At 40.8% G+C, this 144179-nt stretch overlaps 1 protein-coding gene and 1 pseudogene across 1 annotated transcript; one reads left to right on the top strand and one right to left on the bottom strand.

The window, feature by feature from the left end:
• Positions 1 to 30064: 30064 nt before the first annotated feature.
• On the bottom strand, positions 30065 to 30182 carry LOC126426902 (5S ribosomal RNA; annotated as a pseudogene).
• Positions 30183 to 46599: 16417 nt separating this feature from the next.
• Positions 46600 to 118154, top strand: LOC126459788 (uncharacterized). The gene is made up of 5 exons (XM_050095883.1): positions 46600 to 46750; positions 49614 to 49738; positions 80267 to 80414; positions 94714 to 95315; positions 117976 to 118154. The coding sequence occupies exons 1-5, from the start codon at positions 46732 to 46734 to the stop codon at positions 117979 to 117981; spliced, it is 900 nt and encodes a 299-aa protein (XP_049951840.1). The 5' UTR covers positions 46600 to 46731; the 3' UTR covers positions 117982 to 118154.
• Positions 118155 to 144179: the final 26025 nt, after the last annotated feature.

The raw sequence follows: 144179 nt of genomic DNA, 5'->3' as shown, positions 1-144179 counted from the left end.
CGGTCGCAGGTTCGAATCCTGCCTCGGGCATGGATGTGTGTGATATCCTTAGGTTAGATACGTTTAAGTAGTTCTAAGTTCTAGGGGACTGATGACCTCAGAAGTTATGTCCCATAGTGCTCAGAGCCATTTTTTGAAAATGCGCTCCGAACGTGGCTCGATGAGTTCTCATCTCAAAACCATACGCTCTCTACAGTCCTGGAATTGAAAAGTTACCCCACCGTTGACACACCGTTGTAAATAGAGAAGAAGAATATATTATTGACAACTAAAGTCTCTGTTATGTCTATGTGTTGTGTTTATTAAGCTTATGGAAAAACGCTACGAACTTAAGCACCAATTACAAAACGTGTTTCACACATAAACATTCCACCTATACAAACCAAAGAAGCTTAGAAAAACATCAGTTATCAGACTCACAAAATCGAAGACAAAACACCCGACACATCTACACTGCTATCATCTGACATCACAACAATGTGCACCGATACGCCATCGGAATAAACTGTCAAAATAATTCAAAAACACAAGAAATCTCAAACATTTTAAGAGTAATCACAGGTTCAAATATTTCAAGTTAAAGGAAGAATTTTACGGTCGACGGGATAGACTCGCTATGTGATAACACGTAATTGGCTTACCGGTAAATATCTTCCTTGACAGTCTTGGAAACAAATTACTTGAAGAAATATTAAAGCCTAATCAGTACCAAGTTATATACTGATGCCATTATGTTAATGACATAGTCACCGTGGTAGATGAAACACATGACAATGCCTACGCAGCTGAAATGACGAAGTACACAAAATAAAAATAAAATGGAAATGAATAATAGCTCATCAGCGAAACATTTCTTTCTCGATTCTTAATTAATTGCCTTAAAGAGGCTATGTTGTACATCAAATTGGTTGCATTACTAATGTTTGTAAATATATTTGTAAATTACTGATCAAGTACAAAAGTAGGGAATGTACTACCTGCAGTCAGCTGTAGCTAGGCAGTAGTGTAGAGCTGTCGACGTCTGGACGTGCCGTGAATTCAGGGTAAGCAACTGAAGCACTGAAACTTCCTGGCAGATTAAAACTGTGTGCCGGACCGAGACTCGAACACGGTACTTTTGCCATTCGCAGGCTAGTGCTCTACCTACCCAAGCATGACTCACGCCCCGTCCTCGCAGATTTACTTCTGCCAGTATCTCGTCTCCTACCTTCCAAAGCTGTGAGGACTGGGCGTGAGTCGTGCTTGGGTAGCCTAGATGGTAGAGCACTTGCCGCGAAAGGCAAAGGTCCCGAGTTCGAGTCTCGGTCCGGCACACAGTTTTAATCTGCCAGGAAGTTTCATATCAGCGCACACTCCGCTGCAGAGTGAAAACCTCATTCTGGAAACTGAAGCACTGCTTCGGTAACAATAACTGTAACAATATATTGTCACACGGTTATTCAACAATAACTAGACAAAACCACTGTATTTCTTCGAAACATGCAGAACTAATAAGTTCATTACGTTACATTATTGATAAAGCACTGTGAGCCGAGCCGAAGCGATACTGGTGTAGGTGAGCTGAACACCGAGAGACTTGCGCACGTTCCCCATTGCTCATGGGCAGTGTGCACTTTTTCCTTCCTGAAACGTTGCTAGCTAGGACTGGCATATAATACACACACAGACCGCATTAATAATGGTACGGTACTCTCTTGCTCAGTTTACGGATTTGCCTAATCTGTATGAAGGAGAGTGAAGATTTCAAGTAGTATGTAGCAACACATTGAAGCGTCAAAGAAACTGGTATAGGCATGCTCATTGAAATACAGAGATACGTAAAAAGGCAAAATACGGCGCTGTGGTCGGCAACGCCTACATAAGACAAAATGTGTCTGGCGCTATTGTTAGATCGGTTACTGCTGCTACAATGGCAGGTTATCAAGATTTCAGTGAGTTTGAAGGTGGTGTTGTAGGCGGCCACGAGCGGTGGGACACAGCATCTACGAGGTAGCGATTAAGTGTGGATTTTCCCGTACAAGTGTCTCGTAAATATCAATAATCGTGTAAAACACCAAATCTCCTACATTGCTGCAGCCGGACAAAGATCCTGCAAGAACAGGACCAACGACGACTGAAATGAATCGTTCAACGTGACAGAAATGCAATCCTTCCGCAAATTGCTGCAGGTTTCAGTGCTGGGCCATCAACAAGTGTCAACGTGAGAACCGGTCAACGAAACATCATCGATGTGGGCTTTCGGAGCCGAAGGCCTACTCGTGTACCCTCGATGACTGCACGGCACAAAGCGTTTCGCTTCGCCAGGGCCCGTCAACACCGACATGGGACTGATGATGACTGGAAACATGTTGCCTGGTCGGACGAGTCTCGTTTCAAATTGTATCGAGCTGATGGACTTGTACGAGTATGGAGACAGCCTCATGAATCCATGGATCCTGCATGTCAGCAGGGGACTGTTCCAGCTGGTGGAGGCTCATTAATGGTGTGCGGCATGTGCAGTAGGAGTGATATTGGACCCCTGATACGTCTAGATACGCTCTGACAGGTGACACGCACGTAAGCATCCTGTCTGATCAGTTGTATCCATTCATGTCCATTGTGCATTCCGACAGACTTGGGCAATTCCAGCAGGACAATGCGACACCCCACACGTACAGGATTGGCACATAGTGGCTCCAGGAACACTCTTCTGAATTTAAACACTCCCGCTGACCTCCAAACTCCCCAGACATGAACATTATTGAACATATCTGAGATGCCTTGCAACGTGTTGTTCAGAAGGGGTCTCCACTCCATCGTACTCTTACGGATTTATGGACAGTCCTGCAGGATTCATGGTGTCAGTTTCCTCCAGCACTACTTCAGACATTAGTTGAGTCGATGCCACGTCGTGTTACGGCACTTCTGAGTGCTCGCGGAGCCTCTGCACGATATCAGGTATGTGTACCAGTTTCTTTGGCACTTCAGTTTATAACGTAGAACTACATCTTCTATACTGCTATATAAACACAAGTAGTTGTTTAACGTTGCTACCACCATCATATATGTAATGCTACATTTATTTTGTATATCAAAATATGTAAAATATATAAAAGGAAAATGTAATTAGCAAAATTTTCTAAAAGTTCTTAACCGGTTTACTTCAATTTTTTCCTCGGTATTCTAATAAACGCTTTTTGCTTTCTTTTTAACGACGGTGTACAGCTTTTCTGTTAAAAGTGAGTGTGAGAAGGAACTTGCTGTGCTGTGAAAATGTGCGGTTTTGTTTTCATTCACTCAGACAGCTTTAACAACGAGAGCAGTGCATTTAAGCCATTAGACAAACTGTTTCTCCCATACACATTATTTGCCATCAATTTTATTTTTAAACAAAAATCTTATACACAGCAATGTGCTGTTTTGTTTTCTGCCTCGCAGTCAGTTTTCACAGAAAACAGGGAAGTTGTATTTATGGCTCGTCGGCTTATAATAAGAATGCTACAAAGGAAACTGAATTTGCAATAACAACAAACAAGGCTGAAGATCGGAGAGAGGGGAAAGGGGCGACGGATAGAGACGAGGGAGGGGGTGTGGGGGGAGGTAATGACCATAGAGAAAGAGGAGATGAACAGAGAGAGGGGGAGCACGAGGATATGGAGGAAGAGAAGAGTAGGAGATAGACAAAGGGAGTAGGAGAAGTGGTTGGACAGAAAGAAGGGGTGAGAAGGAGACAGACAAGAAGAAAGGGGAGAGAAAGGGAAGGAGGGTATATATCCAATTCCAGTAGACATTTAGCAACTGTGAAGCATTGCCGGGTTCAATATTGTGTAATAAAAGAGCTTTTGCCCAAGCTGTTACTGCGCAGTTTTCCCAGAAAAAAGGACATAAGATTGCGCAGCCAACACCAACACTGTCGAACTTGGTTCAAAAGACGCGTAGTTCACTATACATTCTGAGTGTAGTATGTATACCAACTGTGGCTGGTTAGCCGGTAGCGTCGACCAAAATGTGGGGTTTTGCTGGTATTGTCTATTATTTGGAAGGGATGGAAATACTAGTTGGATCAGAAGTGGATAGCGGCATTTGAGAAATTTATTAAAGTCGATAACGGAGCACGGACTGTCTGTTAATCATCTACGATCGCCTCTAGCTGTAGCTGCCTCTGGCGAAAATAGAATAGAAACTGCACATACTGACCAGTTTAAAAGTGAAATATCTCCACACAGTCAAAAAGTAAGATGGAAAAGGGGCGTCCTTAAAAGGTTTATCAGTGCATTGTATCTTCTGGTAGAACAAGAATTGGTCTTTCTAAGACACGATAAAACAACAGATTCAGGGAAATTGTGTGGGATTGTTGAAGTACACTACAGAAGGTGCCACTGTTTTAGAGGAGCACGTATAAACGTCTACCGTTTTTAAATCTAATTCAAAATTATCTAATACAGGCCGTAGGTTTCTATCGTTTTAACAGTTATAGAGCGTCAAGGTTGGAGAAACTTCAGAGGCGGCAAATAAAGCACAGTTTTCTGTTGCCATGCATAATGTATATGAGGGGGAGCTGAAGGAAAGATTCTTGGATTTCTGTGATATAAGTAGTGAAAAACAAGCCCCGGCTTCTGCAGAACTTATCTGGCACTTCTTATCAGAATTCGGATCTAATGAAAAGTTGATTGCACAAACTGACTGTGCAGCTACTATGGCGGGAAATCCGAATGGGGTTCTAGCATTAATCGGAGTCGTACTGATATTTTTCACCCTTATGCCTATGTACTAAATCTCGTTTTTCACATACCAAAATGTAAAATAAACTAATTTCCGTCCGAACAAGACACAAAGGCCCAATGATACCGACCGGTCGCCGTGTCATTCTCAGCCCGCAGGCGTCACTGGTTGCGGATGTGGAGGGACATGTGGTCAGCACACCGCTCTCCCGGCTGTATGTCAGTTTGCGAGACCGGAGCCGCTACTTCTCAGTCAAGTAGCTCCTCAGTTTGCCTCACAAGGGCTGAGTGCACCCCACTTGCCAACAGCGCTCGGTAGACCGGATGGTCACCCACTCAGGTGCTAGGCCAGCTCGACAGTGTTTAACTTCGGTGATCTGCCGGGACCCGGTGTTACCACTGCGGCATGGCCCTTAGCAATGTAAAATAAACTGCCGGAAAAAGATGCTGCACCCTCAAGAACAAAGTCATTTTATTGACAAGTGAGCTGACAGGTAGCTCAACGTTGTAGGAATATATGGTAAACAATGAAATACATATGTCACACTAAGAAGAGCACGAACAGTTCCATCAATACAAAGCGGAACGCAGGCGTATATTCTCGCATGCAAATGATCATAAAAGTACCGAATGGCACCCTGCGATAGATTGTCCCAAGCATCTTGCGCCTTTTGGTGCAATTCGACAATGGTTCTTGCCAGGCCTTGAAGAACGTGTAAGTTACCACTTTATCACGTCCCGTAAGTGTTCATTTGGCGAGAGACCTGATGATCTTGCAGTTGTTTTACACTACAATGAGCAGGTTTGGGTTCCAGCAGCCGTAAGTGGACGTGCATCGTCCAGCTGAAAAAGCACATCATCTTTCTATCGAAGAAATGGCAGTAGTACGAAGATAACAGCCTGGGCAATGCAGCGGACACTGGTTACTTTACCCTGCGAAAACACCAAATGTTACAGCGAGTTGTAACTGATTGTCATCGCCTCTATGAAGCCTGGGACCTGCGTGTCTTGGAATACAGTCCGGGATAGGCACTTCACCAGGTCTACATCATACACGTGTATGTCCATCACTCGCATACAGTTTGAACCTCTTCCCACTACTAACGATAACCTAGGAAAATTCCACTCTCCAAGCGACTCTTTTTTGGCGGTGTCGTAGAGTCAGTGGTAGCATGTTCAGCGGCACACGTGATCTTAGCTGCAAGCAAACGGTTCCCAGTTGTCCCTGGTGACACAGCAGGTGTTCCATGTGCCCGGATTGCGTCACTTGAAGAAGTTCGATCGGCCATCGCTACTCGCATAATACGTCGATCTTGACTTGGGCATGTACTACACAGACGTCGAGAACTTTGTCTACAGGTTTGGGAACGTTCCACAGACCATTGCTGGAACCACTGACACACCACCAATACACTGCGCCCATCATGTGCAGCAATCAGTCGATAAGTCCATCCAGCTTCCAGGAGGCCCACGGTGTTGCCCCGTTCAAATGGGTGCAGCTATTCAACGTGATTTCGTGTTCGTCGATGTGGCACGATTTTACCCTAGAATGAATGTCGCAACCACTGTTCACTCTAAACTCTGCGCATTTACTGTCTGCAGAGTCAAAACATACTGCACACAGAGATGCTTTCTTAGCGCCATCTGCTCTTAATGACTGTAACAAGTCAATCACTAACACTACAAATCTCACTATGTGCTTATTATGCCCAGGTGATACTGAACACGGTCCTTGAGGGCGTCCGACTCATCAAGATTGGCAAACACTGTGCAGATGTGGAATTGTGCACATGTGTTTAGTGCTATACTAGAACATCCTCAAGAAACAGATTTTGATGGTTTAGCATCTATTGATGACTTTTTTGGCACTTTTAGAAGATTTCAAATTTGTTTTTATCTTGAACGCATTCGACAAAATATTTGCCTTCACCGATGTGTTATACAACATCCTTCAGAACCAAGCAAGTGACGCTTTGTACTACGAATAGAAAATTCAAGAAATTCGCCGCACCATCGCAGCTCTACGTGACGACTGTGAACAAGTTTTCCAAGCAACCGTGTTTCAAGCAAGAGAACTTTCTAAGAGAAAAGATATCAACTGTAAACGCATCTATTGCGAAATGTTTGATAACATTAACAGCCAGTTGGATTTAAGATTTCAAGGTTATTCTTAAGGAAATTTTTAAATTTACTTTCACATGGAACTATGGACATTTTTCTAACCAGTTCATCAAAAGCTACTTCCCGAGTCTCTTAGATGCATGTGGAAAGTTCTTCGAAGCCATTCGCCTGAAAAAATGAGCTGACTATAGTGTACAGTGGTGAAGAGTTTAGAAATATAACCATGAGTGAACTTGCAAAACTATTGAGCACTAATTAAATGCCAAACAAAAGTTAACGGCAGTTTAATATGTTAGCATCATTACCGTGTACAGTTCCTGTGAGTACGCCTTCAGTAGAAACGTGGTTTTCAGTGCTGAAGAGAGTCAAAAGCTACTCTCGGAATTCTGCTGGATAAGAGAGAGACTGTCTCACCCTGGAACTATTTCAGTTGATACTCACTTTCTAGGGGATATCAGGAAGAAGGAAAATTTCTTTGAAGAAGTCGTTACCAAATTTACTTCCCAAGAGAGAAGAATGGAATTTCAGTTTCGTTGATCTTCAAGGTGATCTATCAAAGTGTCAAGGATGAGTTTAAAGCCAGAAATTAATTTTTTCTATTAGAGTTTGTTTATATTAATGAAAACCGATGTTAGGTCTAATCAATTTAGTATCTATTCGTTTAATTTAAACTAATATCAGTTGTGATTTCGGTTTTTAAAATTTATTCTTTTAATTCAAAGTATTGCTCAGTTGTAGGTATTATCGAGATAAGCCTCTCTCTTGGTTTACTATTGTTTGCTTAATATAACATAATGTTATTAATTAATAAACAGAGTAATCATATTTAATGTGTAATGTACACTGACATAATATTCAGTGTTTCGGCTATCCGAACGGCCACTGCAGGCTACTGACGTCTGGTGTGCACAACAAGAGTTATTTGTGAGTATGAACGTCTTATACGTTGATGTAGATCTAGTAAATGTACACTAATAAGTCGCCTCAAATATTTAATAGCCTCGGATGTAAGAATTTTTTAGACTAAATAATAAGAAGTTCACCTGACCTTTTGGTTAAGGGACGCACTATGGCGAGCAGCGGGTACGCTTTGGTTATGAGATAAGAATTAATTTTTTAGGACAAAGGAAAAGAGTTGTTCTGAATGGAGAGGAAATATTCCCTCCGGCTGTAGCTGTGATATAAAGTATTACAAGCCTCAGAGATGTCGCTAGAAAATAGTCGAAACGTCGGTTATTTTGGTGTGTTACTAAATAGTGTATGTTACGAAGGAAGTTAATGAAACTGAAATTGTTCATGGAAGCCTTTACGTTCATGCCACATTTAAGTTCTTTTTGGTTACTGAAACCATGTAATGGGATAATCAGTTTAGTTTATCTACATCTACATGTACATATACATGGATCCTCTACAAATCGCATTCAAGTGCGTGGCAGGGAATTCATCGAGCCACCTTCCCAATAATTCTCATTATTCCACTTATAACACTAACGTATATCATTCTCGCTGTTCCCTAATAACTTAACTTTCAGTCGTGTCACGGGAAAGGCACATATAATACTCTAACGTACCGTGAAACACGCAAATGTTACCATCTGACAGGATTTTAAAGTTCGACCGCTTGTGTGTCTAATGGACAAGGGTATCGGACTATAATTTTGAATTTGGTGAAATAACAGAAAAACCAAACGGGCTTTAATCTTGGGAGTTAACGAAAGCGGTAAAATCATATTGAAAGAGAAAAATGAACGCTCGCCAGTCCAATTAGGCACATTAATTTGGAAACATATATTTGAGAAAATTGAATATTGGTTATTGAATTTGCTTTGGTTGAGACTCATTTTTGAATAGCGAACAGGATACAAACTGACACAGTGCACTCTGTACTGGGTGTAGCAGCAGTTACCAATAACACACACACACCAGTAAATTATGGGGAGCAAATTTGCACCGAAATCATACTAATGACAACCACACTCAAGAACATTACTTAATCAGATACTAAACTGTCATTGCGTGAAGTGCAGAACTAAATTTGGGCAGGAGGCGCTTCTATCTTCACTGATAAGACAAACACAAATAAAGATGAAAACATCATAAATACACTGTTTATGCTCCTCTACATGTATCAGTTTTCCTTAACAACAGTAATAGTTCAATTTTTTCCTAATAGATGGAGAATATGATGGGGACCCATAAACTAGTATAGTTTCACTAGTCAACGCTCTTGGATTATTACAATATTTAAGCCTAACTCTAAAAGCTAATCATTCATTCACTTGGAGAAGTTCCTAAATTACTTTGCAAGACAATAAAATACAACATGGGTTTAATTAACTTCAAAAAAGGAACCTTTCATGATGTGTTCCAAACATACACCTTCTTGAAAACTGCTCATTATTTTTCTTCTAACAATACTATCGTAAATCTGTTCATTAAAGATTTATTTGTACTTGAACTTTAATTACCTGTGAAGCAGGTATTCTTTGCAATAATACTTACACAATCTTGCACTGTAATGGTACAAAACTATATTTTATAATAAACTGAGGCTACTTCAGCAAAAGCCTATCCAACTTCACTTTCGTGGTTTTAGCTTTAATTTTTACTACTCCTTTTACTTTTGACAAAAAATCACTTTTAAACACATAAATGCAAGAATTGTTCTTTTAAATCAGGATACTCGGTTTTAGTAGCACATATGTGAGGACCCTGCGTAGGCTCGTGATCAGGACTGAAAATATGGTTCCGGCCACACATTTATGTTTTAAGTGATTCTTATTGAAACAACTCACAAATTATCTGGTCCATGCCCATATACATTACTTAACTCAATGTATGAAGTTTGTGAAGCAGTGGCGAGGATTGGTGGCAGGCGACATGGCAGCTAACTGTGCTCACGGCTCTTGATGTACGAATGCTCTATCTTGACGTCGGAATTTCACGATATTAGAGCCATTCCATTATGCCGTGAATACCAAATAATAGCCAGATCCAAATCCGACGCAAAGCCCTTATTATGCAGCTTCCAATTGCCTCCCTTAGCACCGTCGAAGCCAAATACTGCGTGCCGTTCACACAAAGGAGCTGCTCAGTTCGACCGTCAAACCGACCTTTTACATTTGGGCCACCCGTTGCGGAGAGACTTCTCTACAGCGTTTATATGTTACAAATACAAGTGTCCTAAGCCTGACTTTTCTTTTTATAATTCATACTATAATAATTTACCATTTCAACATATTCTTTTGTTTTTTTAATATATACATTACAAAACTCTAACTTTCTTGCCATAGGTCAAGGAATTTAAACAATGCAAAAAACACACATCATAAATTGCGTATGAACAGTTACATAATGTAAACCTACTTCTAACCGATATAAGTGTTACACACTCTCGAACAACGCGCGGAAAAAACGAACTCCTATATCTTTTCGTGCGAGCTATGATTTCCGTTATATTACTATGATGACCGTTTCTCGCTATGTAGGTCGGAGTCAACAAAGTATTTTAGCAATAGGATGAGAAAGTTGGTGATCGACATCTCGTGAGAAGATTGCGCCGCAACGAAACATGCCTTTGTTTTCAGGGTGTCCATCCCAAATCCTTTACCATGTCCGTGACACTCTCTACCCTATTCGTGATAATACAAAACATGCTGCTCTTCTTTGAGCTTTCTCTATGTACTCCGTTAATCCTATGTGGAAAGGATACCATACCGCGGAGCAGTACTCCAAAAGAGGACGGACAAGCGTAATGTAGGCAGTCTCTTTCGTAGATCTGTTGCATCTTCTAAGTGTTCTGCCAATAAAACGTAGTCTTTGGTCTGCTCTTCCCCAAAACATTTTCTATATGTTCTTCCCAATTTAAATTGCTCGTAACTGTAATTCCTAGGTATTTAGTTGAATTTACGGCCTTTAAATTAGACTGATTTATCGTGTAACCGAAGTTTAACGGACTCCTTTTAGCACTGATGTATATGACCTCACACTTTTCATTATTTATGGTCAACTGCCAATTTTCGCACCATTGAGATATCTTTTCTAAATCGTTTTACAATTTTTTTGATCTTCTGACGACTTTACTAGACGATGAACGACAGAATCATCTGCAAACAACTAATGACAGCTACTCACATTGTCTCCTAAATCGTTTTTATTTATTTATTGTTCCGTGGGACCAAATTAAGGAGAAGTCTCAATGGTCATGGAACGAGTCAATACATGAAATTATAACACGATATTAGAAACAGATAAAATGAAATATAAAAAAACATATTCAGGTGACAAGTCGTAAGTTTAAATGAAGAAAATCAACAATGTAACACTGGAATTTGCTTAATTTTTTAGCTCTTCCAGGAGTTCATCGACAGAATAGATGGAGTGAGCCATGAGGAAACTCTCCAGTTTAGACTTAAAAGAGTTTGGGCTACTGCTAAGATTTTTGAGTTCTTGTGGTAGCTTATTGAAAATGGATGCAGCAGAACACTGCACTCTTTTCTGCACAAGAGTCAAGGAAGTGCAGTCTACACGCAGATTTGATTTCTGCCTAGTATTAACTGAGTGAAAGCTGCTAACTCTTGGGAATAGGCTAATATTGCTAACAACAAACGACATTAAAGAAAATATATATTGTGAGGGCAATGTCAGAATTCCCAGATTTTTGAATAGGGGTGGACAAGAGGTTCTCGAACTTACACCACTTATAGCTCGAACAGCCCGTTTTTGAGCCAAAAATACCCTTTCTGAATCAGAAGAATTACCCCAAAAAATAATACCATACGACATAAGCGTATGAAAATATGCGAAGTAGACTACTTTTCGTGTTGAAGTGTCACTTATTTCAGATACTGTTCTAATGGTAAATAAAGCAGCATATAGCTTCTGAACAAGATCCTGGACATGGTCTTTCCACAACAGCTATCTATCGGAACGCCTAGGAACTTGAACTGTTCCGTCTCGCTTATAATATGCCTATTCTGTCTGATCAAAATATCGGTTCTTGTTGAATTGAGGGTTAGAAACTGTAAAAAACTGAGTCTTACTGTGATTTAGCATCAAATTATTTTCCACAAGCCACGAACTTATTTCATGAACTACATTATTTGTTACTGTTTCAATATTACACACAAGATCCTTCACTAACAAGCTGGTGTCATCAGCAAACAGAAATATTTTTGAATCACCTGTAATACTAGAAGGCATATCATTTATATAAATAAGAAACAGCAGTGGCCCCAGCACCGACCCTTGGGGAACGCCCCAGTTAACAGTGCCCCATTAGGACTGAACATCACTACCACTCTCAATATTGCGGAGAATTACCCTCTGCTTTCTGTTCTTAAAGTAAGAGGCGAACCAATTGTAAGCTACTCCCCTTACTCCATAATGGTCCAACTTCTGCAGTAATATTTTGTGGTCAACACAGTCAAATGCCTTCGTTAAATCAAAGAAAACACCTAGCGTTCGCAACCTTTTATTTAATCCGTCCAAAACCTCACAGAGAAAAGAGAATATAGCATTTTCAGTTGTTAAACCATTTCTAAAACCAAACTGAACATTTGACAGCAAATTATGTGAATTTAAATGCTCCAGTAACCTTGTATATACAACCTTCTCGATAACTTTAGCAAACACCGATGGCATAGAAATAGGTCTAAAATTGTCAACATTATCAATGTCTCCCTTTTTATAAAGTGGCTTCACTACCGAGTACTTTAATCGGTCAGGAAACCGACCACTCCTAAAGGAAAAGTTACAGATATGGCTGAGAACTGGGCTAACATACGTAGAACAATACTTCAGTATTCTGCTAGATACCCCGTCATATCCATGAGAGTTCTTGGTCTTCAGTGATTTAATTATTAACTCAATCTCCCTCTTGTCAGTATCATGGAGGAGCATTTCAGGTAACAGTCTCGGAACACTTTTTTCTAAGAGCGCTATATGATTCCCTGTTGGGGCTAGGTTTCTATTTCGTTCACCTGCTATATTCAGAAAGTGATTATTAAATACTGTACATATATGCGACTTATCAATAACACGAACATTCCCACTACGCACTGATTCTATATCCTCGACCTGTCTCTGCAGACCAGTAACTTCCTTTACGACTGACCATATGGTTTTAATTTTATCCTGAGACTTAGCTATTCTATCTGCATACCACATACTTTTTGCCTTCCTAATAACATTTTTAAGCACCTTACAATACTGTTTGTAATGGGCTGCTGCATTTAGATTTTGACTGTTTCTAACGTTTTGATATAATTGCCACTTTGTTCTACAAGATATTCTTATCCCTCTAGTCAGCCACCCAGGCTGCCTGTTTGTGCTAGTACCCTGCTTTAAACGTTCTAACGGAAAGCAACTATCAAAGAGCATGAGAAAAGTCTTGAGAAAAGCATTATATTTATCGTCTACTGTATCAGCGCTATAAACATCTTGCCACTCTTGTTCCTTTATAAGGTTTACAAAGGTCTCTACAGCAACTGGATCAGCTTTCCTGAACAGCTGATGACTATATTTAACACGTGTTGCAGCACAAAAATCTTTTAAAGTTAAAATTTGTGCATCATGATCTGAAAGGCCATTCACCTTTTTGCTAACAGAATGCCCTTCTAGTAATGAGAAATGAACAAATATGTTTTCTATGGTTGTTCTACTGTTCCCTTGCACTCTCGTTGGAAAGAATACGGTTTGCATAAGATTATATGAATTAAAGAGATCTACCAGCATCCTCTTCCTTGCACAATCACTTATACAATTAATATTGAAGTCACCACGTATAACTAACTTTTTGTATTTCCTATAAAGTGAGCGAAGAACCTCCTCTAGCTTTAAAAAAAATGTTGTGAAATCGGAGTCTGGGGATCTATAAATAACAACAGTTAGAAGTTTAGCTCCGTTAAATTTAACCACACCTGCACAACATTCAAACACCTTTTAAGTGCAGTACTTTGAAATATCAATTGATTCAAATGGGATGCCGTTTTTTCACATACATGGCTACTCCCCCACACCGCAAAGAGCTCCTCGAAAAGCTGCCAGCCAACCTGTATCCTGGTAAAGGAAGCCTCTGAATTATCTCCTTATTTAAGAAGTGTCCAGATATACCAATAATTTCAGAGTCAACATCTATAAGCAGTTCACTAACTTTATCTCTAATACCTTGTATATTTTGGTGAAATATACTAATTCCCTCATTACTCAGATACCTAAGCTTTGTCAAAAGTGATTCACTTGTTAGAGAGACTTCCCTTAAGCAGGAATACCTATCAGCTGACTTCAGTCTAAAAAAGGTGCAGCTCTAACACCCACTACTGCAGGAATTTTCCCATGAGTGATCCCACCAACCCCACCTATGCTGTCACCTATAAGCTTTGCCAACCTCCCCTTCCCGTACCTGTTGAGGTGCAGGCCATGTCTAGTGAAACCCGTCCTGCTGATAGACTCCACCGACATTACTGAAATGTGACCCACGCTTTCTGTCATCAGCGCACCCCCAAGTCACATGTTATTACGCCTGACGGCTGTATTAAGATGAGGCAGATCGTGACGCTGAAACAGTTCCACGAAATGCACATTCGTGTTGCCAGTCTGAGTGGCTATCTTTTCCAGGTCACCATCTAAGTTATACTCCCCATCCCTACCAATACTATTACCAGCCCCATCCACAATCACTACCTGATCCTCTTTAGTAAAATCCCTACATAACCCCCCTATGTTAACAGTCACCTGAGCCAACCCTGCACTAGGCTTCACAATGCTGGTGACCTGGTACTCACTCCCCAGCACTTCCTGCAACTGCTGGCCTACAAACCTGCCATGAGAACTACCTAACAGCAGAACCTTCTTCCTCTTCGATTTTGCAACTGTTCTAGGCACAGTAACTACTGAGGTCTGCTGCATACTTCCTACATCTACAGCTACTAGAGATTCCTCTCCACTAGACTCTGACAGTTGGTCATATCTATTGTAAACACCAATAGTAAAACTATCTGAAAATCATCTTCTCCTAGCAGATCTCTTGCCAACAGCCAGCTCCCATTCCCCAACCCCCTTCTCCCTCCTCATCCTATCTAGCTCCTCCTGTGCGTTTTTCAACTGCACCTGAAGGGCACAGATCTTACGCTCCTGCTCCTCTATCAACTTACTCTTGTTACATAACCTGCAGTTCCAGGAGAGGATCTCACCAGAATGCCCACTGGCCTCCCCACTGCATTCCCCCCAGTGAAAATACTTTGAACCAGTCTCACGCCGCAATCCACTACTCACGAACCTACGGCAAAGCCCACACTTCTCACTCATGGTAAAATTTTACTTTTTCTAAGTTCCACTACTACAATAAGAAGATGTTAAAAACCTGACTACAATAATCACAAACTTACTCTACAAGGGAAGCAACTACTATTATTAACAGTATTAATAAACAACAAAAGACTAATACAGAAAGAGAATCAAACGTCTAATGACAGTAACGAAGCTGAAAACAGTTCCCAAAAGGTTCTTCTGAAATTGTTTCACCAGAAAACACCAAGAACATCGGTTGAAGACTACTAAAGTTCCTAAATAAACCACTATACACAAACAATTAATTAGGACTTAGCTTTCGATGCGCCGCTACAGTTGCAACTGGTCAGAGCGGAATGTAAACACAGGCAAGAGGTTAAGTTGCTCGATACGAAACACTCACAAATATCAGGTCACAACACAAGAAAGGCAGAGGTGAATGAAGAAACCACTAATACGTCACTTATATAGTAACTATTATCACAAAAACCATTAAAATATGTATCTGAAACCTAAAAATATATGAAAACTTAGAGAGCGATCTCACACGCAGTCACTCGCTTATGACGTCACACCAAAGAGTCTTTTATGTAGATAAGGCACAGTAAAGCGCCTACAACTGTCTTGGGGAACGCCAGAAATCACTTCTGTTTTACTCGATGACTTTCCGTCGGTTACTACGAACTGTGACCTCTCTGACAGGAAATCATGAATCCAGTCACGTAACTGAGACGATATTTCATAAGCACACAATTTCACTACAAGCCGCTTGTGTGTTGCAGTGTCAAAAACCTTTTTTGGAAACCCAGAAATACGGAAACAATTTGAAATCACTTGGCAATAACACTCAACACTTCGCGTGAGTAAAGAGTTAGTAGTGTTTCACAAGAACGATGCTTTCTCAATCCGTGTCGACTGTGTGACGATAGACCGTTCTCTTCGAGGTATTCATAATGTTTGAACACAATGTATGTTCCAAAATCCCGCTGCATATCGACGTTAATGATATGGGCCTGTAATTTAGTGGATTACTCCCACAATCTTTCTTGAATATTGATGTGACCTGTGCAACGTTCCGTTTTTTTGATGTCATATAGTGCTCTAGAATTTAGTGGTCGTAGCATTTTTTCAGCTTTTATTTATAGAAGTAAAGTATAAAATTCCAGTCACAGTTTGCAACGACGTCTTTTCACTCTGGGACGTGGGTGATACATAGATGAGACGAGAAGAGAACAGAAGCTTTTGACTTATTGTGTCACGTAAGAATACTAGGGATTAGATGGGTAGATTGAATAACTAGTGAGGAGGTGCTAAATCTAATTGTAAAGAAAAGAAATTTATTGCACAACCCGATTAAATGAAGAGATAAGTTGATATGACACATCCTGAGACGTCAGTGAATCGTTATTTTTGTAACGTTTAGTGGTAGGAAGGGGGAAACGGACAGGGCAGCCCGTGGGAGGGGGGGGGGGGGGGGGAGAGATCAGATCAAGTGTTGAACACAGCACGCATCAATTCAATGAGATACAGGCATGCAGAGATATAGGTATGCAGAATTGAAGAAACTATCATAGGATAGAGTAGCGTTGATAGCTTCACCAAACCAGACATCGAACTGAAGAACGATGTGAAATGAACGATATAACACATACAAAATCATCTGTAAAACGGTCGTTTTCTTTACTTTTTTCATTTGGAGTTCCTAGGCATATTTCGAGGTAAGCACTCATCACCGGTTGATTCGTTTCTCAGTAGCTTTCATTCCTGGCTCAGTCCGTTTTCAATCCACGTGCTGCTCTGTTCTGACAAGTATCGATATATAAGCCGGGTTACGAACTTCGTATTTCACAACACCCGAAAATTATGTTAAAGAACTAGGAATGTTGATTTCTCTGTTATTTCCCATGTTGTAGCGTCCGCAACCATGTCTTTTCTCATCATATGCCTGGAACTTATTCTGTGACGGAAGGTGACGGGACCATCATGTAAACTCAATGAAGGGTTCACACGATGTCGAGTGAATTATTATTCTAATATTTTTATTGCAGTCTGTTGTTGCACTTGCCTTCGTAATGACAGTCGAATTCGTCCAAACGTCGAGCATTTCCCATCCATTGTAGTTGCAGAGCGACGTGTAAGTTTTCACTGCTATGTGCATCCTCCGTCCCGATTTAGGCAAGATCAGAGTAATTACAGCAGGCACAGACGTATTTAGTAAAATATTCTTCTAGCGCTCTGCGTGCGAATGCAACAGAACGAAGCCCTAATGAGTGCTGCAGTTGGAAGAACCCTCTGCCGTGTACTTCACAGTAGTTTGCTGAGTATAGATGCAGGTAAAAGTCAGCGTTAATGGCTTGTTGACAGATAAAAGAAACATACTATAGTTGGTTACTAAACCTACGCACAAAAAATCGCAACACTGAACTAATTATCGTAGGGTAATAAAAATTCGGGAATACATTTGTTTAGACAACATATGTAAGTGTTTAGCATTGCAAGATGACAACTTAATGTAAGCACTATACAACCCATCGCAAATGTGAAACGCTGATACATTAATAACCGGTGTAGCCGCCAGAATATTGACTATAAGCATGCAAACGTGCATGCTTTGCTTTGTGCAGGGGCCGATGAAACTTTTTGGGATGGAATTCCATGTCTGTTGCGCATGGTCGGTCAGTACAGGAACGGTCAATGCTGGATGTGGATGATGCTGGAGCTGACGTCCGATGATACCCAATATGCGCTCGACTGGAGACATATGTCGTGAAAGAGCAGGTCAAGACAACATTTAGTTAAGTACAAAACATTTTAAAAAATTTTAACACTATCGCCTGCAGCATGAAAGTGTTGCAGTCGTGAAGCCACTGCTTGAAATCACACTAGTAGCCACTTGTTTTTACTTTTATTTAAATTTGATATTTATTATCAAAAGGAAACGTTAATTGACAAATATTGAACCTCACTTTTTAAATAAAAATAGTATCTTTTCCTTTTTAACTACTAACTGCATACGGATTGATTAAAATTTGATGCAGACACGCGAAATATCTGATTGTTGAATGAGAAAATTACACACTTCTGTAACACAGTTCCATCTCTGGAAATATAGAAGTACCGTTTTATTTCCTGCTTGATGTTGCGCATTTTCCTAACAAATTTTAACTTATTTTAAATACCCATGCTTTCGTGCAGTCATTAATTAAAACGCGAATATTATACTTTCATTTTAAAATATTATGATTCCATTTCTTTAATTAACTTTCTCATTGGATAATAAATGTAGAACTCTAATAAAAGTAAAAAGAACTGGCTGCTAGTGAGACTTGAACCATCGGCTTTACGGAATGATATTTTCACTCTGCAGCGGAGTGTGCGCTGATATGAAACTTCCTGGCAGATTAAAACTGTGTGCCCGACCGAGACTCGAACTCGGGACCTTTGCCTTTCGCGGGCAAGTGCTCTACCAACTGAGCTACCGAAGCACGATTCACGCCCGGTACTCACAGCTTTACTTCTGCCAGTACCTCGTCTCCTACCTTCCAAACTTTACAGAAGCTCTCCTGCGAACCTTGCAGAACTAGCACTCCTGAAAGAAAGGATATTGCGGAGACATGGCTTAGCCACAGCCTGGGGGATGTTTCCAGAATGATATTTTCACTCTGCAGCGGAGTGTGCGCTGATATGAAACTTCCTGGCAGATTAAAACTGTGTGCCCGACCGAGACTCGAACTCGGGACCTTTGCCTTTCGCGGGCAAGTGCTCTCCGCAGTATCCTTTCTTTCAGGAGTGCTAGTTCTGCAAGGTTCGCAGGAGAGCTTCTGTAAAGTTTGGAAGGTAGGAGACGAGGTACTGGCAGAAGTAAAGCTGTGAGTACCGGGCGTGAATCGTGCTTCGGTAGCTCAGTTGGTAGAGCACTTGCCCGCGATAGGCAAAGGTCCCGAGTTCGAGTCTCGGTCGGGCACACAGTTTTAATCTGCCAGGAAGTTTCATATCAGCGCACACTCCGCTGCAGAGTGAAAATATCATTCTGGAAACATCCCCCAGGCTGTGGCTAAGCCATGTCTCCGCAATATCCTTTCTTTCAGGAGTGCTAGTTCTGCAAGGTTCGCAGGAGAGCTTCTGTAAAGTTTGGAAGGTAGGAGACTAGGTACTGGCAGAAGTAAAGCTGTGAGTACCGGGCGTGAATCGTGCTTCGGTAGCTCAGTTGGTAGAGCACTTGCCCGCGAAAGGCAAAGGTCCCGAGTTCGAGTCTCGGTCGGGCACACAGTTTTAATCTGCCAGGAAGTTTCATATCAGCGCACACTCCGCTGCAGAGTGAAAATATCATTCTGGAAACATCCCCCAGGCTGTGGCTAAGCCATGTCTCCGCAATATCCTTTCTTTCAGGAGTGCTAGTTCTGCAAGGTTCGCAGAAGAGCTTCTGTAAAGTTTGGAAGGTAGGAGACGAGGTACTGGCAGAAGTAAAGCTGTGAGTACCGGGCGTGAATCGTGCTTCGGTAGCTCAGTTGGTAGAGCACTTGCCCGCGAAAGGCAAAGGTCCCGAGTTCGAGTCTCGGTCGGGCACACAGTTTTAAACTGCCAGGAAGTTTCATCGGCTTTACGTTTGCAGGAGTTTCAGGCAACGCACTCAGGTACTACAATTATGTTATTACCATTCGTTTGTCTTGTACTTAAGGGGAGCCGGAGGTGGTCAAATCCAAAAAAATTACGATTTTTTTTGCTACCGAAAATTAATTGGAACATTCCTCTTTAATGTAAACTTTGAATTATTGTTCTACTCGCCCTAGAAGTGGAGTTATTACCATTTTCCCCCACGCCTGCAGAGGAAATGGGCGGCCGCTGAATGCATCTAACACCCTCTCGTGACGTCCTGGCGAACTGCTTGGGATTTTCTCGGCCTGTTACGCATACAGCGCCTATGTTACGCATACAGCGAGTGTGCAAGGGTTGGCTACATTGTTTTCTGTGACAAAGATTACCCGTATTTCCTTACGGCTTACTCCTATTTTCCTCAGAATTTCGAACATCTTGCTCCATTTAATATTGTCGTACACTTTTGTTCTGGTTACGATGCCACGTTTTAGTAACCGTGTATATAAGAAGAGGAAGAACGTAGGGAAAAGAAAATTAACACTAATACCAAGTTGCGATACTACAATGAATAAGAGCGCGGAACATCGTCTCTTTGCTGTTTACCATTTCGAATTAGTTCAGTGTTGCGCCTGTTGTTGGTAGTATTATACTTCTTGTGACAAGCGGGTAATATGCAGTATGTACAAGAATCAGGAGGGAACAATAAAACCAATTTTTCATGACTTGGCACAGCCAGAATTGTTACACAAATGTCTACACGGAAAGACGCAGAATCCTAATGAGAGCGTAAACAATTTGATTTGGAAAGTGGTTCCTTAAAGGGTGTTTGTAAGCATAAAAACACTGCACTTTGGCATTTATGATGCAATAGCAACCTACAACCGAGGGAACAGTGTGAAGCGTGAAGTTCTGAAGGCATTAGGATTTACAGCTGGGGTGAACACTGTACGAGCACTAAGAAATATTGACAGAGAAAGGATAAGAGGAGCAGAAAGAAGAGAAAGGCATATGAAGTATGATGGAACAACAGGCCAGAAAAGAAGACAGAAGAGGAAGCTTTTGGAGGATGAAGAAGAAGACCCTGATAATCCATCCTATAGTGCAGGAATGTATTGAGAAACTTTGATAGCCATTTCCCATAATTTAGAATTTTTCGAATATAAGGAACATTTTCTCAAAATCCACTCAAGCTAGAGAGATGAAATTTCTATACAGCACTCCTAGTGGTCAAACTTACATTGTAACACAGCCATTTGCCAATATGTTCAGTAGTTTCATTTCAGTTTAATTATAAAGCAATTATTTGTAAAAAAAATTTGGGTGATTAATAAAAAAAATAATTGGAAGGAAACTAGAAAAGATACTCCAAAATCCCTCTGTCATAACTGCAATACTATACCACTCTATATGTAAAAAAATTCAAATTTTTCTATCTGGTAGTTTATTCATAAATGTTCCTCAAACTTAGTGATTTTAACATGGGCAGCATAGGCACCCCCGGCTTCCCTTAACTGCGCTCGTAAATCTTCTAATTTTGAAAGTCGATTGTTTTCAAATTTTTTTTCCTTTTTTGAGACTTTCACCGTACTGCTTTAGGAAATTTGATTTTCGGCCATTAACCTTCGTATTCTATAAGTACGAGGGTAAGTCAATTATAATTCGCAATTCAGTTATATTTTTGTTTATTTTGGTAGTACTGTCGTTTTACGTTGATGACGCATGCTTTGTTTATTTGTTGTTATATCTTTGCAATTTTCAAACTGGTAGGTTAGTTTCGTTATCGCTGCCGTGCTGTTAATTCTGGTTGCTCCGCTGTCTATTTACACCAAAGAAGAGCAACGTTTAGTGATCCGTTTTTTGTGGTCGGAAGGCGTATCAGGGGCTGAAATTCATCGGAAACTTTCGGTACAGTACTGGGAACAGCGTTTCGCCACAACGGAGTGTCTACGGATGGACTGAAAAATTACGAAGTGGTCGCACAAGTGTTACGCACGATGAAGGAGCTGGACGATCGTTTACCGCTACGAATGAAGAAACCATTGAGCGTTCACGTGAAATGATTCTCTTCGACAAACGATTAACTATTGACGAAGTGGCACATCGTCTGCAAATTAGTCACGGTTTTACCTACGAAGTCATCCACAACAGATTTGAGTATCATAAAATTTGCGCATGATGGGTCCCAAAACAACTCACACAGATGCATAAACAATCATGCTTGGACATCTGCAAAAAAACATTCGGATCGCTATGGTAACGAAGGGGACAACTTCTTAGACAGGGTCACTACTGGTGACGAAACATGGATCCATCACTACGAGCCTGAGAGTAAACGGCAGAGTATGGAATTGAAACATCCAAATTCGCCGTGCAAGATAAAGTTCAAGCCCCAACCGTCCGCAGGAAACCTGATGCTTACGGCCTTTTGAGACGCACAGTGTCCAGTACTGGAACACTATGGGGAAGGGGGCACAACAATAAACAGTGTACGTTACAGTGAGATGTTTACTGCCAGGCTAAAGACTGCAATACGAAGCAAACGCCGAGGGTTGCTGTCAAAAGGTGTTGTGTTGCACGACAATGCCCGTCCACATACTGGTGCCCACACGGCTGAAACGCTCCAGAAACTCAAATTTGAAGTACTGTATCATCCTCCATATAGTCCCGATCTTGCCCCTCTGACTATCACATGTTTCGTCTGCTCAAACAGGCATTAAAGGGCCGTTGATTTGCCACGGACGAAGCAGTGAAAGAAGCAGTGCATTCCTGGCTCGCAGCTCAATCGAGAACCTTCTGCTATGACGGCGTCAGGAAGCTTGTACAACGATGGACCAAGTGCGTTGAAACGCAAGGAGACTATGTCGAAAAATTACGTTCTTGTAAGTTTCCTATTTGATTACAATAAAATTTTATAACTACTTTGCGGATAACAATTGACTTACCCTCGTGCAAAGAAAATCGAAGAGCATTAATATCTCATCAGTGCTACTATAGATTTTGTCAAAATAAATCAGTAATGTTGCTGAGAGAATCATACTTCTATCATATCCTGATTAGTAATGCAATATTTTCAAAATGTTCCGATTTTGCCTGAAAGTAACACTGAAATTGAAAGCGTATCGGAAACGCACAACTCGGGCGTTGCACCGGCTGCTTCCCTGACGGCTCGCTGCGCAACGGCGATGTTCCACTGTTGCCCTCGGGCCTTGCACAGAGGCATTATTTGCTACACTCCCACAGACGTAAACACTGCAGCCTGCTTTGTTGCCACTTCCGCCGGAAGGAGCCTCCCGCGCCGCTTACCTCTCGCTATTCCGCGCTCTGCGCTGCATGACCACTAATCGCCCCACCAGCCAACACAGGAAGGCGCACACATGAGCTACGAGTGTCAGCTTAGCCCGGCCTCTGGTTCACACGCACCATTGCTACGGCGACAAGGATTTATGCTGTAGATCTGCTGTGTACGTTTTGCATCTGAGAAACAAATTTATCAGGCTGTATTAAGAATAGTGCTGTCACTGTTCCTGGATAAAATGTAACTGTATTGGTATTCTTTTCACTTTATTTTATCGAACTTCATTAGCATGGCTCTCTAACTAACTGTCTTTACTTCAAAGGCAAAACTGCATTCACAAAACACATATTAAATTTTACATTCACAACACATATATTAAATTTCATATATATACACAACACCTGTAAACTTTGCAAAGTATGATAGAACCTGGTTGCTAAAATCGCAATACTGCTTGCCCTTAATGAGTTTATTTACTGTTTCATATCATCAGCTACAGTGTACTGTGCAGGTTAAAAAGTTACAAATCTTGATAATTACTTTTTAACCTTTTTTTCCAACCCACCTCTGAAGAAATGGTGGGATGTAGGACAGCATAGCCCTTTTCAGCCAATAGTAGTAGTCTGTGCTGTTGGGACACCGATTATTTGGGACTGTTGTCCACTTATTAAATTTTGCAAGATTTTTAATTCCATATAGATGGATAGCCGACGGGAAGACGTTGGTCACTAAGTTTCCTTCATTCCAGATCCCGGCATTTGCCTTACGACCGAGGGAGAAACCTCTCAGTCGAAAAAAACCCAGCTGGGAGCGGTTGCCTGTTGTTCGGCTTATATATCTTCATATTACCTCAGTTGTCTTGATAATGTTATATTACCATCCTGGAATTTTGTTGATGTAGAAAATTTCCATCTATTTCCGTAGGAGATGTGAAACTTGCAAATGTAGTTGATGTAGAGAATGTTGTCGTACTTTATAGGAGATATTGAGGTAATTTTTCTCATTAAATTGTTCTTTCTATATTGGGCTGTTACATCGTCCCAAATCCTTGTAGGTGTTTTTAATCTTTTGAGAGTTTCATTGGTTTCACCGTCTTCTAGAATTTTCTGCTCAAGTGAATTCGATACTACTTCGAGAACAAGTAGAGAGGAACTGTACAATTGAATTTTGGAAGCTAAACGTTGTAGGAGCGTGTTACAAGAGTGATTTTGTTAGTCCATTGTTACGTAGTCTGGTGAACCCGACTCTGTACAATTGAATTTTGGAAGCTAAACGTTGTAGGAGCGTGTTACAAGAGTGATGTTGTTAGTCCATTGTTACGTAGTCTGGTGAACCCGAATCTGGTTATTTGTTGTTTAGTTCTTTCTAGCATGTTCTTAGTTTTAAGTGTTTCGGAGCCGCTCGGGATTAGCCGAGCGGTCTGGGACGCTGCAGTCATGGACTGTGCGGCTGGTTCTGGCGGAGGTTCGAGTCCTCCCTCGGGCATGGGTGTGTGCGTGTGTGTGTGTGTGTGTGTGTGTGTGTGTGTGTGTGTGTTTGTCCTTAGGATGATTTAGGTTAAGTAGTGTGTAAGCTTAGGGACTGATGACCTTAGCAATTACGTCCCATAAGATTTCACACACATTTGAACGTTTGTGAAGTGTTTCGGAAATAGAGTTTGTTGAGAAGTAATAGCGTAGATCTTAGCTATTCGCAGTATCCTCCGGTCGTCAGATTTTTTTTCACTTGGTTAGATGACATAGCCCACGCTTGAGATCCATATTCGAGAATGGGTCGGACAAAAATACTTTGTATGTAAGAAGGGCAACTGGTTTCTCCGCTCCACGTGTTTGGTATTTCATGAGACGTACTAAATTATGTCGTCTTTCAGCTTGTTTAATCTTTTCAGGGCCAATTTAAGAGTTCATCAAGATACAGTCCAACATATTTGACATTTGGTTGTGGATTCATTTCTTGTCACCAAAATCGAATGCGAAGTTTGTAGGAGTCCCATTGCTGGCGATTAGTAAGATTTCGGTGGATCAGTTCGGATTCTCCATTTACTGATTCAGGTTACAAGTTTTCTGATGTAGCTATTCACTTGTCCATTGGTTGCATTGCAGGTGGGTGCGTAACACCAATTAAGTTGTGTCATCTGCGTACAGGGCTATGTCTTCATTCCACCACCTGGGTATTGGAACTTCAGCTGTTATATCACATATACCGCACACGTATATACGTGTGCGGTATATGTGAAGTATGTATACAAGACTGAAGCTGCAGATTAAAAGCTAGTATACATATAAATAATTATTAATCTCATCAAAACATTCAAAAGCCATTGAGAAACTGCAAACACACAAGACTAAAAAGCAGAAAATAATTATGAGATCTCAGGCTTTCCCGGCGAATGTGCTGTATCCAAGGTTCTCGGGTGTCCAGCCGGATCCGGACACCCGAGAACCTGGGATACAGAAAATAATTAGTTAAATGAACATAAAGTTTTAGTATAACACGTTTTTAAAGTGGACTAAATGTGTTAAATAATTTCTCCTAGTTCCATATAGATTAATAATGTCATACAAATAGTCCTCAGATTTTGTACTTCTGAAATTTTAATAGCTATGATAATACTTGTACGACTTATAATGAGAAACGTGGGGCACGTGCAGTAGTTATCAGTTTATATGGGTGAACTATTCAAGCATCAATTATGAGTTGCATGTGATCCATGATTTTCGTTAAAAATCTTACAAGTACTGTCGTAGTAAGAAACGCTGGAACCACATTAGAGGCTGTAACGCCTGGAAATAAACACGCACTGCTCTCCTCTCTGTTTTCACTGGGCTCAAGGTATCATTTCTTACTACAGGAGTAGTCCGAGGTTTGCAACATACATGATCGTAGTGGAATATATCCGAAGTGATGGTTCATTAACTGGGGAAACTTGAAGCAATAGATCTTATGGGTACTGTCAGAAAATGGTTTGATCCTACCTCCAAAATAGGTCACAAGCTGCTGAGCTGAGGTCATCTCACAATTTTCATACTTTTTAACTCTTATCAGAAACAAAAAATAATGAAATAGGTGTTCCACAGAGCAACATCCGGGGTCCATTTTTGCTTCTAATTTATATCAGTGATATACAGGTTCCAGACAGCGCAGTCATAATTCTGTTATTTTCAGATGACACAAGTTTCATAATCATTGTGTACTACAACAGAAAAAGATCTCTTATACTCACAGTCATGGTTTTATTAAAGTAAGATAACTTCATATACAAAAAATTAAGCTCATACAGTATGAAAGTAAGAGTCAAGAGGAAAATATGTACATGCTGCTGGAAAACTAATAAATAGAAAAGGTTTGTACTACAAAGTTTCTGGAAATGCAGGTTGATCATCATTTGAACTAGAACGAACGAGTTGTGTATCTTACTCAGAAACACAGTTTAGCATGTTTTGCCTGAAGGATAATACCCAAGAAATGTGGCCCAGAATGTACTAGAGCTGTGTTGTTTTGGTTATTACCAGCCAGTTGCAAGCTATGGCATAAGTTTTTGGAGCAAAACCAAGTCAAGATTAAGAACAATTTTTGTTATACAAAAAAGAGCTATTCATATCATGACTCACAACACATCACAAAAATACTGTAGACTCTTGTTTAAACAGTTAAAGATACTAACAATATTATCTATATAAATTTTAAAATACCTCGAACTGATCAGTAAAAATCACTGTAATCTTCAAACCAACTCTAGCTATCATAATCACAATACAAGGCATTGTAAAGACTTCCACATTCCCTATGTAGCAAAAACCAGAAGTCAGAATCATATGAATCTTAGGAATTAAGCTTTTAAATGCACTTCCATTCCAAGTTAAAGATCTGGAAGACAAAAGTAAACTGAAGCATGAAGTAAAAAAAATCCTGATGGATAAATGCTTCTACAATGTCACTAAATATCTGTCTCAGCCAACAAATTGAAACCTTTACTTCCATTCAATAATTTAAAGGAATTTAAATTTATTTTCAAATCATGAAATAGTTCTATAAAATTCTGATAAATGCCCCAGAACATTTTTCATATAAGGCGCAGTTAATGCCCTACGTATGTTTGTCATGAGCATGTGTTTTTTGTGCACTAAGCATTTGTTCTCTATTTATGTAATATGGGTATGAAATTTGCTTTGCTTTGCATTTTCAACTTCTCGCGGCGTAATGAATAATCCATTAAATTTCAGGCATGCAGCCACGCAAATAAAATTTCTTCCACTGAGAGTCTTGTGACTCGCTCTGAAGATGGCTGGTCGATACGCGGCAGAAATATCAGTAGAAGAAATTTTATTTGCGCGGGTGCATGCCCGAAATTTAATGGATTATTTGCTTTGCTTGTTTATTATGTTATGTGTTATTATCATGTGTTACATGTGAACATTGTGATGACAAATCCTATATCGCATGTGTGATCTTTTGGAAGATGAATAAAATAAAAAATAATAATAAACAATAATTAAGGATAGAAGTAGGCAGAATAGTTCTAATGAAATGTCAGTCGACTAAAGACTATTTTAAACTTGTATGTTCTGAACATAATTAGGAACAAAACAGCATCAGTTATGGAAGTCATAAAAGATTTTTTTTAAAAAAGAAGGTCTTTGAAATCGATGGAAAAAGTGCCTCTGTGCAAGATGGAGGTTGCCTGGTGGTACGAGTCTCATTTGAAATTGTATTGAGTGGCTGGACGTGTACAGGTATGGAGGCAACCTCATGAATCCATGTACCCTGCATGTCATCAGGGGACTCTTCAAGCTGGTGGAGGATCTGTTATGGTGGGGGGCGTGTGCAGCTGAAGTGATATGGGACGCCTGACACGACTAGATACGACCCTGACAGGTGCCACGTAGGAATCCTATCTGATCACCTGCATCCACTCATGTCCATTGTGCGCCCCGATGGACTTGGGTAATTTCAGCAGGACAATGCGACACCCCATACGTTCAAAATTGCTACAGAGTGGCTCCAGGAACACTCTTCTGAGTTTAAACACTTCCGCTGGGCACCGAACTCACCAGACATGAACATTACTGAGCGCATCTAGGATGCTTTGCAATGTGCTGTTCAGAAGAGAGCTGCACCCCCTCGTACTTTTACGGATTTATGGACAGCCCTGCAGGATTTAGTGTGTCAGTTCCATCCAGTACCACTTCAGACATTAGTCGAGTCAAGGCCATGTCGTGTTGCGACACTTCAGCGTGCTCGTGGGGGCCTACACGATATTAGGCAGGTATACCAGTTTCTTTGGCTCTGCAGTGTAGAACGACTTCCTGCTGCCTCTAACGGTGAGTTAACCAGCCCTACATGGCACCTAAGCATTAGGACGATTTGGTTTAGACTGAATGTACTAATCATGGAAACATTTTTATAATGCAAAGGAACTCGGGTCCGAACGAGGACGAGCTCTCAGCGACAGCGGGAAAGTTTCTGCTTTTCATAACCAACCTAACATTGCTCATTTATAGAGTTTTCTTTGGGAACGCTATGTAATTAGGTTAGCTGGCACTGCCTTTCTATAACGGTTAGGATCGCTGCACTAGTGCCCTTGATGTAATCCATAGGAGAAAAATCGTTCAAACTAGGCTCAAAGAGATCCCTTGCAACGGAAAGAGCCTTCTTGGTGAAAATTACCACTCTTGAATTTATAACAATCATGAGCCACAAAACGTATGTACCATAATCCTATATTCTGGCACTGACTGTTTGTTCTGTCGGTTCTTGGTAGAATATTTTATACATTACGAATGAAACGTGCACAACTCTAGTGTAATATTCTACAACATTTATTATTTGTTACACGAACAAGTTTTTTCGGCTCTTATGCCTTTATCAGGTACAAAAATAAGTTGTTCAAATGACTCTGAGCACTATGGGACTTAACATCTGTGGTCATTAGTCCCCTAGAACTTAGAACTACTTAAACCTAACTAACCTAAGGACATCACACACATCCATGCCCGAGGCAGGATTCGAACCTGCGACCGTAGCAGTCGCGCGGTTCCGGACTGAGCGCCTAGAACCGCTAGACCACCGCGGCCGGCAAAAAAAAAAAAAAAAAAAAAAAGAAAAAAAAAAGTATCCTTTCCTCTGATTTCACACAGATGTCATTTCTGGGCATAGCACTTGCACAACAGAAAATATATAAGTAGGGTGCAGCAGGATTATTCTACTCATTTCGACTGTGAGCCCTGTACAGTATAATATTTCATGAAACGTTTTAAAAAATCTGTCAATGTGACACTATTGTGGCATGTAAATTGTGAAAACATTCCAGGATATGAAAGATCGAAATTCCTTTACATGAGCAAAGTATTAACGAAACAACTGAAGAAGGCAGAAATCACGGTACATAAAAAGGGTGGGGCTGTACCACCCAGTCAAGAGGCTATTCCGCCCAGTGTATTTCAGTGTCAAAATCACAAGAATTTACCACTAGTAAATAGTTTTCGTCCTTTCACATCCACACACTCTTCGTGAAACCATGTAGCACATTCCTGGCGCTTTGCCCAGACGAGTTGCCTATAACACTCGTTACTACTGATTCTTTCATACCTTCCTCGGACCATGAACCAATTGGCCTTTTCCTTTTGTATATATGAACCATCCGAAAAGAAACCAGAAAACGCTTTCTACAGAATTTCACAGTAAAACATAAGTAAATCTAATAATTTGGCTCAATGGGACTAGTCCCGCCTCTACAAGGTGAAATAGCCCCATATGGAGACATTTCGAAAATCGCAGCAAATCAGACCTTTGTGGAAATTTGTTGACACACACACACACTGTATAACCTGTGTTCTTACACAAGTAACAAATAAAAAAAAAAAGCACTCCGTCTTCAGGCCAGGAGTGGCCTACTGGGACCACCCGACCGCCGTGTCATCCTCGGTGGAGGATGCGGATAGGAGGGGCGTGGGGTCAGCACACTGCTCTCCCGGTTGTAAGATCGTATTCTTGACCGAAGCAGCTACTATTCGGTCGAGTAGCTCCTCAATTGGCATCACGAGGCTGAGTGCACCCAGAAAAATGGCAACAGCGCATGGCGGCCTGGATGGTCACCCATCCAAGTGCCGCCCACGCCCGACAGCGCTTAACTTCGGTGATCTCACGGGAACCGGTGTATCCACTGCGGCAGGGCCGTTGCCATCCAAGTAACAAATAAGAGTTTAAAATTTCACTTTACCGTTCATGGTAAACCTTAATAGTTTGGGTTATATTCTTTAGCTATAATAATAATCCGACACGATTCGCTTATCTCTAGAGCTTGTTGTTCTGCCCTGTCAATAATGTAACTGGAAACACCACATGAGGCTACACAGAGATATTGTATCACACTGAAGGCAAAACGACCTTTACTTTGTGAGAAACTAGAGCCTGTCGCCAAATTTCTGATTTCTGGTGGATTTGAGAGAGAGAAAAATACACAAATAAAAAAAGCGTTTCTCAGAATCTTTTTATGATTTCTGAATTTTCAGTAAGTGAGAAGGTGTTTCAAAAAGAATCATCCGGTTCCACAAGAATCAATCTGCTATAAATAGAAAAATATAATCTTCGGCTCGCAACTAAAAATGTTTTGCTAGACTCGAGAAGTAAGTTTCCGGTTCACGCTGTTACTGGTATGTGTCTTCCTGGTGCTGGTAACTCGCTCCAGCGAGGCAGAGTCCATACTTCTAGATTTCCGGAAAGCATTTGACACGGTACTCCACTGCAGGCTGTCAACAAAGGTAGAGGATATAGAATAAGTTCACAGGTATGTGAGTGGCTTAAACACTTCTTAAGTAGGAGAATCCGGTGTGTCGTCCTCAACGGCGAGTGTTCATCTGAGACAAGCGTATCGTCAAGAGTGCCCCAGGGAAGTATGATAGGACCGCTGTTGTTCTCTATATACATAAATGATTTGCGGAGAGGAGTTGTTTGCTGATGATGCTCTGGTGTACAGTAAGGCGTCGGAGTTAAGTAACTGTAGGAAGATTCAAGACGACTCAAATAAAATTTCTAGTTGGTGTGGTGAATGGTAGCTAGCTCCAAATGTGGAAAAATGTAAGTTATTGCGGATGAGTAGAAAGAACAAACCTGTAATGTTCGGATACGATATTATTAGTGTCCTGCTTGACACACTCAAGTTATTTAAACATCTGGGCGTAGCGTTAAGAAGCGATTTGAAATGGAACGACCATGTGAGAAATATGGTAGGGAGGGCGAATGGGAGAAGTTTGGGAAAAAGAAGTTCACCTGCCAAGGAGACAGCATATAGGACGCTGGTGCTACCTATTTTCGAGTACTGCGCACCAGGTCGGATTGAAGGAAGACGTGGAAGCAACTCAGAGGCGGGCTGCTAGATTTGTTATCGGTAGATCCAAACGACACGTAAGTGTTACTGAGGTGCTTCGCGAACTCAAATGGAAATCCCTGGACGGAAGGCGACGTTCTTTTTTGAGAAACACTATTGAGAAAATTTAGAGAACCGGCGTCTTAAGATGACTGCCACACGGTTCTACTGCCGCCAACATACATTGCGGGTAAGGTCCGCGAAAATAAGGTACGAGAAATTAGGGCTCATACGGAAGCACACAGACAGTCGTTTTTCCCTCGCTCTATTTGCGAGTGAAACAAGAAAAGAAATTACTAGTAGTGGTACAGGGTACCCTCCGCCATGCTCAGTACGGTGACTTGCGGAGTATCTGTGAAGATGTAGATAGGCGTTTTTCGTTGCGACAGAATCTTCTCATGGAATTTCAATCACCAATTTTTCCTCAGAGTGTGAAGATATTTTGTTGTCGTCCACCTACATAGGGAGAAATGATCATCATAATAAAATAAGAGAAATCAGACCTCGCATGGGAAGATGTAAGTGTTCGTTTTTCCCGCGCATTCTTCGAGAGTGGAACGGTAGAGAAGTAGCTTAAAGGTGATTCGCTGGACCCTCAGCCAAGCACGTAATTGTTAATTGCAGAGTAGTCATGTAGCTGTAGATGTATATTACAGTTTCCTCTGTCTACATCTGTAACTACATGATTAGTAGAAGATGCTAAATTTTGGTTATTCGTGCTGCTCAATTAATTAGTTATGACAAGCCAAGACAACACAGAACTTTCAGAAGTACGTTACTGGTATCATCTGGTTACTATTCAGCATTGATGCCTATTCTAAGCTCTTCTTATGTTTTGTAAACAATATCTCCAAACCACCTCTGAGAGAAAAGTATGTGCTTAATTAAATATCCTTTTTGGGCATATCTACAACTGTTACCCATATTGCTGACACTTCAAGATGATAGTGTACTCTTAACCATATTCTATCATTTCTGAATTTATTTGTAGAATAATAACATGCCTGCACACTCATGTGTATATTTATTTCACAGCTTTATTTTCTTTGCACCAGATAACTGAATTGATGTAAATTTGGTTTAATGTGGAATTCGTACGTTATGTATTACTCATATGAATAACATTAATGGTAACCAAATTAAAACTTCTTTTACTTTCATTCTATCCCTAGTCAGAGCAACTATTCTGGAGAAATGACCAAAACTGGAAAACTGAGGAACTACGAGTTGGTGAGCGTTCAACCACCTGTCAATAACTTCTGATAATGAATCGTGAAGTGTACCAATAATATTGGACGAGATCGCTAATCTGACGAACAAATTTTTGAGAATGCATGTTTCGAGTACTGCACTATATGGTAGGGAATTATGGACAGTGGGAAAACTGGAACAGAAGAAAATCGAACGTGTGCGATGTGGTGCTAGAGAGGAATATTAAAAATTAAGCTGACTGTTAAAATAAGGAATGAAAAGGTTCTGTACAAAATCAGTGAAGAAAGGAATATACGGCAAACACTGACAACAGGGAGGACATGTGTTAGGCTATCAGGAAACTAACTTTGTGGCACTAGAGGGAGCTGTACAGGGTAATAACGTAAGGGAAGACAGGTACTGGATTAATACATCAAATAATTGAGGACTGAGGGTGCAAGTGCTACTCTGAGATGAAGAATGTTGCACATTAGAGGAATTCATGAAGGGCCGCGTGAGACTAGTGAGAAGATTGCTAAAAAATAAAAAAAAAAAATCCCCTTCCTAATATCCAGTTTGACGGATACGTCGATTTGTTTCCTGTTTCAAACAAAATTAACTTCAAATCGAAATTTTACGTACCCTTTCGATATAGCGCTACCAGAGTAGTCTAGCGCGATATTCGTTGTACCGGTATGTATTAACGGGGATATTAAAACACTGGGAATAATCAGTACTCCCGCAGCGATAGCATTGCCCTGTCCCGTGCTGACTGATACTGCCTTGCACAAGGGTGCTGCACAGTCACTACTGCATTATTGTTTATTCTTCGTGTTTTACTCTCATACATCGATAAAACGAATATCGCAGTAGACTCATCCGTGGCACTATATCGAATAGAGACCTAAATTTCCGATTGAAATACCATTTTGTTTAAAACGGGAAACAAGCCGACGCATTCCGTCGACGCTAGGACTTGCCTAAAACATGTGATGAGCAGTATTTTCCTGCGCTGACACCAGCTAAGCGTTGCAAAAACGTAATTATAAATACTTGCCGGAACATAAAGATAATGCACCTGACGACTCTTATGAGATAAACCTGGTATAATAGCGTCTATATGTATATAATGACACACCGATGAAATTGGAATGGTTTGACACTCATTTTTACTTGTTCACTAATGGTAGATAAAAAGTCTGAAACATGTTCTGCATTTCAAAGTAAAATAAATGAATTGTTTTGGAGGCAAAGGACAGAGTTATTCAATAAGTATTTGGTTACTCCAAGGTATGGATAATAGAAGGTATCGGGTGTACTTTCAAATATATTCTTTTCAATACTTGTAAATACATACAAAACAAAACTAGTATTCCATAGCAAGAAAAGCAGCTACTAAAAGTAAGATGAATCTTAATGTATTCAATGGAAAAAAAATGTAAACGATGATGAAGTGTTACAGAATAATGCGATTTTATTTCTGCTGCACCTAGCTCTCATCTTTCTGATTGATTACTGAGAACAAATGTGAGTGTGGAAAGATTCGAATCTTTTTTTTTATGCTGACATTTCATAACACGGAAACATGGTAGGTATTACTGTGATTAAAAAAAAACCATAAAATTAAATTTTCTATCCAGAATTTCTATGTTCATCTCTGTGGCTGAGCCGTCAGTGTCTTAGACTGCCATACTGATGATCTGGATTCGATTTGTGGTACTGTTAGTTAGTTTTCTTTTGGGGTGAGGGGGGGATGAGAAGACTAAAACGAGGAGCACTCAGTCTCGTGAGGTGAAGTGAGAAGCTGTTTGAAGATAAAATACCTGCTCCAAAATTTGAAAAGTCGACAATAGCTGAGAGAGTGGTATGCTAATCACGTGCTCCTTAATACCACTTCCAAATGTGCCACTACCAGAGGATGATATGGCAGATGGTCAGCTTCATATAGTCATCTAGGTTTGATCAGAAATTTTTTAAGTTTGTATCAACAACAAATATACTAGCACGAATTCCTAATGGAAGGCTGTAATGACTGACCAAAGCCCACTTAGGGAAGATGTGTCTGTGATTTGGAGAACTGGAGGAATACTTGAAGCAATGCTGACCCTTTGGCTTATATCATATGTTGAACAGATGCAAACCCACATTCATAGCTTGTAGGTTCAGAAAAAACCTTTTGACTATGTTGACTAGTTTGCAGCCTTTCGAATTCCGAAGTTATCAGGAATGAAATATAGGAAGCAAAAGGTTAACTACAACTGGCTTCTCTACCATTTTGAGTACATCAAAGAAAGGAAGTAACTCAAAAGAGAACACTACAATATTGCAGCCTTGCTCCATGTAAATCAATCTGTACGATAGCCAGGCAGTAAAGGAGACCAAGAATTAATTTCGAAGGAAATTAATGACCAGGAAGAGATAAATCATATTTGGGGTTTGCCGACGATATTCACTTTCATCAAAAAGAGAAAAATACTGTGAAGATCAGTGGAATAAAATGGATAGTTGAACATCAACAATAGTGAAACAAGGCCATTGAGGTGTAGTCGAATTAATCAACTGAGGCTGAGCTTATTAATTTAGGAAATAAGAAACCAAATGTAGCAGCTAAGTTCTGTTAATTGATAAGGTGCTAATTTGAAACATTTCCATAATAATAGCGTTTTATTCACTCTGACAATGGTGACACATCGTCACTTGACAGACATCATAAGACAACAGAAATTTTAGCGAGGCATGCCTATCCATGATCACTCATTGCTCACAAACACGGATTTTGTGTGAAGGTAACGGAGAATTGATGGTTTTAAAAATAGCATTTCAGATATGCTGAGTACTGTATTATTGGGGTCAGGTTACCTTTGGTGGCAGGCATGCTCTCTCAGATCACTGATGTGAACCATTAGGACCCAGTATTATAGGATTAGAGCATTGTTGATCCAGAATATCCTGAACATTTGTTCTAGTATCACATGATTTACCACCAAATCCCTGCGTTAACTAATCAAGAAGGTTTCCTACAAATGGTTCTCATACTGAAATGTATACCACAAACCTAAACTATACTCTTCATCCTCTTCTCATCATTCATGAGCGTCATATACTTTTAGGTTACCGTTTCGAGATTTGTCTGTAGGTCTTTAAGGACCATATGCTGTAATTTGTTTGCTCTACTCACTTTCTGTGACATTAACTGAAAATCTGATTTGTATCCAGAATTTACTAGTCACTGTCTTGATACAGATATTTTCATTCTCTTGTGGCCTCTGCAGGTCTAAATAGTTACCAAAAATTTGTGTAGTGCATTATTTGTTACGCAGAAGCGACTTTAAGTGTTCTTTTAAAGGTTTTGAATTTTAGGCAGGCCTACATTTAGTTTGTTTTTATGTTAGCAAATATGGAAACGCTTCCCAAGATGTAAAATCGTATATCTATAATGTGATATACTTCCCCATTATATTTCCTATTATATAAAATAGAAAATACGTGTAAAAACGACATGCAATGTAGATGTAAAGTTATGTTACCATAAATTGTATTTAAATACCGGTTCTGCATGGCCCAGACACATTAACCTCTGCCTATCTTTGACGTCAACGTGCGGTAAAAACTCACAGACGGAAAGTGGAAGCACTAGCATTGGAGGGTGCTGAAAGTCTGTTTGGGGGAGGGGGGACATGGAAAAACAGTACGGTCGTTGTCGTATTGCGGAAACGGAGCGATTTATCTGACGTCCAAAAAGGCATGATCATTGACTTTTGGGCCAAGAATGGAAGCATTTCTGAAAACATTAAGTTTATAAACTGTTCGTGTGCAGCCATGATTAAAGTGTACTGTGAATTACAAAAAACCGCTATCCAAAATCCGTACCAACACAATTATGATGGATCACAGGTCATATATGACAGGGGTGATCGACGGCTACAGAGATGTCTATGGGCCGACAGATGTGCAACAGTTGAGCAACTGGCTACCCAGATGAACCACACACCTACAAAAAGAGTCTCCTCATCGACCATTCAGCGAACATTGCTACATATGGGCATGGGCAAAAGGTGCTCTGTTCATGGACGCCTACTGACAGCTGTTCATTGGTGATGAAGGCTAGAATTTACACTCCAATACCGCAACTGAACGTCCACTGAGTGGTGATACTTGATCAGACACATGGCCATCAGTGTGTAAGGAGTGAAACATCTGACAATAAACATCCTGCAACCAGGAGCGTATATCTATCCTTAGGGAACATGCCACCCCTACATGGAGTTTGTTTTTCCTCCGCACGATGGCATCTACCAGCAGCACAATGCAGCTTGTCAGTTTTATTTATTTATTTATTTAGTATCCATATCACCATACAAACGACACTGGACTTGAAACTTCATGGCAGATTAAAACTGTGTGCCCGACCGAGACTCGAACTTGGGACCTTTGCCTTTCGCAGGCAAGTGCTCTACCAAGGCTGTGGCTAAGCCATGTCTCCGCAATATCCTTTCTTTCAGGAGTGCTAGTTCTGCAAGGTTCGCAGGAGAGCTTCTATAAAGTTTGGAAGGTAGGAGGCGAGATACTGGCAGAAGTAAAGCTGTGAGGACTGGGCATGAGTCGTGCTTCGGTAGCTCAGATGGTAGAGCACTTGCCCGCGAAAGGCAAAGGTCCCAAGTTCGAGTCTCGGTCAGGCACACAGTTTTAATCTGCCAGGAAGTTTCATATCAGCGCACACTCCGCTGCAGAGTGAAAATCTCATTCTGGAGACACTGGACTTGTCACACACAGAAATTAAAAACATTTAATGTACAAAATGAAACATATACTAATAAATTAACAATTTCTTTACATAAGAATGGTGTATAATAATTTGTTTCCCAGTAATAACTAAGTATAGAATAAATAATATTATAAAGTAGTAAGGTATAAACTGAAATATACGGAGATAGGAACTTCTCATAAGAGTTATCACACAACAGCATTACATGTATTGGAGATTAGTTTACATCCTTTCCTAGCTCATCAAGATTTTCATTTACTGAGCAGCTACATTTAACAATTATAAATTTTCAAAGTTCTAATTTAACATTTATATCATCATTTAAGTTTTTAATGATTTAAGGCAATGCATTGTGGAGCTTAATATTCATATAGCTTACATGGTTCTGAGTTTATGCTCTTTTTAATTGTGCTAAGAGGAGATCATACCTGTTCCTTATGTTATATTTGTGATACTTGCCATTTGTGTGGAGACTGCTTCGAGTTGCTTTGGTTAAGAGTGCACATTTAACTATATAGAGTGTTGGCAAAGTAATTATTCCTAATTTCCTGAAAAGAGATCTGCAGTGAGCTTGTGTGGGACTGTGAGTAATTATTCGAACTGCCCATTTTTGTAGGGCAGAAATTTCATTTAAATTAGATTTTTTGCTGGCCCAGAATTCTATTACATATGAGGCTATGTGTAAGGAATCTTACAAGATGTTTCCAATTCATTACTTCATATACGCACATTCCTAACAGTTTTGCAAACTGCACTCTTTCTACTAGTCTGTCATCCAGTTCTAGTGTGTCTTCATCCTGAATCATTTTACCAAACTGTTTGTTTTCTTTGCATTCAGTATAAATTTATTTCCATTGAAACAATTCTCAATATTTCTCACTATTTTATCGTTAGTGGAACGTAAGGAGTTTTTAAAGTCACTCACACATGTATCATCTGCTTGTAATACAGTTTTGGCTGTATCACATTGTAAGTGTAAATCGTTCACATATATGAGAAAGAGCAGTGACCCTAAAACGCTGCTCTGGGGTGCTCATAAAAGAACTTCCTTTGCTTGAAACTAACTTTTTTATTTGAATTATAAGTGGTGAGCTCTACAATCTGAGATCTGTTTTTGGGATATGACTGAAGCTACATTTCAGCTCTTTCCCTAATAATTATTGCTTCCAACTTTCCAAGGAGGTTTTCATGGCAGACAGTATTGAAGGCATTAGACAAATATAAATTGATTCCTACTACTCTCTTGTTTTTCTCCAGATTTTTAATTATTTCCTGGGTGTAGTGTATGACTGCAGCTTCTGCACTGCATTTTACACGAAAACCATGTTGATTATAATTCGAAAGCGAATTGCTGTTTAGGTAACTAGTGACTACTCTCAATTTTTCAGTTCCTCTAATATTTTGGAAGAAGCAGAGAGAAGTGATATGGTACAGTAGTTTTCTGTTTTATGTCTGTCTCCATTTTTAAACTGTGCTCTTACTTTTGAAACCTTTGTTAACTGAGGAAACTCACCTTCGCAACTGTATAAACTTGTAACATGTGGTAAAGGTTTTGCAATCTGCACTGCAGAATTTTTTATAATTGGAAGTGGTACATCATCTATGCCTGTTGCCTGTTTTGGTTTCAAGCTCTTAGACGGGTTCATGGTCTGCACATTTGTTGAAAGTACTATCCTGCAAGTTTTCCTCTGCTGGGGTCGCCATGGCTCCACATCACTGTTGGTACATTCCAGAACGTCAGTGAAACTCTTCCTATACGTCTTGCACTGCAAAAGGTAATTTTTCAGGCATCTGACAAATGGTCACATCAATGCGAGCATAGACATCGTGATAATATTATATTTATGAAACATAGTGATAATATTATATTTATTAACATTAAAGAAAAACAGACAATTATGGAGTAGTATACTACTGAGAAGTAATTTTTATTCTCTATAACAGATGCAGCATCACGTTAAATAATATTGCTTAATTCTGCAACCACCAAGCACAGGGAAAAATTACAAGTACCCTTTTCTTTTATTGAAAAATCATAACAAATATTGTGGGTGGTGGGTAAAATTTATATAACTTTATTTTTGTTGTTAGTTTACATAGTACACCGTCTTTCTCATGTGAGCCTGGTAACTACTTTTGTGGTCAGCTGGAAAGCAATTGAGAACATACTGACCATAGTTTCCAGTCTGCACGTCCACATTCTGCTCCAGCCCACGAAACAAATGTTTCTGTTCTCTTTCTACTTAGTGGGATCAGGTCTATGATTATAAATGAAGGTATAAAGTTCTAGTTCATACATATATTTAATAAAGTATCTCATGCACAATGATTTGAAAGTCACTATGTTCAATTGACAGTAAATCTTTCTATCCTAAACAGCACTACTATCAGTTCAGAGGCGATCTACACAGTATGTTCCTAACGAATTGTCTTTCTCCCTGACTACTAATACTCAAATAAATGTTCGCCACAAAAGTGGAAATAATAGTCACTACTTGCCATGTGGATTTGTAATTACCACGAACGGCACACTAACAGATACATAAGCAAAATCTAAGGATGGTGTACAGTCCTCGCAAGTTCACTATCGGTTATAACAGAAAATCACCATTTTGTCACAGTCTGTCTCTGACATCATCCAAGACAGAGTGCAAACTGGTGTTTGACAGACGTGGATCTTAAGTAGCTGAATGCGAAATGAATCCTTTTCCAGCCTCTCGGGCTGTATTTATATATGCGCCGCAGTGGACGGCCAAGGGAACACCAACTGTCATCTGCCTTATGCACACAGCAGCAGTCCCTGAATGACCGCTTTCTCGGACACATAATCTTTAATAACAAAGTTATGAATTAATTTGAAATGTTCTTAATTTTTAGCTGCATTCAGGTAAGTTACTTGAAATCACAGAAAAATTTTCAGCATTCTTGAATAAAAAATTTGCGTTCTAGAATTTGTAGAGTGGAACTGATGGTAGAAGGTTACCTTTGAACTATAACTTTAAAAGACCTTATATTGGTTGTTATTAATATTTCGGTCCTAAAATTTGTTATAGCTCTATTACTTAATAAGTTTTCTCATGTGCTGTAATCAAAATTTTATACCATTAAAATTACACATACTTAATCTCCTACAAATGGGTATGTTTTAGTTACAAATTTGACTTTCATTAAATTACTCTAAAACTATTGGAGGTAGCTTAATGTGGTATCTTAGTTATTATTTTTAAGTTGAACTGAAGCATCATACAAACTTTTACATTTCTAAGTCTGACATTTAGCAACTTCAATTTTTCTTAAAAACATGGATCCTGACTATAAATTTTATTCTATTCTGTTGACATGCACTGGTATGTTACGACCAAATTCTGGCTTTCTATCTTTATTATTTAGTGACACTTATTTTTTCTTAAAATGGTATTTTTATGAGAACTAGTCATTTAATTACTTTAAAAAATGGTTCAAATGGCTCTGAGCACTATGCGACTTAACTTCTGAGTTCATCAGTCGCCTAGAACTTAGAACTAATTAAACCTAACTAACCTAAGGACATCACACACATCCATGCCCGAGGCAGGATTCGAACCTGCGACAGTAGCGGTCATGTGGTTCCAGACTGAATTACTTTAAGACTTGACATTTGAAATGTTATTAAATTAAGTTACATGTTGAAAAAGTTTGAGTTAGAAATTTTGACTTTTAATTTTATACTTAATTATGGTGCAATACTTGTGCACTATGTGCAGATGCGTTAAGGTGACACGGCGCTACTAACAGTAAAGTGGGGTACATCCAAGCACACTCGCTCGCCTCTGTATCTCACACACTATTCAGCCCTGTTTTGCTTCACCTTTTGTGTTTACAGGCCTTTTATATTTGTCTTTCTCCTCATAAAGTACTATACTGAAAATTTCAATGGTTAAGATTTTGAAAATTGCAAATAAAAAATATAAATTTTATGCCCAAGTGCGTATTTTGCCCTGGGTTGGTTCTACTTCCAACCATAATTTTATTGTCTGCCCATAACCACGAAATATGGAGAAAAATTGCCCATACATTTTTCTTTTATTCAATGTCATTTAGTAACCTTCAATGTGAGTATTGCAGTACCTTGTTAGAGTCTAATTGTTGGTGTTTCATTTGCATTGTTGATTACCAACCATTGTTATTAGCAGCTTCTCACACTAGAGCAAACGCTTCTTGTAAAGTACTTTTTTCTAAAATGAGTTATACAGGCTTGACCAATGCAGAAATTCTATTTGAATTTTTAGTAGACAACGAATTATCAGATTCCAATGATTTTCAGTTGGATCACTCAGCAGTAGGAGAGAATTCAAATGAAGAAGCAGAGGAAAATTAAGAAACAAACCATGCAGGCAACACTCAAAACAAATATGTTACAAGTTCTGATGGAGCGTATCTCGCAGAAGATCTGTGGCATGGTAAAAGGGATTTTGCCTAAACAGTTCGTGAACATCAGGATATGAGTAATACAGAGAAAGTAACAAGTGTATGTGAACACCAACAAATTTTTCACTCCTGAAATAATACATAAAATTGTTGACCATACAAATGAAGAAGCTAAGAGAAAACTGTGCTTCCTGCTAGTGTTTCTGAAATATATGCTTTGATGGGAATTTTAATTCTAATGTAAATATACCAGAACACAATATTTCATTATCTGATTTACGGTCAAATTTATTGAGAAGAGTTGTATGTAGAGGGACTATGAGTAAGACATGACCATATTAGCTACTGAAAATTCTTCACTTTGATGATAAAGGCACCTGGGCAGAAAGATGTGTAAGTGACAATTTGCGCCACTGTGGGGAAGTATTTGAAGAACTGAATGGAATCTTCCCAAGATACTTCAGAAGTGGAACTCACAAAACAACTGATGAAATGCCATGTCTTTTCAGAGGTTGTTGTCTTTTCAAAGGTTTCCTCATAGCAGACATGGAAAATGTGTAATACTTGTTACAATTCTTACTGGTGCAACTGAATAATAAGCAATAAAAATGGAAGTGTATGCTGGAAAAGACAGTAGACCTGCCTGTGAACGAAGTCCTTTTGAGATTGTGAAGAGACTGGTGGAGCCAATAAAGAATACAGGCTACTATATCACAACTGGCCGTTTTGTGGAATTGGTGGACATTCTGTATGATGATTTCAAACTTACATTAGTTGGGACACTTAAATCCAACAGAAAATACACAACGCAAGAACTAAAGATAATAGGAGATGGAGAACTGTACCATATTCCTCCAAATTTTCATTCACAGATTCATCTACTATGAAGCCTCCAGTAACAACTGTCTGTTACATCACACAGGAAAATAAATAAATAAAAATCTGTTGATGCTGTCAACACAACATCGTGATGCAGGAGTAGAAGTTGATACACCAAAAAAGAAAACCCATATAAACTTACACTATAATTCCGCCAAGTGAGGAGTGGGTAGCGTAGATCAAATGGCTGGGGCATATTCTACGAAAAGGGGTATGAGACAATGGCCACTGTCAATGTTGTACTGTCTACTTGATACAGCTACAGTAACTCATGCATGCTATTCAGGAATACAAAAGGAAATCAAACATGAGAAAACTATATCTCCATAAATTAGGCCTTGGACTTTATGAAATCATATATAGAAGAACGATCCAAGAACTTGAAAGGACACCAGTTGATCACAGAGATCCTTGGAAGGATACTAGAGGTAACTAAAATTGCTGCAAATGAGGAACCAATTAGCAAAACAAAATGCTACCATAAAACGGGGTGAATATCAACAAGTTTGAACTTTGGTTGAAAAATTTACTTGTTGTTTGTCACGTTTAAACAAAAAGTACTACATAAAACTCGGGTCTGTATTGCTCTTATCAGCTTAATCGCCCTACAGATTGGGGTGAATAGAAACAGTGTTATAAAACTATCACTGTTTCTTTTAAAAGCAAAGAGAGGTTGATAAAAGATATGAAACATATTTTTTCTATTATTAAATAAGCAGATAAACATTTATTTCAAAAGATAATGTTTTATTAATTTTAAAAGTAAGTAAAATATAGAAAAATGTTTGTGTCAGATGGTTAATTTATTCAGATTTAAGGTGATCAAACAGAACACAGCTGTTTACCTTGAGCCTAGTACTGTGTTATTAATAAATTGTAAAATCAGACAGATCATCCTCAAAACATATCATGTCTTTAAAAGAGCATTTGAACTGAGCACCGGCGATAATAATTTTAGGATGACATCATTTCTTGAGACAAAACATCCTTCTTCAATCATTGTGAACTTTTTGGTTTGAGGAACTCTTTTTAAAAATGTTCCAACAAAACCATCGTCAATAAGGTAGTTAGCTTTGCAAACATAACTTCAAAAATATATTTTACCATATACTTTGAACACCATATAGTCGCCTTGGTTTATGGAGATAACAGTACTTTCTTCTTGATCTGAAGAATCTGAAGAAGACAAAATCATGTCTTCATCACTGTTGTGTACTGAGTATGCATCTTCATCCTCTGATGATGAATCAAGACGTTTTCTGTTTTCATTGGTATTTTTTTCGTTGTCTTGGCTTGTTTGGATGTACATGGGCTTGGACCAAAGTGAAAAATTTGGGGTTACATATTCCCTATCCACATCCAGAAAGTCATTAACACTAACATTTCTACCACATTGGACATTAACTTTTTCTCCTTTGTTCAGGAGTCTGGTCTTGTCTAAGGCTCTGGAAGAGTCCTTTAAAACTGTTGTCAGAAGCGTTAGAGGATTCTTCAAGATTGTTCTTATCCTGGCTTTCATTTACTGGTATACCAGTACCAGTACCTAGGAGCATAGACAACACTTTATTGCGGTCTAGAGGCGCAATCCCACATTTCCTGCAATAACATTTTGTTCTTTCAAGGAGTCGCACAACTTTTTCAAAGCAGAGGAAATTTATCCGTGGGAACTGTTTCCTCATTTCTTCCTGGACCTTTCTTCCATTCTTCTAATATTTGGCTCCAAGTAGTTTAAAAAAAATGCCACATCCCGTGGTTGTATCAGGTGTGTTGAATTTTCTGGTACGAATATAAATCATGTTATTGTCCTGCCACAGCTTACTGTCCAACTTCTTCAAGACAGCAACTGTAAGGACCCAATCGTCGAAGCAGAACGAATCGAACCAATCAGATTTTGTCCGATTGTATCTTGCACATTTTGGCCCACTTACGGTCCCACTTTGGTATAAATGGAAAGCCTTATACATGACATAAGGGGATAGTATAGTGCCATCTGCAGCAGCTGCAAACATTATGGAGAGTGATGCCTTTGAGGAGCTCATGACCCTTTCAGGATATTTAGTTCCTGTCTGTGTGACTACCTTTCATTTTCCTGGATTATCTGTAAGGTTCATCTCATCATAATTTATTATATTAGACGGTGGTACATTCTCCAATTCCTTTGACAGTTCATCAAAGTAACTGTTGATAGTTGGTGGTGTATCACCAGCTCTGGAGCATTTTATGTTTTGGCACATTCGCACTGCTAATTGATCTTTGTGTTGCCTCATAAATGATTCCACAAATTCACGACCAGGGAGATTATTCGTAAACCTTCTCACTTCCTTCTCCCTTCTGTCCAGAGAATCCTTTAATACATGTCTTAAGGTTGTAAAGTCAATAAGATAGCCCCATTCACTGCATATTTTCAATGTCTACAAACAGCTTCTCTTCTTCAAAAGACAAGGCAATTTGTCTGCCTGAAGTTTAATGTTGGCACCTCTTTTTAGGTATCTGTATAGTACACTAAAATGAATCCCATGTTTTTCAGCTGCTTTCCGCAAGCTAATCCCCGATTTGATGTCAGAGAGGGCATTGTTTATATGATTAGGTGTGTGTTTTTTGTAACCACCTCCTGTGATGGGTTTGTAATTCTGTGTCATATTTGAACAGCAACTCTGAAACAAGAAAGATATGTTACTTCTGCATGTAACATAACTATAGAATTATATAGTATTAATATGGCATACTAATAGATTTTTGAGATATTTTTATTTACGGCTGAATAGAAAACCAGAATTTGTGTGTTTCGATTCACCCCGCAAAGTTTATAAGCATAACCTAAAAAAATTGAAAATTCACAGACCTGATTTCATTGAAAGTCAAACAAAAACCAACCCTTATTGTTTTATAGATGTTATACCTAGTACTTAGAATGCCATTAATTGTCATATGTAGAATACGTATTTACTTACCAGAGAATTTCGAAATAGATAGGAAAACAACTTAAAAACTATCGACACAGACACAAGGATAAACATCAACCTACAATGCTGTCAACCCCACGAAACATAATTTCCTTGTTAGTCTGAAGTGTTGCCAACCCAAGACCAATAATAGTTAAAATTAATGCCTTATACAACCTTATAGTATTCAAAGTAATTGCGTATATGAAGTTTTGTTTCTGTTCACCCTGCTGTTTCTTTTCACCCCGTTTTACGGTACATATACTTGAAGGATGCAAGTAACCAGAGAGCCAGAGAGAACATCACGTAAACTTCCGTTGTGGTTTTCATCTGTGTAAGCGTCATTCAGAATCAACCATTTTGTGTGCAGGAGTAAATGTCATCTGTAAATGACAGTATTCTCTCCAAGCAGTGGGCGTTTTTTTGAAAATCTTGAGTGTACCATAACCTATATTTATGCATGTGTTTTTATTTCTGTTTTTGAAACTTTCTATCAAGGATAAAACTGTATTATTTAGTTATTAGATCAAAGAGTGCATAGAGATTCTGGACAGCCTGTGTATTCAAGTACAGACTTTATGTTTATACTTTATATCAACTTTCATTGTCCAAGATTTGACCACTGTTGCTTGTTATATTCAAAATATATGATCAAAAAATTAAGATTTTAGTTAGGTTGTCACTATTTGCTGTTAAACTGATTTCACAATGGAAACTCAGTTACTTAAATTACATGCATAATACAGGATTTACAGATTGTTGTTACACGGGAAAAATTTGCCCTTGGTTGGTGCTCCGAATAACCTAAAATACCTTGGTTTCCTAGTGTTAAACTGAACACACTTTATATCCTGGAGATCTAATTTCAGTGCCCAGTAACTTTTAATATTTTGTTATTGGAGGCAAGCTACCTTTATTGAAGTACTTTGCTTCTATCAAATAATAATTCCGTAGCTTACCAATATCTATGCAATTAGATGCGTAAGATCTTTGAGTAGCAAGGTACAACATGTGTGAGTGGGAAATACGAAATGGTGTTTGTAAACTTGCAGTGTCAACATATTCTTTCTCAAGCATTTGAGTTTCATTCAGGGAAACTAAATACCCAATGGCTCTGTAATACAAGGAAAGAAATAAACTGTATTTGTAAAGTCTGTATGTGAAGGTTGCCAGCATATAATATGTTTCACAACCCATCCGGTAAGTTTAGCTTTTAAGAGCTACAAGTTTTGTTAACACAGTGCGGGACGAATATTTTTATTAAGTTTCTCGGTGTATGAAATTATTCTTCACAGTGATATGCTACTTGAAAGTCACAGCGCGTATAGTTCACATGCATATTGGAATTTTTTAAAACCATTTACTGTTTTGGACCCATACTAATTTATGAATTCCGAGACTTGGGAAATTATAGAAAAATTTAATGTCCTGTGGTACTGGCACATTTTCGTTTAAAAAAACTGAGATGATAACTTTATAAGTATTGTACAGCAGGCGCTGTTTCTAGTGTTTGTATACCCTTCTGTAGTCAAATACTATTGCTTTTGTTATCTTCTTCGATACTCATAAATGAGTTTATGAATGTAAAGTTTTTTGTATTTGCATCCAGATATTAGTGAATATTCCCCCGTATAAAATGAACAGTAGATGCTGTAGCATTATTTTGTGGTTCTCACTTGAGATTATATCTGCCTATTGGAGATTATTTGCCCAGAACAAGGTGCTACGTCATGCCTGTCACGAAATTTTCAATCTGTACACAAATGTAACCGCATTCCTCACAGTAGTAGGCCTATTGTAGTTGCAATGAGTCACAAACTTGGCGGCATTAAAGACCTAACATTTCTCATGAATGAATTCATTATGTAAGTTTTATGACAATGTAGAATTCAGCTGTCGCGTGATCCATGTTTGCATAATTTCTGTATGCCTTTATGAACAAAGACATTATGTTTGAACCTAAAATACAGTGTACACTTTCATGACAAAACACTGTTATTGGTAAAAGAAAGTCGTTTCGTATAGCGAAATTTTTCATCTGTATCGCCATATTATATGTATTTAAGTGTCTCCTTTAGCTAATAGGAGAATGGCTTGCTGTTGATTTTGATATATAGTATGGAGTTTCCATGATGATTGTATAAACATCCAGAGATGATGGAGAACGGTATGTGTGCCAATTTGAGGTCAGGGACCCATGTCTGGAAAAGACAGAGTTGAAAGTTGCAGGTGAAAATTGTTCTGGTACCTCTGACAGTGGGCCTATTGGGATAACGGAAGCATCTGATTCCACCCCTCTGCTTTCACCAATAACGTCACCAATATGGCGGTAACGACCATTCATAACAACTCTCATAGCCTCCTGTAACGTCATCACATAAACATGACACCAAACACGAACATAGATCGAAAAACCACCAAACAGATATTCCTCCAAAAATATAATGAGACTAACGGGACAAATGGGGGAAATTGGGGGTTTTTGGGTGGGCACAAACTAAATATAAATACACGCCACTACACCAAACGACTAAAAACACTAAAATAACAAGACTCTACAGCCTTCTCAAATTCCACTATACACAAAGTCCACTGGAATCGGTCACTTCCCTTGACCTATATAGGTCAACATAAACTACCGATACCACACTATAAACCTCTAAACTTTCAACACCATCACACTTAATCCTACCACAAAAAAAGGGCACTTAGAAAATCAAAATTGGAATCGAACACTTCCCTTGACCTATATAGGTAAACAGCAACTACCAATACCACACTATAAATCACAAAACTTTCACCACCACAACCACACTTAATCCTACTACAAAAAAAAAAACCTTGAAAATCAAAATTGGACTCGAACAATTGAACACTCCCTTGACCTGTTATCCTTACGACATATCCACATATAGCCATCCCTGGTCTGAGACGCCGGAACTTTAGTAAGCCTCATTTCTTCACGACACACTGAATAGTTCTCGACTTTAGCCAACAGGCCGAATAGCTGAAGAAATTTTATTAGGCTAGTGACAACGCACTGTCCCCCATCATCGCCGACAACCGAAAACTGTTGTCCTTGTCAGTCATATCATTACCTACCAAAGACATAAACAAAGCAATTTATCAAAATTCACAGACGACGAACAGAAAAAAAAACTGCGATTACGTCGACATAACAAAACCAAAATCGTTAACTCACTGAAAAATATTCGCCGAAAGCACAGTCACCACCAATGCCACACACGTGCAATGCTACCATGCAAATGAACCCCATATGCCACATAACACTCTACCCATAAACACACCACCAGAGAGAACCACCGACCACAACAATACACCTCCTATAAACATGTCACATGCAAACTAAACCAAAAACATCACCTAACACACAACACATAAACACACCACCAGAAAGCATCATCAATCACATCAAAACACCTACAAACACTCTCACAAACTAAACTCCGCACCGTTGTGATGTCATCAACCACAACAGCCTTACATCATGGGTCAAAGTCGACGGGTGGAATGGGACGCTTCCATTGACCCGGTCTCTTCTACTGTAAGCTCTTTGCTTTCCTTATTTTGGTAGGAGGTAGTGTGGACCAAAAGGAGAAAAAAATGTCTAGTAAACATGAGCTCCAAAGTGCATACCTCAAGAGACTATAATTTTTGACTTGGTCTTTTCCAGACAAGAGACCCTTACCTTCAAGTGAAACATGTACACTTCTCCATCATTCCTGAAAGTTTGTAACATCACCACGAAGTATGCTGTATATTCCTTGCAGTTCTGGGAGTGTAGGGAAATAAACTGTCTTCTGTGCCTCTGCCAAAATTAATAGGTGGTCAGATTCATGGATCATTTAATGACAGGATATTTCAGAAGCATTGATAGGTATTTTCTGGAGATTATAGATTAAATCTTACTGTTTTCCTTGTCCTGCAGAAGTTGGGATGTAAAAGTGACTTAATAATGTGCACACTATTTACTTGTAAATGTTAGTCACTTGCATTGTTTAGTTTACTATTATTATGCATTCCTTTTTTTGTCTGCTAACAGAAGAACTGAAAGAGAGGGTTAAACTTGCCCTTGCCATAGCCATAGTCAGATCAAAACCAACAAATATCACAGCAAAACAAGTAGCAGTATCACTTAAAAAGAAGCTTGAAACTGAGCAATCTACTGTAAGTATGTCAATTATAAATTTTTTTAGTAATTATAAAGTTTTAACACAAAACACTGTTTGTCTCTTGAAATGAAAAAATTCATCAATTCGTTTATTATTACTTTGTTTCTAGGTCTGTGTCATTTACCAGTCGTGACTGGAGAGGGTTACAAATGTAAGATTTGGTTACAGTTTTATACAACATACAGCAAAGTATTCACAATAAGGGCAGATATAACATATTAAGTCAATATTGAGAAATTCTCCAGTGGAATATAATGAATGTTCTTTCAAGTCATGTGCAGTTGTCCTTTTGAACAGTCCTATCGGCAGTGACTGCACTTCTCGGTCCAGTGTACTGAACATTTTTAGGGCTACTACTGGAAAATTGTGTTGTGTTCCAATCAGTCGACAACTTGGTACTTCAATGTTCCTCTTGATGCCGGTTTACTGATTATGAATGTCTTTCCTTGTGCTGAAATCACCTTGGTTTTCTTTTACGCTGCAGAGGCATAGAAACACATATTGGGCGAATACTGTCATTATCCCTAATCTGGTAAATATAGGTTTGCAGTGCTCCTGTTTGTTTCTTGCTGTAATGATTATGACAGCTTTGTTTGAGCATTAACACCTCCTTACAACCTGCAGAGTGTTCCCATAACTGCAAACCATAATTAATATGGCTATGAAAGAGTGCATAATAAACTGTTATTAGGTATTGGTCAGTTAATACACCTTTTAGTTTTCTTACCAGGTATATAACATGAAAGAGCTTGGAACACACATACTCTGTGTGCTTGTTCACTGTCAGTTTGCTATCTATCATGAAGCGTAGTAGTTTGACAGCCTCCATGTTATCCTGGCAGCCTACATTGCTGAGACTGCATGTCATGTGTTGAGTTTTTCCTTGATTCATTTTTATTTTATTTTTGATAAACCACTCTCTAATTCTTTCAAAGAGTAAATCTGCTGCCAACAGAGCTCATTCAGCCATTTTTCCCTTTGCAAAGAATGTGGTATCAGCAGCAAACTGTAGAATATATTATTGACATAAATAAGGAACAGGAGAAGTCCTATGTCGGATCCCTGGGGTACACCATTTTCTGACTTTTGCTCTTGGGAGTTTGCTCTATGGACTGATACTATTTGTCTTCGGTTTTCAAGATAGGATTGAAGAGTAGCTAGGACCGCACCTTCAATACCATGACACTTCAGCTTATTAATCAGTATCTTGTGTGAAATGCAATCAAATGCTTTGCTCGGGTCACTGAGTGTGAATGCCACACTCTCTCTATCTTCAAACCCCTCCCTTGTCTTGGTGATTAAGTCCAGTACCACTGTAACTGTTGACTTTCCCTTGCAAAAACCATGCTGTGTGCCTGGAAGCGTTTATTGTTTTCAAAGTAATTTTGTATCTGATGTTTCATTACGGACTCCGTGACTTTAGCAAGAATGGGTGTTATTTAAATAGGTCTGGAGCTGGACACTTTGCATGGGTCACCTTTTTTGTAGACTGGTACTGTCCATGCCACCTTCAGGAAATCTGGGAAGACACCAGAAAATAAACACTTGTTAATTACTGTGGCTTGTGGCTGAGCAAGCTCTGGTATTATTTTCTTCAGTACTGTGCAGGGCATACCATAGATGTCTGGAGTTTCTGAATGCTTATAGGACTTCACTATTTTTACAAGGTCCTCAGGGTCAATTTCCTCCCAGTTTTTAAATGTGGAGCTTACATTTTTTATATTGACCATGGGATCTAAGCCTTAAACTGGAGTTTCCACTCTACTAACAAAGCACTGGTTGAAGGCATCAGGACTACTGGAATTTAAGATGGAATTAGGGTTCTTCCTGTACTCATTTACCAGATTCCATGCTGCTTTACATAGATTATGAGCTCTCTTTAATGAATAATTGTGTCTCTTTTTTGAAGCCTCCACTGCCTTTCTGTAGATTTTTTTTCCCCCTCTCTCTCTTAAACGGTTACAGTGAAGCAGGTCTTTAGTTGGAAGATCTACGGCTCTTTTTGTATGGTCTCTGAATATTTTGGTGATGCATTGTAGTTTATTTATCTCAGGTGTATACCATATCTTCCCTTTAATGGGTTTTTCCCTTCCTTGTGACTTATTGCAAGGTTCATCTTGGGGATTTCTGGGAAAATGTCATCAAATTTTGTTCTTAAGGTTTGGAACAGACGTTCAAATGAGTCACTGTACCCATTTCTGTAAGTTTCTGTTGCCAGTTTACACTAGACAGTGCTGCTTTAAGGCCATTAAATCTTTCTTCTTAGATAGCCCTTTTACTGAGTTTGTAACTTGAGTGCCATGAGATTGGTTGCAATTTACTTTTACTCTCCATACTAAGCTCCATTACTAATGCACTGTGGCCTGCAATCATTGGTTCAACTACACTGATATTATATTCCCAAGTGACAACTGTGTGGTGACAACTGTGTCTACACAGGCAACACCTCTTGTTCGGAGCTGGTTTGCTACAAACATCCCATAGCTGTTCATTAAGTTCATGAAAACCCTGTCTTTAGTACTTCCACTTACTATGTGTATGTTGAAGTCACCACACAATGCGAGTTTAGACTTAAGGTGCATAAGGTAAGATAAACAGTTATCCATCAGTGCAATAAAGTTTTCAAAGTTATCATCCGGTGAATGATGTACACAGATAAAAGTGAGATCAATGTTTGGTAACGAACGCTCAGCTGCATGGCATGAGTCAAGATATCCATTGGAGAAGTGAATCAGCTGTTCAAAACTATCAATACTTGACTATGGTTCAATTACTTTAAACTATTTCTGCTTACTGAAGCTAAATTTAACACACAAAAACTAATGGAAAAGTTCCTACTGTGAAAAAGCCATTGCTTTTACAGTGAAATAAAATTCTTGTTGGTGATCTAGAGCCAGTTAAATATTTATGTGATAACACCAATATTTATCATAGTTCTTTATGCTGTTGGAAACTGTTAAGGCTTTTTCTTCCTTAATTAATTCGAGTATTGTATTAAGTGAAGTTTTCCATACTGTTTGGCCTACTTACAACCAAACTGTCACCTTTCGACCTAAGCTAAATGTTGGGCTATGTTACAGATCAGCCTGCCACCGCAACCTAAGTTCAAAATATTAATACAGACTCAAAATAAATATTGTAGTGTTTTCTTCTCTTAATGTGTATGCACATATGAGATCACATGATCATTAAGTTGTAGAACGAAGCCAACATTCATTATAGTTATGTTCAGTTGCTCCTGGTATAGCCTGTTGTTATGTTGTTGTCTTTTTCTCCTCAAAAGTTTGGTCAACCTAAGTGCTTTCTCGTAGTTTCATCCAAAAAGTTACTGGAAGACATGAAGTACAGATTACTGAATTAAAGATTTTTCTTGTAATGATGTAAACTGCTATACCTGTTCATAATTCTACCACTTGAACATTCTCCATTATCAACAGTGACTGCTTTTTTTCTGGCACTCCCTCAGTAAAAGTTTAAATATTTAAAATCACAAGTGCTTATTACTAATTCTGTAAATTCCATCTTGAAGGAGAGCCTTTAGGAATGTGGAATGAGCTCTAGGAACTATAATGCCATCAGCAGTGTCACAAATACTTTTCTAGAGCAACCCGAGATCTACGCACTGTTGAAGATTCACGAGACATGTTATTTTTTCCAATAATTAATGACTGCAACTGTGTGACACGTTATAATCACAAAGCCTGTCAAAATGGCTCATTTATTAAGAATTGTTTGTCTTAAGTCCGAAGACTGGTTTGATGCAGCTCTTCAAGCTGCTCTATCCTGTGCAAGCCTCTTCATCTCTGAATAACTACTGCAATTTACACCCCTCTGTATTGTTTCTATATTTGTCTCTTGGTCAGTTAATCTACAAATGTATTTTTTTCACATTTGGCACAAATAGATACTGTGAGAACATCATAGAGGAAACTCAGGATAAACACAAGATGACAAAGAGAAAAATCAGTGACAGATTGTGTGTTCAGCACATGTACAAATATTTGTGACACAGTGGGAACATTTATCCATGGTTTCACTACATCCATGGTTAAATGTTGTTCTGATATACATGATAGAGCATGAGATGAAGGAAACTTTAATGACTGAGTTTCTGGAAAAAGTTAAAGGCCGCAGTTGCTTGTGAGACAAGATCTGTGATGAGTACACCAGTAGAGATGCATGAAATGAAGCACTTATTTCATTTTTTGATGAATCCATGATGGTTTCATGTTGTACATAGAGTGAGTAAAAGATTTCTATCATATGAATAAAAGTCACTCGACCTTCTGTATTTCAGTTTTCAGGTTTTCTTAATAACACTGATTAGAAGTGAAATCTAAACACTGGAATACAGACAAACTAGATCTTAGATTTGATTTTCAGTATGTTTTGGAAATAAAACCTAAAAACCAAAATGTAGATAGTCAGTTGTTATTTATTCATAAATGCTCTATATTTGCTTCATTGTTACAAGTGTTTAAAAAAATCAAGTCTATATCCAAGCCTTCATCTATGAAGAGCAAAGGGTAGAATTTTTTGTACAGTTCTAACAGTTGCTAAGTGCTTCATTCCCTGTATATCTGTTGTTATATTTGAGTTGCAGACAAGCATGATGAAAAACACTTTTACAGATGCGCTTTTGGCCAAAGTCTTCATCAGAAAGGAAGACCCATTCACACAACCAAACAAATCTCATGCACACACGACTGCTATCTCTGGCCTGTTTAGCCAGAAGGCAACTATGTCGCAATCAAGAGTGGGGCACGAAGGGAGGAGGGATAGTAGGGTATGGATGGGGGGAGAGAAGTCATTGATGCCTGGTGGAGCATGCAGGGACTAGACGGTTGGTAGGAGGGGAGGGGGGCAGAATTGTAGAATAGCAGTGAAGGGGAGAAGACTGGTGGGTGCATTCGTAGAAAGTGGTGCACAGTGAGGGTAGAAGGACGTGAGCATGGAAAATATGATAGGACAGAAGGGGGGAGGGGGGGGGGGGGAATGGAAGTATTTGGGTGGAGGCTGTGAGGCAGTAGGTTAACATAGGTTGAGGCCAGGATGATTTCAGGAATGGAGAATGTATTGTAAGGATAACTCCCATCTGTGCAGTTCAGAAAATTGGTCATAGGGGGCAGTTCCAGATGGTGCAGGCTGTGAAGCAGCCATTGAACTCAAGTATGTTATGTTCTTTACAGTAGAATTGGAAAACTGGTAAAAGCTGACCTTGGGGAAGGTCATTTTGGAGTCTGTAAAACTGTAGGAACATACGAGGTAATACTGACCCTGTGACTTCTCATAGAAGATAGGGCAAGGAAAGGCAAACGTACTTTTGTAGCCTTTGTAGACCTAGAGGAAGCTTTTGATCATGTTGATTGGAATACTCTCTTTCAAATTCTAAGGGTGTCGACAGGGAGTGAAAAGCTGTTTACAAGTTGTACAGAGTTATGAGTCGAGGGGCATAAAAGGGAAGCAGTGGCTAAGGGAGTGAGACAGGGTTGTAGCCAGTCCCCGATGTTATTCAATCTGCATATTGAACAAGCAGTAAAGGAAACCAAAGAAAAATTTGGAATAGGAATTAAAGTCCAGGGAGGAGAAACAAAAACTTTGAGATTTGCCAGTGACATTGTAATTCTGTCAGAGACAGCAAAGGACTTGGAATAGCAGCTGAACAGAATGGACAGTGTCTTGAAAGGGTGATATAAGATGAATATCAACGAAGTCAGAATGAAAATAATGGAGAGTAGTTGAATTAATTCAGGTGAGGCCTGGGGAATTAAATTAGGAAACGAGACATTCAAAGTACTAAAAGAATCACCTAATTTTTTTAAAAAATTGTAACTATTATGTTATTTGAGATATGTGTGTGAGCAACATACTGTTAGAAAGAGCAAACTCTCAAGCTTTACATGGTTCCCACTAGGTATCAACAGTGTGCGCCACTTCAGTTCTAGTAAAAATGGTGTTGGAACAACAGAAAGTGTTTTGTGTTCTACGTTTTGCACAGTGTGGGTCAGTAATAACAGTTCATTGTAACTTTCATACAGCATGGGTCTTCCTACAGCACAGAGCATTAGATGATGGCATGAACAATTCCAAGACACATGTTTGTGTAAAGGCAAATTGCCATGCTGTTCCTGATGTCTGACAGAGACGTTGAACGATCCGCCATAGTTCCGCAGAAATCTATTTGCTGTGCAGCTCCACAGCTCAGCAAGCCACCAGTGTCCATTTGGCATGTGTTGTGTTGATGTTCCCACGTGAAACCATAAAAAATTCAGCTACTACAAGCTCTTCGTGAAGGTGACAAACAACAGTGTGTGGAGTTCTTTTATTTCGTCCTTGGCAAGATGGGGAATGATTGGTTTTTTTCCATCTTTAGTGACGGGGCAATATTCCATTTAAATGGAGAGGTGAACCATCATAATGTGAGGATATGAGGTTTGGAACAACCACCATGAAGTTGTACAGCACGAGAGGGACTCTCCAAAAGTTAATGTGTTTTGTGCAGTTTCATGGGAAGAGGTGTATGGTCCATTTTTCTTTGCCATGAACACTGTTACAGGAAGCAAATATCTTGATATGCTGGAGAACTTTCTTTTCCCACAATTGGAGACTGTTTCTATCGACTTCATTCACCAACAGGATGGGGCACCGCCACATTGGCATCTGGAAGTGCAATAATTTTTAAATCAAAGTGCTACTGAACAATGGACTGGTCGCACTGAACCAAATCATTAAGCCTTACATTACTGGCCTCCAGGGTCACTGGACCTGGCTGTAAGTGATTATTTCATGTGGGAGGTTTATAAAAGACTGTTTTTGTATGCCTGTGTTACCAACATCAGTGAATGAATTGAGACACGGCATAACAGCAGCTGTGGAAGCTGTAACTCAAGGGGGGCATATTGAACACCTATGAAAAGTTATGAGAAAAATTTTTTTTTAGTTTCCCGTTCATCAAAAAACAGAATTCACTCTATATGTTTATTAGTTTCAGAAATATAGACATGTCAGATCAGATGATTCTTTTTGATACACCCTGTAAATTAAAGTCTCAGGAATTCTTTTCTGAAAGTATTTGTATGGAGCACAGCCATGTGTGGACATCAATGCTAAACAGTTTAGACAAGAAGATAATAGAAGCTTTTTAAATGTGGTGCTACAGAAGAATGCTGAAGGTTAGATGAGTAGATCATGTAACTAATGAAGAGGCACTGAATAGAATTGAGGAGAAGAGGATTTTTTGCACAACTTGACTAGAAGAAGGGATCGGTTGGTAGGACATGTTCTGAGGCATCAAGAGATCATCATTTTAGTATTGGAGGGCAGCATAGAGGGTAAAAGTTGTAGAGGGGGATGAAGAGATAAATACAGTAAGCAGATTCAGAGGGTTGTAGGTTGCAGTAGTTACTCAGAGATGAAGACGCTTGCACAGGATAGAGTAGCATGTTCAACTTCATCAAACCAGTCTTCGGACTTAAGATCGCAACAACAACAAAACAACAGTACCATTGTAAATTGATAAAGTGTACAGGGAAAATATCATGCACACATGATAAAATAGTGTGCTGGAGTAGCACATATAATATTAAATTAAACAATGGAAAATCCAGAATGGAATGTGACAATTTTATGTAGAGGAGATGCTGAGTCACAGATAGGCACAACAAAAAGTCTGTCAGAAAGTAAGCTTTCAGCCAAGAAGGCCTTCATCAGAAATAGACAAAAAACACAAACACAACTCTCACACACATGGGCACAGCCTCTTTCCCAATCATGTCAACACCATCTTGGTCAGTGTCAGGAAGTCCTTAACATTGTCTGGATAAAATGTTACAGTTCACTGTTTCACAGTATGATGAATTATCTCGGGTCTCTCACTCTGACTGCAAGATGGGCTGGGCATCTTTTTCCATTTGAAAGGAAGTCCTTGCTTACTTCATGGTTTGAGCAGATTATTCTGTCTCCCTTACTTTCAAAGGCAGATCGAAGGCCTCTGATTTAGTCAGGTTAGGTCAATCTGTTTTCCTTATGTTGCTTGCCTGATCCATATTTGCTCCCAGTAATATCTTAACCCATGAAGAAGCTACACAACTGTTTTTATTGCTTTGTCTGGATTTCTGTTTGTCATATGTAACACATCTGGCCAGCTTGGAGTTGACTTGTATTTTCTTATAGTCAGTAGCAAAGCTTCCTACTTTTTGTGTTTAGGTGGAGAGATATGACTTAGAACTGAGATAAAGCAAATTGATGCAGTTTTTAGCAGCCAGTGATCATACACTTTATTGTATTGAGTTGGATGTCAAACTCGATGGTATGATTGCTATTTATCAGACAGTAGCACAGTATTGTGTCATGCTATACACTAATTGCAGTACAGAGTAGGTCAGCTATTGATTCCCAAGTGATAGGCCACAGCTTTTGGAATATATTGTCCTTAGTGCGAACTTTTACTGTGGTATTAATCAAGTGTGACTGCTAGGTCAAGGGTCATTGCTCACACCCATAAGATTACATTCCAATTCCCATACATAGCCCCTGGATGGTGCTAAATGATCAAGAGTAACTGAAGGTCGAACAGTCAGCATTTGTCAAACTCTTTTCCTTTGAAGGAGATATCAAGGTGGTAAGGTAATGACCACAGTTCTCTCTTCTAATCATCAATACTTTTATTACACGACAAACGTACAGGTTGAAGACTAGGTAGGAACTGAGGTCCTCGAAGTATGCAAAAACAAAGATCAACTCGAAGACATAATACACATATGATGTTTTGGCCTATGGATGCCACATAGCCCCCCCACCCCCTGCAGTATGGAGTACGTATCCGAAGGCGGGAAGGGGGGAGGGGGTTGGCGAGAGTTTAAGTGGGTTACAGTGAGTTCCTCTGCATCTAACGGCATGGGCCATGTGGGAGGAGAGTTTGGAGCTAATCCTAGAATGCAGATGCTGAAGTCTTGAAGCGACATCAGCGGTCGTAGTCGTCGGCCAGTGTGGGAGCGCTGGTGTGGAAGATTGCCGTCAGCAGGGAGCCTAATGATCACCTTTCCACTAGGCCTAACATAAGCACGTAGGTTGCCACACGTAGCACTTCAAGAGATTTTGAAACGCATCACTACACGTTGTGACATACCACCTAACGAGTCACACGAATCGTCACATGCAAGCAGCACTAATGCAGTATCACCACTAACTACGGCAGATAAACCACAAATGTCATTAGGATGGAGGCGGGTAGAGAGCTCATAAGTGGCAACTGCTAACAGAGAGGTATGCTCAGCCGGTTGGGTGGGGAAACCGTAGCACGGTAAGGGCGGTGTGCTGCGAGTAGAGGGGTGAGTGTCAGACGGTGAGGTCTGAGTGGGCATGGCAGGAACCTGCGGGCTGCGCCGGTTAGAAGAGTGGCACGGTGTGCTGTCGCACAAAGATGGAACTGTTATATTAGAGCCCTGGGAGCTGGGGCTTCTGCTATGGGAGACGGGAAGCAGAAAACTCCGGAATGAGTGTGGGCTCGTTGACGGGGCCGGTGTAGGCATGAGTTTACTCGAATCATGAGCAGAGGAAGAAGGCCGAGGCTGACCAGAGAGCCTGGTCTCTTCAACGGTGGGTGAGGTAGGGGAAAACTCGATGCGAGCAGGTTTAACCCTGTTGAAGGAAACAGTAGTTACTGAGCCCTTAATTACGATGTCCATTGTATTACTGGTTCGTTTGACAACTCTGTACGGGCCTGTATAAGGGGGCTGTAACGGGGCATTTACAGTGTCGTCGTGAAGGAACACAAATTCTCAAGCGTCGAGCACCTTGGGAACATATGAGTACAGCGGAGTGTGGCTGGAAGGGGGCGGGGGTTGAAGCTTGTTACAGTGTAACCTCAACCATTCTACCAAGGGCGGCAGTTCGGACGGTTTGGCGACTGGAATAGGAGCAACAAGTTCGCCTGGCAGTGTAAAGGACTGGCCATAGACAACTTGGCCACTGAATTTTTAAGGTCTTCCTTGAAAGTGGTCCACAAACCGAGTAAGATGAATGGCATGGCTTCTGTCCAAAGGAGGCCATGGCAATGAAGGGCTGTCTTAAGCATCCTATGCCAACGTTCCATGAGGCCGTTGCTTTAGGGGTGGTATACTGTTGAATGAATTTTCATGATGCCACACAGCCTACATAGTTTACAGCAAGTAGCACAGTTTTGTGTAGTCGAATCTTTTCAGTAGCAAGACGAGATGGAAGTAGGGAAACATCTGCGCCCGTGTCGATGAGAAAGTTTGTGCCAGAGTTAAAGTTGCAGACGTAGACTCCTCCATTCGAAGCATTAGTGTTGGACACCGAATGGAGCGTGGGACGGTGCCTGTTGTTTACGTCGCAGGAGGTGGCGCCGCTGCCTACCTGCAGTTGAAGTTTGGGTAGGAGCACACCGGTTTACAATTGCGTGCTTGTTCTTCAAATTTTGTGTGGAAGATACAGTATTTATGGGCGGATGTCTGTTCGTGCGAGTGGGCAGACGGCGGCAGCCCAGAATCTTCTGTGGAGTCAGATGTGCTGTTGTTGTGCAGAGATGAAGGTGGCAGTAGTTCGGCGAGCTTGACAGACTTAGGGTTAGTGGGGCATCCATGTTGGGGCCCTGGTTGTGGTTGGAAACTGGTGTAGCTGCCGGACTGCTGGGCACGGCGTTCACGTAGTAGAGTGGAGTAAGCTCGGTTGGCGGCGCGCAAGCATTCGCTATTTGGTCTATCTTCGTAGGTGGAGATGGCCGTTTGGACAGACAGAGGCAGCTTTTCCGTCCAAATCTTAGTGAGCGTACGTCTGGCATGTTGCACTCACCGACGAGAAATTGAAGGCATCGCCACAGCTGGGACGGAGATCTGTCGCCGAGGCGTTCTTCATAGACGAGCTGTCGAACGTTTTATCTTCTTGTCTTGGAGACACGTTCCAGTATTGCTTGTTTAACTGTAGCGTACTTCTCATTTGGAGGAGGTGACTTAACCAGGTCATAAATTAAGTTGACATGGTCGTGGAGGTGGTTCATGAGGCATGTGAAACGGGCGTTGTCATCAAGTGTACATACACTGAAAGTGTGCTCGACCAGGTTGAGCCAGAATTCCAGGTGGGCAGGTTTGAATGCCGGACGTTTCAGTAGATTCGACGAACTGGTGGTCAAAGAATGCGGTCAGCCACTCGCCAACGCAAGAGTAGGCAAGTCAAAGCTAACTCTGCATCATGAGGACGGTAGAGAGGAAGCAGACGTGCCAGCTGTGTTCATAGTAGCTGGAGGGGAAGCGAAATCTGTTAGCAGAAAGCCCGGCATGGAGCGAAGTGGGACCGGTTGTTGCGGCAGAAGGTCAAATTGTCACGGCGGTTGCTCGACAGGTTATTATGCGATTGGTCCTCCACATCTGCAGCGAAATTGTCCATCACAGACTCACTGATGAGCTTGGTGGAACCTGACATGCTCAAATTACTGCACTGATGAACACTCGGAGTAACAGGCTGGCGAATATCGTTCACATAGTGTGCAACTGGCGCGGAGTGATACACATGTGGATCTTGCACATTCAAAAAGGCGTCCTGTTGTGGCACATTATGAAAACTATGCTCCCCCCTATTTACAGTTCTTGCATTAAAGTTTGGTATCAGTGTGTAGTGGTTTATTGTACTGCTGTGCGGTGAAAACTGAAGCACTTCAGGGCCAACAAAGCTGGAGTCGGAGATCGCTGGCATCATGTTCAAAACTACTGCACCTGACGAGGTCCCTGGGTTACTTGTACTGCTGTACGGTGAAAACTGAAGCACTTCAGGGCTAACAAAGCCGGAGTCGGAGATCGCTGGCATCATGTTCAAAACTACTGCACCTGACGAGGTCCCTGGGTTATAGAGGCTATAGGACTGAAATTCACATCTGGCACCGACTACAGCTGGCATGCTTAAATTTAGTTGCTGTTGCTGGTGAAAACCGGGCAGCGACGGCGTGTTGTAGAAGGCCATTGTGTAGCAGACAAAGGTCCATGCGGAACGTGGAAGCCAGCGCGGTGGTCACTTTGTACTCGATTCGACGGATTATTTGATCTTCGGGGTCACCACTGAAGGCGATATCAAGGTGGTAAGGTAATGACCATGGTTCTCTCTTCTAGTCATCAATACTTTTACTACACGACAAACGTACAGGTCGAAGACTGGGCGGGAACTGAGGTCCGGGAAGTATGCAAAAACAAAGATCAACTCGAAGACATAATACTCATATGATGTTTTGGTCTATCGATCCGTGGATCGACGCCACACCTTAATGTACATGGAAGTTTTAATTAAAAAAATATCATGTGACTGACAGAAATGATTACTGCTGCAGAACCAGAGTTGCTTTACAAATGAATTGTATTGGTTTTTCTGATAAAATAGATATATAGCTAATACTCTTAATGGCTGAAGCCACACAAAAATGGTAGTTGTAGAAATATACTAATTTGTTCTTAAACTAAATCTTGGATTTTGTTAGACTCGATTGTTGTGACACATCATCTGAGTAGATGTATGTCATACATCCCATGAGCACAAGTGTACTAGTGTTGTTGTAACATATGAGAGACATCTGTTTATTATGAGTGTTGAGATTGCTAATGCCAAAATGCAAGCAGAACACATCTAAAAGCCACAGTTCTGGTATGAGTAGGTTGTGATTCTAGTCAACAACTATCAAAGATAGTCTGTGGTAAAATCTAGAGTGGAAACAAGTACGCACTGTAATGCTTGGTGGAGAATTCGTGGTGAAGTCTATGGTGCAAGCAGGTCAAATAACAATATTGTGGAATACTACTTTCCATCTGGGAAGGCAATAATCAGATGGCTGCTTTTCTGTGCCACCCTTATGTACTGTCATCAGTAAAGAGTTGATTTAGGAGCCTCCCTTTTGATGGTAGCCATCTCTAATTCAGCACGGTTATTGTAGTATTGCTGGATGCTAAATCTGTGCCATCACATAGGACTGCAAGCTTCCCACCCATTGGTGACTTCAGCAAAGTGACAAGGATTCGGTGCATAGATTTTCAGATTCGGAACACCATCCTCCTCCTCTCCCCCCCCCCCCCCCCCCCCCATGAACCATAGACCTTGCCGTTGGTGGGGAGGCTTGCGTGCCTCAGCAATACTAATAGCTGTACTGTAGGTGCAACCACAACGGAGGGGTATCAGTTGAGAGGCCAGACAAATGTGTGGTTCCTGAAGAGGGGCAGCAGCCTTTTCAGTAGTTGCAGGGGCAACAGTCTGGATGATTGGCTGATCTGGCCTTGTAACATTAACCAAAACGGCCTTGCTGTGCTGGTACTGCGAACGGCTGAAAGCAAGGAGAAACTACGGCCGTAATTTTTCCTGAGGGCATGCAGCTTTACTGTATAAATAAATGATGATGTCGTCCTCTTGGGTAAAATATTCTGGAGGTAAAATAGTCCCCCATTCGGATCTCCGGGCGGGGACTACTCAGGAGGACGTCATTATCAAGAGAAAGAAAACTGGCATTCTACAGATTGGAGCGTGGAATGTCAGATCCCTTAATCGGGCAGGTAGGTTAGAAAATTTAAAAAGGGAGATGGATAGGTTAAAGTTAGATATAGTGGGAATTAGTGAAGTTCGGTGGCAGGAGGAACAAGACTTTTGGTCAGGCGAATACAGGGTTATAAATACAAAATCAAATAGGGGTAATGCAGGGGTAGGTTTAATAATGAATAAAACAATAGGAATGCGAGTAAGCTACTACAAACAGCACAGCGAATGCATTATTGTGGCCAAGATAGACACAAAGCCCACGCCTACGACAGTAGTACAAGTCTATATGCCAACTAGCTCTGCAGATGGCAAAGAAATTGAAGAAATGTATGATGAAATAAAAGAAATAACTCAGATAGTGAAGGGAGATGAAAATTTAATAGTCATGGGTGACAGGAATTCGGTAGTAGGAAAAGGGAGAGAAGGAAACATAGTAGGTGAATATGGATTGGGGGTAAGAAATGAAAGAGGAAGCCGCCTGGTAGAATTTTGCGCAGAGCCTAACTTAATCATAGCTAACACTTGGTTCAAGAATCATCAAAGAAGGTTGTATACATGGAAGAACCCTGGAGATACTAAAGGTATCAGATAGATTATATAATGGTAAGACAGAGATTTAGGAACCAGGTTTTAAATTGTAAGACATTTCCAGGGGCAGATGTGGACTCTGACCACAATCTGTTGGTTATGAACTGTAGATTAAAACTGAAGAAACTGCAAAAAGGTGGGAATTTGAGGAGATGGGACCTGGATAAACTGACTAAACCAGAGGTTGTACAGAGTTTCAGGGAGAACATAAGGAAACAATTGACAGGAATGGGGCAAAGAAATACAGCAGAAGAAGAAGAATGGGTAGCTTTGAGGGATGAAGTAGTGAAGGCAGCAGAGGATGAAGTAGGTAAAAAGACGAATGCTAATAGAAATCCTTGCGTGACAGAAGAAATATTGAATTTAATTGACGAATGGAGAAAATATAAAAATGCAGTAAATGAAGCAGGCAAAAAGAAATACAGAAGTCTCAAAAATGAGATCGACAGGAAGTGCAAAATGGCTAAGCAGGCATGGCTAGAGGACAAATGTATGGATGTAGAGCCTTATCTCACTAGGAGTAAGGTAGATACTGCCTACAGGAAAATTAAAGAGACCTTTGGAGAAAAGAGAACGACTTGTATGAATATCAAGAGCTCAGATGGAAACCCAGTTCTAAGCAAAGAAGGGAAAGCAGAAAGGTGGAAAGAGTATATAGAGGGTCTATACAAGGGCGATGTACTTGAGGACAATATTATGGAAATGGAAGAGGATGTACATGATGATGAAATGGGAAATATGATACTGGGTGCAGAGTTTGACAGATCACTGAAAGACCTGAGTCAAAACAAGGCCCCCGGAGTAGACAACATTCCATTAGAACTACTGACGGCCTTGGGAGAGCCAGTCTTGACAAAACTCTACCATCTGGTGAGCAAAATGTATGAGACAGGCGAAATACCCTCAGACTTCAAGAAGAATATAATAATTCCAATCCCAAAGAAAGCATTTGTTGACAGTTGTGAAAATTACCGAACTATCAATTTAACAAGTCACGGCTGCAAAATACTAACGCGAATTCTTTACAGACGAATGGAAAAACAGGTAGAAGCCGACCTTGGGGAAGATCAGTTTGGATTCTGTAGAAATATGAGGACACGTGAGGCAATACTGACCCTACGACTTATTTTAGAAGCTAGATTAAGAAAAGGCAAACCTACGTTTCTAGCATTTTTAGACTTAGAGAAAGCTTTTGACAATGTTGACTGGAATACTCTCTTTCAAATTCTGAAGGTGGCAGGGGTAAAATACAGGGAGTGAAAGGCTATTTACAATCTGTACAGAAACCAGATGGCAGTTATGAGAGTCGAGGGACATGAAAGGGAAGCAGTGGTTGGGAAGGGAGTGAGACAGGGTTGTGGCCTCTCCCCGATGTTATTCAGTCTGTATATTGAGCAAGCAGTAAAGGAAACAAAAGAAAAATTCAGAGTAGGTATTAAAATCCATGGAGAAGAAACAAAAACGTTGAGGTTCGCCAATGACGTTGTAATTCTGTCAGAGACAGCAAAGGACTTGGAAGAGCAGTTGAACGGAATGGACAGTGTCTTGAAAGGAGGATATAAGATGTACATCAGCAAAAGCAAAACGAGAGTAATGGAATGTAGTCGAATTAATTCATGTGATGCTGAGGGAATTAGATTAGGAAATGAGATACTTAAAGCAGTAAAGGAGTTTTGCTATTTGGGGAGCAAAATAACTGATGTTGGTCGAAGTAGAGAGGATATAAAATGTAGACTGGCAATGGCAAGGAAAGCGTTTCTGAAGAAGAGAAATTTGTTAACATTGGGTATAGATGTAAGTGTCAGGAAGTCGTTTCTGAAAGTATATGTATGGAATGTAGCCATGTATGGAAGTGAAACATGGACGATAAATAGTTTGGACAAGAAGAGAATAGAAGCTTTCGAAATGTAGTGCTACAGAAGAATGCTGAAGATTAGATGGGTAGATCACATAACGAATGAGGAGGTACTGAATAGGATTGGGGAGAAGAGGATTTTGTGGCACAACTTGACTAGAAGAAGGGATTGGTTGGTAGGACATGTTCTGAGGCATCAAGGGATCACAAATTTAGTATTGGAGGGCAGCGTGGAGGGTAAAAATCGTAGAGCGAGACCAAGAGATGAATACACTAAGCAGATTCAGAAGGATGTAGGTTGCAGTAGGTACTGGGAGATGAAGAAGCTTGCACAGGATAGAGTAGCGTGGAGAGCTGCATCAAACCAGTCTCATGACTGAAGACCACAACAACAACAACAACAACAACAACATCCTGAACCTCGGAATCAATGTGTATGGAGATTTTTTCAGCATAGTCAAACCACTGGCTGGCAGATACTACACAGAGGCAATACTGTGTTTTCTGACCAAAATATCAGTTTGCAGGAGCTTGTTTTGGTTTAAAGGGCCATGTGTGTGGTACTGTGTTCCTGTGGGTGATGATGTCTTGTGCCTGGGAGTGCTGTCTATGGAATTTTCTTTGGTGATTATTGTTATAACCTATTGCCCACAGCAGACATGAGTCATGTCACTATGGCAGGCGTATTGCATACCAACATTCAAACAGTATGCTCACAGCTACCCGAAGTGGCTGCCAGGGGCAGACCAATCAGCAATCGCAGTCCTGTCCCGCCATGTGTGAGCAACACGACTTCAGTTACACCAGAGAGAGCCAGTGTCTTTATGATGCCATGTCTGGGCATGTTGGCTCTCATTAGTCAAATATGCTTATTATTTGTAACTACATCCAGTGTATTCTTGTTGTTGTCACTCCATGACCTAACAAACCATAACTGTTTTATGATTATGTTTTTCCTTATGATCTTATTTAGAATATAAGTGGTGACAAGTGAGGGTAGGATTTTTGTGTGTTTCAGACCCTGTGATTTTTCTTCCATTTGGCCCTTTCATGGAGGCTTTACTCCAGTCACTACTGCAACAACAGTAGATGAACATGGCTGACAAACTTTAAAAGTCAGTTGTCCATTCTGTTACATAGCTGGTGATTAGTGATGCGAGTACCGAAAATTTGTCTGCTACTTTCATCACAAATTGAGTTCCTTGTATTCTGAATTTTGGACCAGTTCTGTAAAGTGTTAGGTTGTGCAAACAAATTTGCTGAACACATCACCTATAAACCCTCTACCGGCCCTCGCTTTTTACAGGCACGACCAGTACCAGTAGCTTCCCGCAACCAAGTCAAGGTGGAACTAGATCACTTAATTGGGGGAGCTTAGACAGATTTCCTCAAGTTACTTGGTTGCACTATTAGTGCTCGTGAAGAAGCCGTCCTGTCATCTTTGTCCCCTGGTGACTTCAAGGTCACCATTAATTCGCAGGCAGTCATAGACACGTACCCCCTTGGGGGGGGGGGGGGGGGGGTAATTCTGTTTGAAAATCGACTTGGCCAAAGCCTATCTTTAAACTCAATTGTACAAGGCATCAAAATAGTTGCTTGTTATGAATATGCCTTTCAGCCTCTGTAAGTATCAATGGCCAATGTTTTGGGTTGCTAGTGTGTGTGCCATCTTTCAAAAATTTTTAGAAGACATTAAATCGGTTGTCTGTCAGTGCATTAAGTATCTTGATGATATCATTGTGACAGATGCTACCATGGAGGATCACCTCCATAATCTCTGTTCTTTGTTTACTGTTCTGCAGACTGCAGGCCTCGCATTAACCTTGCTAAATCTCACTTTTCCATCCTTCCATTGTTTAATTGGGTAATGAAATTTCCTGGCAGGGCTCATGCTCCTTGGTACATGTCGCCGCAATTATGGCTTTACCCCATCCATCTAATCTGTGAGAACTTCAGACCTTCCTCGGCATAGTGGCATACTACCACTAGTTTGTTCCCAGGGAGGCAAGTATAACCCACCCTTTGAATCTGTTGCTACAGAAACGTGTTTTTTTGTTTGGTCATGTGAGTGTGCTTTGATGCAGAATAAGGATATCCTTGCTTCACATTGTGTCTTGCAACTTTTCACCCTGGCAAGCATCTAGTCCTGGCCACGGATGTGTCTGAATACAGGGTGGGGTCGATCCTGGCCCACCGTCATTCAGATGGCTGTGAACACCCTATTGCCTTTGCATTGAAAATACTCAACTTGGGTCAGTAACATTATTCTTAAGTGGAAAAAGAAGCTTTTGGTGCTCTCTGTGCCTTAAAGAAATTTCACGTGTCCTTGCGTGGTACAAAGTTTCATTTAATTAAGGACCATAAATCCTGGTTTTCCTGTTTAGCCTGTTGATGTCCTTACTCTATAAAGCTGCTCATTGACTTCAACATTGGGGTGTATTTTGTCCTGGTACAATTACGAGATTCATTTTTGCCCCATGTCACAACATGAATACACGAGTGCTCTGTCCCAGCTTCCCATTGGCCCTGACCCCTTGGTAGATCAGAGGAACTGCTTTGTTTTCAATTGAATACAGAGGTCAGGCACAGGTTGAACGGCTTCCCCATCACCAGCTCTCATATTACTCCTGCTGTGGTGCAGGCCTGGTGCTCTGGCAGGTCATTTTTATGATAAAACAAGGGTGTCCTGACCATCCTCTGGGCCGGGCTTCAGACCAGCTTCAGAATTTTTACGATCTGCGCCATTGCCTCTCCCTCTTGGATGGTGCTTTTCTCCTTTCTACAGAAAAGTTTGACTCCGTGTGTCGTTCCTCCAGCAGCTAAGGTGGGCGTAGGTCTTACCCTTATTACAGCTGGTTCAGTGGGTAATCTCTCTCACAAAACTAGTGGCACACCACCATGTGTTTTGGCCAGGCATCACTCAAGAGGTGAAACACCTTGTCATGGCCTGTCACCAGTGTTCAGTCAGCAGGTGATGCCGCACACTGTTTCTTTGCTGTGGCTGGCACCTACACAGATGGGAAAAAGTCCATGGTGATTTCAGTGGTCCTTTCTTTAGACGCTTCCATGTTACTAGCTATTGATGCTTTTTCTGCTTTCCTAGTGTCATTTGCTGTTAGTCTGCAACAGCAGATGCAACTGTCAAGACCCTGTCGAAGATATTCTCAGTACAGGGCTTGCCTTGCTCCCTGGTTTTGGACAATGGTCCTCAATTTGTGGTGCAGTCTTTCAAGGACATGGCAGATGAACAAATAGGTAAGATGATTTCCTGGCCAAGGAGGCTCTCACATTTTTTTAGATCTCTTATAGAACAATGTCAATTTGTGCCAAGAGTCCCGCCAGACTTCTCACCCTCGAGCTGCTGTGCAGACATCCCTTGGCAGTGCTGGTTTTGTCGACATTTGTGCCTGGTGTGCCAGTCTTAGCCAAGGGATTTGGATGGTACTCTCAATGGTTTCCAACTGTCATCCACAGCCAGCGTGGTTACTGTGTCTTCATTATTCGCACCAAGGGCAGGCTCAGCCACACCCAACTAACCCAATGGTCGGGGTTCTGTCAGCAGTGACGATAGGTTTGCTTTCTGTGACCAATGTCAGCATGTCACAGTGTATTTAGCTGATGCTGCCATCAGCAAGCATGGAAACACGTCTTCGTTTCCACAGGCTCTCCTCTCCAGTCTGCCATCGTCGTTATCCGTACCAATGGCCTTCATTGTGGACTAATGTCCAGATGCCTCCTGCCCCCCTGTTCCATCCTGTCCACCATCGTCCCAGGATCAGGTGGTAGTGGGGGCTGCCCTCGTCCCAGTCACTTTTGTTCACACGCGGCAATCCAAGTGGTTCTGGAACTTTTTGCGCCTTTGGTTCCCTCCTGATGCTGCCACAGACACTGTGGACGTCTCTGCAGATGGTAACACCTGGTGATGTTGCCTCTCCAGCTGTTTGATCTGACCCATCCTCCAATAGCTTCTGCACAGTTGTGATTGGATTCCTGGTACTGTTTGTCTGGAATGACCAGCTAATGCTTCAGTATTCACTTTTTAAGTAAATCTTCTGGGGAAAAATTATTAATTGATCTATTTGATTGCCGCCAAGTGGTACCAGCAGTATAATTTCTAAGTTTGGGGGGAGTAGCACAGTCATACTTATCTTCATGTATTTCCTGCCATATTAAAATAGTATTATGTGCCAGGGCTCAGAACCCGCAACCTTGCCTTTCACAAGCAGTGCTCTTACTGACTGATATATCCAGGCATAACACACAGTCTGCCTTAAAAGCCTCAATTCCGTCTATCCCTCTCGCTCATGTTCCAAATTTCATATAAGCTCTCCTACATATCTTGTTGTACTACCTTTCCTGGAAGAAAATATCTCACAGAGAAATCTTCTCTTGAAGTGTGGAAAGTAGGAGAGAGGCATTGCTAGAATTGAAGTTGGGATGGTAGATCGTAAATTGTCTGGATAGCTTAGTTGTTAGGAATATTGTCTGCAAAGAGCAAGGTCTCAAGTTCGAGTCCTGGTCCAGCACACAGTTTTAAATTATGAGAAATATTCAAAACAGTGTACATCCAATTGCAGAATGGAGGATTCATTCTGAAAACAACTGCTAAGCTTTGGCCAAACCAGTCTCTGTGATATTCCGTCAAACTAGGTGGCACAGTGTTAAGTCACTGGACTCTTACTCATTTCCTTCCCCAATCTGAGCTTGAGATCCATCTGTAATGAGCTCATCATCAATGGAATGTTAAAACCCAATCGTCCTTTCTTCCAGGAATGCTAGTCCAGCAGGATAAACAGGGCAGTTTGAATATCTAATGGCATTAAAATGTTGTATAGGGGAGCTGTCTCATATGCTAAGGACAACACAAGCCCAGTTACTGAATTTCATCACAGCAAACTGCAACATGGGGAAGAATGTCATTAGGCATACTAAACAATGCTTATTTTAGATTGATAAAATCAACATATTACTTGTAGGTAAAAATTGTATTTGCTGATGCATTTCAGATATCTGCCAAATAAAACATAATTGCCATGAAAGTACAAGGTCAGTATATATATGACAGTAAGAGTAATTTGCCATTAAGTTTACATACCTTATTCCAATACATAGATGTAGTGGCATTAAAAGTAGAGTGATAAATTATAATGAAAACCGTATTAGTAAAAAGTAAAGATAACAGGAACAAACACATAGGGAAAATTAAAAACAATAGTCAAAACTGTATAAGCAAAAGTATGTCATTGCATAACATGATTCATTTGGAGGCTGATGGGAAGGGAAGGAAGGGCGGGAGGAAGGAGGGGGGGGGGGGGGGTCTACTGGAATGGTCACAATCCAGTCGTAATTCATATAGATGCCAGTATCATTCAGCGAAATCAGATCTAATATTATAGAAGAAAGAATCACTCTGAGCTCTTTAGGAAACACACACAATCCACTATGGGGAGAGGGAGGAGGGGAGACATCAGACAGAGGAGAAGTATCTTTCTTGACTTACGGTGCTACTGTATTAATAAAATTTTCAAAATTTTGAGATATCTTAAATTGTCAAGTAGTTCATGCATTTAAAAATATTTTTTTAAAAGTGTTGACAATATTAATCCCATAATGACAACCATAGGGAGTCACTGTGGTTTGGTTTGATAAACCACCACATTCATATTGGAGAAAAGTGAAATTATTATGATATCAGGATAGGAGGGGGAGCAGACAAAGCTGCCTCAAAAACTGGGATCTAGGGGAGGGGAGGGGAGGGATGGATGGAATGAAACATCTTTATTCATTTGAATGTCATTGCACCATTGCACCAACAAGGTTAATACACAATACTTACGTTTAAAATATTTATAAAAATGTTCACTAAAAACAAAGCAGTAATGAGAAAGGCATAATGTTTAACAATCCTTATACTATTGAACAAATAAGTACAAGGGAAATTATGTACATTTGTGAAACTCTACAAAACATGCTAATGTTAGAAGCAATCTAAGGTTTGGCAAGCCCACCAAGCCACATAACATTTCATCAATAATCCAAGAGGCTAAAAACCAGAGCGTGCTTCAATTTGATTGAATACATCCTAAACTAGTTTCATGTTCCACGGATCATTTTGCGCAATTAATCGTAAAAATCTGGAATGAGTCATTTTACATTCACATTGCAAACTAATTTGTACGTATGGTTACATACTGAACAATTCTAAGCATTTTTTTCACCCTCTCTTGTTCAAATTGATGTGGATACATAAGAATTCTGAAGTTTCATCATTATTTATTATTTCATCACCATGTGTTACGGTTATCATTGGTATAGTACCGTTAGATGTGCAGCATGAATGTGTTGTGTCTATATAAAATTGAGGGTTATACTATTCCAGAAAACCAGTCAACGATACTTTTAAGAAATTTGATTATAATATCTTATGTTTCTGTATGCATGCTTGGATTGATTAATATACCAGTGTCATCTGCAAAAAGAACTATTTGTACTAGTTGTATATTTCACTGAAGATCGTTTACATATATGAGGAACAGTAATGGACCCAAGATTGAGCTTTGGGGAATCTCATATCTGATTTCTCCCCAGTCAAAATAATATCCCCGGACTATATTGGTTGAGTTACTAAGTACAAATGTTGTGTTCCTTTGATTAGATATGGCTTTATCCATTGATTGGCCATGCAACCAATTCCATAAAACTCCAAATTACCTAGGACAATACCGTGAACATTGAAATGGCATTCTCAGTAGAGTAATTCTTCTGAAAAGCAAACTGTGATTTCCTGAGGATATTACTGTTGTGAAACCATGTATGATCAAAGGGATCTGTGAGGGTATGTTAAAAGCAGGTTGAGCTGACCAGTATATGATCATGCATATAGGAATGTAATAGACGTTCTAAGCATGATTAAATAAATTCTGACAGAAAAGGAGGACACAAGAATGCACCAAGGAATCAGTCAGGTAATGTTAAAAGTCCCCTATATGGTGAAACTTAGCCAAAATAGTGATGCAAAATGCATTGGAACATTTTGTACAGCTATAGGGTTGACCAATTATAGATACTAGTGCCAAATGTGAGCCTGTCACTCCATTGCTTGGATGGGTTAGGCACCAGAACATGGTGTACAGTAGTTACAATGGACATTAGGACTAAATCAATTAAGCAATCATATATCATTAGTGAGGAAACTAAGGGAGAGAGACCACATTTTGTCAGAAACTCATCAAACATATTAAACAAGTAATGTTGACTGGAGCCTGCTAGTTCATTGCTAACTGCATTAGGATTGGTTGGCCTTCCCTTAGGCTCAAAAGGCAAGATTGTCACATCCTCATCCACAAGACACATCACATATCCTTTGCCCCTTAAGTGGCACCCAAGAGCAGTGTTACTTTTGTTTGTATGTTATCTCTATCTGGTCGCAAAATCTCTACCCATCAGGCCAATACAGACACTGTTTTAAGAGCCACAGTGAATTCTGTAGACTCCCAAATTTTTAAATTTGTCTATTTTATCATCAAAACTTTGGCACAGAATCAATCCAAGTTTTGTGGGTGCAAAAATCTACTCATACCCTAGCATTCTTAAAGGTGTATGCAACATGGGCTGTGGTAAAACATGGATACGTATTTAAACTTGTCAGTACTATTGAGGCCTGACACTCCTTTCTATTAAGGATCTGCAATCCTGTTTCCCCACTACATTTTTTTCATCCATTGACCACCCTTCCACCTGTATGATGATGTCAATTTCTGTATTGTTATCTTCCATATTAAGCCCCAACTTAGTTAACTGATTAACCATGTAAGCAAAATAGGCACACTTATTGGTGTCAGAATGTCATGAATCTACACCAGTAGTCATATCAGTGGCGGTAGGCTTACAAAAATTGTGTTGGTGACAAGTTTTGACACCTTCCTCATAATCTTTAAATTGGAGATGTTCCTTCCCAATTTCCACTTTAAAATGTGTGTTTTCATGCATTCCATTAAGGGCATACATTGAAAGGGGCTGCTTGGCACTACAGGTGTAGGTGGCACTGTAGGTGGTTGTATTGTTTCAGAGTGGGGGGAGGACTTTCTGTTGTGGAATGGTGCATGTTGTCAAAGTGGAAATACCCCGTCAGTCCAAATAGTTTCAAGACTTCATTAATAATAAACAGAGGTAAGTCAAGATGAGGTTTTAATGCTTCAGGTGTTCTACATAGTCTCCCTCTACTTGACTACGGAGCACAAAATGTTCATAAAGTTGTGTGAAACTATCAGAAAGGTTTATCATTGGGATTTTGTTCAACTCACCCATCACATTGGTTGAATGTCATTTGTGTTGTCAAAGTGTTGACACATCACGTGTTTCTGCACTTCATCATTTTCCGGTAGGTTTGTATTGATAACACCAAGCCTTGTCACCCAATGTACTTTATACTAAAAAAGAATTGCCTCCATTTTACATTTCAATCAAATTGTGGCTGGTGTCCACACATTGCTTTTGTTTGGGAGTGAAGCTTTACATACACTTTTTTCTTTTCTTCAAAACATTCTGGAAAATATCTTGATGTTTGATTTACACTTCACACTGCATGCTTACAACTGACTGGATAATCAGATCTGTTTTTTACAGTTATTAGTTTGAGTTGCCACCATAGCTAATGTGTGGAAGTTGCGTAAACTCCAGGAATAAAATCATTTTTGGAACTTTTCCAAGGGACAGTGTGCTGTTGATGATAGATATGTTTAATGTGAATTGAACCTCCTGTGGAACCACCCATGAAGTGGAGGTAGTCATCCAGAAATTTTTCTTACTGAGACAAGGAAAATCAGGATAAACAAATGAGAGAGACATTTTGAGATTCTAGAAGAATCAGATCATAAAGGCACCATCAACAAATCTGAAACTGTAGATGGACTAACAATTATGGGTAGAAGTCATAGATTCTTCTAGATACCATGTGAACAGTGTTTCCACAATTATTTTAATAAAGAAATGATAACAGCATTATTTATAGCCAAATAATTAAATTAGTCCTCCTCCTTGATTTTCTTGGAAGCTAATGTGACATGTTTCTTTCCACCGACAAATTTTTAACTTGTTTGAATAACAGTTGGAAGATTTTGACACTGTGGCGTATTTTGAATGTAACATAAATATTGCAGTCAGTCACTAGCTGACTGTGTTTAAAATGACTTGTTTATGTTTGATTTCTCCATCTGTCTGAAAAATGTTGAATGGTTGACTTCATGTTCTATAAACATCAGGTGCAGTCCTAGAGTACACGAACATCACAAAACACTGATACAACAAATGTTTGAGTTGTAGGCACAATTAAAATAGTCACATGTTTTAATTTTTATTCCAGTTTTTTCTATCATTGTTCTCTTGATCTGGAGCTTTTGACAGATTTTCGCATTTTATTTTATAAAAAAATCTAATTGATGTTTCATTTGCTCCTTTCCTCTTTTCACCAAAACTTTGGGTCTTAGCTATCGTGATTTATGCTTGTGGGGCTCCTTTTCTGTTGATGTGTTGCCTTTTTATCACCTGTTGTTTATTTGGCAATATTGTGAAAAGGAAAGTTGCTACTCACCGTATAGCAGAGTTGCTGAGTCGCAGATAGGCACAACAAAAAGACTGTCACAAGTAAAACACACACACACACACACACACACACACACACACACACGACTGCAGTCTCACGCAACTGAAACCACACTGGGAGCAGCGGCACCAGTGCATGGTGGGAGTGGCGACTGGGTGGAGGTAAAGAGTAGGCTGGGGCAGGGAGGGGGAGGGATAGTATGGTGGGGGGTGGAGGACAGCGAATTGCTGCAGGTTAGACAGAGGGCAGGGGAGAGATGGAGAGGGCGAGGGAGGGGAAGGGGGAGGTAGTGGAAAAGGAGAGAAGTAAAAAGACTGAGTGGGATGGTGGAATGATGGCTGTGTATGTTGGAATGGGAACAGGGAAGTGAGTGAGGACAGTGATTAACAAAGGCTGAGGCCAGGAGGATTATGGGAACATAGGATGTATTGCAGGGAGAGTTCCCACGTGCGAAGTTCAGAAAAGCTGGTGTTGGTGGGAAGGATCCATATGGCACAGGCTGTGAAGCAGTCATTGAAATGAAGGATGTCATGTTTGGCAGGGTATTCAGCAACAGGGTGGTCCACTTGTCTCTTGGCCACAGTTTTTCGGTAGCCATTTACACTGACAGACAGCTTGTTGGTTTTCATGCTCACACAGAATGCAGCACAGTGGTTGCAGCTTAGCTTGTAAATCACATGACTGGTTTCACAGGTAGCCCAGCCTTTGATGGGATATGTGATGTTTGTGACCAGACTGGATTAGATGGTGGTGGGAGGATGTGATCTACAAGCTAAGCTGCAATCATTGTGCTACTTTCTATGTGGGCATGACAACCAGCAAGCTGTCCATGTAAATGGCCACCAACAAACTGTGGCCAACAAACAAGTGGACCACCCTGTTGCCGAATACCCTGCCAAACATGACAACCTACATTTCAATGACTGCTTCACAGCCTGTGCTATATGGATCCTTCCCACCAACACCAGCTTTTCTGAATTGCTCAGGTGGGAAATCTCCCTGCAATACATCCTATGTTCCCATAATTCTCTGGGCTCAACCTTCGTTAAGGACTGTCCTCACCCACTTTCCTGTTCGCATTCCAGCATACACAGCCATCATTCCACCATCCCATTCAGTCTTTTTATTTCTCTCCTGTTCTGCTACTTACCCCCACCCTCGCCCTCTCCATCTCTCCCCTGCCCTCCGTCTAACCTGCAGCACTTCACTATCTGCCACCCCCACCATACTATCCCTCCCCATCTCTGCCCCAGCCTCCTCCTTATCCCCACTCACCCACTCAGTTGCCACTCCCATCATGCACCGGTGCTGCTGCTTGCACTGTGGTTTCAGTTGCTTAAGACTCCAGTCATGTGTGTGTGTGTGTGTGTGTGTGTGTGTGTGTGTGTGTGTTGTTGATGATGAAGGCTTTGATGGCCAAAAGCTTTGTTTATATGTGACAGTCTTTTTGTTGTGCTTAACTTCAACTCAGCATCTCCGCTATGTAGTAAGTAGCATAATTTTTGTAATATTATTACATTCCATCCTGAATTTTCCATTGTTTGATTGTTGTTTATTTAAATTATGTCTCCATGATTTTGTTACTACTGGTTACCAAACAATGAACTTGTTTGTCTAACTGAAGACATTTTTATAATATATACAGGACTGAGAGTGATTAAAGGTAGTTATGTACAATCAGAGCAAAATGCCTCGGAGTCCCACCTCTAACTGACAAACCAGGGACTCCTAAGATACGACTTGGCAAACAAATGGTAATGAGATGGGGAGCTATTAATATCAGTGGGGGCTACTCTTGGAAGAAGGTAGAGCTGGCAGAGGCTGCAAATAAGATGGGGCTGGACGTTTTAGCTGTTAGTGACATTCGGGTAAGGGGTGAGAAAGAAGAAGAAGTGGGAGAATACAAGGTCTACTTGTCAGGAGTCAAAGCAGGAATAGCACAATGGGGTGTAGGGCTTTACATCAGGAAAGAAATGGAACCCAGCGTAGTTGCAATAAGGTATGTAAACGAACGACTGATGTGGATAGATTTGACAGTGTCTAGCAAGAAAATTAGGATTGTGTCAGTATATTCGCATTGTGAAGGGACTGATCAAGATAAGATGGATAGTTTTTATGAGGCACTCAGTGATGTAGTTGTTAGAGTAAAGGACAAGGACAGTGTTCTGCTCATGGGTGATTTTAACGCCAGGATTGGAAATCGAACAGAAGGGTATGAAAAGGTTATGGGTAAATTTGGAGAGGATATGGAGGCCAACAGGAATGGGCAGCAACTCTTGGATTTCTGTGCCAGTATGGGCTTAGTAATCACAAACTCCTTTTTTAAACATAAGAACATTCACCGGTATACTTGGGAAAGCAGGGGAACCAGATCTGTCATTGACTATATAATAACAGATCAGGAATTCAGGAAGGCTGTGAGGGACACACGTGTATTCAGGGGATTCTTTGATGACACTGATCATTATTTAATCTGCAGTGAAATTGGGATTGCGAGGCCGAAAGTGCAGGAGGTCAGGTCCATATGTAGGAGGATAAGAGTGGAGAAACTTCAGGATAAGGAAATCAGGCACAAGTACATAACAGCGATCTCAGAAAGGTACCAGTTAGTTGAATGTTGTCAATTACAGTCATTGGAAAAGGAATGGACAAGGTACAGGGACACAGTACTAGAAGTGGCTAAAGAATGTCTTGGAACAGTAGTGTGTAAAAGTAGGAGGAAGCAAACAGCTTGGTGGAATGACACAGTCAAGGCAGCCTGTAAAAGGAAAAAGAAGGCGTATAAAAAATGGCTACATACTAGAACTCAGGTAGACAGAGAAAGTTATGTTGAAGAAAGAAACAAAGCCAAACAGATAATTGCAGCATCCAAGAAGAAATCTTGGGAAGACTTTGGAAACAGGTTGGAGACATTGGGTCAAGCTGCTGGAAAACCATTCTGGAGTGTAATTAGCAGTCTTCGAAAGGGTGGTAAGAAGGAAATGACAAGTATTTTGGACAGGTCAGGAAAACTGCTGGTGAATCCTGTGGATGCCTTGGGCAGATGGAGGAAATATTTTGAAGGGTTGCTCAATGTAGGTGAAAATACGATCAGTAATGTTTCAGATTTCGAGGTAGAATGGGATAGGAATGATGATGGAAATAGGATCATGTTTGAGGAAGTGGAGAAAATGGTCATTAGATTGCAGTGCAATAAAGCAGCTGGGGTGGATGAAATTAAGTCGGCACTCATCAAGTACAGTGGAATGTCAGGTCTTAAATGGCTACACAGGATAACTGAAATGGCCTGGGAGTCGGGACAGGTTCCATCAGACTGGACAAAAGCAGTAATCACACCAATCTTTAAACATGGAAACAGAAAAGATTGTAACAACTACAGAGGTATCTCTTTAATCAGCGTTGTGGGTAAAATCTTCTCAGGTATTGTTGAAAGGAAAGTGCGAGTATTAGTTGAGGAGCAATTGGATGAAAATCAGTGTGGGTTTAGGCCTCTTAGAGGTTGTCAGGACCAGATCTTTAGCTTACGACAAATAATGGAGAAGTGTTATGAGTGGAACAGGGAATTGTATCTATGTTTTATAGATCTAGAAAAGGCATATGACCGGGTTCCTAGGAGGAAGTTATTGTCTGTTCTATGAGATTATGGAATAGGAGGCAAACTTTTGCAAGCAATTAAAGGTCTTTACATGGATAGTCAGGCAGCAGTTAGAGTTGACGGTAAACTGAGTTCATGGTTCAGAGTAGTTTCAGGGGTAAGACAAGGCTTCAACCTGTCTCCACTGTTGTTCATATTATTTATGGATCATATGTTGAAAACAATAGACTGGCTGCGTGAGATTAAGATATGTGAACAAAAAATAAGCAGTCTTGCATATGCGGATGACTTAGTTGTGATGGCAGATTCGATTGAAAGTTTGCAGAGTAATATTTCAGAGCTAGATCAGAAATGTAAGGACTATGGTATGAAGATTAGCATCTCCAAAACGAAAGTAATGTCAGTGGGAAAGAAATATAAACGGATTGAGTGCCAAATAGGAGGAACAAAGTTAGAACAGGTGGACGGTTTCAAGTACTTAGGATGCATATTCTCACAGGATGGCAACATAGTGAAAGAACTGGAAGCTAGGTGTAGCAAGGCTAATGCAGTGAGCGCTCAGCTACGATCTACTATCTTCTTCAAGAAGGAAGTCAGTACCAAGACTAAGTTATCTGTGCACCGTTCAATCTTTCGACCAACTTTGTTGTATGGGAGCGAAAGCTGGGTGGATTCAGGTTACCTTATCAATAAGGTTGAGGTTATGGATATGAAAGTAGCTAGGATGATTGCAGGTACTAGTAGATGGGAACAATGGCAGGAGGGTGTCCACAATGAGGAAATCAAAGAAAAACTGGGAATGAACTCTATAGATGTAGCAGTCAGGGCGAACAGGCTTAGATGGTGGGGTCATGTTACACGCATGGGAGAAGCAAGGTTACCCAAGAGACTCATGGGTTCAGCAGTAGAGGGTAGGAGGAGTCGGGGCAGAGCAAGGAGAAGGTACCTGGATTCGGTTAAGAATGATTTTGAAGTAATAGGTTTAACATCAGAAGAGGCACCAATGTTAGCACTGAATAGGGGATCATGGAGGAATTTTATAAGGGGGGCTATGCTCCAGACTGAACGCTGAAAGGCATAATCAGTCTTAAATGATGATGATGATGTAATGACGTAATTTTATATCAGGATCATGTCTAAAAAGTCATAAAATAATTGTAAATAGACTGCTAAGGGTCACTACAACCATTTTATTTGGAGGATTAAAGAAAGTCTGAAGACTGCTGCACAATTATACATTTTCAGTAAAGCAGTCATAGTAGATCAGAAAGTCTTTTTTGTATTCTATAGGTTAAGCAGTGCTATATATTTTGAAAAAAAAATGTTACTTTAAAATATTATTTTCTGCCTCATTTGTTAGGTTTGGAGGAAGGAGACAGATTTAAATCTAAGACAGAGAATACACAAGCTGAAACATGAGCTACTTCAAAGTGCTCTTCCATCAGAATCAACAAATGTATCAGATTTCTCTTTGGGTGGAGACATTCCTGGTAAAGATATTCCAGATGGTAAGTATGTGAAGTGTGTTTCCTTTTACCTCAAATCCATGCAGTGGTTTAATGGCCACATGCTGCTATATTCACCAGTCTGAATGTGGATTTTAGACAGTTACTCATGCTCATTTAGGCAAAGAATATGATACACAAAAAATGAAAATGCGATAACACACAGAGCAAAGTTTACACAGTTCGCAGACAGATGGTGCATATTGCTTCCCTCCCTTAGGTTAACTTGACAATTGTGGCCTCAGGAAGGGCATCCAGCCACAGTGTGAAATACAGCAGAACTACAATTATCCAAACTACCACTATCTGAATCATCAATTATCCAGATAGCTTTGAGGAAAAAGAAATTTGTACTGTATGACTAAAATTTATAGTTATTATGGTATACAGTACACTTTACATTTGTTTATCATTCTAAAATCAGTTAGCAGCAAATGTATTAAAAGACCAAAATCTTCCAGCAAACAACGAATACATTATTTGCATTGTTGTACATGCATTATTGTACACATAATACATACACTGTTGCATTTATGGTTTCTGTCATTCAGTGCAGCCTACATCAGTCTGTGTCATGATTTTAACAGATACATTGATTTGTCACTATAGTTCTTCCTTCCATGTCATTTTTGGTTTTGTGTGTGTGTTTTAATTTAATGTGTGGAATATGTCTTCTAAAAGGAAATGTGTTGTCTGGCAGACAGAATAAAAGTCCTTGACTACTTAGACAAAGTTGTGAGTGGTAAAACAGTTAGATGAGATTTTCAAATAACTAATGGGAATTCAGCCAGCTAACACTTTCAGCGACCGCCGATATTTTGGCAGTAGAACACCCCGCCATTTTCAAGGCAAACTGCAACGGACAGGCGGCGTACATGCAAATTTAAAACCTCTGTTCTCGGACTGAAGCAGGAAAGATAACACACACACTGAACACTAGTGCCACCAAAGATGACCAAAGTCAGAGCTATCGATAGTGAGACTATGAATTCGCAGGTGAGTTAGCATTGACTCTGTCCCTCTGTTTTTTGACAAGGGAGAGACCCGGATTCCAAACAGAGTTTAAACAGAAACCTCCATCCTCCATCCCTGTTAATGAGGTTGCTCGCTAATTTAATCTCAACTGCCTCTCTAATAACACAGTCCCAATAGCTGGACGTGCATGCCAAAATCTCGGTGTTATTATATAACATGGGATGACCAGTATCCAAGCAATGTTCGGCAATAGCAGATCTGTTTGGCTGCTGTAATCGTGTGTGCCGTTTATGCTCAATTCATCGGTCCTCCACGGTCCTGATAGTTTGACCAATATATGCCATGCCACAGCTGCAAGGAATACGATATACACCCGCCTTACGCAGTCCAAGATCATCCTTAACGGAACTCAAAAGTGCTCTCATTTTAGATGGAGGTCGGAAAACACATTTCACATCGTACTTCTGTAAAATACGACCGATCTTGTTGGACGTGTTTCCTACGTAAGGCAAAAAGGCAGTAGACTTAGGTGTTGACTCAGAATTATCATCAATCACCCGATGTACAGTTGGTCGATAGCATTACGCACGCTCAATCTGTCTATCACTATAACCATTTTGACGAAATGTAACTTCAAGATGGGACAGCTCAGCTGGCAAAGTCTCAGCTCCAGAAACGACATGTGCCCTGTGTACCAAGGTACGAAGTACCCCATCACGCTGATCCGGATGGTGACAACTATTAGCCTGTAAGTCGGTGTGAGTATGTTTCCTGTAGACTGCATGTCCCAATGATCCATCATCCTTCCTCCTAACCAACATGTCAAGAAAGGGAAGGCAACCATCCTCTTCCACCTCCATCGTAAAACGAATGTTCAGGTGGATCGAGTTCAGATGTTCTAGAAAGACATTCAAATTCTCCCTACCATGAGGCCAAACAACAAAAGTATCGTCAACGTATCTAAAGAAAATGGTGGGGTGTTCTCCCGCCGAAATATCGGCAGTCGCTGAAAGTGTTACCTGGCTGAATTCCCAGAAGTTATTTGAAAGTTGTATACGCCAGGAGAAACTCGGGTCTCAGTTAGATGAGATGTTTAGCATGGGAATATCAACAATAGCAGACATAAAAAACAAGTCCTTAATTTTAAACATTGTGTTTGTTCTTGAGAATGCAGTGGGAGTTCAGTGAGAAGGGTGGTGAAAGTGGCAGAGAAGAATGGGCTTGAAGAGGCCGGGTGGTTTCTGCAGCAGCAGGCTTTGGAAGGACCTCTTCTAGGGCTGATTGTTTGTGAAAAAGCATAACTTTTAGCCAAGAAAATCAACAGGTTGTCTTCATTTAAAGTGAGCAATAGCTGGCAATGGAATTTCAAGGCACGTCACGATATTTGTGAGTTGGGTTTAAGTGGTGAAAACCTATCAGCAGACCCCAAGTAGAAAATTTTATTCAAAATTTAGGATCTTATGACCCTGAATTTTTAAGCAATACAGATGAGACAGGACTTATGTAAAAAGCATTGGTGAAAACATCTGTAGTTTCTAAAAGGGAAACTAGTGCTCTCGACCTTTTGGTTACTAAAGACTGGGTTACTATGCTGAACTAGGCAATGGCCTTGCTGCAGTGGTAACACCAGTTCCCATCAGATCACCAAAATTAAGCACTGTCGGACTTAGCTAGCATGTGAATGGGTCACTGTCCAGGTCTGCCGAGTGGCAGACTGGGGTGCACTCAGCCCTTGTGTGGTCAATTGAGGAGCTACTTGATTGAGAAGTAGTGAGACCAATCGCGGAAACTGACAATGGCTGGGAGAGCAGTGTACTGACCACATCCTCCTCCATATCCACATCTGGTGATGCCTAAGGGCTGAGGATGATATGGCAGCCAGTCAGTATCATTTGGCCTTCAAGACCTGTTCAGATCATGTTTGTTTGTTTTATTACGCTGAACTGTGCTAACTCTATGGAAAATTGCAAAATACTCCTTCTCTCAATAATAAAAACGAGAAACCCCCAGGCTTTGAAAAATGTTAAAAACTTTGCATATTTTACAATAATCAACCAAAGGCCTGAATGACTGCACTTTGTTTTGGTACTGGCACAGTTCAGTTTTTGTACCTGATGTAAAAAGAATAAAATACCATAAGGCCATAGGGAAAGAAGGTAATAAGATGTTAATTCTGGACAGTTCACTCACCCACCCCACAGAAAGCCTTCTTGATAGAGAAGATGGCTGCAGCCAATGGACCAATCAGTTACTGAAACTGTGAAGCAACATTACAGAAGACAGCTGTTGAGGAAGCTTTTGATAGAAGATGAAAGTGCAGAAAGCATTGTCTCTTGTCACCAAAAATTGAATTTAAAAAAATGCTTTCTCATGGTTGCGGAAGCAAGGAATTTGGTCAAGACAGCCCAGTTTAAAAAGACTGTGGACTAAATTAAAAGGCATTTCAACCAAAAATGAGATTCAGAAAGATGAAGATGAAAAGAAGTAGTGTGGAAACAAAGAGGAAGAAAGAGAAGCGACAGAGGATGAAATATCACTTGAAAACATAAGAAAGATATGAAGTTTCTTGGCAGATTAAAACTTTGTGCCAGACCGAGACTCCAACTCGGGACCTTTGCCTTCCGCAGGCAAGTGCTCTACCATTGAGCTACCCGAGCACGACTCGTGCCCCGTCCTCACAGCTTTACTTCTGCCAGTACCTCTGTCTCCTACCTTTCAAACTTTACAGAAGCTCTCCTGCGAATGTTGCAGAACCAGCACTCCTGAAAGAAAGGATATTGCGGAGACATGGCTCAGCCACAGCGTGGGGGATGTTTTCATAATGAGATTTTCACTCTGCAGCAGAGTTTGCGCTGATTTAAAACTTCCTCGAAGATTAAAACTGTACCTAGGCAGAGGTCCCGAGTTCGAGTCTCGGTCTGGCACAGTTTTAATCTACCAGGAAGTTTCATATCAGCGCACAGTCCACTGTAGAGTGAAAATCTCATTCTATAAGAAAGATACTTTTTAAATTCCAGGACATTCCAGTAGCAGTGCAGGGCTTTGCTTGTGATTTTTTGGACTTGGATACCAAATTCTCATTGATGAAATCGTTGAAAGATTAGATTGGTACTCACCATGTAGTGGAGATGTTGAGTCAGACAAGCACAACAAAAAGACTACTAAACAAATAAATCCAAAAGGCTTCCTTCTGAATTATACAACATAAACGCACACATTCATGCAAACGCAGCGCACCACTGTCTCTGGCTGCCAGGTAAAATGTTAAATGCAAACATCCAAATATGGACACATTGAGTTGTGCAGGTGCTGGATATCAGCCTGTTGCACTTGGTCAGTCAATACAGGGATGGTTAATACTGTTTGTGGATGATGCTGGAGCTGTCCAATGATGCCACGTAAGTGCCTGAATTGGAGACAGATCTGTCATCGAGCAGGCCAAGGCACCATGTCAAAAATCTGTAGAGAATGTTGGGATACGACAGCAGCATGAGGGTGAGTGTTATGCTGTTGGAAAACACCTCTTGGAACACTATTCTTGATTGGTAACACAACCGATCAAATCACGTAGGTGCGTAGGATAACCATGAGAGTGCTCCTGCTATCATATGAACTTGAATCTCTGATCGTAACTGCAAGAGTAGGTCCAGTGTGTCTAGCACACAGGCAGGTTGGTTGTGGGCCCTCAACTGACCTCCACCTAGCCAACACAGCAGCCATTACGGGCACCAAGGCAGACCCAGCTTTCGTCAGAAAACTCAACAGACCTCCACTCTGTGGATATGATGTTGGCATTTTTGAGATCATTATATATTATTATTATTATTACCACCACCAGCAGCAGCACCTACATCATCATCCAGATTCCAATTAAGAACAACTGTGGTATTTCCCTTGTTAGGCAGAAGTACCACAATATCTTCATTTTCCACAATGCACACAGCCTCTCTCTCTCTCTCTCTCTCTCTCTCTCTCTCTCTCTCTCTCTCTCTCTGCTGATGTTAGATGTGAGATATGCCGTACCACCTGTTCACACTCCACTAATGAACTCCACAATAGGTACGTGTAGGAGCGAAATTCAGTCCATTAAGGGCTAAGATGGCTCTTTGTTCCAGGTCCTTGTTTAACAGGTTGATGACAATGTGTGCCATTCCATGAGAAGTTACTGATATTTACATGGTTGCAAGTTGCTCAAATTACTTTGTTTCTTTTATATTGCTATGGTGAGCTCTTTGATCAGCTGCCATCGACATTTTGACCCGCTCCCAGTTGACAGATGAGAAATTGGCAGGTTAACAGACATAGCAATTCTATAAACTGCATGCATTACTACCAAGTTTGTACCTTGTATGTTGTATCCTTTCTTTGACGATGGCCAGGCAGTCTTGCCACCTTTAAAATTTGAAAGAGAGTATTCCAGTCAACATTGTCAAAAGCTTTCTCTAAGTCTACAAATGCTAGAAACGTAGGTTTCCTTTTCCTTAATCTTTCTTCTAAGATAAGTCGTAGGGTCAGTATTGCCTCACGTGTCCTCATATTTCTACAGAATCCAAACTGATCTTCCCCAAGGTCGGCTTCTACCTGTTTTTCCATTCGTCTGTAAAGAATTCGCGTTAGCATTTTGCAGCCGTGACTTGTTAAATTGATAGTTCGGTAATTTTCACAACTGTCAACACCTGCTTTCTTTGGGATTGGAATTATTATATTCTTCTTGAAGTCTGACGGTATTTTGCCTGTCTCATACATCTTGCTAACCAGATGGTAGAGTTTTGTCAGGACTGGCTCTCCCAAAGCCGTCAATAGTTCTAATGGAATGTTGTCTTCTCCCGGGGCCTTGTTCCGACTCAGGTCTTGCAGTGCTCTGTCAAACTCTTCACGCAGTATCGTATCTCCCATTTCATCTTCATCTACATCCTCTTCCATTTCCATAATATTGTCCTCAAGTGCATCGCTCTTGTATAGACCCTCTATATACTCCTTCCACCTTTCTGCTTTCCCTTCTTTGCTTAGAACTGGGTTTCCATCTGAGCTCTTGATACTCATACAAGTGGCTCTCTTTTCTCCAAAGGTCTCTCTAATTTTCCTGTAGGCAGTATCTATCTTACCTCTAGTGAGATAAGCCTCTACATCCTTACATTTGTCCTCCAGCCATGCCTGCTTAACCATTTTGCACTTCCTGTTGATCTCATTTTTGGGGATTTTGTATTCCTTTTTGCCTGCTTCATTTACTGCATTTTTGTATTTTCTCCTTTCATCAATTAAATTCAATATTTCTTCTGTTACCCAACGATTTCTACTAGCCCTCGTCTTTTTACCTACTTGATCCTCTGCTGCCTTCACTACTTCATCCCTCAGAGCTACCCATTCTTCTTCTTCTGCTGTATTTCTTTGCCCCATTCCTGTCAATTGTTCCCTTATGCTCTCCCTGAAACTCTTTGCAACCTCTGGTTTAGTCAGTTTATCTAGGTCCCATCTCCTTAAATTCCCACCTTTTTGCAGTTTCTCCAGTTTTAATCTACAGTTCATAACCAATAGATTGTGGTCAGAGTCCACATCTGCCCCTGGAAATGTCTTACAATTTAGAACCTGGTTCCTAAATCTCTGCCTTACCATTATATAATCTATCTGATACCTTTTAGTATCTCCAGGATTCTTCCACGTATACAACCTTCTTTTATGATTCTTGAACCAAGTGTTAGCAATGTGTAAGTTATGCTCTGTGCAAAATTCTACCAGACGGCTTCCTCTTTCATTTCTTACCCCCAATCCATATTCCTGTACTACGTTTCCTTCTCTCCCTTTTCCTACTTTCGAATTCCAGCCACCCATGACTATTAAATTTTCGTCTCCCTTCACTACCTGAATAATTTCTTTCATCTCATTATACATTTCTTCAGTTTCTTCGTCATCTGCAGAGCTAGTCGGCATATAAAGTTGTACTACTGTAGTAGGCATGGGCTCCGTGTCTGTCTTGGCCACAATAATACTTTCACTATGCTGTTTGTAGTAGCTTACCCGCACTCCTATTTTTTTATTCATTATTAAACCTACTCCTGCATTACCCCTATTTGATTTTGTATTTATAACCCTGTATTCATCTGACTAGAAGTCTTGTTCCTCCTGCCACCGAACTTCACTAATTCCCACTATATCTAACTTTAACCTATCCATTTCCCTTTTTAAATTTTCTAACCTACCTGCCCGATTAAGGGATCTGACATTCCACGCTCCGATCCGTAGAATGCCAGTTTTCTTTCTCCTGATAACTATATCCTCTTGAGTTGTCCCCACCCGGAGATCCAAATGGGGGACTATTTTACCTCCGGAATATATTACCCAAGAGGACGCCATCATCATATAACCATACAGTAAAGCTGCATGCCCTCGGGAAAAATTACGACTGTAGTTTCCCCTTGCTTTCAGCCGTTTGTAGTACCAGCACAGCAAGGCTGTTTTGGTTAGTGTTACAAGGCCAGATCAGTCAATCATCCAGACTGTGGCCCCTGTAACTACTGAAAAGGCTGCTGCCCCTCTTCAGGAACCATACGTTTGTCTGGCCTCTCAACAGATACCCCTCCGTTGTGGTTGCACCTACTGTACGGCTATCTGTATCGTTTGAAGCACGCAAGCCTCCCTACCAACGGCAAGGTGCATGGTTTAAGGGGGGGGGGGGGCTATAATTGTCACGGAGCATCATGAATTCACACTGTGACAGCACTTTGTGCACAGTTGTTATTTGTATTGTGTGTGCCATTGGGGATGAAATTTGAGAGGTACAGATGTGTTTTTTTATGTATTGTACCAGAGCTGGGAGTTTAGTCGACATAGGTGTTGGTGCTGGTTGTACGAAGTCTGCAAGAAGGGTGGAGGTTTCCCCATACACTACTTCTGCCAGAAAGGCCAATAGATCTTACTTAAAGGTATGAATACCGAGCAAGACCCAGGGCAGTGCTTCTATCCAGCTATCTGTGTAGCATATGAGTGCAGTCTTTAGCGTTTGGTGCCAGCGTTCCACCAACCCATTACTTTGTGGATGGTACACTGTTGTTCAATTTCATTTTGTGCCACAGAGGGCTTCAAAGAAACCCAACTCAAATTGACATCCTAGTCAGAAGTGATTGTCTCAGGGCAACTCAAGTGGGATATCCATACTTCAATGGATGCACAGGTCGTGGATTCACCCATGATATCTTTTGAAAGGGATCCCAGCATGAGAAATGGTTGATGACTGATAATATGTATATAAACCCTTCTGATTTGGAAAGTATGTGATGATCAGATCCATATGAATACGCTGGAATAGGGTGTGTGGTACCTTGAAGCGACCGAGTGCTGGTGGTGCGTGGTGCCCAATCTTTCTGCATTGGGATGGCAGACAGGTCTGACCCTATCTGTGGCAGTCCCATCTGGCATTAGGTCACACGAATCGTTTGGTCATCAGCCGTATTGTCGCTAAGACGCATGGGTGAGCCAGGTCATTAATTTGGTCGAAAAGTGCGTGGTGCATGGAATCTGGCATGGAAAATCTGATTCTATTTTGTGACACATCGCTCAGTAAGCAGACATTGGTGCCTGACATGGTACTCTGATCAATGCATGAGCTTGATATATTGTTGATAAAGTCTGTGATCAGTGGGTCAAGTTTTCGGTCATATATGAGACTGATGTAGTCTTATGTGGAAGATGGGTCCGGTAATGTATGCTTTCTGAGGTAAGTCTAATAAACATGGATCCAGAAATGCATACTTTCTACAATAAATACATGTTTACAGGAGGTGTTCTATGTGGCATCCATTCATGACTATGTACGCCTCTGCCGCCCTGCATAAGGAATGATGCAGCATTTGAAGTATACCTGGTTGTTGTTGTACCTGCTGGCATTAGTTGAAAATGTGGCCCTGTAGCTTCACACATCGTTGATTGGCGTGGCGTTGACCAATTCTGTTCCCATAACAAAAGGTCCTCCCCCCCCCCCCCCCCCCTCCCAAATGAACCATGGACCTTGCCATTGGTGGAGAGGCTTGCGTGCCTCAGCGATACAGATGGCCGTACCATAGGTGCAACCACAATGGAGGGGTATCTGTTGAGAGGCCAGACAAACGTGTGGTTCCTGAAGAGGGTCAGCAGCCTTTTCAGTAGTTGCAGGGGCAACAGTCTGGATGATTGACTGATCTGGCCTTGTAACACTAACCAAAGTGGCCTTGCTGTGCTGGTACTACAAATGGCTGAAAGCAAGGGGGAACTACAGTCGTAATTTTTCCCGAGGGCATGCAGCTTTACTGTATGGTTATATGATGATGGCGTCCTCTTGGATAAAATATTCCGGAGGTAAAATAGTCCCCCATTCGGATCTCTGGGGAGGGGACTACTCAAGAGGACGTCATTATTAGGAGAAAGAAAACTGGTGTTCTACAGATCGAAGCATGAAATGTCAGATCCCTTAATTGGGCAGGTAGGTTAGAAAATTTAAGAAGGGAAATGGATAGGTTAAAGTTAGATATAGTGGGAATTAGTGAAGTTCGGTGGCAGGAGGAACAAGACTTTTGGTCAGGTGAATACAGGGTTATAAATACAATACCAAATAGGGGTAATGCAGGAGTAGGTTTAATAATGAATTTAAAAAATGGTACTGTGAGGAAGCTACTACAAACAGCATAGTGAACGCATTATTGTGGCCAAGATAGACACGAAGCACATGCCTACTACAGTAGTACAAGTTTATATGCCAACTAGCTCTGCAGATGATGAAGAAATTGATGAAATGTATGATGAGATAAAAGAAATTATTCAGGTAGTGAAGGGAGACGAAAATTTAATAGTCATGGGTGACTGGAATTCGAAAGTAGGAAAAGGGAGAGAAGGAAACGTAGTACAGGAATATGGATTGGGGGTAAGAAATGAAAGAGAAAGTCGCCTAGTAGAGTTTTGCACAGAGCATAACTTACACATTGCTAACACTTGGTTCAAGAATCATGAAAGAAGGTTGTATACATGGAAGAATCCTGGAGATACTAAAAGGTATCAGATAGATTATATAATGGTAAGGCAGAGATTTAGGAACCAGGTTTTAAATTGTAAGACATTTCCAGGGGCAGATGTGGACTCTGACCACAATCTGTTGGTTATGAACTGTAGATTAAAACTGAAGAAACTGCAAAAAGGTGGGAATTTAAGGAGATGGGATCTGGATAAACTGATTAAACCAGAGGTTGTACAGAGTTTCAGGGAGAGCACAAGGGAACAATTGACAGGAATGGGGGAAAGAAGTACAGTAGAAGAAGAATGGGTAGCTCTGAGGGATGAAGTAGTGAAGGCAGCAGAGGATCAAGTAGGTAAAAAGATGAGGGCTAGCAGAAATCCTTGGGTAACAGAAGAAATATTGAATTTAATTGATGAAAGGAGAAAATATAAAAGTGCAGTAATTGAAGCAGGCAAAAAGGAATACAAACGTCTCAAAAATGAGAGCGGCAGGAAGTGTAAAATGGCTCAGCAGGCATGGCTAGAGGACAAATGTAAGGATGTAGAGCCGTATCTCACTAGGAGTAAGGTAGATACTGCCTACAGGAAAATTAAAGAGACCTTTGGAGAAAAGAGAACGACTTGTATGAATATCAAGAGCTCAGATGGAAACCCAGTTCTAAGCAAAGAAGGGAAAGCAGAAAGGTGGAAGGAGTATATAGAGGGTCTATACAAGGGCGATGCACTTGAGGACAATATTATGGAAATGGAAGAGGATGTAGATGAAGATGAAATGGGAGATACGATACTGCGTGAAGAGTTTGACAGAGCACTGAAAGACCTGAGTCGAAACAAGGCCCCGGGAGTAGACAACATTCCATTAGGACTACTGACGGCCTTGGGAGAGCCAGTCCTGATAAAACTCTACCATCTGGTGAGCACGATGTATGAGACAGGCGAAATTCCCTCAGACTTCAAGAAGAATATAATAATTACAATCCCAAAGAAAGCAGGTGTTGACAGATGTGAAAATCACCGAACTATCAGTTTAATAAGTCACAGCTGCAAAATACTAACGTGAATTCTTTACAGATGAATGGAGAAACTGGTAGAAGCCGACCTCAGGGAAGATCAGTTTGGATTCCGTAGAAATGTTGGAACACGTGAGGCAGTACTGACCTTACGACTTACCTTAGAAGAAAGATTAAAGAAAGGCAAACCTACGTTTCTAGCATTTGTATACTTAGAAAAAGCTTTTGACAACATTGACTGGAATACCCTCTTTTAAATTCTAAAGGTGGCAGGGGTAAAATACAGGGAGCGAAAGGCTATTTACAATTTGTACAGAAACCAGATGGCAGTTATAAAGAATCAAGGGGCATGAAAGAGAAGCAGTGGTTGGGAAGGGAGAGAGACAGGGTTGTAGCCTCTCCCCGATGTTATTCAATCTGTATATTGAGCAAGCAGTAAAGGAAACAAAAGAAAAATTTGGAGTAGGAATTAAAATCCATGGAGAAGAAATAAAAACGTTGAGGTTCGCCGATGACTTCGTAATTCTGTCGGAGACAGCAAAGGACTTGGAAGAGCAGTTGAACGGAATGGACGGTGTCTTGAAGGAAGGGTATTAGATGAACATCAACAAAAGCAAAATGAGGATAATGGAATGTAGTCGAATTAAGTCGGGTGATGCTGAGGGAATTATTAGGAAATGAGATACTTAAAGTAGTAAAGGAGTTTTGCTATTTGGGGAGCAAAATAACTGATGATGGTCGAAGTAGAGAAGATATAAAATGTAGACTGACAATGGCAAGGAAAGCGTTTCTGAAGAAGAGAAATTGGTTAACATCGAGTATAGATTTAAGTGACAGAAAGTCGTTTCTGAAAGTATTTGTATGGAGTGTAGCCATGTTTGGAAGTGAAACATGGACGATAAATAGTTTGGACAAGAAGAGAATAGAAGCTTTCGAAATGTGGTGCTACAGAAGAATGCTGAAGATTAGATGGGTAGATCACATAACTAATGAGGAGGTATTGAATAGAATTGGGGAGAAGACGAGTTTGTGGCACAACTTGGCTAGAAGAAGGGATCGGTTGGTAGGACATGTTCTGAGGCATCGAGGGATCACCAATTTAGCATTGGAGGGCAGCGTGGATGGTAAAAATCGTAGAGGGAGACCAAGAGATGAATACACTAAGCAGATTCAGAAGGATGTAGGTTGCAATAAGTACTGGGAGATGAAGAAGCTTGCATAGTATAGGGTAGCATGGAGAGCTGCATCAAACCAGTCTCAGGACTGAAGACCACAACAACAACCTTTGTGGTAACACATATGGTCCTATTAATCTATCGCCAAGTATACCAGCCTGTCTGTTGATTGAGAATCTGTGTTGATGCCCTCTTTCCTGTATTGCCTGGAAATTTACATCTGCCCATAGAAGATGGTTATGAAAATTCACACCACCATCTCTTGTGAACACTGCCTCATCAGTAAATAAAATCTTGGATGTGAACATTGGATCTGTGGTACACTTCTGCAACAGTCACTGACAGAAACACCATCTGCCATGACAATCTTATGGCGTTAGGGCCTGAATGCGCTGGAGATGATATGGGTACAGCAATTGCTGATGAAGTACCCCCCAGACAATAATGTGAGACAAACATTCTGCTGTGCTAATTGTCGCACACTGGTCCCAGGGGTTTCTTCCACTGAACATAGCACATGCTCCTCCATGTTAGGCATATGGACTGTGCGGGGCCTTCCACTGTTAGCCTTCTGAGGTGCAAGTGTACCTGTGTCTCTTAAATGCTGGAAAAGTCTGCTGAATAGCTTATCAGAGGGCACTCTGTGCTGTGGATGTTTCTCAGCATAGAGAAGACGGGCTCGCAGACTGTGTCCATTGGCTAAACCATAGCAGAATATCATATCTCCCATTTCACTTGTCAATTAGTATGCTGCCATTGCTAAGAGATAGTCGAAGAGAGAAAATGTTAATTTTCTACACCATCTGTGCATACATACATACAGACAGACAGACAGCACAATAACAGTAGATATATAACTGAATCCCCATTTGGGAGAAAGTAAAACAGCATGATACGTACTCAGGGTTGGCAGGACTGTACAATGAGGCACATAAACACAATGAAAACTAACATAGCTTACATAATGACTCGAACCACACAACTGACTGCAGACCACCTAATGATAGGTAGAGTACTGTGAGTAAGACATCATAATACCCTGCTGACGCATTTGACGGAGCACCATTGCAATGACTGTGCTAATATCTGCAACCAAGCTTCACACAGCCCTTTCTGTAAACACATGTTTATCTCGGAAAGTATGCCTTTCTGGACCCTTATTTATTGGACTTATTTTTCTTGTTTTGATGAGTACTACCACCTTTCAAAGTACTTTAAACATAGCTGCGCAACAGCAACGGTTCCACGTAATCAGATTAAGAGCAGCCGACCAGTTGCAAAGGATAAAGTAATCTTTACCTAGGTTTCAATAGATATAGATCTATCTTCTTCAGATGACGGCAGTATTATAATAACATGAAGCGATATGTCCTTATTGTTTTTACAAACATCTGCATAGTTTCATTAGTCAAATAAAATATAGCCCTGAGAACAGGCTTTTTCAGACAAATAAAATAGGTACATGGAAGTTGGAGAGCGCATAAGTATACAAAATATGTTAATTATATACTGTACATATTAAAATATAGCTGATGTCTGTCTGAACATTTATTAGAGCATCACTTAGTCCATTATTAAAGTATTGTGTAGAAATTTGAAGAAAATCAGTCAAGACTTGCCATTATGTAGTAGGATAGAATTAAAATAAATATGTAAATAAAAGTGAGATTGCAGAAGTTAAAAAAAAAAGGAAAAGCAAGAATCAGATCCACATCTGTGTTGACACTGCACCTGTGTTCACCAGGGTAAAATTTCAGAGTAATAGTGCTACTTCTATTTAAAAATGATGGTTGCCAAACTATATAAATGTGGAAAAAATCCCTCATGTAGGGCTGTAGCCAACCTACCATCTTGAATACTGGTTGTGGAGAATGCTCAAAAGGTAGTGAATAAGAACACACAGCCTAAAACATCTTGAAGATCTAGAATTAAATCAAAGATAATGATTAAAGTGTTCTGTTGAGAGACATATAAAGAGAGTTGTTCATCAGCAGACCTAGTTGGTTTTTAGATTTATAATTTTGTTTCAGTCATAATATATGGAGCCTCTACAAGTAATATTTATAAGTAGATTCATTTTGATGCCTAAATATATATTTTGTTTAAGAACTGATTCTGAAATAGTTTTTTTCATATACTACTAACAAAAAGTTGTGATTTCAGGAGCTGAAGAAGATGCCACAGAGGAGACTGAGTTTCATTTGATGTTCATTCAGTCAATGGTGCAACTGAAATCAGCTGTTAGTACCTGTACATTTCTGAGGGCATCTGTCTTGAAAACAATTGTTAACTCCATGGCTACAGATGTCTTATATCCTGGCAAAGAATTTGGTGCAGAACATAACACTTCCATTTGTGATGTGGAATCAGTATATTCTTTAAACACCATGCAAAGTGGGCCGCAAATGACTGAGGACTCAGGATATGGTAGTGTTGAAGTAGGGAAGGAAAGTGACAGGAAAATTCCAAGTAGTCTTTTGAAATACATATTGTGTGATTCTGATGCCAATGACCTCATTGTAAAATCTGTTGAGACAGTGCTTAGTTATTTGGAGAAATCATTGTCAGGTGATGATGAAGGAATTCTGGAAAAAATTGTGAGAGACTGGAGGAATTCTCTCCTTGAAGATGCTGTAAACATTTTAACTGATACAGTAAACATATTAACTCAGTATGACCAAGGTTCTGGTGAATGTCGTTCAGCTTGCTTGGGTTTTATCAAAAAACAAATCCATAGGATACTAACTCCAAGTAAAATATCAAAGGTAAGTCATTATTGTACTTGGTTTTAAGTGTTGTGCTTTATAAGTCTCTGTTGTTGAAGAACATTTGCAAATTAATAGCTTAACAAAACAACACTTAATTCTTAAACTATGAATAATTTTAGAACACCAATAACTTTTTGCTAAGGTATTAAGTTAGACAAGAGGCTGTATGAGCTGTGAATATATGCATGCATGTGTGTTGAGGTCCGCTCTCCCTTGGATTTGAAGAGATCATCGGAAACGTATCTCTCAATAAACTATTCAATTTATCCCAACCCCCTTGATCAGAAATAAAAGTGGTGGCTATCAGGGAACAAAGGTGCCAAAAAACTAGTTAACATATGAAGCCCAAACATGGGAACTACAGAAAACACCTTCAAATGCAGACAAAACCTATACTACACTTAATATAACTAATGATGATGTGAGATCAAACCAGTTACAGCTTAGGAATCTTGGATTTTCAAAAGTTTTATTGTGCTGTACACGAACTGCATGTGAACTTGGTGTAGTTTCCATGGGAACTACTGAAAACAACTTCAAATGCAGAAAAACCTGTACTAATCTCCGTGTGGCTATCTTAATGTGAGATTGAACTCATTACTGCTTAGGAATTGTGGTTTTGGTGTAGTCAAATAACTGGCTATCAAAAGCAGATCTATAGACAAAAATTCAGGTTTTCCTGGGGGAGATTTAGGATTAGGTGTTTCCTATAATAAATCACTGAAAATGTGCAGAAGGTGTGGTTCTTTCTCTGAAAGTTTGAACCACATTATTTATAGTTGTACATCATTCACGCAGTGTGACTATGAGGTAGTCAACATACTATACCAAGAGATTTTGGACACTTCAATAAAAGGAAAAATTAAAATGCCCTGCTGAAAATGCAAACCATTCCCTAACTTTGAAAACCCAGATTTCCAGATGTATGCTGACCATACAGTTCCAACCTACTGGTCAGTCAGTCACAATAGGATATCATTATAGTGACAAAAGAATAGCATCTTCCTCATAAGTAACAAAAACATTTAAAAACATTTAGTAAAAAAATTAAAAATATTCAAACAAGACCAAGAAACAAGTGGACCACTCTTTTGTTGAGCACGCTGCCAAACAAGACATCCTTCATTTCAATGACTGCTTTACAGCCTGTGCCATATGGACCCTTCTTACCAACACCAGCTTTTCTGAATTGTGCAGATGGTAGCCTTCTCAGCAGTATATCCTATGTTTCCATAACCCTCTTGGCCTCAACCTTCATTAGTCATGTCCTCTCCCATCCAGCCCCTTCCCTGTTCCCATGCCAGCACTACACAGCTCTCATTCCTCCATCGCACCCAGTCTTTTTACTTCTATCCTTTTCCGCAATCCCGCCCCCCTCTCCGCTGCCCTCCGTCTAACCTCCTGACTGCTCATAGTTGCCCTACCCTCTTTCCACCTCATCCATGCATGCTCCCCAACAGCATGTAACTGTCCGCCAGCTTGATGAAGGCCTCACTTGCCAAAAGCTATATTTTTGACAGTCTTCTTGTTGTGCATCTCCACTATATTGTGAGTAGTAACTTTGCTTTTCACAGTATTGTTACATTCCATCCTGGATTTTCCATTGTTTGAAATGTTCAAACATGGCATTCCAAATAAAAAATAGCAGGAGTTAGTGAACTTCATAACTTCCAATAATTATGTCAAGCACAGGAATTATCCAGAAGAGATTTCCAGAAAATCTGAGATTGACCTCAAGAAAATGCTACATCCTTTGATGTTTTGCTGCTAGTAATGCTCTTTTTACTGTTAGTCTGTTGCTTTTGTTTTAATGACATGTATGTGCCTGTCAAAATGCTTTTGTGTCATTTTTCTGTCAGTATCTTTTCTTGATGTTGTTGCAAACTATGTGAAACTAAGATTATAACCATTGTAAAGGTGTGAACATTGAATTAAAGGGCAACGGCAAGGACAATAATAATAAAAATAATTACTTATTTATTATTTTATATTTTGAGCTTAGCATTCACGGGCTGCTTGTTGACAACCAATCTCGCTTTCACTTTCATGGTATTGTTTGTCAGCCAGATTTGACGTCCTGCCAGCATCTTGTGAGTTAATGAATTAGTACTTACTTTTGCTCCTCTGGTAAAAGCCCTCTCCAGCTTTCAGTTTTTGATTCCACCACAAAACCCTGATAGCATTTCACCAACCTTTTGATGTTATACCTGTCATTATTTGATTCAAGAACGCCCATATTGTATATTTCTCACTTTCTTTGAATCACCTTTTCTTAAATGGCTTTGTTTTAGCAAATTCTATTTTTTCTTCATGAGACATGGGAAATCCTGTTGGAAGATGTGCCCATAGAACAGTTTTCTTTTTCATCTTGCTGTAAATTTTTTAAAACTGGATATCGGTTAATCTTGCCTGTGAGCTCATCTGCTGCCTAAGAACTTTTGTAGTGCCCTATGTTCTCTCTTTAAGTCACTGGCTGAGTTGTCCCCTTCAGTTCATTCCCCAGAGCCTACAAACCTTTTGGTTTTACAAGAGTGCAGTAATGTCTTAACTCGGATGTTCGTAAACTTCAACACCATCTTATTATGGATGGTTTTAGTTGATTGCTATGCTCTGATTTCTGGATACTAGTTGCCTCTTGTTCTGGCCTATTCTGTTGGATTAATTCGCCTAGGTACTTAAACTTCTTGACTCTTCCAGTCCTCTTGTGGTCCGTTATCATCCATTGTGGCCCATTGCTGATTTTTGTATATTTCTTCTTCTTAAGAGAAATTTGTAGTCCTACTATCTCTGCTGTTTATTTAAGATGCTATATCTTCCTGGTTGCTGAGCTGCGGCTGTTGACAAAAATAGCCAAGTCATCCAAAAAAGCCAGACTGCCAGCATACCTCTTTTGAGTTTGGGACCTAACGGAAACTGATCTTCAGTTCCTCCTCCTTTGTTATATTCTCCTCAAATGACTTTTTCTGAGGTACAATTGTAAAGAAGAAGAGAAAGTCTATCTCCTTGCCTGAAACCAGTCATTATGTCAAAGAGCTCTCAAATATGGTTCTTGACTCTGATATTGTACTGATGAGAGTTTGCTTAAGCAATCGCATTTCTGGATGCATTGACCAAATAAAATGCTTCCATACCATTTAATAACAGTCCTTGGTCAATCAAGTCATACACTTTTATTAAGACAATAAATACTAGCACATAATCAAACCCTCCAGTCTTCTTGTGGTAATCTTCAGACTGGAAATTTGTTCTGGACAGTAAACCAGCCTTTGTTATTGACTTTTGTTTCATGTGCATGTGTAATAATCACTCATGCTATAGAAGACCGAGCCACAAAATGATGATTATGTATGTTTTATTCGATATTCTTTACTATGTTTATCAACAGTTTTGTCTTTGCAACTGTTCCCAATTATTATGCCTAAGCACTTGAAGTGCTGAAGCTGCATATCTCTTCATGAGGCATCCCATGTGTGTATTTTTAAGCCCATCTACTGTTTCTTCTCATAGGATATTTGGAAGCTAGTTTTGACAGCAGTTTCATGAAGCTTCTCGTGGGCATGTCTAACTTCAGTGGTAGCATTGGTAATTAGTGCTAGACATTTTATGTTGGTTTGTTTACTTTTTGTTCTCATATTTATTCCATGTTTTTCTTTCTGTCATATTTTGACAACTATTACCAAGAACCAAAGTTAAAAAGAGTGGAGATAACACATCACTTTACCTTGTGCCTGTTGATATTTCGTAATATTTGGAGATTTCATGGACGAATTTTACTTTAGAGTTTATCTTTCTTCAGGTATGTAGACTATGTTGTTTGTTTTGTTATTGGCACTGCATTCATGTGGAATATTAATAAGGGTGGTGCAGTCACTTCAGTGTCATAATGACAGTGTTATGAAAAGGATAGATGGCTACTCACCATATAGTGGGCATGTTGAGTCACAGATAGGCACAACAAAAAGACTGCTCCACTGTCTCTGTCTTCCGAGGCCAGACAATGTGGCCTTGGCAGCCAGAAATGGTGATCATGTGTGTGAGAGCTTTATTTGTGTGTGTGTGTATGGGGGGGGGGGGGGGGGGGGCAGTCTAACTCAGAAGAAAGGTTTTTGGCTGAAAGTGTACTTGTTTAGCAGTCTTTCTGTTGTGCCTGTCTGTGACTCAACATGTTTTTAGGAAAAAATCTCCAAACATGATCGCTGTGATATCAGTTAGCGGTGCTATAGTATCATCTTGAGGTTTCATATACACATTGTCACGCCTATCAAAAGCCCACCTGATATTCACTGATTGTCCATTTCTGCCTGTTGTTCTGATCTGCCGAGAAGGACACTGAAGAATATTTTGTAGGTCAGTGTCAGGAAAGTAATGCCTAAGTAATTGTTTCAGTCCATATTGTCTTTTTGTGTGTTGTGGATGAATCAAAAAAAGTTGTGACAATCTGTAGGAATATCTTCGCTGTTCCACATAGTCAAAAATGATGGCTTGTAGTCTGTCAGTCATGAGCTTGCCTCTCATCTTGAGCATCTTAGCTATTACACTATCTTTACCCAGCCATGTGCTATTTTTGTAATGTTACATACCTCACTATTTGTCAGTAGTACTTAGTCTTCGATGGCTGTCATAGCTGTGTTGGGAAATACCAGAGTTCCAAGCACTAATACAAAGCACCAATGCTCAAATTGTTATAGGCACTGAATGCTGGCTAAAGCCAGAGGTAAGTTCAGCCGAAATTTTTGCAAAGAGGCTAATGGTGTTCCAAAAGGATAGGCTAAACAAAATTTTTGCAAAGAGGCTAATGGTGTTCCAAAAGGATAGGCTAAACAAAATGGGTCATGTCTTGTTTGTTGCTGTTAGAAGTAGTTTACTTTGTAGTGAAATGGTAGTTGATAGTTCCTTTGTGTTAGTATGGGTAGAGGTCACTCTTGGCAACCTGAGTAAATTAATAACTGGATCCTTCCACCGACCTCCTAACTAAGATGGTACAATTGCTGAAAGGTTCAAAGAAAACTTGAATCTAATTTCAAACACGTACCCAACTCATACAATTATAGTTGGTAGTGACTTCAATTTACCCCCAATATGGCGGTAAAAATACATGTTTTAATCTGAAGATTAGCACTATTTCAGATATAGTTTTGTGCTTAACACATTCTGAAAATATTTTGAGCAGTTGGTTCATGAGCCCACTCGAATAGTAAGCGGTTGTAAAAACATACTTGACCTCCTAGCGACTAGAGGTCTGCATTATCTCCGATTTTTACCGGCGAGTCCCGCTCGCCCCTCTGGCTCTCGGGAGTATGCGGCCGAGCGTCCTCTTCCGCCGGATGTGGGCAGCCGATCGCCAGCACTCAGCCGAGTGCGCCAAACGCTCGGCCGGTCACCAGTAACCGGTGGACTCAGTGCCAGCGAGCAGCACTTCGTCACATTCCTTGAGATCAGAGGCCACCGCTTCATATTAACCACTCACTTATTTCTTTTACAAATGTCTTTCGTTGTTTACTACCAGTTCTATGACCTAAATAATACACTTGTATATGTTAAATTTGATGTCTGTTGATATGTTGCAGATTACTGGAGTTTAACCTTTGAGGTTATCATGTATTCCAGTAATTGTAACGTTAAAAACTGTAATGTCTGTATTTAGTATTTTGCTACGTTCGGTAGACAAACGGGAACACAGTAGTCTAATCATGGGCTATGTATGGCCACGTATACGCTGTACTAATATTGAATGCAGGGTCGGGAAGGAATGACGGAGTTAAAAGTAATACTCACGAAATTTTGTTGCACAAACGTTAATTTCTGAACAAATTATGACCTGTAAATAACATTACAAGTGAATCATGAGTATACAATTCGGTTTTCGTCTTTGGTGCTACCTGATACACAGGCATCATTTGTGTTCCTGGAGCTATTACTACAGCTGGTGGTTTGAACTTCCTCCTGTGAAGTCAATGAAAGTGGAATCATACATTTACAGAGTTGGAGGAATGTTTCCTTCCCTGTGATTACGTGGTATGTTGTGAATACTTATGTAATTGTGATGGATCAATAAGAGATCATCCACCTTGTCTAATTCCAGGCACGATCTTTTGCTGGACAGCAGGTGACCGGCCTGGCTAAAATTTCTCTCGCTGGCAGCACTAGCGGCAAGAATACAGAGAACTCTTCTGGCTACTACCGACAGCCTTGGAAATAACCCCGCATGCATTTTTCACCACTGCAAAATTTGTCTTTCGGCACAGCTGTAGTCGGATTTGGAGAGCAAAAGGTACCTGTTGAGTTCATTGGTAGTAACTGTGTGTCCATCTTCGTCATCCTCATCCAAACTCCAGTCCATCCTGGACTTTTTCATGGGAAGAACTTGGTCACAGTTTGCTTGAATGAAAACATCCGTCTGATATTCCTGTCACCTTCCAGTATGTATGCACCGTAGTTAGAATTACTTGTTACTAAACGACTATATTTACGGTGACATTTTATATAGCACTCCGTCTTCAGGCCATAAGTCGCCCACCGGGACCATCCAACTGCCGTGTCATCCTCAGATGAGGATGCGGATAGGAGGAGTGTGTGGTCAGCACACCGCTCTCCCAGTCATTATGATGCTTTTCTTTGACCAGAGCCGCTACTATTCGGTCGAGTAGCTCCTCAATTGGCATCATGAGGCTGAGTGCACCCCGAAAAATGGCAACAGCGCATGACGGCCTGGATGGTCACCCATCCAAGTGCCGGCCACGCCCGACAGGACTTAACTTCGGTGATCTGACGGGAACCGGTGTATCCACTGCGGCAAGGACATTGTGACATTTTGTATATATTGCACAAATTACATCAAAACACATTGTGGAATGTTTAATCTGCGAAACCTTTACCAAATATCACATTGTAGACGTAATAAATGTTGATCTAACGAAAGATGGCAGATTAGACAAACAAACATTTGTTTACTAATTGGTTTCAGTGAATGAACCTTACCCTTTACGGTCAGTTCCAAGTACAATCATCGAACTTCAGCATACGCGGCTTGCTTTTTGTCTGCGTGAGTTTCTTCAAATGACGCCGTGATGGCCTTAGAACCATGGGAACGTAATGGATAGCCTTAATTTTGCACTTATCTGTGATGAAGTATGCTGCTCTCCTTTTTATTTTCACCATGAGCTGAAAACAAAACCCAATATACATAACTGCACTCTGATAATTCAACAGTTGTATAAAGGATCGTAACCTATAGAAAGTGTTCTAACCTCGTTGTCACTGTCTATTGGTTCACAATGATGTAACAGACTCTTGTACCACGGCAGCACACGTTCCAGCGTTGTTATCTTTGCAGTTTCCAAATCCAAACTCGCTTCTTTAAAAGGGGGTTAGAAAAGCGACAACGTCTCGTACGTACCCTTCTTGGAAGGTTTCTACGAGTATCGATTGCACCTGGGATTCTAGTAGATCTCGAATATCATCGATTTGACTTATGACGGAATTGAGCATTAACAGTATACTGTTCCATCGAGTTACAGCTTCTTGCTTCACAGAGTGCCGCAGACACCCCGAGTGACCCGATCTTTTCAAATAGCCTACTATAGCTCTTGCTGATAGTAGACACGACAGGATTTTGGGGGCTTTGTCTTCTAAAAACGTCTCTTGAAATGTGTGACGAAGCGCAGTCATCAAGCAGTGATCAAAGTAAGGCAAACGGTCGTAAGATTCAAGTGCCTTCTTCATATTAGCTCCTTGGTCGGTGACAAAGTAACATTTCGTAAGATCATTGTTGTTAATTCCTAACGCAAGCATCCGCTCTTCGATTTCGTGCCATATGTTCTCTCCTGTCTTTGGTATGTCCGAAAACTCGGTTGTTATCAAAACAAGCGAATCTAGCTGCCACTCATCATTCACATAATGCGACGTAACAGTCAAAAAATTTCTCTTCTTGTAGTTATCAGACCACAGGTCAGCGTCTGAAGCACACATTTTGTTCTTTAAGGCACATATTAGCGTGGGCACCACTACAAGTGCAAACAATTTCCAAGCTTCACTTTTCGCCTCCTCTTCCGACATGTCTTTCTTCTTCAGGACTAATGAGCCGCTCCTAATTCTCTCCGTAGTACTTCTCTTCGTTTCATGAATGGCACGTTTACGACCTATACTTGATTTATCCATAACGCTGTCTGTGCTGCTCAAAGCCAGGTTGTCAACAGTGTTTACACACGGTTGCTAATGCGATTCGGCACTGTGGAGCGTGCGGCGGTTGTACTGTCACCGGCCGAGATTGTGAGTACGCTCGAGCGCCCGGCAGTGCTCGACAGTCCAACCGATAACCGAGAGGTGGAGGACAACTGGCCACATGGTGCATTAGATGGCCACAGCCGTATCGCAGCGTGGGCCTTTCCCAGCCGTCGAGCAGCAGCACGAAATGGGAAATGCTCGAGCAGTTGTTTTCATCGAAATGCGGAGCTCTTCTAGCAACAAATAATTCTAAGCTAATAATGAGTGTCAAAACGGGTACAGGGATTAGTGAAGAGAGAGTTGTCGTAGTGGAACTGAGTATTGTAAGTGAAATTGTACAAAAATAAATGAAAAATATACCTATTCAGAAAAGGAGATAAAAATTCACTTGAAATTGACAGCAGTTGAGAGATTTCTACCAAATAAATTAACAAATGATGGAGCTGATGCCCCTTGGTACACAAAACAGGTTGCAGAAAGTGTTGCAGAAACAACGAAGAAAGCATGCCAGATTAAAATGAACTCAAAATCTCCAAGATGGGCAATCTTTTACATAGCTCAAAATTTAGTGTGGACTTCAATGCAAGATTCTTATAATAATTTGCACAAAAGAACTCTGTCTCAAAATCTAGCAGAAAATCCAAAGAGATCCTGGTCATATGTAAAGTATGCTAGCAGCAAGATACAATCAGTGCCTTCTGTGCACGATAACAATGGAAATACTGTTGATGACAGTGTTGCTAAAGCAGTGTTACTAAACACCAAAGAAGACAAAAAAATATTCTGAAATTCAAATCAAGAACAGCTGCCAATATGAGTAACTTAGAAGCAGATACCCATGGAGTAATGAAGCAGCTTCAATCACTTAATAAAGATAAGTCTTCCAGTCCAGACTGTATCCAATTAGGTCCATTTCAGAGTACACTGATGCAATAGCTCCATATTTAACAATCATATACAACCACTCACTCAACGAAAGATCTGTACCCGGACTGGAAAGTTGCACAGGACACACCAATATTCAAGAAAGGCAGTAGGATTAATCCACTAAATTACAGGACCATATCATTAATGTCTGTATATACCAGGATTTTGGAACATATATTGTATTCGAACATTATGAATTACCTGGAAGAAAATGGGCTATTGACACACAGTCAACATCGTTCTTATGAAACACAACTAGCTTTTTACTCTCACAAAGTGCTGGAAATGGAAATGTCGTGTGGCTAGGGCCTCCCGTCGGGTAGACCGTTAGCCTGGTGCAGGTCTTTCGATTTAACGCCACTTCGGCGACCTGCGCGTCGATGGGGATGAAATGATGATGGTTAGGACAACACAACACCCAGTCCCTGAGCGGAGAAAATCTCCGACCCAGCCGGGAATCGAACCCGGGCCCTTAGGATTGACAGTCTGTCACGCTGACCACTCAGCTACCGGGGCGGACTCACAAAGTGTTGATTGCTATTGACAAGGGATTTCAAATTGATTCCATTTTTCTAGTTTTCCAGAAGGCTTGTGGTAAAATTGCATGTTTATGGAATATCATCTCAATTATATGTCTGGGTTTGTGACATCCTGTCAGAGAGGTCACAGTTCATAGTAACTGAAGGAAGTCATCGAGCAAGACGGTAGTGATTTCGGGTGTTCCTTTAGCTGGTATTATAGGCCCTCTGCTGTTCCTTATCTATATAAACAGATTTAGGAGACAATCTGAGCAGCCATCATAAGTTGCTTGCTGATGATGCTGTCATTTATTGTCTAGTAAAGTCATCAGAAGATCAAAACAAATTACAAAGTGATTTAGAAAAGATATCTGTGCAAATATTGGCCATTGACCTTAAATGATGAAAAGTGTGAAGTCATCCACATGAATGCTAAAAGGAATCCATTAAACCTTGGTAACACAATAAATTAATTGAATCTAAAGGCTGTACATTCAATTAAATATCTAGGAATTACAATTACAAACAACTTAAGTTGGAAAAAACAAATTAAAAATGTTGTGAGGAAGGTGAACCAAAGACTGCATTTTATTTGCAGAGCACTTAGAAGATGCAACAGATCTACTCAAGAGACTGCTTACACTACATTTGCCTGTCCTCTTACAGAGTACTGCTATGCATCGTGGGATCCTTACCATATAGGAGTAATGGAGTACATTGAGAAAGTTCAAACAAGAGTAAACGTTTTGTATTATCGAAAAATAGGGGAGATAATGTCACTGACATGATACAGAATTAGGGGTGGACATCATTAAAACAAAGGCGTTACTGCAGAATCTTCTCATGATATTTCAATCACCACCTTTCTCCTCCAAATGCAAAAATATTTCGTCAACGACAGCCTACATAAAGAGAAACAATCATCATAATAAAATAAGGGAAATCAGAGCATGCACAGAATAAGACAGATGTTCTTTTTTCCGCACGCTGTTTTCGAGTGGAATAATAGAGAGTTAATGTGAAGATGGTTCAGTGAACCCTCTGCCAGGCACTTAGGTGTGATTTGTAGAGTATCCATGTAGATGTAAATGTATTTTATTGTATCTGCCAAATTGCCATTTTTTTTATAGGATATTCACAGTAATGCAGTTTCTTGTAGTAATACTTTTGGATTTCAAAATAAGCTCTTATGCAGTAGCCACCGGAAAGATCGCGGGAGGCGCACATCGGCATGGTGCGTCACGGACGGTAGTTGCCGCAAGTAGAGTCCCGTCCACCAGAGGGCACGCGAGAATTCGGACGCGACCTCTGCCGGCGTAACAACAACGACAACTCAGGCAGCATGGGCCGTGCCCAATCAGTTAACATCGGGCATGCCTAGGACACAGGCCCGGTCTACACTAAGTGAAGTGCGACGTAAACGTGAACAGTGTTACTACACAATTGGCGACGAGTAGGGTCATTCTTTCGCGTGTTGCGTCGTTGTTCCGGTTTCGCAGCTTCTCCACGGCATGGAGGATTTAGTGCGGGTTTTGGTTGAGCAGCAGACGGAGCTCATGGCCACCATGAAACAAGTGCTTCCGCCATTGCTCTCCACACCGTCTGCTCCAGCGCCGTTCCCTCCTCCCTTTCCCCCATATGACAAGACAGCGGAGATTTGGGACGCATATAAACATCACCTTCAGCAGCATTTCCAGGCGTTTCATGTTGCCGATGCGGAGGTATGTCGTGCTCTCTTCTTGTCTTGGATATCTCCCTCGCTGTATCAAGTTTTGCGGCAGCTAACGCCGCTGCAGGAACCCTCATCCTTGTCTTTTGATGCATTGTGTTCATTGCTGTCTTCATATTATCGCCGCCGCACGCATGTTGTGGCGGCTAGGGTCGAGTTCTATCAATGCAAGAAACAGCCCCATCAGTCTTACCGGGCGTGGGCCGCTACCCTGCACGGTCTTAGTCGCAAGTGTCATTTTGTCATGGAGCAGTCGCGAGAGTCGTATGCCCACGTTATGGTACGCGACGTCATTGTTCGTTCGGCCCCTGATAGGGAGGTCCAGCAACGGGCCCTGCAGTTAGAAGACCCTTCCCTTGAGGAAGTCCTGTCCATTGCTCAATCGTGTGAAGTCTCTCACGCCACAGGTCAATAGCTGGAAGCGTGGTGCGACCTCGCGGCAGTTCAGGGCGGCGTGGCCGCGTCCACTGTGTCCGGGGTGGACGACGTGCGAGCGGTACAATCCGGCCATTACGGCCGCTCCCGCACGGTGCGTAAACAGAATTCCAGCCGCCGGCCCCCGTTGCCGTCCTGTGCGTCGTGCTGTATACATCATGATCAGTCAAAGTGCCCCCAGCGTTGGGCCGTTTGTCGCAAATGTAATATAAAAGGTCACATTGCTAAAGTTTGCCGTTCAGACTCAAAAGAATTGAAGGAAGCAGGTACAGAGGACATTGACGTTGACATTCAGGAAGTTTGATCGGGCCAGGCTCCCGACGCATCGGCACGCAAACTCTTTATTGAGGTGTCGGTTCTGTCGCACCGGTTACAACTGCAAGTAGATACGGGCGCGGCAGTTTCGTTGTTGAATGCACAAACTTATTCCGACCTTGGATCGCCCCCATTGGTGCCAGTTATGGTAAACAGTTCATTCCCCTACTGGGTCAATTCACTACCGATGTGACTAACAAATCAGTCACTCGGCCTATTACTTTTATTGTTGTCAGTGATGCGAGCTCCGCTAACCTTTTTGGCCTGGATGCCTTTCAAGGTTTCGGTTTTTCTATCGCTGACACCATACAGTTGGTCTCCGAAGATGTTCCCTATCAATCATTGGAATCTTTGATCTCAGACTTTCCTGATATCTTTGAGGAGGGCCTGGGGCGTGTTTCAGATTTTGAAACTCACTTAATGTTGAAGGCGTCGGCTCGCCCGCGTTTTCTACGCACGAGGCAGATCCCCTTGGCTCTCCACCCTCAGGTAAAGGAAGAGCTAGACCGGCTGACAGCCCTAGGGGTCGTTCTTCCCATTTCTTCTAGTGAGTGGGCTTCGCCCCCTCGTTATTGTAAGGAAGCCCTCGGGAAAATTACGTCTTTGTGGCGAATTCAAGGCCACCATTAATTTCCAATTGGTGGTGGACACCTATCCTTTGTCTCGTGCTGATGAATTGTTCTCCACCGTGGCGGGAGGCCAATATTTTTCGAAAATCGATCTTTCGGAAGCTTATCATCAGATACCACTTGATGAGGACTCCAAACGGCTGGCGGTCGTCAACACCCCATTTGGCCTTTACCAATACCAGCGGTTGGCCTTCGGAATATCCAGTGCCCCGGCGATATTCCAGCGTTATCTTGAGCACGTCACGACGACAATCCCTCATTGTATTAATTACCTGGATGACATAATTGTCACAGGCCGCAGCACGAAGGAACACTTACACAACCTTTGCACCCTCTTTCTCAAATTTAGGTCTTTAGGCTTGCATTGCAACCTGGATAAGTCAAACTTCTTCCAACCATCCATTGAGTATGTGGGCTACACCATCTCTCGGCACGGCATCCAGCCACTAGGAAGTTTGGTCCAAGGTATCGTCGACCTTCCTCGGCCCGCTTCGCTGAAAGAGTTACAAGCTTTTTTTAGGCAAGATAGCCTGTTACCACCGGTTCATTCCCAGGGCTTCCACCGTAGCCTGCCCCCTGTACTGCCTTCTGCGCAAGGGTGTTCCCTTTGATTTGTCGCCTGCATGCGAGCAAGCGTTCACCTCGTTGAAGGGCCTCCTCACGTCAGCGCCTTGTTTGGCTACTTTTGACCCCCATAAGCCGTTACTCCTGGCTACCGATGCTTCGCAGTATGGGGTGGGGGCGGTCCTGGCCCATCGCAACGCAGATGGTTCCGAACCACCACTGGCGTTTGGGTCTAAAACTCTTAGTCCCGCGCGGGTCCATTACTCCCAGGTGGAAAAAGAGGCTTTGGCCATTGTCTACACTGTTACCAAGTTTCACCCTTTCTTGTATGGCACGAAGTTTCAGTTAATCACTGACCATAAGCCGTTAATATTGTTATTTGGCCCCGCCTCTGATTCTGGATAGGGTGGCCCACAGACTACAGCGCTGGGCCTTGTTCCTCTGTAAGTACCATTATGACATTCATTTTCACCCTACCGGACAGCATGCCAACGCCGACGCTCTTTCCCGTCTTCCGGTGGGCCCGGATCCTACGTTTGATCGAGAGGAGATTAGGTGTTTTCATTTGGATGTGGCGTCGCGCCAAGCGGTTGATGGCTTCCCGATCACTAGTTCTCGAGTCGCCAGGGAAACGGCAGCTGACCCGGTTCTCCGGCAAGTAGTTCGCCTCATTCAGCAGGGGTGGTCATCCCGCCCTCCAGGCCGGGCCTCGGACCGTCTTCGTAATTATTTTATTCTACGAGACCGCCTCTCAGTCTTGGATGGAGTTCTCCTTGTGGCTACCAATGATACAGCTCCTCGCGTGGTTGTTCCTGCAAGTTTACAAAAGGAGGTCCTCACGTTATTACATGCGGGGCACTGGGGTGTTTCCCGTACTAAAACCTTGGCTCACAGACATGTGTACTGGCCCGGTATTGACAGAGAAATTGAGCACTTGGTGGGCGCCTGTTCCCAGTGTGCGAGCCAACAGGCATCTCCCAGGGCAGCATTCTCTTCATGGCTGCCGGCAACCCACGCATGGGAACGTGTTCACATCGATTTTTCGGGCCCGTTTCTCAATAGCTTTTGGCTCATTGTCATTGATGCTTATTCCCGATTCCCATATGTGGTTCACTGCTCAACCACTTCAGAAGTTGCAATCCATGCACTAGCAAAAATCTTTTCTGTGGAAGGTCTGCCAATCACCCTGGTCTCGGACAATGGACCACAGTTTATTTCGCAGACCTTCCAGGATTTTTGTAGGCGCTTCGGTATTCGGCACGTTTGCTCTCCCCCCTTCCATCCACAATCGAATGGGGAAGCCGAGCGCATGGTTTGCACATTTAAGACGCAGATGAAAAAGTATGTGCACGAATTTCCTGCGGAGGAGGCATTGACGTTTTTCCTGACGGCATACCGGACCACACCAATGGGAGACCGCAGCCCTACAGACCTCCATGGGCGCCAACCTAGGACTGTGCTGCACCTCCTCCGGCCTGGTCCTCGCCAGTCTTCGCAAAACGGAGTACCTGGCTTTCCACTGGGTATGTCGGTCTGGGCACGTGGGTTTGGTCGCAATCCACGTTGGATACCAGCGGTGGTCCTGCGCCGAAATGGCCGCCGGCCCTATACCGGACCAGGTGGTATGTCGTCACCAAAATCAGCTACGTCCACGTTTGGGCACCCACCCTCCGACCTCTCAGATACCGGCTTCCCCATTGCCGGCACCCGTATTGGTTTCCCTGGGGACGTTACCGCCTCTCCCCACTGTGACTGCCGCACTGCGATTGTTCTCAGCCTTGGCAGCCTCCAGTAGCTCCAGCACCGGCATAGCCATCATTTAAGATGCCCCAGCGAGAGCCGCCCCCCCCTCGCAGGCCCAGTTTCTCAGGAGGCTGGTTCACCTGTGGTCGTCCCTTCCCCATCGTCCCCGCCACTGGGTCTTGCCCCTCCTGAGGTGGAACAGGATCCGAAGTTTGACAGCTTGTCGCCCGTTCTGTCCCGTGCTCCGGTGGTGGGACGACGGGGGCCTCTTCGTGTGGGTCACTTCCAGCCGTTAGAAGGTTCCGGATCGAAGGTTGGCAGATCCCCTCGACTCGGGCCTTCCAATGGATGTGCAGGTCATCGCTCCTGCCCGACGCTCCACCTTCTGACGCAGTGGATCACAGTGGCTTCACCCCCCGAAGGAGGAGGAGTGCAGTAGCCACCGGAAAGATCGCGGGAGGCGCACATCGGCACGGCGCGTCACGGATGGTAGTTGCCGCAAGTAGAGTCCTGTCCACCAGAGGCCACGCGAGAATTCGGACGCGACCTCTGCTGGCATAACAACAACAACAACTCAGGCAGCATGGGCCTTGCCCAGTCAGTTATCATCGGGCATGCCTAGGACACAGGCCCAGTCTACGCTAAGTGAAGTGCGACATAAACATGAACAGTGTTACTACATCTTATGTTTGTCTCAAGTGTTCCATCTAGCCAACGGAAACAAATATTTGATGGTTTGTAGTTTGCTAGTTCTTCTCTGAAAGTCCTGTAGAAATTTTGTGTGTTGTTCTGTTTGATGTCATCATCAGTTTCCTCCAGTCTATTGAAGTTGTTTCATACAGTACCTGATTGTTTTGTATGTGTGTTGTTCTATTTGAAGTCAGCGTCAATTTCCTCCAGTCTATTGAAGTAGTTACATACAGTAGTTCACCTGGTTGTTTTGTATGTTTTTTTCTGTATTTCTAAGAAGTTCTGCCAGTTCACTAGACAATGGTGACTGTTACAGTTTTGTCAGGCTCAGATGTGGAGTTCCAGGACTCTGTCATATTCTGGGGTCCACCACCTGTGTTTATATTTTTGTGGAGGTTGCAGAGTTCTTCTTCCAACTCCTGAATGGTCTCTAGAAGTGCATCCTGTGCATGAATATTTGCCTGCATTTATTCTATAAATTTCCGTGTGTTCTCTTTTAAGTATAGTTGTTGTTGTGGCCTCCAGTCCAGAGACTGGTTTGATACAACTCTCCAAGCTACTCTATCCTGTGCTAGCTGCTTCATCTCCAAGTACCTACTGCAACCTACATATTTCTGAATCATCTTAGTGTATTCATATTTTGGTCTCCCTGTATGATTTTTACCCTCCACATTTCCCTCCAATACTAAAATTGGTGATCCCTTGATGCCTCAGAACATGTCCTACCAATCTTCTAGTCAAGACTACATTCCATTGTCCTCGTTTTGCTTTTGTTGATGTTCGTCTTATAACCTCGTTTCAAGAGATTGTCCATGCCCTTCAATTGTTCTTCCATGTCCTTTTCTCTCCCTGACAGAATTACAATGTCATCAGCAAACCTCAAAGTTTTTATTTATTATCCATGGATTTTAATTTCTACTCCAAATTTTTCTTTTGTTTCCTTTACTGCTAGCTCAGTGTATAGACTGAATAATATTGATGCTAGGCTACGGCCCTGTCTCTCTCTTCCCAACCACTGCTTCTCTTTCATGCCCCTTGATTCTTTATAACTGCCATCTTGTTTCTGTACAAATTGTAAATAGCCTTCCGCTCCCCATATTTGAATCCTGTCCCATTCAGAATTTGAAAGAGAATATTCCAGTCAACATTGTCAAAAGCTTTCTCTAGGTCTACAAATGCTAGAAATGTAGGTTTACCTTTTGTTAAAATGTCTTCTAAGGTAAGTCACAGGGTCAGTATTGTCTCAAGTGTTCCAACATTTCTACGGAGTCGAAACTAGTCTTCCCCAAGGTCAGCTTTTACCAGTTTTTCCATTCATCCATAAAGAATTAGTGTTAGTATTTTTCAGCTGTGACTTATTAAACTGATAGTTCTGTAATTTTCACACGTGTCAACATCTGCTTTCTTTGGGATTGAAGTCTGAAGATATTTTGCCTGACTCATACATCTTGCTCACTAGATGGTAGAGTTTTGGCATGGCTGGCTCTCCCAAGGCTATCATTAGTTCCAATGGAATGTTGTCTACTCCCGGGGCTTTTATTTTGACTTAGATCTTTTGGTGCTTTGCCAAACTCTTCATGCAGTATCATATCTCCCTTTTCATCTTCGTCTATGCCCTCTTCTGTTTCCATAACTTTGCCCTCAAGTACGTTGCCCTTGTATAGACCCTCTATATACTCCTTCCACCTTTCTGCCTTCCCTTCTTTGCTTAGAACTGGTTTTCCATCTTAGCACTTGATATTCATACAAGTGGTTCTTTTTTCTCCAAAGGTCTCTCTAATTTTCCTGTAGGCAGTATCCATCTTACCCCTAGTGATATGTGCCTCTACATCCTGACATTTGTCCTCTAGCAATTCCTGCTTAGCCATTTTGCACTTTCTATCGATTTCATTTTTGAGGCATTTGTATTCCTTTTGCCTGCTTCTTTTACTGCATTTTTATGTTTTCTCTTTTCATCAATTAAATTCAGTATCTCTTCTGTTACGGAAGGATTTCTACTAGCCTTCATCTTTTTACATACTTGATCCTCTGCTGCCCTCACTATTTCATCTCTCAAAGCTACCCATTCTTCTTTTACTGTATTTCTTCCCCTGTTCTTGTCAATCGCTCCCAAGTGCTCTCTCTGAAGTACAGTAAGCATCCAATTATCCATGCTAATATGGACTTGAGACTGCATAGATTAGTAAATAACATGACAAATTCAAAATGCACATGCTGTTACTGGAAGATGCTATTTACTGTATTTTCAAAACTTTCTACCTGTCACATTTGAAAGCACACTGCATTATTTTCTTTAGAAAGTGAGAACTTATGTAGAAATTTACACCTGAAACACACAGTACATCATATCATTTGCTTTCATTTCACTTTTTGGAAATAACAACACTTTTTTTTCTTTTTCTGTTATTCATTCACTTTTTCCCTGCTGATGGTTTTAGTTTTCAGAGAGTCAAACTATTGCTGCAGTCAGATGAATTTGACCTGCATGCTCTAATAACAGATCCATGCAGTTCAGTGCTTTGTTGTGCATGATGCGAGTTTTGGGTTTTTCAGTTGCCTCGTCTTATATAATCTCACTTTGTCCGTTGAACACCTGTCGTCTTCCTAGCTCATGTAAACCATTTGTAACTGTAGCAAAAGCAAAAAAAGTGAAATAGGTTAACATGCAGTGTTGATGATCCATTTTGGAATTATGGTATTACTGAGATCTAAAAAAGTGTGACCAACAATCAATCCTGGTGCTGAAGTTTTTTGCTTTTATTTTCTATGAACATGAGACTAAGATTTCTGAAGGGAAATGCTGCAGAAGAAAAGAAATCATTTTCTTTCACTAGCATATTAAGTGAACTGGGATAGGGTTAAGGAAACACATAGACAGGAAATTGTGTGCAGACATGTTACAAGGTACAGTCTTCACATTTACCTCAAGGCAAAATGGGAAACAGTGGAAAAATATTCCACTGATATGTGACAATTGGATTTGGGTCCCCGCATTGTCTTATGGTGATAAAACACAAGTCATATGCATAGTAATGTTTTCTAAATGAAAATATTCATTCTAATTACAACACAGCACATTTCCAAACTGTGCACAGAGAATCCTTAAGCTGGATAACACATAACCCGATGATTGGGAACTTGGTGTACTCTGGATTGATGTGTAGGTTTTTGATATTTTGTCCGGTTAGGTTCGAAGTGGATTGTGATTTGTGATAGTCAGTCTCTCTGTAATATTTGTGTACTTGCACCATCGTGATTTCCAGAGAGTATTTGGTGGTGGGTGCTACAGGGTTGATCTGGTACTCACCTATGTGACCATATTTCCATGTGGTCATTTTCTGTGAGGATGTCTTAAATTACATGGACATTGAAACTTCCTGGCAGATTAAAACTGTGTACTGTACCAATAATCAAACTTGGGACCTTTCTTTCATGGGCAAGTGCTCTACTTACTGAGCTACACAAGTACAATTCCCGTACCATCCTCACAGCTTTGCTTCCATCAGTACCTCGTCTCCTACCTCCCAAACTTCACAGAAGCTCTCCTGCAAAATTTGTGGGACTAGCACCCCTGGAAGAAAGGATGTTGCAGAGACATGGCTCAGCCACAGTCTGAGGGATGTTTCCAGAATAAATTTTCATTCTGGAGTAGAGTGCGCCCAAAGGCTTACCTACCTTTCAGCGTCTCCTGCAAGTTTCGCAGGAGAGCTTCTGTGATGTTTGGGAGACAGGAGATGAGTTACTGGTAGAAGTGAAGCTGTGTGGTAGAAGTGAAGCTGTGAGGGTAGGTCATGAGTCATGCTTGGGTAGCTCAGTTAGTAGAGCACTTGCCCACAAAGGGCATGGGTCCTACATTCTAGTGTTGGCCCGTCACATGCTAGGAAGTACCATATCAGCATACCTTCTGCTGCAGAGTGAAAATTCATTTTATGTACATGGACTTTATTTGAAGTTTGGTTGTACTATATGCATTTATTAAGAGCTTTACATTAGTATTTATCATCTTGTGTGCTTAATAATTTCCAGTGCCATATTTGTTTCCCATTCTTTGCCAATTTGTGCATTGATGTGTCATAGGATCTTAGCTTGGCAGTGGGGGATCTTTGGAGTGATTAGAAGTTTCCGACTGTGCTTTTCCTCAGGTTCTTTGTTCACTAGTGCTTGTGCATTCAACAGCATAAAGGCCTGTTGGCACTGTTAACTGTGAGAATGAGGGGTTTTCTGAAAATGATGGGAAAGCTAACACTGAGTATTTGATAATATTATATAGAAGGAATTCAGTACCCAATTTATGTAGCTTACTATTTGTGTGCAAAACTGCAAGTTTTCCTCTCTAGGTACAATATCCACCAATAAAAGCAGTCAGATTCTTGATCACATGTTTTTTGTATTACAAGTGTAAGAATTGGCCACAAATATCCATCAGTTTCTTGAGTTTTAAAGTTCTGGTTGTCATTTGTATGTTGTTGGTGCCAATAAATTTCATTTTCTGTGTCTCGAGGAAGTTGTGGCAAGCTCTGAGATTTTGTTGCATGATTCCCTGGTCCCCCGAGAATTTGAATGACCAGGTTCATCTGTGCAATTACCACTTCGGACCTGAGGCAATTGCTCTGTTCCTTTTTTTCCATCAGGCTAAGTTAACGGTTGAGTTTAGCTAGTGGACATGAGCTTGGGCCAAATGAATTACTGGCTGTCAGTACACTCTCAATGTAAGGTTTATTAGTCCATATAGGCAGCTGGTGGTTTTGCTGTGGTGATATGAAATAGAGCGTCTTGACTTGTTTTCTTCCCTATGGTAATCATTTCTTCCTAACATTGCTAAGATTCAGATGACTGATTGCATCATTATTATTACTTAACTACTATTACCACCACTGCTACCACCACCACCGTCACCACCACTGCTGTACAGTGGAGTGACAAAAGTCATGAGACACTTTCTAATATCGTGTTGGACCTCCTTTTGTCAAGTGTAGTGCGGCTACTTTGAGGTTTGCTGACGATATTGTAATTCTGTCAGAGACAGCAAAGGACCTGGAAGAGCAGCTGAACAGAATGGACAGTAGCTTGAACGGAGGATATAATATGAACATCAACAAAAGCAAAATGAGGATAATGGAATGTAGTCAAATTAAATCTGGTGATGCTGAGGGTATTAGATTAGGAAGTGAGACACTTAAAGTAGTAAATGAGTTTTGTTATTTGGGGAGCAAAATAATTGATGATGATTGGAGTAGAGAGGATATAAAATGTAGACTGGGTAAGGAAAGGAAAGCATTTCTGACAAAGCGAAATTTTACATCGAGTGTAGATTTAAGTGTCAGAAGTCTTTTATGAAAGTATTTGTATGGAGTGTAGCCATGTATGGAAGTGAAACATGGACGATAAATAGTTTGCACAAGAAGAGAATAGACGCTTTCGAAGTGCGGTGCTACAGAAGAATGCTGAAGATTAGCTGTCCATAATTGCGTAAGTGTTTTGGGCCCTGGATTTTGTGCAGAAACTGATGTCTCAATTATGATCTGTAAATGTTCGATCAGATTCATGGTGGGCGATCTGGGTGGCCAAAGCAGTCACTCGAATTGTACAGAATGTTCCTCAAACCAATCATGAACAACTGTTGCCCAATGACAAGGTGCATTGTCATCCACAAAAATTCCATTGTATTTTGGGAACAAGTAGCCAAATATAACCGTTTACACTCAATGATCAGTTCATAAGACCAGAGGAGCCAGTTCATGACATGTAAATACAGCCCACACCATTATGGAACGACAGTGATCTTGCACAGTGCCTTGATGACAACTTGGATCCATGGCTTTGTGGGCTCTCACCACACTTGAACCTTACCATCAGCTGTTGCCAATTGAAATCGAGACTCATTTGACCAGGTCAGGGTTTTCCAGTCATGTAAGGAACAATGGATGTGGTCACGAGCCCAGTAGGGGCACTGCAGGCAATTTCATGCTGTTAGCAAAGGCACTTGCATTGCTCGTCTGCTGCCATAGCTCATTAATGCCAAATTTTGCTGCACTGTCCTAGCTGATATTTTTTTCGTGTTTCATACACCGCTGCTCTTGGTTGCTAAGCAAAGGCCATTGACCACTGCATTGTCTTCGGTGAGAAGTAATGCCTGAAATTTAATATTTTGGCATGCTCTTGGCACAATGTATCTCTGATCATTGAATTCCCTAACAATTTCGAAAATGGAATGTCTCATGTGTCTAGCTCCAACTATCATTCTATGTTTGAAGTCTGTTAATTTGCATATTGTGACCATAAATACATCGGGAACCTTTTCACATGGATCACCTGAGTAAAAGTGACAGCTCTGCCAATGCACTGCTCTTTTATACCTGGTGTACGCATTGCTACTGCCATCTGTATCTGTGCATATTGCTATCCCATGACTTTTATTACCTCACTGTATGTCTTTATAATGAGAGAAGTGGTCTTTGATGTATGTGTGAATATGTGTAGGGCATCATAAAAACATAATTACAAAGGCGAAAGAATGCATCAGTTATGGCAAAAAGCTTTATCCTGTAATGATTTGTATGCAGAACCATCTGTATGGAAGGTGTGGATCGTACACAATCAGTGACAAAGACTTCCATCAAAATTGTCCTGTCCCCTCCTTCCCCATCTCCCCCTCAACTCCATATAGTTGCTGTTGTTTATCTATAGATTACATACATCCATTCACTTTGAAGAAAATAGAATACTGCATGTCAGTAGTGTAAATTGAAAAAGTGAAATTTTGGAGATAATTTATATCAAGGCTCTACAGGATTCTAATGTTATATGGTCAATTTTTGTGCCATTAAGAGTATATTAATGTTTAAGAGCATTAGTAAAATGTATTGTTTGGTATTTGTTTGTAGGAATAATCACTCCATTGACATCAGTGAGAACAGAAGAAGCAGAAGGAGATCCTTCCCAAAGGTGGATGTGGAATTGGAAATTGGTTCCAGCATGGCATGGAAACAACTGGTTGACACATCATACAGGCTGCACAGTGACAGAAATTCTATGCAGTAGCTACTTTACTCGTGTTATTACTTGGAGCACAATCTCTACTACCACACCCTCAATCCCTCTTCCTTTGACTTCCTCAATACCAGTCCTCTGAAAAACATATTCTTTACTCAGTTTCATTTTTCATACAAGTCCTTTTTATATTGGAGTTGATGAGTAAAATGCATTAAAAACAAAATAATCTTCAGCTGTTGGCAGAGTGACCAAATAGGCTCCTCAACATCCATTGTTGTTTTCTGGCTTATGATGTAGCTATTTTCTTTCATGCAAGGAAAGGAAAGTTTTTGTAAATTCATTTAAGTTTAGAAAACCATCCTTTTTGCACTGCTGTAGCCTGCACTCGTCCGCCCCTCATGGTCTCGCGGTAGCGTTCTCGCTTCCCGAGCACGGGGTCCCGGGTTCGATTCCCGGCGGGGTCAGGAATTTTTCCTGTCTCGAGATGACTGGGTGTTGTTGTATCATCTTCATCATCATCATTCATTCCCATTACGGTCGGAGGAAGGCAACGGCAAACCACCTCCATTAGGACCCTGCCTAGTAAGGCGGTGCGGGTCTCCCGCATCGTTCCCCTACGCTCTGTAAAGAAGCATGGGACTTCATTTCCATTTCCAGCCTGCACTCATATGAAGCTTTCAGGGTGAGAGACATTCTGTCATTCCCACAGTCATTTTATTACCATTTACTGAAATTACCTTTTGTCATAAAGTACTGCTACAATAATTTTTCTCTTGCATATTCTTCTTCTTTAAACATTCTGTATTATGCTTCAGCCAAGTGTAGATTTAAGAAAAAAGAAAAAAATTTTATGAAAATTACGAGTTATTGCAGTGCCATTAGAATATCTCAGTCAACTTCTCCCTGTATATCTCACTGGTTTCTCTTTCTTTCAGTTTCCAACAATTGATGATTTTTGTGTGTCTTCTCCCCCCCCCCCCCCCCCCCCCCCCCAATATGTTCTATGTACCTTTTCTGAATTTCTTCAGTGTCCCCCACCAGTAGTCTCTGGTCACAGTCGAATTAATGCTTGGCATCACTTTCCCTTCTTACGTCTTCAGTTATTATTATATAGTCTATTATGGATTTCACTTCCAAATTCCAACTGTATCTTGTAAACTTGTGACCACCTCTTTTCTTATACCATCCATTACCAATTATCCATTTATTTCTCAGAAACATGTCTGTGATCTTCTCCATGGCTTCCTATGACTGTTTTATATCCTCTTCCGTCATTACTTACTCTGACATTAAAGACTCTTATAATTATAGTCTTGTTTGATGTTACAGCATCTTCCAGTTTAGAACAAGTTATTACTTTTCATCTGTTTGACATCCAGTTTGAGGATCATAAACTGGATCTACATCAAGAATATTTCCTTCCATCATCATCTTAAATTTAATTATTCTTTCACTGCATTTGTCTCCTTCTGACCACCTTACTACCAGCCCCTTTCTCTCTTAACTTCCTTAGTCCCATTTTTGGTACGTTCCTTTCCATCATTATCCATGTGTTTTCATTTCAGTCATTCTTTCTTAAGGGTACAACATTAATAGTCCCAGTTCTTATATATTTTGTTGGACAAATCTGCCTTTCATTGGGACCATGTTGGCAACCATACCTGGCAGATCTTCTCAAAGGCATTGTCACTTTTGTTATTGGTTTTAGTCTGAGGCACATTTGATTGCTGAAAGCAGTTGGGTTTGCACTCCTAGCTTGCTGGGTCTATTGTAGCTTCACTGGAGACCCTATGTTCATCACTTTTTTTAGTTCCTATAGGGCCATCACAGCTACCGTAGCAGTCTCGGGGCACACACTGTCTCCACTGTACTTTACTCCTACAGGCAGTCCCCTAAAACATACCATTGCCCATATCCCACGGTGTGGGGACGGGTTGGACTTGTTTATATCTACAATGATTACCATCCAAAAGTAATGTAGGAACAAGTTACCATCATTATCATCATCATCATCATCATCATCATCATCATCATAATCATATAGCTTAGCTTTCAAGCAGTTTAAAACTGATCGTACTCTCTTCTTCTACCCTTGAGTTTGTAGTCAGAGGTTTTCCTTGGTATCCAGCTTTGACCCATACGTAGTAGTTAGTAATGACATTCCTTTCTCTTCTCTTGGATCTTTTCTGCTATTCCTGTAATGTGTAGCTCCTCTCTTATATCACTGTTCCTCTTATTATCTTCTAATTTGTATCCAACAAAAGATCTAGGAAGTCTCACTTCTGCTGCTTCAGTTCTCTTTAATCATTTGGTCACTAAAGTCCATACTTCAGGTCTATAGAGCAGTAAAAGTTCAGTCATAGCATTATAGAATTTATGTACTGTCTGTTCCCTGGTTTTGTTCAGGAGCCTTCTTTTGATTGTACCTGACATGTGTAAGTATCTCTGTAGTTTCTTTTCAGGATCATTATAAAACACACAAGAAATATCACAGACCAGGTAGCTGAATATATGGAGTTCGGAACAAGTTCTGACACACAAAAATGTTACATAAAGGTAAAAAAAAACTTCAATAAAATTTTTTTAGTAATTCAGATCACAAGTAAATAAGATTAAGTGATGACCAGTTCCAGCTGATTATTTGGCAAACTTCAGGCCTGTCTTCAGGAGTGTGTTATTTCCATTATTTTATCTTGGTTTTCCTGGGAGCTCTTGACTTTAGTCTGCCCAATCATTTCTTCCTCATCATTTCTAGATCCTGATTCTGGATTAGATTTAATCACTACAAGATCCAAATCCTAAAAATTTTGTGGATCCAGTGGCCAGACTCCTGTTCTGGAAAAGTCACTGATACTATTTTCTGTGGTCGCAACCCTGCCGTATGATACTCGTAACAACTGAGCAATCGTTGTCTGATATTCTGTCAGTGTTCGGTGTGAAACCATTTGTCAGCTGCTTGGTTGTATTAACCCAGATAGTCCTGAATTATTTGTTTTTCAAAATTGATTTATATCTTATCTACATTCATTCACAAGGTTGTAAGGAAGAAAGTAAAAACAATTTTGAGTATTTATTTTTATTTAGTATTTCCAAAAATTGGCATCCTTCCAGAAGGACGTCAGGACAATTAGGGAACATGTTTTTAAAGTATATGACATTGCACAGTTAACTTGTTTTGGTTTTTGTACTTTCAAATAAACATAAATAAATTTTAATTATGGGCTAAAATGGCTAATAAATACAAAAAACAAAGAAAATAACGTATACACATATTTTATGCACTTGTATGATAAGACAAAAAGCAACAAACATGAAGTGGTTCCTCACATTACACGCACATAGTAGTAGTTTTTTTGGGGCAACTTCGACATTTCAGCTGCTTCTTCTTTTTTGTTATCTCGTCCGTTGGTAATTCAGCAACATAATGTTCTCTTCCATCAAATCTAGAATCTAGTTTTGCCCTCTTACTAGGACGTTTTCTGCTGGTAGTAACTCTTTTGTTACCTTCAAGAATTGCAGTGACAATTCGACGACAAAATGTCAGATGATGTATGGGTTCTTCATTGTGCTTGTAAAGATCCCAGGCATTTTGCTCTGCAATGTCTATAAAATGTGCAATGATTGGGAAATACCACTTTTTCCCTCTTATAGAGCATCTATATAGGGATACATTTTGGTCAGCTCAATCTATGCCTCCCATATGAGTAATGTAGGAGTGTAACAGGTTAGGTTGAGGCACACTAATTCTTTTCTTTTGTTCCGTGGGAAATCTTGCTACAGAGCATAGTGGTTGCACTCTGTCAAAGTTGGTGGCTGCAGTAACAACACTGTTGTCATTCCAACGTACAATGGAAATCCTGGATGCTGAGTCAGAACAAACTTCATATGATCCTCTATTTTCTTTTATCATTTTATCTACAGATGATAGAGTACAATTCTTAACTCTGTTTCCTCTTAGTGTTCCTGTTGCTTCCACGTCCCTCTTTTAGGTCATGTAGTAGTTCAACGCTGGTAAAGAGGTCATCAAAGTATATTTGATATGGAACATGTGGAAGTAACTAGTTCTCATTTCATAATCCTTACTACATGTGCCAGCTCCTTGGTAGGGCTCAAGCCAAATAATATATCCACCACTTGTGCCTCCACACCAAAATTTGAATCCGCATTGGATTGGTTTCCCTTTTATGAATTGTTTGCACCCGTGACTTCCGAAGTATGGACCATCAATTCATCGACAGAATGATGCCGTACGTGAGGCACAAATTGTTTGAACCTATCATTCAGCATACACAGTAATGGGTGGATTTTCCCAAAACGGTCTGATTTATCTAAATTGTCATTGTTGCATACATGAAAATTGGAAAAGATAAAGTGAAATCGATCTCTGGAATTGGCATTTGTTACGAGGTCGTTGTGACTGTCTTTATCTGATTGCCAGTACATCTTTCTGCATGACACTGTTACATATCCACTTAGCAGAAGTACTGCAATAAACACCAACATCTCATCTTCTGAACAATTACCTAGTCTATTTCTCTTGGCTGATTTGTGTAAGTGACCATCATTTGAAGCACTTCGTCATCAAACAACTGTTGGAAATATTTAAGGAGTGTTTGCCCTTTCTTCATTGCAACTGTGAACATTAGAGGCCATACAGGTGTTGGATTAACTATTTCACCACTTTTCCAGTTATATTTCTTGAGTTTAGAACTTTATTCTTCGATAGCCTTGCTGGTTTGTTTGTGGTTGTTGTTGTTGTTATTGTTGCTGTTTTTGTACTGCTGGAGGGTCCTGGAACAACATCAGAGGTAAAGGATTGTTTCCTTGTTGCATTCACAGCATTACCATTGGTAGAAATGGCCAAATCACAAAGCGCAGTAGCATTGAGCTGACTTGCTGGTAATTTATCTACACTTGGATTTTCTTCAGCGCCCGAATCTTCATCTGTTACGTCATCAGTTGAATTTAGAGGAGGGTGTAATGTTACATTCACACCAGTGTTAGGTATTTCCTCACCTTTTGATTCTAACATGTTCAAAAATTCCATCAGTGTACATTGTTTCCTGTGAATACAAAATGACAACATATTACCCTGACGTCCTTCTGGAAGGACGTTTGAAAACATTATTGAATTACAACTGGTGACAACGTTCAATCGTAATATGAACCCATAAATAATATAGGTTAATTCTTTAGGATATTATATGACAAGTTTCAGAATTATTGACACAATATGAAAGAAAATATACATACCCATCGATGGCAAGGTCAGTCATTTTGCCCATGGTAAAATCGGCTCTATTTTCAAGACACGGTATCTCACTCACTATGAACGGCAGCGTCAAACTGACTATCGCAGCGCACAACTGACTCTGCCTACTTCATATAACAATGTGTCACAGTCCGTTGCAACAATACGTTATTCGCAAAAATTAATAATTTCAACAGTGAGTCCTTCCAGAAGGACGTCAGGGTTATCTGGGTTAAGCTGCACGTGGCTAAGAAGTGCAATGTCTAGTCACTGTTGCCTGTGATGGTGCATGGTGGCAGACAAATCGTTATTACACCATTATCTCTAGCTAAAGTTGTAGCATGCAGAGTTTTTGTGTGTGTTGCATGTTCATCTAATATTAGTAACACCATTCTGTTAAAATCAGATTTTACAATTTTTATTAAGTGCTCCATCCACTGAAGAAACAGTTCACTAGTTCTCCAACCACTGTCTGAAACAGGAAATTTGGCAGCAGTTGGAGCTCAAGATTTTTAAATTTCCAAACCCAGGAAGAACAATGTGGCTTCACAGCTGATAGATGATGCGTAGACCACATTTTCACATTACAACAGATCTTAGAAAAACGCAGGGAAAAATAAAAAAACGTAGGATTAATTTTCGTAGATTTAGAAAAAGCATGTGATACTGTCCCAAGAAAACTACTTTGGAGAGCATTACGTAAGGGGAACATAGAGGGTCCTTTAATTACAATAATACAAGAAATATATAAATGTAACATATATCAAGTAAAAATTGGTAGTACACTTTCACACACATTTACGACAAGCAAGGGTGTGTTCCAAAGCTGCCACATGTCACCAACATTGTTTAAAATCTATACTGACATAAGTCTTAAGACATGGTGCCATAAATGTAATGGGAAGGGCCTAGAAACTGAAGATGGAGTTTATTTACAGTTTGGGACTGCACTGGATGAGATTTGAAAACCTGAAAGCTTAAAGGTGGAAGACAGGTTAATTTGCAAGACAGTACTTGTCACTCAGTATTATCCTGGCCTTGATTCTATTAATCAGCCATTTCAACAAATCCATTACTTCCTAAAACCATGACTTGAAATGAGATCCATTCTATCTGACCTTTTACCCACCAAACCTAGAATGGCTTTTCGTTGCCCTCCCAATTCCACAATATCTTTGTCAGACCCTATGTTCCTCCTGCATCCATCTCCCTACCCTATGGCTCGTACACCTGTGACCGTCCCGGTTGCAAGACTTGACCTGTGCACTCTTCTACAACCACCTATACCAGACCTGTAACTGGCAAAACATATACTATCAAATGGCAAATGGAGAGCCCTCTGTGAAATGACACATCATATACCAGCTGTTATGTAAACACTGTTTGGCCTTTTACATCGGCATGGCTACCACCCAGTTATCAGTCAAAATGAATGGGTGTAGGCAGGGGGCATATACTGGCAACACACAATAACCTGTTGCAGAGCATGCTGTACAATATGATAGTCGTGACCTTATTGCCTGTTTTACCCTGTCTTGCACCTTTTTTCTTTTTTTAAAAAAAAAGCTCTTGGGTTCTCAAATCTTGCCCAATGCAGTCCCCAACAATGAGTCTTTCCATCTCATCCCATCTGGTAATCTCTCCTGACCCAAGGTTCTGTGTGACCTTTCCGAACTGTACCCCTTTTCCTAAGCCACTCCAGTCCTTTTTCTTCACCCCTCTTCCTTCCCCAACAACCCTTCTGCTGGAAGAACGAGCCACTGACTCCAAAAGCTTGCATAAGTTAAACCTTTTTGTGTGTGTGTGTGTGTGTGTGTGTGTGTGTGTGTGCTCCTGCCACTGCTTGGTGAATAGATTTTTTTTATCTATCCATCATATGATTTCACATTGTTACTCTCCAGTCTTCTTTAAAAAGTGGGCTTTGGAACACTGTATGTACTGCATATTTCATGTTTGCCATTATTACCATTTCAGGAAGAACTAGTAGCCCTCTGCATGTCTTTTTGAGACTGTAAGCCATATATCTTATGTGTTGCCATTTGAAAAAGTTGTAGTTTTGTAAGAAAAGTGACAATTTGATAACATTATATAATTCGTCTCATGTGCAGACCTCTTCATTTTAGAATAGCACTTGTGCTCCACATCCCTAATTATTTGCTGAAAGTGTACTTAAAACCCTCTACACACCACTCTAGCACTATGGGTGCTATTTTCTGATGCCTTACACATGTGCTGTCATCCTGTCCCTTCTTCTTGTGAGTGTTTTTATGTGTTCCTTTCCTTGCCAATTCTCTGGACAACCTCTTCTGTAGCACCACACCTCAAAAACTTCGATTCACTTCCGTTCCAATTTTCCCACTGTCCTAGACTTCTCTTGACCGGGAATGCACTCTTTGTCGCTGGTAGTTTACTCCTTGTGTCCTCCTTCCTGTGTCTGCCTTGAGCTGTTTTGATACCAAGGTGGCAGAATTCCTTAACTTTGTCTACTTTGTGACCACCAATTTCAATGTTCAGTTTCTTACTATTCTCGTGTCTGCTACTTCTCATTACTTTTCCCTTTCTCTGGTTTACTCTTAATCCATATTCTGTGCTCTTTAGACTGATCATTCCATGCAGCAGATCCTATAATTCTTCTTCACTTTCACTGAAAACAGAAATGTTATCAACGAATTGTACAAGGGCTATCCACAAAGTACATTACGTTTTGGAATTAAAAATAAATAAAGTATTGGAATTTTTTTTAATTATATACAGATGAAAGCCACACTTAAATACTACTTTTCTACATAGTTGCCATTTAAATTAAGGCACTTATCGTAGCGATGGGCGAGCTTGGAAATTCCTTCATTGTAAAATTCGGCCGCCTGCGCCTTCAACCACGTGGTTACCTCTTCTTGAAGCTGTGCGTCGTCATCAAAACGCTGCATAGCCAACCACTTCTTCATTGCTGGGAATAAGTGGAAGTCGCTCGGTGCCAGGTCGGGACTGTACGGCGGATGAGGAAACAACTCCCACTTAAAAGATTCAAGAACTTCACGACTGGTATTTGCCGTGTGGGCCCGGGCGTTGTCGTGAATCAGCAAGATCTGTGAGCCCAACTTTCCCCTGCACTTGTTTTGTATTGCTCTTCTGAGGTTGTGCAGAGTTTGGCAATACCTTTGAGAGTTTATTGTAGTGCCTCTTTCCAGGAAATCCACAAAAATCGCGCCTTTTCTGTCCCAAAAGACAGTCGCCACGTGGTTGAAGGCGCAGGTGGCCGAATTTTACGACGAAGGAATTTCCAAGCTCGTTCATCACTACAATAAGTGCCTTAATTTAAATGGCAACTACGTAGAAAAGTAGTCTTTAAGTGTGGCTTTCATCTGTATATAATAAAAAAAAATTCCAATACTTTATTTATTTTTAATTCCAAAACGTAATGTACTTTGTGGATAGCCCTCGTATCATGGATATCGTTTCACCTTGATTTTTTAATCCCATCTCTTGAATGTTTCTTTTATTTCCATCATAGCTTCTTCAATGTATAGGTTAAACAGTAGCGATGAAAGACGCATCGCTGTCTTACACCCTCTTTAATCCGAGCACTTCATTTTTGGTCTTCCTATCTCTTGATCCTTGTACACGTAGTATATCGCCCATCTTTCCCTATAGCATGCTCATATTTGTCTCAGACTTTTGAACATCTTGCACCATTTCACATTGTCGACTGCTTTCTCTAAATTGTTATGAATGTATCTTGATTTTTTCTTCAGTTCTACATCCATTATCAATTGCGAAGTCAAATTGCCTCTCTAGTGTGTTTACCTTTCCTAAAGCCAAACTGATTGTCATGTAACAGATCCTCAGTTTTCTTTTCCATTCTTCTGTACATTATCCTTGTCAGCAGCTTGAATGCATGAGCTGTTAAGTTGACTGTGCAATAGTTCTTTCATCTATCGACCCTTGCTATTTTCAGAACTGGGATTGATATTTTTCCAGAAGTCTGATAGTACGTCTCCAGTCTAATAGATTCTACACATCAACTTCAGTTGTTTGATTACATTTCCCGAATTATTTTAGAAATTCTAGTGGAATGTTATCTATTCCTTCTGCTTTATTTTATCCCAAGTCTTTCAGGGCTCTTTTAAATCCTGGCCCTAATACTGGATCCCATATATTTTCCTTATCGACTCCAGTTTCTGCTTCTGTCAAGTCATCAGCCAAGTCCTCCCTCTTGTAGAGGCATTTAGTGTTTTCTTTCACTCTGTCTGCTCTTTCCTCTGTGTTCAACAGTTCACTCGTAATGTTACCCCCTCGCATTTAACTTCACTTAGGGTTGTTCTGATGTTCTTATTTGCTGAGAAATACTGTGGATGATCATTTCTTTTTCAATTTCTTCGTATTTTTCCAGCAGCCATTTTGCCTTTGCTGCCCTAGACTTCCTATTTATTTCATTCATAAGTGATTTGTACTGCAGTAATCCTGTCATTCCCTGATTACTTTCTATTCCAGCTAAAAAGATGAACAATGCCATTCTTCATTCTTTTTTTAATTATGTGACTCCCAAGTATGTTATGGTTATGTGTTTCATTACAATGATGCAGCACAAGAAGTTTAGCAAAACAGTATTTGAAAATTGTGACTATGGACTTAGCATAATCTGTTTCATTTCTTGGTTAAATAAAATAAAATAATAGAATGTGCAAAATTCAATCTTTGAAACCTAACCTTTAAACATTTCTTTTAAATATATTTTTAGCAGTAAAATTTGTGGATATCAATTGTGAATATTATTTTAAAACACACCAATAGAACATATAAGAAAAATAATGATACAACTTTTAAGATGATTCCATACTTTTAAAACTTACCTTTTGACACACAGAATAAATGTTTCTGTGCTGTGTTATCAGTGAAGAAGGGTAGTTAGTTATGTGCTATACAAATTACAAATAGGACTTACATTCCTGTAACATTACAAATACTTAGCTGAACAAACAAATATTTACTTCCTCAGAGCACAAAATAAATAGAAACCACTCCACACCAGAATTCTTAGTGGCCTGTCTAACATACAACATGATCTAAAAAATAATTCTGTCCAACAGGCAGCATCACCATGCAGATAGTTTGCTAGATACGGTATGGTAAAATTTGGAAGGCAGTACAGTTAAGTGTATGACATGTAGAAAAATACACCTCTGATATGAGAAGTTAAAGCAAGATTCAAGAGGAGATAGGTGGATGGCTCATCTCAAGAGAGAAGAAATGAAAGAGGAAAGAAGATTAAGACTTCAATCAAACAACAAGTTTACTGTTACAATCCTCAGCTTATTTATTTTCACAATACATTTCAAGGGTTAAACCTCCATCATCAGGTGAATTAATTTCAATTAATATAGTATGTATATAGCTGTGGAGTAATCTGTGGCACTGTCTCATAGAGAAAAAACAAACCACTATTTCAGTTCGTGGCTCATAGTTTTGTGGAGGTCTTTGATTGAAAGAATGAACACAGCATAAATGTGGAAGTAAAGTAAATGAAATAAAAATACCTCCAGTTGTGAAATTTAAAATTTTCCCGGCGAACTAAATATTCAAAAATATTTCGGGCTTGCAGCCAGTCATCGTTAGCTTCCATCCAGGATATTTCGACTGGACGACTGCCAGCCATCCTCAGGTGAGCCATCGAAAACTGACGAAGACGCCCTTACTTAATACTGACAGGGTTTGAATTTTGCACCTACACCTAGAGCACCACCTTTGATAAGTTTTGTGAGTGGTGTTGAAGAAGCCGTACGATGCCTTCCTATGGAAACTGCAGAAGAAGTAAGGAGGGAAACTTGCCGTGCTCTTATGAAAGCTCCTCCTCAGCACAGTAACATAACCTCCACAGAAAGGGCTGCACTGCGAAATCTCCGAGAAGATCCGGACGTTGTGGTATTGAAGGCTGATAAAGGCAATTTAACTGTACTGTTACCTCGCAGTTTGTATGTGGATAAGATGTATGGTCTACTAAATGATTCTGCCTACAGGAATACTGATAACGATCCTACAGGACGTGTGCAACGGAAGACATCTACACTCCTGAATTCTTCCTCGTTGCCTCCAGGGATGATCAAGCACTTAAGACCTCATGGCAGCGTACCTCCAAGACTGTGTGGCCTTCCGAAGGTACATAAAGACGGACTACCCTTACAGCCAATAGTGAGCAATATTGGGGCTCCCAATTACGATTTAGCCAAACATCTTGCATCCTTGCTGAGGCCATTTGTGGGCAAATGTCCACATCACATACGAAATTCGGGCGATTTTATCAAGAGACTGGGGGCTCTCCGCCTAAGTACTTCTGATCTTTTAGTTAGTTTTGACGTGGTCTCTCTTTTTACAAAGGTACCTCTCGCAGACTCCTTGGCACTGATTGGCAAGAAGCTTCGGGTGGGAATCACTGCTTTGTTTCGCCACGCTCTCTCCTCAACATATTTTATGTTCAACCAAGAATATTTTGAACAGATTGACGGCGTCGCCATGGGTAGCCCCTTGTCTCTCTTGGTGGCCAACCTTTTTATGGAGGATTTTGAGGAGAGAGCACTTGAATCAGCAGCCCTCAAACCAACTGTTTTTTGGAGGTACATGGATGACCCTTTTGTAGTGTGGCCTCATGGAGAAGACAAATTAATGGAGTTTTTAGATCTCCTCAACTCCATTCAGGAGAACATTCGGTTTACCGTGGAATTAGAGAAAAATGGTTGCCTCCCTTTCTTGGATGTGCTAGTTAGACGGAAGAGTGATGGCTCTCTGGGGCATTCGGTTTATCGAAAGCCCACACATACTGATTTGTATTTAAATTCGTCCAGCTGCCATCACCCATCGCAAACAATGAGTGTACTTAAAACACTTGTACACAGAGCTCAAGTAGTGTCAGATGCAGATAGTTTTCCTGAAGAACTTGCCCATCTGAAGAGGGTTTTCAAAGAGAATTGATATTCTACCTGGCAAATTAGCAAGGCACTTGCAATTAAGCCAAAGAAACAGAGAGTGGAGAAAGAAGAGAGCACGTCTACTAAATCTTTAGCTTTTCTTCCCTTTGTTGGCAACATTTCCTTCAAAATTGCAAGAATCCTCGACGGTTTCGAAGTGAAAGTGATTTTCCGTCCACCATCGAAGATTTCCGACCTGCTGGGATCAGTAAAAGACGATCTGGTATTGCGGAAGGCGGGAATTTATAAAATACCTTGTCAATGTGGCATGTCATATATAGGACAAACATTGCGAACAGTAGAAGAAAGTTGCACTGAACATCAATGCTGTACTTGCCTTTTGCAACCTAGCAAGTCTGCAATTGCTGAGCATTGCATTTCCACTGGACAATCAATTGATTATGACAAGACAACAATTTTGGCCACAGCAACATCCTTTTGGGAGTCTGTCATAAAAGAATCAGTGGAAATTCACATGACAGACAATCTTATGAACCGTGACAATTGCTACCAGCTAGATAATGTGTGGAACCCCGTCATCTCTAAGATCTGCTCCAGACGAAGACGTCAGAGTACTCCGATGGCCGCGGCAATTAACAACGCCGAAGAAAGCTGAGTTCTGCAATTCCATCAGCAAGGGCACAGCTGGCGGGCGGTGTAGTTCTTCTGTAAATATGATTTTGATGCATGCGCGGAATACTCGCTGCATGCTATATATTACAGAACGGAGGGCGTCTTCGTCAGTCTTCGATGGCTCACCTGAGGATGGCTGGCAGTTGTCCAGTCGAAATATCATGAATGGAAGCTAATGATGACCGGCTGCAAGCCCGAAATCTTTTTGAATATACCTCCAGTTGTCACAGGCTCCATTCTTGTGAACACTGGGGGAACAGAGATGGCACCTACAGCCTAATAAAAACAAAGAACTTATGGCAAAATGAAACACTATTTTGGAGCAAGTTTCAAAGTGTTGTCGACTTCTTTGGTTGTATAAATGAATAGAAATGTAAGTGCAAATATCTTCACTGATCACAGATTCTTTTCTGTCAAGTTTATATAACATGTAACGGTACCACCAGTCGTGCCTTCTTAAAGGACAATCAATGCTAACATTGTACCTCTGTGAGGAATTGTTGAGAAGTTGTGACCGTGAGATAGCCTAATGGAAACAGAACAATCAAACTGGGATTTGTTTCTGAAATACTCCAGCAGATTATAAGTAATAGTAAACAAGTGGGTCAGGGAACAGAATTCCCCTAGCACAGAAGCAAGTTGAAACATTACATATTAATATTGGTTGCCAGCCTAATTAGCCATTCTTATGTCAAGCAATATAAAAAACCAGAAGGCAGTGCTAAGGCCAACCTAACCTTCCATGACACCCACACCCAACTCTTTCCTTGTACCTGTTCACACTACAACACAGTAACCTAACCTTGCAGATAAACTATAACTCTTAAAATAAAAAAACTGCTTTGTTAAGTAGTGTTTTAACCTACTCAAAATATAATTGGCTGTTCAAATGCCAACACCGTATTAAAGTCAAGTTCAAGCACTTTCTTATGAAATGAACACTGATAAAACTTCATAATTCTGATAAAAGTGCATAAATGCAACAATTAGTAATCTTTTTCATTTCATATTAAATTTACTATTTTCAGGCACCTTTTCAAGTAAGGCAATTTGTATAAGAAAATAACTGCAGATTGATTTTAAACTGCATTGGAAGTGGATTATCTCTCAAACTATAAAACTGAACTGTAAACACTATAACTCCACACGTTAGAAAGCATTCATAACTATTTTTCAGGTGCCAAATAAATCTTTACATAATAAATTGGGACACTCAGAATTAAATTCACTAGGATAGGATTCCTGTCCGGATTTGTGATTTGGAATAATCACAGGTGCAAGATAGAGTTTTAGCAGCACCACGATTATTTGTAAAATCAACCAAATTTCACAGATACCTGGTCCATTTACAGAGTACCAAATATGAACAATTTACTGGAAGGCTGGTGGTACTGGTGGCATAATTTGCAGTGGCTATTAGTATGGTGGCGATGCTGTCATGGCAGTACTATTGGCCTCGCCCTGTTACAAATCTTCTTGGTGTTGGAATTATATTTTTACAGGGAAAAAAACCATGTCATGACAATAATATTACCAAATGCAGCATCACAGGCCCATAAATACTGCTCTCTAGCTCGTCTGGCCTCAAAACTCCAAGAATATGAGCCACAATGATCTGCTACTGTTACCAAGATGTTAACCACAGTACTGTTCATCTCAGATTCCTTACCCATCACAAAGGACGAGTTGCCACTTATGCGGCAGTGGCAGTCTGACACCATGACCACATAACCATGATGCCATTGCTCATTTAAGGTGATACATATTGCACTTGTATTATTTTGCTCTTTTTTCACAGTTCAGTACATCTGCTTCCTGTTTTCATGCTTGATCTGTGTTCAGTTTTTGACGGGCTGTGCACTGGGCCCTCTTACTACTAAATCTGGGGTGGTCGCGATGCGGAGGCTCCCTCATAAGTAAAGGTTGATGTAACACACTGATTATGATTTCCAATAATATATTAGGCAGATAATGGAAAGTCCAGGTTAGAATATGAGTAATATTATGAAAGAGGTAGATTACTACTCACTGCAAAAGTGACATGTTTAGTTGTAGACAGTCACAAAGAAACAGTGCTTGCTACAGTGAGTGGCAATCGGTCCTTTCTGCAAATTGTATATATTCTGAACTCTACTTTCCATTGTTTGATTTTACCTAATGGCTTTTATTCTATCCCACAACTGTGTAATGTTTTCCTCTGTTAATATTCTCTAAAGCATTACTTTATGCAGTGGTTGTTCTTTCTCTTCTTTCCTGTGGGTTCCCCCCCGCACCCCGTCACCTTCCAACAAACCACTCAGGCTCTGACATCCTAGCCACAATGTATCAGTGGTCTCATCTGCACACAGCACATGGCTGCATTACTGTGTGGATTGTTGGTGCAGCTTCTCATGCCCCAAATTTTTCCCGATAACAATCATAATTATTCCTATTGATCACGTTTTCTCCCTCATCCTTGCATATTTTTGGGTGCTATTTTCCACCCTATCTGTGCCACATGAACTTGTGAATCTCGACCTAACTGATCCTAAACATCTCTCTCTCTCTCTCTCTCCCTTCATCCCATCACACACATATTACCATACCTCACCCATTCCATTCTTTCTTCCCATGTTTTTGCACGTTTTTTACTTATTTGTTTGTTCCTATTTTTATGAATTTTCACATATTTGTGTGTTATTTACTTATGTTTGTGTGTCTGTACATATTTTTATGCCTCTGTTTCTGTTATCCAGCACCCCTCACAACCACAGAATGCCTTCATTTGCCCATTCCCTATTTCATTTCCCATTTCCCCAATGGCATTCTTGCCACAATGGATCACTGCTCCATCTTTCTGCATGATTTGTGAAAAGTATCCCTTTCCCTGGCTAAATCCCAGTCCCACATCCTGTTCCTTAAATGCTGCCTAAACCAGGAAATGCCCCCCCCCCTCCCATGGCCTAACCACTAAAATTCCTTTCTCTGGATCCCACCCCCTCCTTTCATAATGGCCTTCACCTGTCATGATGTTTAGTCCCCCTTAAACATCCCAACAACCACCACCACATGTCATGATTCCACCAGTCCGTGTTCATCACAAACCTGATGCTGCAAAATGCCATCACCATTGCACACACATCCCGGAACCACCTCTGCTCCCTCCACAAAATTCTGGTATTTTGCAATCCCTACTGCATGCATCACATCTCTGAAATATAACCCCTTGCTCTCCAGCACCTGGAAGACCATTCCAGACACCCTCTCCATGAGTCACCCATCTTGCTGACATTGTACTGCACCTTGGGGCACCACTATCTAACTCCTATCCTACCCACGCTGTTCTTCCTCATCAACCTCTCAGTACCCAGACTCTTCCTAAGTAACCTTTTCAACTTGCCACATCCCTCAAAACTCCCTACCAATGCCCCACTAAATCCAGAACTGAAACAATCCCGGAACAGTGTTGTTAACTTTCCCATACAACTCCTCAGCCCCACAGAAGTTTCAGTCCTATCCAAAGGCCTTACCTTCAGCCCTAAACCCAAATTTAACTATGTTGGAGTTGTCAGAGACCTACTCTCCTGCTGATCCCTGCAATGGAAACACCTTTTTTACTGCCAATCCCTCCAATAAAAGTCAATCTACTCCCAACATTGAACCCTGTCTTTCCCAGTCCACACCACCATCCAACATGATCCTCCCACCGAACCCCTCCTCTGCCCTCACCCCCACCCCACCCCCCCATTACCTTCCAGAAATTCCTTACCTCGATCTTGGCCTCACTGTCCTTTCCCAGGACTCTTCTTAACAACACCAATCTTTCAGCCTAAGAAAGGACAGTCAGCACTGCCTCAGAATAGATCCTGACCTGATTATGCTACCTGCAGACAAAGGTTCTACCACAGTCGTTATGAACTGCAGTGACTACCTAATGGAATGCCTCTGCCAGTTGTCTCACTCCTCCACCTATAAGCTCAGCCCATCCCAGAAGTTAAACATAACCCCAAAGCCCTGCCTAAAGTCTTTAGGGCCTTCCCAGAACCTCTCCCGTGAATCCATTTCCCTCTTCACCCAATGACAACATGTAAACATCTCCCTCCCCCCCCCCCCCCCCTTCACACACACACACACACACACACACACACACACACACACACACACACCTTCCACCAAGTCCCCAAAAATACACAAACCCCACGATCCTGGACATCCTATTGTAGCTTGTTATTGTACTCCCACTGAAAGAATGTTGGCCCGCATTGACCAACACCTCCAACGAGTTGCCTAAAATCTAGCTTCCCACTCAAATATACTAACCACTTCACCAACTCTCCACCATCACCACCCCTACATCTTGTAATCATACCCTCCCATGCATAACCATTAAGTTTCTTCGTCTCTAAAAGTTTCGAGAGCCATAAGATATATAGAAGAAAAAACTTATTACTTATCTTCATTTTCTCACGTCTAGGAGTACATTCATGAGGCTGAAATTTTGATTTTATAGGTTCCTGTTGATGTGAATTACGTTTGAAGATTTGCCTGTTTTACTCTTGAATTTTATTTTTTGCACATTCTTCAATATCACACTGACTTTACAATTTTCATTTCTATAACACCACAAATTGTGTAGTTAGTGTCAATCACAAAAACATGTCCATTCCCATCAGAGGCATGCCCACTACTACTTACATTCTGCGGTATTCACAATATTCCAAAGGGTTTACCAAGCAAAAGATTTTACAGACTTTCTTAACAAAAGAAGAATCATCACCAAGATATAACATTATTTTATAAATGGATCCAGAAATAAATGTAATAATTAGCATTAGATTGTGCAATTAATAACATGAATTTAAAGTATGCCAGATATTTCATAATTTCAAATATTTCTAAAAGAGGAATAATTTCAATGCTCGTTGTGGAGAGGCTCATCACGTCATCACACCAGAAATGGTTGTGAAAGAAATGCTTTAGTCTTGGACAAGTGCAGAATCACCATGGATGAGATCAATCGGTTACTGGGTATTAGCGTGGGGACAGCCCACACCATAATGCATCAACACTTGAAGTTTCGAAAAATGTGGTGAAGACAACATTGCAGCAGTTTCAGTGGGAAATGCTAGAACATTCACTGTACTGAGTTCTGACATTTCCCCTTGTGACATTAATGTGTTTGGACCTCTAAAACAAGCTATTTGCAGACATCGATTCACAACGGGCAACGAAGTGTGTGGGTCAAGGCCTTGATCCGACAGCAGCCTATCATCATCTTCAAAGATGGAATCGACCAGCTAATGTTGCAATGGGATAAATGTGCCAACAGTTTTGGCAACTATTTTTGAGTATGTTTGCTGTGTATAACCACATTTTTGAGTTAATAACATCATTAACATTATTTTACACTTGTGACCAGGTTTTATTTGCATGCCCCTTATATAAAAAGCCGAGCAATGATTGCAGTAGAGCTGGTACACGTCATGAATGCTTACACTGGTGACCCAGGCTCCGACGGAATAGGATAAGCCTATGTCAGAAATGAAATAGGAAGTGCTTGATGGATGGATTGGACAGGTCTTACATGTGGATCTTCCTAGGGAATTTTATCCCTGTGGCAAGGGGATAGGGTTGGGAATAGCAAAGAAATTGACTAGGATGATGGGAAGGTTGGCTGGGTAACAGAACATCACTTTAGGAGGTGTGGGAGGGATGTCCTCCTGATCAGGGCATGATGATAATCAAACTCCTGATAAAGATGTGGTTTAGTTAATCCAGTCCAGGACAAAGCTGTGTAGCTTTGTAGTTGTGTAGCTGGTTCTGAGGGTCGTTGGGGGAGAAGGGTGTTTGTGGGGGGATATGGCATGAGAAGGGCTAGGTCTGAGGGATAGTGCCTGTTCATAAAGGCCTTTGTGAGGCCATCAGCGTACTGGGCAAGGGAATTCTAGTCATTGCAGATACACCAACCCCAGGCAGCCAGGCTGTATTGGAGGGATTTTTTGGTATGGAAGGGAAAGGCAGCTGTTGAAACACAGGTACTGTTGGTTGTTGGTGGGTTTAATGCGGACAGACGTGTGGTTTGGAGGCATCAGGGAGGAGGGGGTCAACACCCAGAAAGGAAGCACACTGGGTTGAGGAGAATCTTGGAAGGAATGAGGACAGGGTATCTTGGCCTTGAGTTCACACCATGCAGATATTTTCAATGAATTTGAACCAGACAAGTGGTATGGGAGTCTAAGAAGGTTCCTCTAGATGACCCATAAACAGGCTGGCATAGGAGGTTGCCATGTGGATGCCCATGGCTGTGTCACAGTCTTCGTCTGTATACTTTCCCTTCAAAGGAGAAAAAGTAGTTTTGTGTAAGGACACAGTTAGTAGGGTGTATGAGGAACGACATAGTGGGTTTGGAGTATGAGAGACATTGGGAGAGGTAGATCATAGACATGAGGGATGTTGGTGTACATGGAAGTGGTGTCAACAGTGACAAGTAGGAATCCAGGAGGTTGTAATGGGACAGCCTCTTGCAGCATCACCTTTCTTTATAGAAATGATGATACCATAGAATCATTTCCGAATCGTGTATAGGTTAAAATTGTCTCAGCCGTTTCACTAAAAGAATTTATTTTGATTTTGTAAACAATTTACTATATTTCAGGCTAAAATGTATAAAGGGAAATTGATTTGTTACACTCTGTGTACAGTTGGAATATTTTCAACTTTCACACACAACTTATGAAAGTCATCAAACATTAGATTCTATTAAACATATTTATAATAACATTGGTCTAACAACCAAATGATTTATGGACATCACATACATCTTGCCTCATACAGGGATAAGACATGAAGTAAGATAAAAGTCTATAATCAATTGTTCGTTTGTCTTTCTACAATAATTTCATTCATTAACACAGTAAAGAATAGCCTATAATTACTCTGTGTTCTTTCACACAGTGTCTGTGGCGCTAGCGGCAAGAACTTGTCATAGTCAGTGGACTGCCACTCGTACAGTCTTCTCATAACAAACTTCCAACCTGCACACAGAAACAGGTGGCATAGTAGATCCGCTTCCACTCTCCCACTTATATTTAAAATACCATCTGTTCGATATGGTAGAAGGACAAGTGGTTCTAGAATTTACGCGGGAATTCTCGAAGCACTACAAAGCCTTGCCTTTATTAAGTGATTTAAGCTGCTTTGTGACACCAAGGATATCTACTTCTATGTTTCTCATCTTGGCAGTTGGTCTCCATTGGAATACAGAAATATTTATTTTGTGTTCTTTGGTGAAGGAGTTTTGGAAAACTGTGTTTAATAACTCTGCTTTAGTGGCACTGTCATCAGTAACTCCAAAGCTGTTATCGCGCAGTGAAGATATTAATAGCATCTTGCTACTGGTGTCTCTATGTATGACCAGAATCTCTTTGGGTTTTCTGCCAGATTTCGAGACAGAGTTTCATTGTGGAAATTATTAAAAGCATTTCACATTGAAGTACATGCTATATTTCAAACTTCTGCAAAACTTTGCCAGTCTTGGGGATATTGCATTCTTTTAAATTTGACATGCTTTTTTTTGCTGCTTCTGCAACAGCGATCTGACCCGTTTTGTGTACCATGGGGGATCAGTACCATCACTTATTAATTTATCCCTCAACTGCTGTCGATATTATCTCTTTGAAATCATTCCACAACTTTTCTATGCTTCTACCACCGGCTTAAAACATATAATTTTCCCCGCATATCAAGGGTAAATTGAAGTCCCCACCGACTATAATTGTATGAGTGGGGTACCTATTTGTAATAAGACTCAGGTTTTCTTTGAACTGCTCAGCAACTATGTCTTCTGAGTCAGGGGGTTGGTAAAATTATCCAATTAATAGCTTAGTCCGATTGTCAAGTATAACCTCTACCCATTCAATTTCGCAGGAACTGTCTACTTCAATTTCAGTACAAGGCAAGCTACTTCTGACAGCAATAAATTCTCCACCATCAACCGTATTTAATATTTCCTTTTTGAACACTGTTAGATTGTTTGAAAAAATTTAGGCTGAATTTACTTCCGTCTTTAGCCAGCTTTCTGTAACTAAAACTATTTGAGCTTCAGCACTTTCATTTTGGGCTTGGAGCTGTGGTTCTTTCGTAAAAGAGCTGCGGCAATTTACAACTACAATACCGATTATTTCTACAACTAAATTACTGTGTTTTACCTGCCCCCTTTTGGACAGATGCCCTTTCTGTGATTTCCTGTGACCCTCTAACCTTTTTTTTTTTTTAAAAAAAAAAAAAGAAAAAAAGAAAACGCCCAGTCCCTTCCATGCAGCTCCCACTACCTGTGTAGCCAATTCCTGTGTGTAATGGGCTGCTGACCTATTAAGTGGAATCCAGAAACCCACCATCTGATGGCGCAAGTCTAGGAATCTGCAGCCTATACGGTCACAGAACTGCCTAAGCCTCTGATCAGACTCTCCACTCAGCTGTGCACCAAAAGACCAGTCAGTTCTATCAACGATGCTGTAGATAGTGAGCTCTGCTTTAATCTCGCAAGCAAGACTGGCAGTTTTCATCATTTCCACTAGCTGCCCGAAACCAGAGAGAATCTCCTCCGATCCAAGGCGACACACATCATTGGTACCGACATGAGCCACCACCTGCAGTTGGCTGCACCCTGTACTGCTCATGGCATTCGGAAGCAGCCTTTCCACATCTGGAATGGCTCCCTCCGTTATCCACACGTAGTGCACACTGGCTTCCTTCCCCTCCTTGGTAGCCATGTTCCTAAGGGCCCCCAATATCCACGTAACGTTGGAGCTCCCAACTACCAGCAAACCCACCCTCTGTGAATGCCCAGACCTCTTAGGCTGAGAAGCTTCCTCTGGAACAGTGTGGACGACTATTTCCAGCTTAGAGACATCATCAGCCATAGATAACGCCCTAAACCTGATCATCAAACGAACCAGGGAGGCCCTTGGAAAGTTTTTCGCAGCCTGGCAGACTTTGGAATGATCTCCCACACTACCACAGGTGAGGGGTCAACCTCAGTGCAGGCAGTACCTGGGGTGGCCGCAGCAGTGGACCAATCGGGGCACACGTGGGATGTGGTCAACGTCCCTCATATCCCCTCGTCCAACCCCTCACAGTGATGCCGCTTGGCAGCAGCCTCAAGCTGTGTGATGGAAGCCAACACAGCCTGGAGCTGTGAGCGAAGGGTTGCCAACTCAGCTCACATTTGTATACAAAATCACAGTTCCTATCCATTACTGCATTTGCTCCTGTTTGAAGCTCGTAAAAACACACTATGTGATCAAAAGTATCTGGACACTTGGCTGAAAATGACAAGTTCGTAGTGCCCTTCACTGGTAATGTTGGAATTCAATACAGTGTTGGCCCACCCTTAGCCTTGTGACAGCTTCCAATCTTGCAGGCATACATTCAGTCAGGTGCTGGAAGGTTTCTTGGGAAATGGCAGCCCATTCAACATGGAGTGCTGCACTGAGGAGACGTATCAATGTCAGTCAGTGAGGCCTGGCACGAAGTCAGCATTCCAAAACATCCCAAAGATGTTCTGTAGGACTCAGGTCAGGACTCTGTTCAGGCCACTCCATTACACGGATGTTATTGTTGTGTAAGCACTACACCACAAGCTGCGCGTTATGAAAAGGTGCTTGATTGTGTTGAAAGATGCAGTCGCCATTCCCAAATTGCCCTTCAACAGTGGGAAGCAAGAGGGTGCTTAAAACATCAACGTAGACCTATGCTGTGATAGTGCCACGCAAAACAACAAGGGGTGCAAGCACCCTCCATGAAAAACATGACCACACAATAACACCATCGCCTCCTGAGTTTATTATTGGCACTACACACGCTGGCAGATGACGTTCACCGGGCATTCGCTATACCCACAACCTGCCATCGGATCCCCACATTGTGTACTGTGATTCGACACCCCACACAACGTTTTTCCACTGTTCAGTTGTCCAATGTTTACGCTGCTTACACCAAGTAAGGCATTTTTTGGCGTGATGTGCGGCTTAGGAGCAGCCACTCAACCATGAAATCCTAGTTTTCTCACCTCTCGCCTAACTGTCATAGTACTTGAAGTGGATCCTGATGCAGTTTGGAATTGCTGTGTGATGGTCTAGATAGATGTCTGCCTATTACACACTATGACCCTCTTCCACTTTTGGGAGTCTCTGTCAGTCAACAGACACTTTTGTGCTGTGCATGTCCCTTCACGTTTCCACGTCACTATCACTTCGCAGTGGACCTAGGGATGTTTAGGAGTGTGGAAAGCTCACATACAGATGTATGATATAAGTGAAGTCCATGAGTTCCGCAGAGCACCACATTCTGTTCTCTCAAGATGTCTAATGACGACTGAGGTCGCAGATATGAAGTATCTGGCAGTAGGTGGCAGCACAATGCACCTAACATGAAAAACATATGTTTTTGGGGGTGTTTGGATACTTCTGATCACATAGTGTATGCAACAAACGAACAGTGTGCTTGGCTTACTGGCAGCAGGAATTCGAAGTGCTCTCTCACTAATGGTCAAAACGACACCGAGCTTCACTAACCAAAACAATCAAAAGCCTGTACAATATGAGGGTCAATAATAATGGCAGTGCTGTACACTACACTGTTATTAAAATAAAAACTTGTCCCTAGTAAGAATTCAAACATACAATAAATTACAAAAATAATCTAGTAACTACACAGGTATCGGTAAATAAGTCACTCCTGTTGGAAGCCCGTAAAAATATATAACAAATGAATGTTGTACTCGCAGCAGGAACACGAGGTGCTCTGTCTCTGACAGTCTGACACAAAAGATGGTATAGGTGTGTTAAACTCATTCTTCAGCAGCTCATTGAAAATATAACATTCAAATTTGAGCAGCAAGTTGATGACCATTAAAGTAACAAATAATAGAAACCAGTTTTAAATTTATCAGAAAACTACAACACACAGTACCATCCACAACACCTCTTGTCATCGCAAAGCTCACAAAATGCCAGCATTCTGGTATACGGTCAACAGGAACAGCCCAACTACAGTCTCTAAAGTTAAATACAAGCAAGGAATGGAAATAATAAAATAAACAGCCATTGCAAATGGCTGCAGTGGCTCCATGGTAGACACACTGAAACACACAGTAATGATGGACAATCACAGCACAAAGAATAAGATCTTCCACACAGCCTGGTTCCTGGGTAACATTTCAAATCAGATTTCCAAAGTTTTCAAATGCAAAGGCATAAATATATCTTACACCACAGACAACAGGCACCAAGACAGATCAAGAATTACCTCACAAGAGCAACGTAAGAAGCCCACTGCACCATAGAGGTGCATACGACATTGAATGTTTGGACTTTGACTTTTCTACATAGGTCAGTCAGGTAAGCCATTTGAGATTATATTCAAGGAAGACTCAGCAGCACTAGAAAGCAAAAGAATAACAAACTTTACCAATAGCCACCTGCATCCATGACACAAATCACCATCTCAGCAACACATTTATCAGCATTCTACATATCCAGGCTAAAGGCATAAAACTAGATGTACTTGAAGTGTATTGACAGCAAAGAAAACAGCGTGAGCCAGTCCTGTACTATCATATCTTTTGGCTATGATAACTGGAGATATTTTTATTTCATTCAGTTTACTTTCACACTTGTATTTTCATTCATACTTTTGGCCAAAGACCTCCACAGAACTACGGGCTACGTACTAAAAGTGTTTTTCCTTACAAGCTTTTCAGGCCGTTTGTAACCACATTGTATAATTGAAGTTCGTGATATGTCATTTTATACATGCTGACACTTTCTTACAGGAACACATATTCACTGTTATGTCATTGAAGACACTAATAATTGTACAATGAAACTGGAAATAATAATTATTATATTAACAGTTTTCATAAAATGATGGAATGATATGATCATTGCATAAACATATGTAAAATTTATAGTATTCAGCATGAAATGGAAATGGAAAAGAGCATTTGGCGTCATTGGCCGGGAGGCCCCTTATGGGGCAGGTCCGGCCGCTTTGGTGTAGGTCTTATTGCATTCAACGCCACATTAGGCAACCTGCGCACTGGATGGGGATGAAATGATGATGAAGACAACACAACACCCAGTCCCTGAGCGGAGAAAATCCCCGACACAGCCGGGAATCGAACCCGGGCCCCTTAGGACGACAGTCCGTCACACTGACCATTCAGCTATCAGGGCGGACAGCATGAAATGAAGCACCTTTATTTGTAGAAAATTATATGGATTTGATATAGTTAGTGCTATTGTAGGCAATGACAATGGTTGATGAAATCTTACATATTTGTATATTAGTGGATAAAGAAATCTATTTTCACAAATTATCATAGAAATACTTTTGCTTTACAGTGCAATTTCCTTAAACTCTGTTTGTTATTCATTCCTGCTGAATATGTTATCATCTAATTAATTTGCACAAACTTGTTTGCATATTAAATTACTGAAAACTGGAATCGCTACAGTTTAAAAATAGTTGCACTTTTTCATGAATGTATATAAGAGCTGTTTTTCTGCCAAAGCAGTTGGTGCGAGTTAGTTCAAGTCAGTTGAATTCGGCGCAATTGCGAGTTGTGAGGCAGTAGGTGTTGAAAGTGAAAAATGTTAACCAAAAAACAACTTATATAAAATAGACATTGAAATTTAGTTAAAAAATATAAAATCTTTTCCACATCATGTTTGTAGTTAATAAATGAAAAATCCAAGCCTTCACGGCAAAACAAGAGTCGATCCATTCAAGTTAAATATTTGAGAAATTATGCTATGTTTCCTGCTTCAAAATTCTTAAGATATTGGTAAAATTTCGTCAAACGGGTCGTATTTCCTCATTGTGTGGTTTTTCATTTCTGAGTTGGAAGTAAGGTGCATTATAATATTTCTGATTAGTGTCGGTATAGCTTTGTCCTCTCAAACATACAGAGCAACTCCTACTTAACCTATGTAGATCAGCAGCCCAGTTTTCATAAGACTTATGGGAACACTTTTTCCATTGCCAAAATTCTAACCTGTCTGCAGTATCATTCAGGCTAGCCCTGGGCTGACTTTATGCAGAATTTGTCACAGCACATTCTCACAACAAGCACCCTCTGGGCTGTTGTGCTACAGATGACAATAATGTTGTCCCCCACAGTGGTTTCCACTGTAACATCACATGACATCACCAAAGGCATTTACACCGTGTAGAGTACTTAAACATGTTGTTGTTGTTCTGGTGGTCTTCA

The sequence above is a fragment of the Schistocerca serialis genome, chromosome 1, assembly GCF_023864345.2.
Source record: "Schistocerca serialis cubense isolate TAMUIC-IGC-003099 chromosome 1, iqSchSeri2.2, whole genome shotgun sequence".
Lineage (NCBI taxonomy): Eukaryota > Metazoa > Arthropoda > Insecta > Orthoptera > Acrididae > Schistocerca > Schistocerca serialis.
The sequence above is the reverse complement of the archived record's forward strand: the minus strand, read 5'-3'. Positions and strand labels throughout refer to the sequence as shown.

Coding starts and splice junctions, on each gene's coding strand:
- LOC126459788 (XM_050095883.1), top strand. Junction 49,739..80,266: donor TTGAAACTGAGCAATCTACT/GTAAGTATGTCA, acceptor CTCATTTGTTAG/GTTTGGAGGAAGGAGACAGA. Junction 80,415..94,713: donor TGGTAAAGATATTCCAGATG/GTAAGTATGTGA, acceptor TTGTGATTTCAG/GAGCTGAAGAAGATGCCACA.